We start from the raw sequence: 144,179 nt of genomic DNA on the forward strand, positions 1-144,179 counted from the left end.
ATTGAATGCAAAAGCATCGGAAAAAAATGCATCGAAAAAATCCCTTTTTTTGTAGGTAAAGTTTTTTTTATTACTATAATGGGTTTTAAGGGGTAAAGAAACGGGGGTTGGGAGGGGGACCCCCGATAAAAAAAAAAATTATAACAAATGCATTTTTTCGATGCATTTTTTTTCAATGGTTTTGCATTCGATGCAATCACTAGGAACCGTCATATATTAATCGCATCATTGTTTACGATCCATCTTTTCCAGGGTCCTCCACTGAATGATAATATTACCCAAATTCACACACAGCAAGTCACACTTATCAAACCTCCTGCATAACACCCTTTATTTCCCCAGTTATGCCACTCCCTCTGAAATGTTACCCTCAATTAATTGATCAAGGATATTCTCTTTCCGGAAAAAAAACCCTCTCTTAGTTTTCACACTCGCAGCTCTTCTCATAGTATGGTTTTCCTTTTTCGACTGAGAGAAGATTTTCCGGCACTTATAAATAGAATGTTCACCTATTATATTGTAAACGCTTGCATTATGAAACCATACATTCATACCTCACCTGAGCTACTTGGTATCCTTTATTTCGATGTTCATCTATTGATGTAATGGGATTGTGCAGCCTATCATGTTGTACTACTCTTTATGACATACCTCATTTCATGGCCTACTGGATTACAGTTCTACTTCTGCTCCTCCTATCAGAATCCTTCCAAAACATTTTCATGTTTTTATATAAGGTTAGACACTAAGTACATCCCTTTTACAGGCAAGGTGATAAACAACACATTGGGATCACATAAATGAATATTATACAACTTGAACAAAATGTACAGTCAATTTGAAATTTGGTTCAATAAGTAATGCTAAGTATTCAAAAATGTCGTTAAAAAAGAAATTCTCCTAAAATCCTGCAATCGTGAATGTAAATACAAATGGCAATATTACTTCCAATACTTTAACAAATGACAATACTACTTCTTACTCTTTTAGACTTTCACCTCAGCATTCTATTCTTTTTTACTATCTCGTATCATTTCATTACTCATCACTCTCCTTTAAATACTCTCACAACTTATAAACGTCTTACTAGACTTTTTGTCTGCCTCCTTCTCATCTTGTACTTTTCCAGTCACCCCTTCTACTGTGTCAATTATTTCACGTAAGAAAAACACACATACATACATAAATATACATATATATATATATATATATATTCAAGGAAAAAACTTTAGTTGCAGCAACGTTAAGGTGAGAACTTTAAGCAACAAAACCCCTGAAATTCAGCTAAAGCCACCTTAACTTTGTATATAATATACAATGGGAACGGCCAAAGGCCATAGCTAGTGGCTAGTTAGTGTTGTACAATACACAATGGGCACTGTCGAAGGCCATCGCTTATGGCATGTTACAGTGGACAATGACAAAAGATGTACAAACTGCTCATGGTCAAAGGCCATGTTTAATAGCTCATTTAAATTTTAGAATATATGGTGGGCACATCAAAGGTTGTGGCTACTGGCCAATATTGTTTTAAACGCCAAGGCTATTAGCTGGTTAGTGTATATAATATACTGTGGACATAACTGAAGGTTCTAGCCACTGGTGAAGGCCAAAGTCTATGGTTGGCGTCCTGTTAATATTTTAAAATATACAGTTCACATGCCTGAAGGCCGTGGCTAGTGTCCATGACTGAAGGCCATGATTAGTGCCCATTAATGTGTTAAAATATATTTGCCCATGCACACTGACAATGGCAGAAGGCCATGCTTAATGTCGGTTACTGTTGTAAAGTAATTAGTGATGTGATCTGTGATGTCATCATTTTTATCGTAGGCTGCACAACAGGGGGCGTGAAGTTGAGGTAGGTTTAGCTGAATTTCACAGGTTCTGTTGCGTTAAGTTCTCACCTTAACATCCCTGCAACTAAAGTCTTGTCCTTGAATGTCAAGGTTTTTTTTACAATGTATTGCTCACCTTAAAGTCCCTGAAACTAAAGTGTTTTCCATAAATTTCAAGGGTTTTGTTATTCCATAAATAATTGACATTAATAATACAGACAATTGGGCAAATGAAAACAAGGTATCATGTGTACAAAGTAAAATAAAAAGAAATTGTGCAACCACATTCCCCCCAAATAAACCTGTTCTTAAAAAAATGTGCATAGTTACTTAACTTTTAAAAGTGTTTACATTTATATGTACTGTTGATGAATAGAACGTTATTACTGTGTTACAGTAACTGTGTACAAAAACTACACTCAATATGTCCTAAAATAAATCTTTACAAGACTACTGCCCACATATATATGTACATATGATTGTTTTTTAAAAACAGGTTTATTGTTGCGGCTACTAAAGATGCATACGTGACTAAATGCAGCAACGACTGGGGAGTTTTACCCACGGATTCCACAGGGAATAACCACGGCTATATTGAAATACATAATGATATTTCATTTTTTTAACACACACTGTATTGAAAGGATCAATTTAGTGGCTTTGATCCATATGTGTTTGTATTGTCTATTTTTATAACTGAAAAGTTGGTCATGAAAAGGACCATTTGGGCGTAAGGAAAAAAGAGGTAGAAACTGGGAAGGGAAAAACACTAGGATTCATTCATATAACAAAAGGTTAAAAATAAGAACCTTTATTTTTTTTTTTGTATGTTTTATTTTGTACATTTTATTCTGTTTTTTTCTAAAGAATGGGGTAAAATAATGGACACTTACAAATATACCTAGCATTGGCAATTGGCCGTATGTTCTGGAAGAGCCTTGCCCAAAGTATATAGGGTGCCACCTCCCACCTCGATCAAGCTGTGACAGGTTTTACACATTACAATAAAATTAGAAAGATCGGGTGCAGGAATAATGGACTTAGGTTGGGTGTTGGTGGAAAATAACTGGTAAATGAATTGGAAGTCTGTGGCGCAGATGATAAATACTGCTGTGCTGATCTTGCTACATTTGCTTTGACCTTATGTTTCACATGAGCCTTCCTATATGATTCATCCACTTCATCCCAATGAACACAGAGAAAATGTGGAATTAATGTAGATGCCCCCAAGCTTTGTGATGGCTTGTGTTAAGGTCCTCCCTGCAAAACATACCCACAGAAACTGCACATGATCTCCTCGAACTCCTCTATGCTGTGCTGGTCCTTTACACAGTAATATTGCCAACTATCAGCAATGTCTTTTGTGCACGTTGCTACTTCTGTGGTGGTAAAGCTGAAGCCATCCACACCACCTCATCATCACTGCTGGTCGTAGTCATTTTGAAATGCAAGACTGTGGAGGGAAAATAAAAACTGTAAAAATACACAACACAAAAAGGACTTTGCCAGTTAATATCAAAAAACATTTTTTAAAAATAAGCTAAAATAACAAAAAATGACAAACTACAAAGCACAAGACAAAAGGACAAAGGTATAGGAAGAAGAACGTTAAAAAGGAAATGGATAAATCAAGGTACTGCTTTTAAAAGTTCCTGAAGGCTTACAAAGAAGTTCACCCAACAAGAGACAAAAAACTATGAAAAAACAGGAAAGAGGTGCTTGGGAGAGGGGTACAACCACGTCCACGTGATATAGTGAATAACAATGTGTTTTATGTCCGTGTGGGTACGCCCAAGCGCAATCACATATTTTCACCAAAATTATTGACCAATCGCCTAAATCAATGAGAAGACACGCCTGCACGTGGCCGTAACCACGTCGAGGGAAGGCCCATTCACTTTGAAAGCTGTATTCATGTGGTTACGCAGCATCACGTCTGTTTTCTATAGCCAATCGGATCATGGCTGCACTCCCCCGTTAGCTGCGTCAACAGACAGCTCAATCCCACACTGCGGTATAGTGACGCAGCCATGCCCATGCAGTGCAACGAAATCCGCGCATGTGAAATCACCCAGTGGGACATTGAGCTTTACCGACACGGCTACCTCTCTTCACACCTGTAGCGCCAGCCAATCATATCACGCTTCGCGTCTACACGTGACTCCTGCCTGCATCAACAAATGGACCAATCACACGTTGCAATGTATTGACACAGCTACACCCATGCAGTGTGCCAAAATCTGTACATGTGAAATCACCCAATGGGACGTCGAACTTCTTCAACGTGGCTACGCATCTTCATGCCTGATGCACCTGCCAAAAATATCACGCGTTGCAGCTGCGCGTCTACACATAATTCCACATGCATCAACGAACGGTCCAATCATAACTTGCGGTGTATGATGAAATCCGCGCATGCAAAAGTGAGCAGAGTGTGCGGAAGTGCGCAGCAGCAAATAATCACCCCACCCACAAAAAAAAGTTTATATTGATCATTGCTCCTAGTGCATGTTAGTGAAAGGTTTACCAAGTAACTACACAAACCTTTGGTGCTTTAACCCTTTAATTGTTCCTCCTTTTTACCCACTTTTACACTAATTGTCTTTTACCTTGTTTTGTCATTTTTTGACTTTCTTTAGATTGTCGCATTTTGAAAACTAGTTGATCTTCCACAGTTAATTTTAACAAGTCTCCAAAAACAAGTACATGTTTACCTCCAAACAAAACATGATTGTCAGTCTTCAAAACCTCTTGCATTTGCAAGTGAATGAAAGCTAGCACCAAGTTAGACACCAGGCTTACTTCACCTACCATCAAGGTATTTCATTTTTGAAGAACTTTTCCTACTTCTTGTGCTGCACTTGATACAAGTTTTCAATACTATAGTTTGTTATCATGTTGCACTGATAGCATCAACAGTCGATGTAAACTAACACCTCCTACACTGAATGCTGCTAAACCTGTTGGAGCAGTTACAATACATGACAAAGAGCAATCAGTTACATTTTGGATCATAGCTCTTATTACGTGAATTAAAAAAGATGTAACTGTTCCTGCTTGTCCACTAACATACAATACAGCTTTGTATTGGACACAAGAACATTCATGCTTGTCAGGCTATAAATCATGTAAGAACCTATCTATGATTTTATAATAAACTTCTTTTTGCTCTATATTATGTTTGTTAACTATTTCATCGTAATTTGCATCTGCACTTTCTACTTCTTCCGTGGCAAGCTCAACATCAATTTGAATAATTGGCTCACCAGGCACATTTTGACTTCCTGCTGCAGAATCCTGACTTCCCTCAGAAGTCTTTTTTGCCAGTTCAGCTGCCAAAAGTTCTTCTTGACTTAGTTCTCTCTCCATTAACTCCAAGTACTACTCACATTTTGGATATGAAATTAAGCTTTTTTTTTTTTTTTTAGCAAAACACTATTTTTCTAAAGTTTCAAAACTTCCAAGCAAATCACTCTTTGCACGCCATGGGAGGAACAACTGCAAAAGACAAAAATGAAATAATTCCTTTTTCTTTGCAGTTTGGCAAGACAGTTTCATGTGGTTGATGAGACTTGCTTTCTCATGTCTCACTAGACAACCAGTAAATCCATGCCATTTAAACCGTCCTCTGTCACTGTTTGCTTCAATATTTAGCTATGAGTAACGTTCTGCTACTTCATATAAACGAAGATTCTCCAACTCTACAGATCGATTTGGATAATATCTGTCAATCAAGTTGGTTTTCAGAATCTCTGTACTGTCAGGTACTGTTTCAGCTAACTGCGGACATTTATGTAAATGCTTCAGTGCCCAATTTCTAGTACCAGCTGTGCCGAGACTTAACCAAAGTACATTAATGCTACGTCGATGCAGCAGCAAACTAGTTAGCCGATTTGCAGCTTCGTAGCTAGCACACTCTCTATGTGAGAGCATCTTCAGACCAAAGCTTAGAAGTTTCTGACTAAGACTTTTGTCTGCTGATAAATCTGTTCAAGTGCTCTCCTACTCCTATTCACCCTCTGCATATATAAAGAAAGAACACTTTCTCATGCTCAATTATGGAAAAATCTTAGTTTTATACAAAGTTGCATGAATAAACATAAATTGAGTATTAGAGACATGACATAAAACGGTATTTAACTGGTCGTACAGGCAACAATTTAACAACAACACAAGACCAAACATTTTTTGGCAGGACAACAATTTGTGCATGTAGGACAAACAAAGTCTGAGTCCTTAATTGTCTGAAAACTCATATGACAAAATTATGCAGAAAGACAATTCGACATTGTGACAACAAACAACATTGTAAATGACAATAGTTCTCTTTGTGGGGGACAGCGATAATACACTGTGGTTTGGAGAAATGCATCTACATCGGGGTGTTTCAGCCATCTAGGTGGGCCTGCTATGCCTCATCTTGTATACGGCCTTCTTCAGGATGGGACGCTGTACGGTAAGATGTCTGTGCTGCAGGGGAAGGGCCTATACACAACTGTTTCAAGGCCTGACGAGGCAAGGGAGGGGAATAGAGGGAAGACAGAGACAACAATCTTACAAGGCCAGGTGTAATTAAGATTGCACAAGTGCAGGGGCGGGTGGGGGAAGGGGAGAAGTGCAAGGGGGTAGGGTGAGGGGAAGTGCAGTACATAGGATAAACAGTAAGTAAATAAAAACAATAAATAAGAACAATAATAAGAAGTGCAGCCAGCTGGTGGCAGGTGCAAGGGTAAGTGCAGACTTGAAGTGGTGTCAAGTGCTGATAGGGGGCTGTAGAGATACAGAAACAGCTCCAGAGTGCAAGGGTTGCCAGGGGGGCAGTGCAGGTGTGCAACTGGCGGGGAGGGGACCGGGGCCCAGGGCAAGAGGGTATCCAGGTGACCAGTGCAGTTTCAGTTTCAGCCAGGAGTTCAGCAGGGGAGAGGAGAGAAATCAGAAGCAAAGAGGAAGGTCTTGATGTGCTTCCGGAACCGGAGATGGTTCTCCTCAATTTTCAGAGAGGCAGGAAGGCTGTTCCAGAGGGAGGCCCAGCCAAAGAAAGCGATCTGCCACCAACTCGTTTCTTGGAGAAGCGACTGACCCTGAGAGAGTTGGAGGTGGATGAGCGAAGATCTCGAGGAGGAATATATCTAGGAAAAGAGAGTTGACGGTATTGAGGCCCCATACCCCAGAAGGCCTTGTGGACAATGCCGAGGGTTTTGAACTTAATCCTCACCGCCACTGGGAGCCAGTGTAGCGATTTCAGTCCTGGAGAGATACGATCCCTGGGATTGAGGACAAGGACAAGTCTCGCAGTCCTGTTTTGGATGAGTTGCAGAAGTTGGAGTGTAGAGGCAGGCAGATTTAGAAAGAGGCTATTGCAGTAATCCAGCCTAGAGAGAACCAGAGCTCTGGAGACAGTGATATTCTGGGGGAAGGAGAGGAAAGGAAGAATACCTCTGAGGAAGTGCAACTGGTAGTGTGTGTGACTTCTTTGAGACGTCACAGATGTGAGGAGAGAAGGAGAGTGTGGAGTCAAAGATGACCCCAAGGTTTTTAGCCTGACAGGTGGGAGCAGGAAGAGGGCCAAGCGAGGCAGGCCAAAGAGTGACAGGAAAGGAGGGAGCGAGTGTGCTGATGAGGAGAATCTCAGTCTTACTGGCATTAAGGCAGAGATCATTGACGACACACCACTCCTGGATTGCAGACAGACAGTCAGAGATGAGAGAAGCAGAAGAGGTGGCCGGAGGGAGCCTGAAAATGAGCTGAGTGTCATGCGCATAGCACTGAAAGTTGGGGCAGAGAGCGGCAATGCGGTGGGCAAGAAGTGCCAGGTATTGGTTGAACCGCCACGGAGAGAGAGTTTAGACCCCTGGGGAACACCACAGGTAGAGATAGAGATAGAGGAGAGGAAGGACCCAAGTTGGACCTGGGAGGGTTGATCGGAGAGCAAAGAAGTCAGCCAAGCCAGGGTCTTATCGGTAATACCCAGGTTATCACAGGGACGGTTGAGCAGGATGGCATGGTTGACCGTGTGAAAGGCAGAAGAGAGATCAAGTAAGATGAAGACACAGGGGGTGTTGGAATCAAGGTTAGAGAGCAGGTCTTCACAGATGTTCAGGAGAGCGGTTTCTGTGCTTCTGGCAGCTCTGAAGCCAGACTGATGGTCATGGAGACAACCAACAGCTTAAGTGTGAAGATTAAGCTGGGAGATGGCCAGCTTTTCCTGGAGTTTTCCCAGGAAACGAGTGATGGAGTTTGGGCGATAGTTAGCCGGGCAGGAGGGGTCGGCAGAGGGTTTCTTGAGAAGAGGGTGCACACGGTAGTGCTTCAGGGGGGAAGGAAAGACTCAAGAGGCAATGGAGTGGTTGCAGAAGTCAGCCAGAGCAGGAGCCAGGGTGTCAATGTGGTCCTTGATGGTTTTGGAAGAACAGGGGTGAACCTGTTTTGATGAGACTTTCATAGATCAGACTTGTCTAGAAACCTCATCTGGGGAGAACAGGGGAAAGGCAGAGAAGGAGGGAGGAGAGGTGGCCGAAGAAGGGCCAGAGGAAGAGGAGGGAGTAGAGGGAGGAGGGGGAGAGGAAGAGAGAGAGGACAGGATGTCCTGAGTTTTAGTGATGAAATGAGAAGCCAGGATTGTGCAGAGGGCCTGTGAGGGGACAAAAGAGGTAGAGACTGCAGCAGGATTGGCCAGTTCCTTGCAGATTTTATAGAGTTTGGCCGAGTTGTAGGATTCCGCAGAGACGCAGGCTTGCATGTGAGCTCTCTTCTTGGTGCGGACAGAGAGCCGGTATTGCCTTTGGAGCAGGCAACAGGCCAGTTTGTCAGAGGATGTACCGGAAGCACGCCCTTTCCTCTCAGCCACCCTGCACTTGTGTTTGAGGGTTACGAGGTCTGAGTCATACCAGGAGTTCACTTGGCTTTGGGATTCTAGTGGATCCTCATGACAGGGGCAAGAAAATCAAGAGTATCAGATATAGCAGAGTGGAGCATAGAAAAGGCTGTGTCAGGGTGTGAGTCAGCCGAATAGGGCAGGGTGAGAAAGTGGCTGGGAAAGCCTCAACTGACACACACTTCATGGGTCGGTTAACCAAGAAGGTAGGTGGCAGTGCTGGAGGTGGCTTGGCCTGAGGGGTAGAGAGGGTGAGCTGAAAGGAAAGGAGAAAGTGATTGCTCCAGGAGAGAGGAGAGATGAGAGGGATAGAAAGGGGAAGGTCTGAAGAAATCAGAACAGCCAGAGTTTGCCCTGCAGAGTGAGTCGGGCCAGAGGGGAGAAATGGGAGTAAGAGAGAGTCACAGAGGTCGCAAAAGAGTCCATAGGAAGGACAGGAAGCATCCAGGTGGATGTTAAAGTCTCCAAGAAGAAGGAGTTAAGTGGTTGAGACCAGGAGGTAAGAGCAGAGGTCCGCCCATTCAGAGAGGAAGGAGGAGATCTGACCAGGTGGCCGATAGATGGTAGCCACAGTAAGGGAATGGCCAGGAGAGAGAGAGCCTGCAGAGGAGGCATTCGAAAGAGGAGTAGGCCTGCGTAGGAAGGACAGAAGCAGTGATCCACTCAGGGAAGATCAGGGCTACACCCCCTCCGGAACGGTTGGATCTGGGCACATAGAGGATCTTGTAGCCATCAGGGAGGAGAGTGTCAGAGCTTGTGACAGAGTTGGTCGTGAACCATGTCTCGGTGAGACCGAGAACATTGAGGTCAAGTTCTTCCAGGAGGCGGCAGCTGTCAGAGAAGTGTTTGACAGCAGAGCAAGAGTTGAGAGTGGCAATATGGAGAAGGTTGCTGTCCTTGAAAGACTTCCAGGGAGGGGTACAAATCAGAGGTACGCCCTGCGGAGGTGTAGAAGAAGCCCAAGGGGGGCAGAAGAGGAAGGAGGAGAGGGCAAGGTAGTCAAGGAGGAGACTTTAGGGGGAGGCAAGGAAGGCGTGGGGGGAAGAGAGGGGACAGCAGGAGATGTAAGGAAATTGATGAGGTGCAGGAAGCGTCTATCAAAGAGGAGAAGGTTGGCCTGAGGGCCTTGAACCAAGACGGTATCTTTCAGGTAAACATTAATGATGACTTTGAAGGAGTCGAAGGGGGCCAGGAGGGCCACCCACCGGGTGCCACCATTAATGGGAGAAGAGAAAGGAGAATGCACAGAGACCATAGAAGAGTCAATAGGTCTGACGAGGGAACGACAAAAAGGATGTCAATGAGGGTTTGCCTGGAAGAGGCGCTGGTATAGGTGTCAGCGATAGGGAGGCCTGGGTTGGAGACCAAGATGTCCTTTTTAAACTTCTTCCTAACAGATTTAGTGAGGAGAGCAGGATAGTCGAGAGGGAAGCAGTTAGAAAATATAGGAGAAACACGGAGCACCATAGAGTAGGTAGGTAGAGGAGAGAAGAAGGGGTAGGGAGAACACTAGGGAAGGACACAGGGAGGGGCGAAAGCAGACAAGACAGAGAGAGACGAGACAATAGTAGACAATTGGACATGATGACAGGAGGTCAGACAATGGTAGAAAAGTTTGCTAGATTAATGCTTTGCTGAGAAGGCAAAAACCACAGAACAGCACTACTTTCACAATGCAATATTGAATACTTTCACAATGCAATTTTGAATACTTTCACAATGCAATTTTAAATAGCCAAGAAAACATACCTGAGTCAGAGAGTCCTGTATAGTGGGAAAAAAGACCTATGTTTTACAATGAAATTTTCAATAGCAGAGAAAGCACACCTAAATCTGAGAGTCCTGTATAGTGGGAAAAAGTGCCTAGGTTTTACAATGCAATTTTCAGTAGCAGAGAAACCACACCGAAGTCTGAGAGTCCTGTATAGTGGGGAAAAGGCCTAGGTTTCACAATGCAATTTTAAATAGTGGAGAAAACGCACCTAGGTCCGAGAGTCTGCTAAGTGGCAGAGTTATTTGGGTTGTGTGAAGGCTCTATTCTTAACCCGGGCCACGCCTACCTTACTTAGTAGCTGCCGGTTGCTGCTGGTTCATGGTTGGCCGCTGGCTTCCCTGCTGACATCTGCAGACACGATAGGGAGCCGCCTCTGCGGGAGCCACCCTTTGCCTTTGGGGCCCTTAGCCGCAAGGGGCTGCCGGGCAGAGGGCTGCCCTGGGAGGGTCCGTTAAGAACAGAGATCATGCCAATCGCGGGTAGAGGGAGGACTGGGATGCAGGAGGAGGGAGGGGAAGAGGATGGAAGGGTTTGGGGAGGTGAACGCTGCACGCGAGCCACAAAATAAGAATAGGCACCCGAAGAATAAGGCCCAAGAGGGTCACAGAGGCAGGGAGGCTCACCTGGGAAGCCTGGGTGGAAAAGGCACAATCCCAACGTGCCACTGACTACAGCAGGCTGGGGAAGCTTAGAAAGCTTAGACAGCCAATTACGGGTGGAGGGAGGGCTGGGAGGCTGGAGGAGAGAGGGGAAGAGGAAGGAAGGTCTCGGGGAGGTGAACGCTGTACGCAGGGCCTGGGGGGCACAAAATAAGACTAGTCACCCAAAATATAAGGCCCAAGAGGGTCACAGAGGCACGGAGGCTCACCTGGGAACGCTGGGTAGAAAGTTGTTGCACGAGCAACAGCTGTTGTATCATCAGCAATATACTGTACATCAGTATTTGCATTCCAAGCTGAGCAAAGACAGCAATGCATTCCTTATTTCTTTTTGGATAATAGGTATTTCTTGATGACTTACCAGTAATATGGTGTTGAATAGATGACATCAAACTATTCACTCGACCAACTGGTGTTTCAGGCCTTGGAAAGCCAAATCTGCACTGAGTGTAGTACTTGTCATTACTTTTGTATTTTCTCTGACAGTACTTTCCACATGAGTGCCTTTGAAATCTTTCCACCTTGTTCCATAGATCAGCATTCACATGCTGAGCAGGAATGGAACGAGTAACATATTTTTCTATGAACTCCATCAGACAGCCATCACTTTCTTTCCCAAACTGAGGAGCATCTTCAATTCACATCAGCATATGTATATGTGGAGCCCCACATGCCTGGTACTCTTTCCCCCAAAAGAAACGTTCCACAGTGGCTAGTGGACCATTTTATTTATTACATATAAAGTGTAACATGGCTAACAATATGTGATGAAAGAACAGCGATACACTTACAGGGCCCATGGAGCACAATTCTCCTGGTGTCATGTGTTCTATGTATTCTTTCTGTGGATTACTTTCACAAATCCACTCTGCAAGATCACCCAAACCACACTCAGCTGAACTTAAAGTCACAACCCAGGTTGGAGAGCCCAAGTTTCTGATCATGCATCTAACCCTAGCGTGTCTCCTATACAAATATTCCTTGCTTCCACTAATTGCAAGAATATTGGTAAGCTTATACTTTAAAACATCATTGTGTCTTTCCTGATGCAGCATCTCACACGCAGAAGGATTTTGAAATCTAGTTCTGGTCTGAAGTGTATGAGCAACAGCATAACATAATGTTGAAAATTCACTTTCATACAATAAGTGAAAAATATACTGAACATTGGTGCGGAATCGGGATTCTTCAGAACACATTCTTGTACAACGATATTCTGAAGAAAGAAATTGGAACCTTATGATCATCCAATCTGCCTCCTGTACCAGTAAGAAAAAGCATAGGGAAACAACAAGCTTTTAATGTCTTTTCCCAGACACTGTCTGGTGCACCTTTCATTGCTTTCCTTTTATACAATTCTAAATAGTTGCCCACGACTTCACGTGAGTGTAGAGAATGAATAGTGCAATGTTCATACACAATATTCCCTTCTGCAACAGATACACATTGGAACTGACTGTCACTGCTTTTATTTGTTAACTCAGCATCAAGCATAGACAAGTCTGGTACAGTCACACTGCCTTTGTATAAATCATTGTGCTCCAATAGAAACACCAATGCTTTTACACCTTTCCAGTATCCATAAGCTGTTGTCAAATGTTCTTATCTTTTCTGGCAACACATTTACTAAAACCAACAAAGAATCTGCAATGTCACACTTCACTCCTAAAGCGTTGACATTTTCTGCCAAATTGAGAGGTAAATTCACAACTTTGCCACACACACCTTGCACTAATGATTTTTTAGCCAAGTTTGACATCTTAGTTTGCAATCTAACAATAACTTGAAAAGGATGAACAGTTTGCAATGCAATCACTTAAAACATGCACACTTTTTGAAGAACGCAGGCACATATACATGCCCAGAACACCTGCAGAAAGGCAGGCCGTGGTCCAGGACTTTTACGGGGTGGCACACTTCCCCAAAGTGCTAGGTGCCATTGACTGCACCCATGTGGCTCTATGGGCCTCATTACGACCCTGGCGCTAATGGGTTAATGGCGCCGTAAAAGGCTGCGGCACCCTTAACCCATTAGCGCCTGATTACGAGGTCCCTTTGAGGGACCCGACCTTAACGGCTGGTCTACACCAGCCGTTAAAGTAGCGACCCGCAAAGGGACCTTGGTGCTAAGTACGGTACCCCAATTTGCGGTACCGTACTTAGCGCCTTCCCCATTCCCATTGAGCCCTATGGGGCAAAAATGGGAATGGGGAAGGGCCATGGAGGAAGGGGGAATTACCGCCCCGCCAACCTTCTCCATGGCGGAGTCGGTAAGTTACCGGCATGGACCATGGTGCTATTAGCACCATGGTTTCCCGCCTGGGTCGTAATGAGGCCCTATGTCCTCCCAGGGCACTGGCATTCCATCAACGTGCAGGTTGTATGTGATGCCAAGTGTATATGCCAACTATCCGGGGTCCAGCCATGATAGTTTTATATTCAGAATGCCACCCCTAAACCGGGACCTGGAAGCTGGGAGGCATGGCGACACATGGCTCATTGGTGAGTACAAATGTTTCTGCACATGCATGCATGTCAGACACTGAGAAATGGGAAAACCCAACTAATGACAACCATTATCACCTCCCCAGGGGACAGTGCCTACCCTCTGAGCACCTACATGATGATACCAATATGCAACCCCACCACACCACCCGAGGTAAGATACAACACAGCCCATATTGCAACCCGGAGCATAGTGGAGCGCACATTCGGAATGCTGAAGTCACATTTTCGCTCCCTTGACCACTCTGATGGCCAGCTGCTATATGCACCCCCAGTAGTGTGCAGGATCACAGTGGCAGCATGTGCCCTGCACAGCATTGCAGCCCGGCGGGGCATGCCGGTGGACATGGTAGTGCCCCCAAAACCACATGCACGCCCGCTGCGCATGGGAGGGGAAAGGGCACGTGGTGAGACAGCCAGTACCCAGCTTGTGGCAAATTTCTTCACCTAAACTCCCACCCCTGCGGAGCGCACAGAGGCCTGGCACATACCGGCTGACAATTGATGATGATGACAAAAGGGACAGTCAACTGTCACAACCATACCACCCTGAGATTGTTTTCCTGGAAGTGCTACATTGTGTGCATCCCTAGCTACTTAAACAGACCCAATGCTCTGTCAGTAAGAGGGACACATTCATGCAGCATGAAGGACTACCCCCTTGCAAAATAGTACACCCAAATAGTGGCATGTCACCCAACCCCTCCCTAACCATACCCAACACACCATGGCATGGCATTCTACGTGAAAGCAACCAAATGAATGCACAACACATGACACAAGTGTGACAAAGTGCACTGTCCCAAATGGAAATAGGCCAGAGACAATTCCCTCTCACTAATGAAAAAGAAACAGCACACACACGAACAAATACTTACCACTAAGACAAAAAATTAGTACAGGACCCAACAGTGACAATGTATGACAGTAACCAATGACAATAGTGCAAGTGTTACAACTGACAAAGGCAGCACATTCACCCCTTCAATCTCCAGTGTGTTGGTGGTAGGTAAATGTGGCAGTGTACTGCATACAACATGAACTGCATCTACAATGGAGACAGGCTCGTTAAGAAATGAAGAAGCTACATGCAAATATGCAAAATGTCCTGTATGTAATACAATATACAAATCAACCATGCAGTGGAGAAATCATTACCAATCCCCACTAGGGGTGTATACACAGTTTGGACTACAGACTGCCCACACAACTCATGGGAGCCCAATGCCTCTGTGTAAGTCACTGTCACTTGGTCACACACTTGCGAGCCCATGGAAAGGGAAAGCAGGAGTGGCATATGTGTCAGGAACACAAGTTTCAAACCCAAACACAGGACAAGCCTGCATGTGCCCAGCTGGAACACACTGTGGAATCAGAAAAATACAATATTAAGGCTTTTACACCATGCAAAGGAAAATACACCGACACAGGCTTGTAAAGATTCCCAGAATCTTTATTACAAAACTGAACAGTTATAAAACAAAGTACACAAATAGCTATTTGGCCGTCAATACAATACAGAGACCACCAGCAGGGTTCAATGTGAGCAGTGAGCAGGATTTGCTAGCTGGACATCGGCGTATTTATACATTTTCGTTATAACGATGTCCAGCCTCTTTCAAGTTAATCATGTACTGGGCTAGGATCACGCCAGGTTCGTTCCTAATTTACATATCTCGTGCATGCGGTTTACTTTTTTAATACATTTACTAACAAACATTATTATTCTCTAGTTTAACGTTACACTTTTTACACATTGCTTTAATACAGATCAAACAAATGTTTCGCAGGTCGTATTTGGATAGCGTTATTGTTCTTGTATACTTGTAGCTTAACATCGCTGATTCAAGTAATCCCCTGATCCCGAGGTCAATAAAGGACAAGGTCTACATGACCCTAACATGTAACCTGAAGGCAGGTTGGACATTAACTCTCCTACAGAGGTTGAAGAGGTTAAGGCAAGAACAAGAGCACACGAGACGGCCATTTTAGACTACGGGGTGACTGTGTACAATAAACTAAAATGGCGGCTCTAACCTAAAATGGAGGCTTGATTCACTTGAGGTCACGACCTTGTAATACGAATGTCCTCGCAAAGCGACTGGGCATAGGCCAACATATACAATGAGGACAAAACAATATACAAATCAACCATTCAGTGGAGAAATCATTACCAATCCCCATTAGGGGTGTATACACAGTTTGGACTACAGACTGCCCACACAACTTATGGGAGCCCAATGCCTCTGTGTAAATTACTGTCACTTGGTCACACCCTTGCGAGCCCATGGAAAGGGAAAGCAGGAGTGGCATATGTATCAGGAACACAAGTTTCAAACCCAAACACAGGACAAGCCTGCATGTGCCCAGCTGGAACACACTGTGGACTCAGAAAAATACAATATTAAGGCTTTTACACCGTGCAAAGGAAAATACACTGACACGGGCTTGTAAAGATTCCCAGAATCTTTATTACAAAACTGAACAGTAATAAAACAAAGTACACAAATAGCTATTTGGCCGTCAATACATCACAGGGACCACCAGCAGGGTTCAATCTGAGCAGTGAGCAGGATTTGCTAGATGGATATCGGCGTATTTATACATTTTCGTTATAACGATGTCCAGCCTCTTTCAAGTTAATCATGTACTGGGCTAGGATCACGCCAGGTTCGTTCCGAATTTACATATCTCGTGCATGCGGTTTACTTTTTTAAAACATTTACTAACAAACATTATTATTCTCTAGTTTAACGTTACACTCTTTACACATTGCTTTAATACAGATCAAACAAATGTTTCACATGTCGTATTTGGATAGCGTTATTGTTCTTGTATACTTGTAGGTTAACATCGCTGATTCAAGTAATCCCCTGATCCCGAGGTCAACAAAGGACAAGGTCTACATGACCCTAACATGTAACCTGAAGGCAGGTTGGACATTAAGGGCCTCATTACGACCCAGGCGGTAAGTTACCGCCTGGGCCGTGACTTTACCACCATGGCGTAAACTACGTTTACGCCATGGTGGTTGGCGAACTTACCGCCCCATTCCGACCTTGGCGGGGCGGTAAGTCCCCAATCCCCATTTACCCTTCCCCATTCCCATTTTTGCCCCATAGGGCATAATGGGAGTGGGGAAGGCGTTAATTACGCCACCGTAAATTACGGTGGCGTAATTAACTCCATGGTCCCTTAGCGCCATGGATTTTAACACCTGCAGGTGTTAAAACCTCCATGGCGCTAAGGGACCTCGTAATCAGGCGGTAAGGGTCGGCGCTCTTTACGCTGCCGTAAACCCCTTACCGCCTGGGTCGTAATGAGGCCCTAACTCTCCTACAGAGGTTGAAGAGGTTAAGGCAAGAACAAGAGCACACGAGACGGCCATTTTAGACTACAGGGTGACTTTGTACAATAAACTAAAATGGCGGCTCTAACCTAAAATGGAGGCTTGATTCACTTGAGGTCACGACCTTGTAATACGAATGTCCTCGCAAAGCGACTGGGCATAGGCCAACATATACAATGAGGACGAAACAATATTATATCAGTTCTAACAACACAGTGGATGCCTACGGGAGCCACTCAAAGCAACACACTGTAACATGGATGTACAATCTGAAAGAAAATAGTTATCAACAAAAATAAGAAAAAAAATGAAAATGAAAAGTATAAAAAAATAAATCAAATAAAAAAGGAACATTTAAAATACTAATTAAAATGGAAAAAAATCTAAAGAAAATGAAAAAATCAAATGAAATATGAAAAGAAAATGAAAATAATAAACTGAAAAAATAAATATAAAAACATTCTATTTATACATTTCAAATCTGAATCAAATATGAAAAAAATGTCAAAAAGAAAAATTTAAAAGAAAAATCAAAAATGGCCATGTGTCGACCGGGGGGGAGGCCACCCAGGAGGGAGGAGGTACAGGAGGCATCCCAACACCCACATGCGTGGATCCACGGCTACCCTATAGTGGGAGAACTGTTGTCGATGTCATCACCCTCTGGTGGTACATTAGAAAGTGTGCGTGGTATGGGAGGCAGACCACTCAAAGCCCTGGCATGCTCCTCCATGGCAGCAAGCATGTGGGTCTGAAAGGTTTGGTTCTGCAGGATGATGGCCCGGAGATCCCCATGCAGCACCTCACGGGTAGTATGGACTTCTGCTTGCAAGGCCTCGCATGATGCCCGGATCTCCTCATGGGTTGCCTGGAGCTCAGCTGAGATTGTGCGTGTTAGATGCTCCATCTGCTGTTCTGACCTTGTACTCTGGGACGCCTCAAGTGCACCCAGAGTATCTCTGAGGGACCTGTGTTCTAACCTCAGAGCATCCCTGTGGGCCTGTGACTCTGCAGAGATGGCTGTGCGCAGAGTCTCCAGTTCAGTCCGTTTGTCCCTGTTGGACGCCAGCATGTCCTCCCTGTGTGAGCGGCACGTGGACTCTGTTACCTGCTGCTGGAGCTCCACCTGCCTTTCAGGGGGGAGAATGGAAGTGGCCACCCTATCCATGGCCTGAGCCATCATCTCACACGGTGCCCCCTGTTGTGCTGCAATAGTATACATGGAGTTATCCCACACAGTATTGCCTGGTTGCACACGGCCACCACATTGGCAGGCACCACACCTGTTTGGGCGAAGGTGATGTGTACTTTGCTGTGCTGGCACTGCTTGAGGCTGCAGGACTGCATTCCTCCTTTGATCTGCTGGGCCAGGAACAAATATAGTGGAGTGTGACCCTGCATCCGTAACTGCCACAGGCAGACATTCCAACACTGAATGCCCCATTGAGGGGCCTACCCAGAGAGCAGGTGGGTTGGACAGAACAGCATCCCTGCCAGAAACACTTACCTGCGACGGGACATTTGTCTCAATGGCAGATTCAGCACCTGAGCCATAGAGGTCTTCGGAGGTGTACCCAGAGTCACCTGTGGACAGGATGGTCTGTAGGGCTAATGGATTTTCCTGCACCAGCACCCCACGTCCTACACTGGTACCTGGTTGGGGCTCTGAGTACTCCTGCCCCTGCGCCATCTCCTCCTCCTCAACAGCATCTAGTGCCTCATCACCTGCACAAACATAAAAAAAGTAATGAAGACAGGCATGAACAGCATAGCCGACACACATAGACATCACAATGTACACATTGAATACATTAATGACACATGTCACACATGACACTAACTCTGGCATGCATGCACTGGCAATGATGTGGAAGCGGACCCTAAAAGCAGACACTGAGGACTCCAAAATGGAAAAGCAACACATGTGCTGCAAGGTGCATAGCACCTGCATCACACATTAGCCTGTGAGTGGCATGGACAATCCACAAACATGACACATGCCAGCACACAGATGGCACGTAGCATAGCCATGGCAGAATTGACAAGGACACCAGATGGTAGTAAATCAGTACTGTCCCCCATCCATGTGAGATGCACATCATGAAATTGAACATTCAAAAGAGTCTGACAAAACACACGTGTCACACTCTGCAACAAAGCCAGTGTTTACTAATACAGTGATGGTAGGCACATGGATACATCAATGGTAGGTCACTTGGACATGACACAAGTCAATTGTCATGTTGAATATTCAAACAGGGCTCCAAAGTGATCATGTGCACCGCATGTGTAGGTGCACAAAAGTCAATCAGCCTGATTGATGAAATCATTCCCATAAAAAGTAAACAAATGTGGGGCATTGTGGGGTGAAATCTATGTCTGAAGTATGGTGAATTTGGGGCAGAATGGCACAAAATGTGTTCATAATGCAAATGATCCCATCAATCAGGCAGAATGAACAGAAAAACAGTATTAACAATGTTGTGGCATGATGCCAGTTGAAGGGCAAGTGGAGTAATCAGATGCTAAGTGTTTACTGCGGTCAGAAGGGATACTGTGAAACCCAAACCCAAGGGCAGAGGATGGCTTGGAGGCACCACATGGGTGACCTATAGCAGTCATGACTACACGGCCTGACCTGGCACTCAGTCAGACCACATCACCCAAGCAACATACACATGGTTAGCACCCACACGCATGGCCACTCACCGGACATTGCCTCAAGATCTGGTAGGTCTCCCACGCCTTGGATCTGATCCTCTGTGATGAACCCTCCAGCGATTGCCTCATGTTCTGTGAGTTCATCCTCCTCTGGTGGAGACCCACTGCCTGTCACCAGAGTAGAAGCATAATTGGAAGCCAGCTTGTTTTTTGCTCAGCGTTTGAGGTCATTCCACCGCTTTGAGCAATCATCAGCTGTGCGCCTCACAAATCCAAGGGAACTAATCTAGTCCGTGATGCACTGCCAATGGGCCCTGCGGTGAGCAGTCGTAGTCTTGCAACCTGCAGTCACCAGCATTTCACGGCCATGGGCTGACACGTAGCCCACAAGTGCGTCTAGTTCCACATCATTGAAACTCTGCTTCCTTGACATGCCGGAGGGGCGAGCCTTGTCTGGGGTTCCAGCCTGTTCTGCAAGAGCACGCTTCTGCCTCTTGATAGGTGGTGTGGATCCTGAGTGGCTTATGCCGCTCTGGTCGGTAGGGGCTGAAGCGTAGGTGGACTGGCCACTGGAAGCCGGCAATGGCACGATGACCAAAGGTCTCACTGCAGGCATTGGCTGCTGGGTGATGTTGCCAGGACCAAGTGGCACAATTGCCTTGGTGTGATGGTCTGGGACCAACACTGTCCCAGCTGGGTGACTCAGAGCCGGGGTGGATTGAGCTGCAGCTGCCCCTGAAGCCTCCTCACCCTGGCTACTTGGGGCAGCAGATGACATTGCTGTCCCAGATCCACGTGGCCTGGTGACAGCAACTTTCACCGCCACACGTGGCTTTGACTTTGTGACACGGAAGTCGGCCTGTGAGTCGTCCCGTGCCAGTTCTGTGACCAATCTGGGCCGTGTTAACAGGGCCTGAGCTGGGATGGTGTCAGCTGCATCTCCCCGACCCATTGGGGGGGGCATAGGTGTCCCTGATTGGTCCTCCACACACTGACCTCTTGGGCCACCCTGCTCATCCTGGCCACGTCCCCTACCGCGGATACTTCTTGGAGGTCGGCCACCTTTGCCTCCCTTACCACTTGGTCACCTCCCAACCATGGCACTGATGTTCTTGTGCGAATGGGAGGTGCAGTAAACAATTGTCTTGGGCAATTGGGGTGAAGGGGGCAGGGTACTAGATGGAATACGTACCCCTGTGCTCTAGCAAGGCTGTCTGTGGCCCCTGGGGGAAGATGACAGATCACGCAACGCTCAGGCACCCCGAAAACAAAAATTAACGTGCACGCGACCCCTGGTAGCCCACGTGTGTGGAATAAAGGACCTGCACTACGCTGTGGCACCCAGAAACACAAAGATAAGCGTACGCGTGGTACACGCAGGCTACAATGACCTCTGAAGGGGTACACGACACATGGGGGCAACCACAGTGGAAAAATACGTGCGCGACTCACCGTCTGCCTGGAAAAAGAATGTGAAAAACACGCGCGAGTGCACGTTGGCAACACCCCCACCAAAAGAAGAATTGAACGCTGTCTGAGTAAACAAGGAGTACGAACTGCAACTGTTGTGAAGCAATTGCGTGTGAACCGACAAGAAGTACAAGAATCACCCACTCGCTCTCCACAAAAAGCACGTACAAGAAAATGGCGTCCTACGCGTACCTTTTAACCCTGCCCATAGAAACGCCCATGCGTGCTATGTCAATTATGCGCTTACGCGCTAAGGGCCTTTTCTCCAATTACACGCAGTGCCACCCGGATGTGCAGTTTTTGCACGTGCGGATTCACTGTGCACCTGTGCCGAGAGAAACGCCCACACGCGTCACGTCACTTATGCGCTTACGAGCTAAGGGCCTTTCCTGGAATTACACACTGACGTCTTCTTTTTTCATGTGCAAAATCACTCCGTATCAAGCTGGCCACGTGACAACACACAGAAGACCACGCTCCTGCCCAGAAGGCCATTTTCCTGCCGACAGAGCCCCGAGCAGACTCCCACCAGCCATCTGCTGCTGCCTGACTTCCTGCTGGCCATGTGCCCTGCTATTTGGTGCCTGCATGTCAGCCATCTGCAGGGGTCCAGTTGCTGTGACCACCCCTGGTGGAACAGAAGACTAAAGACTGAAGTTCCATCACTCCACAGCCCAGCACCAAGACCCAGTTGCCCACCCACACCTGCCTCGGGGGTTGCCATGTCGGGGGAAACACCATCAGAGACAACTGGCGATCCCCAGCCAGAGAGGCAGAGGGCTACCAGCTTCAGTGCCGCAGAAGTTGGTATCCTGGTGGAGCAAGTCCTGGTGCATTATGATGCCCTCTACGGAAGAAGACGCACCGACAAGGATGGACGGGAGAGGATCTGGCTGGACATCGTGGTTGCCATCAACTCGGAAGGGGTGGCAACCCGCGACATGCAACATGTCCGTAAGCACTGGGAGGACTTCAGGTCCGGGGCCCTCAGGAAGGCCCAGCGCCTCTTGGAAGCAGCGCATGCAGTGAGGCGCCGGGTCAACCTTACCACCAACGACATGAGGGTACTGGAACGCATTAACCCAGCACTTCAACGCCAGGTCCTCGAGAGGGTGACCGGTCCGGAGTCGAGCTGTAAGTGTCCATGCATACCTGTTGGACGCAGTGCATGTTGAGGTGTGCCAGGAGTGTGCAGCTTGGACATATGTCTGAAAAGGTCCAGGTATGGATGTGTATGTGCAGGGACATGACCGTGCTGCATGTGAGTCCTGTCATGCGTGATGCACATCAATGGTGTATGTGTTCCAAAGCATGATGCACAACTGCATGTGGAGATGCACACATGTAGGTATTTCTGTGTATGTACTATTGCATGTTTGGGGTGTGACACCTGGATGCTGGTTACACCTTCATGTATGTGCACGGCATACATGTGCATGTGTGGGTTGCACATGTGTGACAATGATACAAGATGGATGCATGTGACACAGACATTTATGAACCCGATTGGCAGATGTGACATAGTTGCTGATGATTGCACTGTGACAGGTATTGGAGATGTAAAGGTGCATTTCTGTCCGTTGGCATGTGTGCATGTGTTCGGCACTCCCCATGTTGCTTGTGATGTCATGCCAACCTTCGGATGTTCATGCTGGTTTGTGTGTATGGATGCTGCTGCCTGCTGCACAATTCCTGTCAATTTGTGCATGTGTGTGGGTTCAAATGATGAGTGTTGGGGAGTCTGATGCCATCTGTGAAGTTTGACACTGCCACTCATGTGCAACTGTCATGTGTGTATCCGACCATTGTACAGTGCCCTGATGTCTGTGTTCTGTCTCTCCCTGTCTGCAGCGTCGACTGATGAAGAGGGCGGACACGGTGCTGTGGAGCACAGAGGCAGGGATCACACTGCCAGCCAGAGACGCAAGGCCCAGCTGTCTTCCCATGTTGTCATCTCTTCCGGGAGTGAGGAGTCTGGTGCCGCGTCCATGGCCACAGAGGTCCAAGAGGCGGAGTTTGGAGATGGACTCCTCGGCAGCAGCAGGGGCAGATGAGCCCCCACAGGGGCCTATGGAGAAAGATGGCACAGAGTCATCCAGGTTGGTGGGGGGTTCGGTTGAGGAGGAGGACATGGAAGGCCCATGCACGGGGCCTGGAGGGGGGATTTCACTGGTGCTTGTGGTGCAGTCCAGAGGCAGGGACAGGAGGCAGCAGAGGCCGCTGCGGAGGTGCCCGTGTGTAATCCTGTCCCCGACCCTGTGACTCCATCATCCGGCACCAGCAGGGATGCCTCCGTCCAGACGCGTTTTCAGGGAGGGGATGCGCACACAACAACTGGCCTTCCTCTCCCTGCGGACGTAGCAATCCGTGACTGTGTTGAGCCTGTCCTAGTTGGGATGGCGTTGCGTCAACGTGGTATTCGGGATGACGGGCAGGGTTCGTGTGAGGACAATGCACGTCATTTTGAATACCTCATTGACCGCGTCGGCCTACTAGGACAGGTCAACAAGGCTGGGTTCCTCCGTGTGCTGGATCTTCTAGCGACTCCCTCCTCAACTGAACCCCCTATGCGCCAGTCGTCCTCTGTGCCATCTTCCTGCCCAAGTATCTCCTGGGCACCCTGTGGAGCTGCCCCTGACCCAGCGGCCAGGCTGGTGGAGGACACATCCCTGCCACAGTCGGGAGTCGGAGGTCCAGCAGGGGTGGCCACCCCAACAACTGGACCCCAGCAAGAGGAGGACTGGCAGGCATCGACAAGCAGGGGACATGAACGGCAGCAGCAGGCTCAGGGTGGGAGAGATGATGGCTCGGGGCCTTCAACATCACAGGGACAGGAATCGGCCGGAAAGCAGGAGGACCCTGGATTGGGAGTGTCTTCCGTCTGGCAGCGGTTGGGCCAGCGGATAGATGCGGAGCGGCGGCGGGCAGAGGAGGCACGGCTCACTATGGTCAGGGCGGAGAACTCCATGCGCAGGGCATTGAGGCAGGCTGAGTGCCTCGAGGCAACTCGCAGGGAGTTGGAGGACGCCATGACTGCATCCCTGCGAGACGATGAGGTCAGGGAAGAGGCCTGCCTCTGGGACATCGATATGGAGTTCGATGATGCCCTGGCCCGGAACATCAACAAGTGAGCCTTTGGACTTGCCCGCCACCTTTGTACATATTTCTTTAGTGTTAGGTTTCCTTGATTTTTCTTTTTTTTGGAGTTAATGGACTTTGCTCCACTTCATGTATATAGTTTTTTATTCCTAGGACTTTTTGGTAGGTTTCATTTGTTTTGGGGATCATGGACCCATTGGACTTGGATTGTATTTAGTTGAAGACTTGCACATACTTTCTTTTTTGACATTTTCCATGGATCAATTGTTTCACCACTTTTCTTTTTTCATGCCGTGGATTTTAGTTTTTCATTGGAGTTTCTGTATTTTTAGGTAATATCTGTCATTGTTTATTGATTTTCAAGTTTGATTTTCTTTATGTAATTTCATTATGTTTTTAATTCATTTATTCTAACTTCATGATTGGTGTTGTGTACTATCATTGGTTTTGTGCATGTCTCAATGAACATTGCCTCAGTCATGTGTTGCCACTGTGTGGCTCTGTTGTGCATTTATGCATGGGCATGGTGGTTCTTTTAAGACTGTCATGGCATGGGTAATTTGGGAGTGGATGCTGTGGATGGTTGCATGCTTGTACTGGAGGGCAAGGGGGATTTGGGTTGGCATTAGGGCCATGGGTCTGTTTTGTTAGGATATGTTGTTTGGTGTGCCATGTGTCAGGGCCTGCTGGCAGGTGCCCGTCAATGGGGGAGTGTTTGGAGGGGGTGAGGGGACATGAGTCGGGGCCTGCTGGCAGGTGCCCGTCAATGGAGGGGTTGGATGGGGGGGTGAGGGACATGAGACTGGGCCTGCTGGCAGGTGCCCGTCACTGGGGGTGGGGTGAGGGACATGAGTCGGGGCCTGCTGGCAGGTGCCCGTCACTGGGGGTGGGGTGAGGGACATGAGTCGGGGCTCCCAAGTGCATGGTGGCATTTGGCCTACCAGTGATGCATGGCCAGGGGTGTGGGGTGGTTCACTGTGGTGTGGGCTGCCTGCGGGGCATGGGGAGGGGGGGGCACTCCCAGGAGGGCCCACACTGCCAAATCGTGTGTAAAACTCTCCGCGCACCCACAGAATACACGTACCCCGCTCGCGCCGCTCGCGCCAGCGTAATCACGTGTAAAACTCCCCACACACCCCTGGAATACACGTACCCCGCTCGCTCCAGGCCTATCGCATGTAAAAGTCCACGCGCACCCCCGGAATACACGGCCCAACTCGTGCCAGGCCTATCGCATGTAAAACTCCCCGCGCACCTCCGGAATACACGTACCTCGCTCGCGCCAGTGTAATCGCGTGTAAAACTCCCCGCGCACCCCCGGAATACACGTACCCGACTTGCGCCAGTGTAATCGTGTGTACAAAGTCCCCGCTCACTCCTGGAATACACGTACCCCGCTCGCGCCAGCGTAATCACGTGTTAAGCTCTCTGCACACCCACAGAATACACGTACCCCGCTCGCGCCAGGCCTACTGCGTGTAAAACTCCCCGCGCACCCCCAGAATACATGTACCCCGCTCACTCCAGCGTAATCACGTTTAATACTCCCTGCACACCCGCGGAATACACGTACCCCGCTCGCGCCATCCCTATCGCATGTAAAAGTCCATGCGCAACCCTGGAATACACATACCCCACTCGCACCAGGCCTATCGCATGTAAAACTTCCTGCGCACCCCCAAGGGTGATGTCACACGCGATAGGCCTGGCGCGAGCGGGGTTCGCATATTCGTAGGGCGTGCACAAGTACATTTTCACGCGTTTTGGCTGCTTTGAGTGGGGTACGCGTAGTATTTTCACGTGATTACAGTGTAGCGGCCCTGTAAGCTGTTCCAGGGTTAGCACAGCCCTTTGCGCCGTATTGCGGAATTCGATGGCTTTTAATTGTGCAAGGGGCGTTCTTGGGGGCATAACTGGTGCTGTGGGATGTTCGCTGTGCCAGGGCTCAAAAGGGCTTGGTAAATCCATGAATACGCGGTGCGCCAGAATGCAGTTTAGTGCACACGGCTGGCGTACGCTGACGCACGCTCCCTCTCTGCGCTGCTTGAGTGCGCTGCTTCTGCACTGAAATCTATGAATTACCCCCTAATTTAACCAGAAGGTATCTCATTTTAGCTTGATGTACAGCCAGCATCCGTATATGATGAAACTGACTGCTACATCTAGTTTTATCAAAACAAGCTAGAAAGTGACCAGAAGTCCTGTTTTTTCACGAACTTCGCAGTCATCTATTCTATGTAGCATCTTCATCTGCCTTTGAACATCATTATTTTTGTGCAAAACTTGCAAAAATCTCTTTAAGACTTTACAAGAAAACGTATCAATAGTGCACAAAAAATTGCACGTCCATACCTCACTTTGCTTTTTAGGGTTTATTCTAGACTGACCCAAACTTTCAATTTCGGTATTATATGACCTTAGCGTTTCTTCTTTTTTTTTTTTTAAATCACACCGTTTTAGACTTCGGAGCTACACCCACTCTCATTAATAGCAAGAGGCACATTCTTTCCTTGAATGTAACTCTCCTCATTAAAAAATCTTTCTGTATGAGAAGTGTGTTACCACTCTCCAGCAAACACGTCACAAAAGTTGTCACGTGTAAGTACAACAACTGTTGCTATATTTCTATGGAATGGTGTACTCACCAATTTTCTTTTAATATTTTAAACTTTTTTAATTATTACTTCAACTTTTTTCTTTTCCAATAAATGCTTTACAACATATCTAGATTTTGGTTTCACACTTCTCCAAAGATTTCTAAAAACTCGAGAGTGGTAAATGTTCCTATCTATTCAGCTAAGGCCACCTTAACTTTGCGCCCCCTGTTACGCAGCCTATGACCACAATGATGATACTACAGATCACACATCACTGATAATATCACTAATTGCTTAAGGATGACCTTCAGCTTTAGTCAGTGTGCATGACCAAATATATTTTAACACATGAATGGGTTCTAATCATGGCATTCTGTCATGGACACTGCCACAGTCTTCACCCATGTGCACTGTATATTTTAAAACACTAACAGGTCACCAACCATAGACTTTGGCCTTCACCAGTGGCTACATCTTTCAGTTGTATCCACTGTGTATTACATACACTAATCAGCCACTAGCCATGGGCTTTAGCACAATACTGGCCAGTGGCCACAATCTTTGGCTTTGCCCACTATATATTCTAATATATAAATGGGTCTCACTAGACATGGCCTTTGACCATGAGCAGTTTATACATCTTTTGGCCATGTCCACTGTATATATTAAAATACAAACATGTCATAAGCCTGCTCACTGTGTCTTATATACACTAACCAGCCAATAGCCATGATTCTGAACACAATACTAGCCAGTGGCTGCGGCTTTTGGCTGTGCTGACTGTATATTCTAACATATTAATGGTCACCAGCTATAGCCTTCAGCTATGGCCACTGACTACAGCTTTCAACGTTGCACACTGTATATTTTAAACAGTGACGGGCCACTAGCAATGGCCTTTAACCATGCACATTAACCATGCACAAGTATTTTGCAACACTAGCTGACCACTAGCCATTGTGTTCAGTGATGGCCAGTGACCACAGCCTTTGTCATGGTCAAGTCCATGTTGTTAAATAAATCAATGCTTTCATCTGCTAACTTATAAATGATATTATGTCTAATTCCATTATTAATGAAATCAGTTATATACAATGTAATTAGTGTTGTCGCAAGTCATGGCATCAGTGATGTGATTTGTTATGTCATCACTGTGGTCATATGCTGCGCAGAAGAGGGGCATGAATTTAAGTTGACTTTAGTTGAATTTTTGGGGTTTTGTTGCGTTAAGTTCTCACCTTATCGTCCCTGCAACTAAAGATTTTTTCTTGAATGTCAAAGATTTTGTTACAATGTATTGCTCACCTTAACGTCCCTGCAACTAAACTTCTTTCCTTGAATTTGGAGGGTTTCAAGGGCTTTGTTATTATATAGATGTGTTCCGCACATGGCCACTGTATATTCGAGAACACTACCATGTTCTTCAGCCATGTCCAGTGGGCATGGCCCTGTCCACTTTAGAACTCTACCAGACCACTAGCCATGGCCTTCATCAAAGTCCAGTGGACATGGCCACTCAATATTTGAAAACACTTGCAACCAATTACTGAAAGATGTTCATCAATCACAAACACATTTTGACCTGTTTTGACAGTGGTATTGTATATAAAATATTGCAGACTTTGAGAACGCACAATGTTTTTAGGCAAGGCGCAGTGAGATTAAATTATTTCCTGAGGATCTCTCACTTTGGTTAAACATTGTGCTACAAGGCCCTTGTTTTATGGCAGTCTCTTGGTGACTGTTGTGCTACATTGTACAACTCAAATTAATCCCATTTAAGCAGCACTGAAAAATAAATGCCCAGTGTTTCATCTACGTACACATATGGCCTCATTATGAGTTTGGTGGTAAATGGTCAAATTGGTGGTAAGTGGTAAAGTTGGCAGTAATTCAGTTACCGCCAACTTTACCACTGTGCCAAATTATGAATTGGGCCTAGAGTGGAGGATTTGCCTCCAGGAAAATCCTGGCGGTAAATCCTCCAACTCACTGCTGAAAAATCGGCAGAATCGGCAGCAGTCCCTTCAAAAAAGCCCCATTGAGTCCAATGGACTCAAATTAAATGGGGAAGTACACTGCCACCACCACTTGTAATCTGGCGGAAATTCCGCTGCACCAAGTGGCGGTAACAGTAATTCATTTGGGTGGTATTGTGGTGGATTTACCACTGGGATACCACCCAACTTGTAATGAGGTCCATAATCTTTTTGTTTTTCTAAAGAAGGTGGGAAAAAATTGCCACTTAAAAAAAAAAAAAACTAAGGATGACAATCTGGTATTCAGGTATTAAGTTGTCCCAATCCTTAGTTGCGACACCTCCCACAGCTACCCATCAGTGGCATAAACAACAACTGACTCTCATAACTTACATTGGGAGCCAGTAAAATTGGAACATGTTGAGTTGACACTGCTGCCGAAGTCGAGGGTTCATTCAGTGCCAGTGGTGTCACACTGGTGGAATCAGGTACTGGACGTGGTGCCAATTTCCATGCACGTAATGCATGAGCACCATGCATTTTTATTTTGTGCTTGTGTGATTTCCGATACGCATCATCCACATCATCCCAGTGGACTTGCACCTGATGATTTATCTATATTGGTGTCCCCAGGCTCTTTCACCTTGAAATATCTCCAGCTGTCTATAGGGTTTTTTAATCCTGTGGCTTTCTTCCTGGGTGGTGATGGATTGGGGACGCAGATGACATCACCATCACTGTTGCTGCTGCAGATGATCTTATGATTAGACATGTTAAAATATCCAACTTGTACAGAAAATGTAAAATAACACAAATGACAACTCTAAAAAGACAATGGGCCTCATTACACGGTAGGCGCTAAGGGATTAGCGGCACCGGTAAGGGCACCGGTGCCGGTAATCCCTTAGCACCCTACTACGAGGTCCCTCGGTGGGTCTCGTCCTTAATGGCTGGTCTGACCAGGTGTTAAGGACGGGACCCGCTAAGGGACTTCAGAGCTAATAACAGTACCGCAAATTGCGGTACCGTTATTAGCTCCTTCCCCATTCCCATTCAGCCCTATGGGGGCTCGAATGGGAATGGGGAATTGTATTTGGCATGGGGACTTACCGGGTCCTCCAGGTTCGGAATGACCTGGTAAGTCGCCATACCGCCTACCCGGACCCGGTATGCGGTAAGGGAGTAGCCATACCGCTTGTAGCAGCATGGTTACCTCCTACAGTGTAATGAAGCCCAATGTCACAAAAAATGAAGCCTCCTCTGTGAACCTCTCTAGCATTTTTGATGCCTCTTTGAATGAAGTGCTCCAGTGCTACAGGTGTTTCAAGACTCTGGCTGTTGCTGGCAACACCTTTAAGGGGTGAGGTTCATTCTGCACAACCACTGCTCATAGTTGCAATTAACAGGTAAGACCACCTGTAAGGCAACAAAGTCTGCAGCCCAGTATGGGCCAGGCCACCCAGAAGGCATTAGGTGCAGGTTTAAGACATAGTTCACAGCATCTATTCCTCATGCAGAATTGGTTAAAGTTCTCCCAAGGCCTGGATAAGATCAGAAGTAGAGCAGAAGTACAGACGACCAAGGAAAAAGGGGAAGAAAGGAAGCCCAGAGGGCCAAACACCTCCGAGTACACCACAGAAGGAGAAAAGTGGCCAAAAAAAGCACTGATATCAACGATAAAAGAAAGCACATGGTAGAAAATATCCTCACCCAGCTCAGGCGAGGAAACCGACAGCTGACAGGAGCAATCCAGTGAAGAGAAGGCAGAAATGCTGTCATCTTCCAGTGAAGATCAAGACAAAAAAGCTCTAAAGAAAAAAAAGACCAAGTAAAATCAGAGAACGGAGATGACTCTGGGCCAGACACTCTCATTCACCCATGGCTTGAGCAGGTGCTGCTGCTGTTTTTATTATCTGAGGTAAGACCCTCCTCGCCCTTATATTTGTGCCTGCAATTGTGTTCCTTGGTGCCCCCTGTGCCCCTGTTCTTTGTCCCTTGTTGTTTTTCCCCAGCGTTGTTCTGCCCGCCTCCCTCCTTGCCTGCCCGCCCACCCCCCTACCCAATTGGCTGCTGTAACTTCCCTGTTGGGTTGTCCTACTCCTCGATGAACGCACTCGCCATTTGCACCGTGGCTTGAGCGGGTGCTGCTGCTGCTGTTTTTAATATCTGAGGTAAAACCCCCCTGGGCCTTATATTTGTGCCTGCAATTGTGTTCCTTTGTGCCCCCTGCCCCCTGTTCTTTGTCCCTCGTTGTTTTTCCCCAGCGTTGTTCCGCCTGCCTCCCTCCTTGCCTGCCCGCCCACCCCCTTCCCTGATTAGCTGCTGGAGCTTCCCTGTTGGGTTGTCCTACTCCTCGCGCACTGCACTCGTGATTTGCACCGTGGCTTGAGCGGGTGCTGCTGCTGTTTTTAATATCTGAGGTAAGACCCTCCTGGGCCTTATATTTGTGCCTGCAATTATGTTCCTTGGTGCCCTCTTGCCCCCTGTTCTTTGTCCCTCGTTGGTTTTCCCCAGTGTTGTTCTGCCTGTCTCCCTCCTTGCTTGCCCGCCCACCCCCCTCCCTGATTGGCTCTCCCATCCTACTTACAGACCCTCCCTCGGCAGCCCCCTTGCCCGGCAGCCCCACGGCTAAGGGCCCCTAGGAAAAGGGCGGCACCTACATGTCGGCTCCCTATAAGTGTCTGCAGGTGTCCACAGGGGATGCCAGTTGCCAGTCAGCCTTCAGGTTAGTCACACAAGCTTCCTGCCACCATCAGACACTTCTCGTTGTGTTGTTTTCCCCTTGTTGTGAGAAACTGGCCTTTTCTCCCCTACTTGGATTCTCAAACTTGAGTGTTTTTTCCCTGTGTTGTTTTAATATGCACTGTATCAGTATTTAAAAGAATTGCATTATGAAAAACTGGAACTTTTCTCCCCTATTTAGGATTCTCAAACGTAGGTGTTTTTTCCCTATGTTGTTTTAATATGCACTGTATCAGTATTTAAAAGAATTGAATTGTGAAAAACCGGACCTTTTCTCCCCTATTTAGGATCCTCAAACTTTAGGTGTGCTCTAACTGGTGCATTTCGAAAACTTATCCTAATGTTGTCGACTGTCCTATTGTGCAACTTGCTTGCCTCCTGCTGTCTTGTCTGCCTACTCGAGTTACCTTCGCTAGTGTCTTCCCCTCCCCCCTCCACCTCCCCTCCTCTCCCACCTACTCTATGGTGCTCTCTGTCTCTCCTATCTTTTCTAACTGCTTCTCTATTGACTATCCCACTCTCCTCACTAAATCTGGTAGGAAGAAGTTTAAAAAGGACATCCTGGTCTCCAACCCAGGCCTACCCATCGCCGACACCTACACCAGTGCCTCCTCCAAGGAAACTCTCACTGACATCCTCTTTGTCGTGCCTTCGCCATACCTATGGACCCTTCATATGGTCTCTGTGCTCTCCCCTTTCTCCTCTTCTCCCATTAATGGTGGCACCCGCTGGGACGCCCTCCTAGCATCCTTCTATTCCTCTAAGGTCATCATTAATATTTATTCTAATGGGACTGTCCTGGTCCAAGGCCCTCAGGCCAACCATCTCCTTTTTGATAGACGCTTCCCGCACCTCATCAACTTCCTTTCTTCTCCTGATGTCCCCTCTCCCCTTTCCTTGATTACCTCACTTCCCCCTTCTGCCTCCTCCTTGGCTACCTTGCCTTCCCCTTCCCTCTCTGTCCCCTCTCGGGCTCCTTCTATACCTCCGCAAGGTGTACCTCTGATCTGTACCCCTCCCGGAAGTCCTTCAAGGATGGTAACCTTCCTTATATCACCACTCTAAACTCTCGCTCTGCTGTCAAGCAATCCTCTGATATCTGCCGCTTCTGGAAGAACTTGACCTTGATGTCCTCTGTCTCACCGAGACATGGTTCATGGCCAGCTCTGTCACAAGCTTTGATACACTCCTACCTGACAGCTACAAGATCCTTTCTGCACCCAGGGGCAACCGCTCTGGTGGGGATGTAACCCTGATCTTCCCTGAGTGGATTCCTGCCTCTGCCACTCCTATGCAGGCCTACTCCTCTTTTGAATGCCTCATCTGCCGGCTCTCTCCCCTGGCTATTCTCTTACTGTGGCTACTATCTATCAGCCATCTGGCCACATTTCATCCTTCCTCTCTGAGTGGGCGGACCTCTTTGCCTCACTCCTGGCCTCTACTACTCAACTCCTCCTTCTTGGAGACTTCAGCATCCACCTGGATGCCTCCTGTCCTCCCTCTGGATTCTTTCGTGACCTCTGTGACTCTCTCTCACTCACTATTCTCCCCTCTGGCCCGACTCATTCTGCAGGGCACACTCTTGATGCTCTGATCTCCTCAGACCTTCCTCTCTATGTCCCTCACACCACTCCTCTCTCCTGGAGTGATCACTTTCTCCTCTCCTCCCACCTCACCCTCCCTACCCCTCAGGCCAAGCAACTTCCATCACTGCCACCCACCTTCTCAGTCATCCGACCCATGATGCGCGTGTCAGCTGAGGCTTTTGCCGCCACCTTCTCACCCCGCTCCGCCTTTGGCGTACTCTCACGCAGACACTGCCCTCCCCACGCTCCACTCTGCTATATCTGATGCTCTTGATATCCTTGCCCCTGTCATGAGAATCCACCTGAAGCTCAAAGCCAAGTGCAACTCCTGGTATGACTCTGTTCTTGTCACCCTAAAACGCAAGTGTAGGGTGGCCGAGAGGAAATGGCGTGCTTCATGTACATCCTCTGACAAACTGGCCTGCCGCCTGCTGCAAAGGCAATACCGGCTCTCTGTCCTAACTAAGAAGAGAGCGCATATCCAAGCCCGCGTCTCAGCGGCATCTAACAACTCGGCTGAACTCTTTAAAATCTACAAGGAACTGGCCAATCCTGCCGCAGTCTCTACCTCTCCTGTCCCCTCCCAGGCCCTCTGTACGGCACTGGCTTCTCACTTCATCTCTAAAACTCAAGACATCCTGTCCTCTCTCTCCTCCTATCCCCTCCTTCCCCCCACTCCCTGCTCTTCCACTGGCCTTTCTGCAGCAACCTCTCCTCCTTCCGACTCTGCCTTTCCCCTATTTTCCACAGACGAGGTTTCTAGACAAGTCTGATCTATGAAAGTCTTGTCAAAACAGGTTCACCCCTGTTCCTCCAAAACTTTCAAGGACCACATCGACTCCCTGGCTCCTGCCCTGGCTGATTTCTGCAATCACTTCTTCATCACTGGAGTCTTCCCATCCCCCCAAAGCACTCCCTTTTGCATCCCCTTCTTAAGAAACCCTCGGCCGACCCCTCCTACCTGGCTAACTATCGCCCAATCTCCAACACTCCCTTCCTGGGCAAGCTCCTGGAGAAACTGGCTGTCTCCCAGCTTAATCTCCACACTGAATCTGTTGGTTGTCTTCATGACCATCAGTCTGGCCTCAGAGCTGCCAGAAGCACGGAAACTGCTCTCCTGGGTATCAGGTAATAATATCCGCAACAAAAATATCGCCGTACATATGGTCGTTGGGAACGGCCATAGGCGATATTTTTGGTGGGGATAATTTATGGAGTAAATGGATGGGGGGTTTGCGGGGGTGTCCCCCGCTCCCTTTTAAAATATATGGGTGTTGCGGGGTGTCCCCTGCAGGTTCCATGGGGTAATATCGCCGCAAAAATATGGCAAAAATTTTGTATGGCGATATTTTTGCGGCGATATTATCACATGGAACCCTCTCCTGAACATCCGTGAAGACCTGCTCACCAACCTTGACTCTAACACCCCTTGCGTCCTCATACTGCTTGATCTCTCTTTTGCCTTTGACACTGTCAACCATGCCATCCTGCTCAACCATCTCCGTGAAAACCTGGGTATCACTGGTCAGGCTCTGGCGTGGCTGACTTCTTTCCTCTCAGACCGACCAACTTGGGTCCTTCCTCTCTGCTTTCTTTTTCTCTACCTGTGGTGTCCCCCAGGGGTCTAACCTCTCTCCCTGGCTGTTCAACCAATACCTGGCACTCCTGGCCCACCGCATCGCTGCTCTCTGACCCAACTTTCAGTGCTATGCAGATGACACCCAGCTCATCTTCAGGCTACCCTCGGCCTCCACCTCTACTTCCCTGATCTCTGACTGTCTGTCTGCTATCCAGGAGTGGTGTGCCGCCAATGACCTCTGCCTTAATGCCAGTAAGACTGTGATTCTCCTCACCGGCACACCCGCTCCCTCCTTTCCTGTAGCTCTCTGGCTGGCCCCTCTTGGCCCTCTTCCTGCTCCCACCGGCAAGGCTAAAAACTTCTTCGACTCTCCTTCACTCCTCACATCTCTGACGTCTCTAAGAAGTCACACTACCAGCTGCACCTCCTCAGAGGTATTCTTCCTTTCCTCTCCTTCCCCCAGAGGCTCAGTGTCTCCAGAGCTCTAGTTCTCTCTAGGCTGGACTATTGCAACAGCCTCTTTCTAAATCTGCCTGCTTCTACTCTCCACCCTCTGCAACTTATCCAGAACAGGACTCCGAGACTTGTCCTTGGCCTCAAGCCCAGGGATCGTATCTCTCCAGGACTGAAATCTCTGCACTGGCTCCCAGTGGCCACAAGGATTAAGTTCAAAACCCTCTGCATTGTCCACGAGGCCTTCTGGGGCCTTAATACCTTCAACTCTCTCTTCCTAAATACCTTCCTTCTCGAGCTCTTCGCTCTTCTGCATCAAACTCCCTCAGGGTCAGTCGCTTCTCCAAGCAACGAGTTGGTGGTAGATCTCTTTCTTCAGCTGGGGAATCCCTGTGGAACAGCCTCCCTGCCCCCTTGAAACTTGAGGAGAATCATCTTCAGTTCCGGTAGCACCTCAAACCTTTCTCTTTGCTTCTGCTTTTTCTCCTCCTCTCCCTTGCTGACTTCCTGGCTGACACTGAAACTGCACTGGTTACCTGGCCACCCTCTAATCTTGGGCCCAGGACCCCTGCCCCACCAGTCGCACTCCTGCACTGACTTCCTGGCAACCGCCGCACTTGGGGACTGTTTTCTGTATCCCTATAGTCCCAGTACCAGCACTTGACACCTGATGTCTGCACTTACCCTTGTACTTGCCACCTGCTGGCCGTTCTTTTACTTATTGTTTATTTATTTTCTTATCCCATGTACTGCACTGTCCTCTCCCCTCTCCCCCTTCCCCCGCACTTCTCCTCCCTCCCCGTCCCATGCACTTGCCTGATCCGAATGACAACTGGCCTAGTAGGATCGTTGTCTGTCTTCCCTCTGTTCCCCCTCCCTTGCCTCGTCGCGCCTTGAAACACTTGTGTATAGGCGCATTATAAATGCCATATCATATCATATTATATCATATCACCCATTGTCATCAGAATGGAAGCCACCAACAAAAATAGCGGCGTACCTGATGAGGAGGTTAAGAACACCGCTGGACATAAAAGCCAGAAAGAAACTACGGAATGAGTGTCACAGACCACATCTGCCAAAAGAAATTGCTGAAACACCTAAAAAAGACAAAATGATTCTCACCTGCATGGGCAAGCATAGTAAACACATCATGAAACAGCTTGATGCATCTTTGAAATCATACCAATTGGGACCAATTTCAAAGATACTCCACCTGGCTGAAAAGGTAAAAGAGAAATGGGAGGAGCATAGACCATACAGTTCTGACAAAATGGGCCCTGGAAGCCATATGCCTACTGCATAATACCAACAGTACAATCATAACAGAAAGGAAAATGGCCATCATAGGATATTTTTATCCTATTTTGAGCGAGCTAGTAACATCGAAGGCAGCAGCAGCCAGCCGCAAATTATTTGGCAAATCGTTCATCAAAGAAAACCTTAACCAAAAATGTTTCATTTGTATTCATTCTTTCAGACTTTGTCCACCCCCTATTTAAAAAACACCAGTTTGGTGAAAATCAACTTTTGTTAATTGTTCTGCTTTGTTTGATTTTTATATAAATCACCAGCTTAAAAACCTCCAACTACATATCCTGCTGACATATTTCAACATATAATGATATGATAGGTTATTTATAACGCACTTAATACCCAGGGGTTTCTAACCGGGGATCGAACCTGTGGTGCTCCTTGTCATCTTGCTTCCAAGGCAAGCACGGTGCCCCTGAGCTGTCGTCCCTAGAATATCATTGACACCGGGGATATGTCTAAGTTGCATTGGACATAGTCACTTTCTTGGGTAATTTGTGAATCACTTGCTCAAACCTTACAGGAAACTTGCACATAGAGGAAAAAGCAATGAAAGAAAGTTATGAAGATGTGCATGGGTATGCTAATATTCATCTTAACTCCATGGAAGAACCAGTGTGCCCAGAAAACTGTCACTGACAGCAGGCAGTAATTCTGTGTCAAGTAGCATCACAGTAAGAAGGACATTGAAAACGTTCAGTGAGTTTCCTATTGTAAGCTATTGCAGATGGAAGCTTTCAATAAACCATCCCACACTTTTGCAACCACTAATTTGATTAAGCACTGTTAGGGAGAATTCTCTGTTTAGGCTGAATTTCCCTACCTAGTGAGTCCCCCAGCAGCTTTGCTGGATTTCTGGGGTTTAATTTTTTTCTCCTGCCAAGAGTGAGACTCTTTTACCCTCACTCTTGGACATGTTGAAGTGTGTTTTCTTGGTTAAACCTTGTGTTGAATGGGCTATGGGGTCTCTTACTCCATAGGGCCTCATGTATTTTTGTGATGTGGGTCACACAGCACCCTCTGTGCCGTGACCCAGGGGTGTCCTAGGGACTCCCCAACATAGACTCCATACCCTGGGACTGACTACTGTCTCCCAGGGCATGTAAAGTCACCAAAGACTTTGCTAGTCTTGAATCCTGAACAGAACCAGTACAAACCATCATATTGTGGACGTACTGGCTGGGGCAATTCGATTGCCCCAGGGTCTGTTAGTCGAGGGGGCACGTCTCCGTCCCCCCTGATCGAGTTTTGGCTGGTGGCAGTGGAAACTACTTTTTATATTCGACCGCGAATATTTCCCTATGGGATTTCCCATTGTTTTAGGCTAACACATTTAATTATTTATTTACGGTAGCCTTAAACATACCGCCGGTTTATATATTTATTTTTATAACTCCGGTTGGGACTTTTTGCCAAAACTTGATTCTAAAATGGCGTTGGTGTTCGCCTCTGTAACTCTGACCCAAAGTGGAGCCCTTTGTTCCACTTTTGGCGGGCTTCTCCACAGAAGCCCTCCAAAGTGGTGCCACTCTGTCTGGGGTACTTAGGAGGGGTGGAGGGGGATTTAGGCACCCTGGACTGAGTTACCTTGGTAACTCAAGTCGCACTCCGTCCTGATTGGCCCAAGTGGTGAGCCGCCCGGCTCACCACTTAGCATGGTTGAGTGACAGCTAGGCTGGGTGAATGGGGGTTTGCTGCATAAAAGCAGGGCTTTGGGGACTGGGACTTCAGAAGTCGCCACAGGACCAAGAATCCGACGAGGGAAGAGCTGAGCCGACCTGCTTCGACGACACCACCCGGTGGAGCCCTGCTGAACCGTCTCACCACTTTTTCCCGACGACCGAGGAGAACTCTTAACGGAGTGGCTCCTTCCCTTGACTGGTGGGGACAACCAGTTTTCGCCTTCTTTCCGTTCTTTGAGGTATCTCGTGGCCGCCTTGCCTGTGCCAAGCACCCCGGCAACCGGAATACCACACTTTACCCCCATACCGCGAAAGTCGGTACCAACCCTTTAACCGGAGGACTCCGCGGCTGGTTTCTTCCCGGGCAGTGCAACGACCCTCTTCTTCTGCTCTTCAGCGAGAACTTCTTCTCCCCTGACCGACGTCGAGCCCTGCTGCCACTGCCTGGAACAACTGCCACCGCTGGAGGATCCTTTCCGCTTAAGGTACTGTGTTCTGCCTGGCTTCCCTTGCTACCGACTGTACGGGGTAGATTTAGTCCCCGGCTTTCGAACCTGGGAGTGCCTGGGACACTTTGGCTAAACTTTCTGAGCCACTCTAACCTCTTTTTGACTCTTTGCAAGACTTTGAATCTCTAACTAACAGTGTGATCTTGGGCACATTTTCGCTCCGGCTACTCTAAGAGTGGGCCCTGCCTAGTGACTTTTGCTCACCTGTGACTTTATTCTTCTTTAAGCCTATTGCAAGTGCTCTGGACCTTAGAGTGGTGTGTCTAACCCATTTCTGTTTTTTCTCTCCCTTTCTTGGAAACTACTAGAGTGTCATCTAACGTTAAGCACTCACCTCTGTTTTAATTAAGTGGTGTTTACTTAGAGTTGTCTAGATAGGAGAAAGGATTGAATCTACTTTCATTATAACTGTGTTGAAGTGCTTTTACTATATTTTTGCTAGAGTGTTTTTAACTTATGTGTATTTTAAATAAATAACTATATACTTTTGAAACCAAGCTCTGGTCAGTGTTTGCTTGTGCTATTGTGTTTTGGTACATATTGTGTATACTTTACATACTGCCTAACTCTTCTTGAGAGAAGTCTGACTGCTCAGCCACAGCTACCAGGTAAATCTGGGTGGTACAGACTGCTACCAAAGGGGTTTACTGCTCTACCTGTAGTCTTAAATCTTTTGCAGTGTTCCCCAAGGGAACTGCACAGGTTTCTGCCTAACACTGGTGTACAGCGGTGGGATTTGTATTGAGTATACATTTTATTGTGCTTTAGATACCTTAGTGCAACTAACCACAAAGCTTAGCACTGAAAAAGTAAAACCTCTAACATGTCAGTTATAGAAAGCTATAGTCAAGAGTCCCTGGCAGCCAAAACTGCTGATTGTTTAAGAGTGCTCTGTAAACATAAGGATCTCCTGACTAAGGGCAAGAAAATGGAGCTGATTGAAAGATTGTTAGCTAACCAAAGTCTGGGTGATGGTTCAGAGGAACCTACCACTCCAGCGACTGTAGATGACAGTGTTGAAGTTAACATGGAGCAAAATGTTGATGTTTCTGAGGAAGAGTCAGAAGAGGAGGGTGAGGCTGTTGTAACTGTCCCCCCTAGGCCTCTGCCTGCTCTACCTGCTGTACCTACTGGACCTTTACCAGGTCCCACATTTAGTCCTCAGTACTTTGAACTGGAGAAAATGAAGCTAGAATTGGAGTATAAGAAACTTAATGCTCAAACTGACAAAGAACTAAGGCTAAGGGAAATGGAGCTCAAGTATGACTTAGAAATGAAGAAATTATCTGTTGAGAATGTTTCTCTCTCTGGCTCCTCTAGAAGTTCCAGTCCTAAAAGACCCCGGATGCCTAAAGAATTGGTTGGTATGTATGAGCCTAAGTTGGATGTGTTGGATTGGTTGTCTCTGTTTGAATATAATCATGGGCTCCAGAACATCACAGGAAATGACTTACTCACCTGGTTGTTCTCTAGGCTTCCCCCTGTTGCAACTGATGTGGTAATGGAGATGGGGGAGGAGGATAGGAAGGACTATGAATGTGTGAAACTAGCTTTGATAGCTAGGTTTGGGAAGACCCCTTCCCAGTATCTTAAGAGGTTTAGGAGCCTCAAAAAGCATGATGGTACCCCTTGGGCTACCTGGGTGAGTGAATGTTTGAAAAACTTAGAGGGATGGATTAAGGGTTACAAGGTGAACACTTATGAAGGTATGAAGAATTTGTTTATGTTGGAGACTATTTATGATGCCTGCTCTCCTGAGCTCAGACAACACTTGGCTGATTCCAAGGAATTGGATTCCCGGAAACTAGCTAAGGCTGCTGACTTGTGGGTTGCCAACAGGGCCACTCACAAGGATTCTGGGGTCACTCAGAAGAAGGATGGGGAGAAACAGCCTAGAAAAGACTCCAAAGAGAATTCTAATAATTCCTATCCCAAAGAGGGCCCCAAACCACAAAATAACCAGGGTAAGCCACATGGGAAACCTAGTCAGGCTACTGTACCTTCTGGCCACAAGCCAGAAGGAGGTCAGAACAAGCCACCCTTCCAGAGAGCATTTGGACAATGCTATGTCTGTCAGGGTACTGACCATATCAAAGGAGATCCCAAGTGCAAGGGTAAACCTGCAGGGATCAGCACAGTCTCCTTAGCCTTCACTCCTGAGGATGAAGTACAGATGGCTAGTGCCCACTTTGAACTCTTTGCTGAAGAACCCTTGGGTCTTCAAGCAACTGTAAACTTAGAGCCTATGGGTCTGGTTAGTCCCCAGAATAGGGTTGTGTATAACTCCCTACCTGTTAACTCTAAGGTGTATTATGTGGACAGTGTTCTTGTCAATGGCCAGGATACTCCTGCCAGGAGAGACACTGGGGCCAGCAGAACAGTAGTGGATGAAAGCTTCTTTCAACCTGAGGATGTGGCCAAAGCACCCAAAGGTCCCACTAAGATGTCTGGAGGCCCTGTCCAAATGGTTCCTATTCTACCAGCCCTCATTCAGTGTAACAACATGACAGTGAGGATCCCTGTCAGTGTTCAGACTGAGGTACCTGGGAAGGTCCTGTTGGGGAATGACCTAAGAACTCTAGGAGTAGTGTCACATACCCCCAGGCCTCCCAGTATGGAGAAGCAGAACTTAACCAAATTGGCTAGACAGGCTACCTTGAAGGACCCTTCTAAGCCTGTGGGACCCTCTACTGAGAACCCCACTACAAGCCCTGGTGTTAGTAAGTTGACCTCTAACCCAGGCACATTTCAGGATAGTATGCTAGGAACATGGGCGCCCCAACCAAGCTCCATCATTGTTCCCCTAGTCTCAGAGTCTCTGACTCCCCCTGCTTCTGAGGAAGAGGTGGATAGACCAACTAGGCCCCTATCTGGACCCGAGAGAACTGGTAATTCTCAGTGCTGGTGGAAAACCAGAAAAGAAAAGTCTAAGGCCAAAAACCTTCAGACTGTTGGACCTTCTACTGAAGACCCCAACTCAAATCCTAATATTAGGGGGGGAACTCCTAAAATAGGTAAGGGTAGATCTAAGAGGAAGGGGAAGCAGGTACATTGCCTAACCCCAACCCCTCCAACCAAGAGGCCTAAGACCCAACCTGCTCCCACAAGAGAGGTGGTGAGGAACCTTGGAGGCCCCTCTAGATCTAAGGGAATCCTTTATAAGGACCCCTTCAAAAAGCCTAACCTAGGTTCAGAAGTTGTACCAACTTCTGAGGGACTGGTCAACCAGATCCCCTATAACAAAAAGACTGATGTTCCTCAAAGGGTCTGTAGGTCCGTTAGCTTGCAGAAGAAAACCTTTGAGTTCTCCATTGAACATAGGTCAAGGTGTCACCATCAAAATGCTGATGGACTCTCTAGGATGTATATCATCGACTAGAGGTATGAGGTTCATCCAGGAGTGGATTAAATCCTCCTGTCCCTTAGTCTGGGGGGGGCGAGTGTTAGGGAGAATTCTCTGTTTAGGCTGAATTTCCCTACCTAGTGAGTCCCCCAGCAGCTTTGCTGGATTTCTGGGGTTTAATTTTTTTCTCCTGCCAAGAGTGAGACTCTTTTACCCTCACTCTTGGACATGTTGAAGTGTGTTTTCTTGGTTAAACCTTGTGTTGAATGGGCTATGGGGTCTCTTACTCCATAGGGCCTCATGTATTTTTGTGATGTGGGTCACACAGCACCCTCTGTGCCGTGACCCAGGGGTGTCCTAGGGACTCCCCAACATAGACTCCATACCCTGGGACTGACTACTGTCTCCCAGGGCATGTAAAGTCACCAAAGACTTTGCTAGTCTTGAATCCTGAACAGAACCAGTACAAACCATCATATTGTGGACGTACTGGCTGGGGCAATTCGATTGCCCCAGGGTCTGTTAGTCGAGGGGGCACGTCTCCGTCCCCCCTGATCGAGTTTTGGCTGGTGGCAGTGGAAACTACTTTTTATATTCGACCGCGAATATTTCCCTATGGGATTTCCCATTGTTTTAGGCTAACACATTTAATTATTTATTTACGGTAGCCTTAAACATACCGCCGGTTTATATATTTATTTTTATAACTCCGGTTGGGACTTTTTGCCAAAACTTGATTCTAAAATGGCGTTGGTGTTCGCCTCTGTAACTCTGACCCAAAGTGGAGCCCTTTGTTCCACTTTTGGCGGGCTTCTCCACAGAAGCCCTCCAAAGTGGTGCCACTCTGTCTGGGGTACTTAGGAGGGGTGGAGGGGGATTTAGGCACCCTGGACTGAGTTACCTTGGTAACTCAAGTCGCACTCCGTCCTGATTGGCCCAAGTGGTGAGCCGCCCGGCTCACCACTTAGCATGGTTGAGTGACAGCTAGGCTGGGTGAATGGGGGTTTGCTGCATAAAAGCAGGGCTTTGGGGACTGGGACTTCAGAAGTCGCCACAGGACCAAGAATCCGACGAGGGAAGAGCTGAGCCGACCTGCTTCGACGACACCACCCGGTGGAGCCCTGCTGAACCGTCTCACCACTTTTTCCCGACGACCGAGGAGAACTCTTAACGGAGTGGCTCCTTCCCTTGACTGGTGGGGACAACCAGTTTTCGCCTTCTTTCCGTTCTTTGAGGTATCTCGTGGCCGCCTTGCCTGTGCCAAGCACCCCGGCAACCGGAATACCACACTTTACCCCCATACCGCGAAAGTCGGTACCAACCCTTTAACCGGAGGACTCCGCGGCTGGTTTCTTCCCGGGCAGTGCAACGACCCTCTTCTTCTGCTCTTCAGCGAGAACTTCTTCTCCCCTGACCGACGTCGAGCCCTGCTGCCACTGCCTGGAACAACTGCCACCGCTGGAGGATCCTTTCCGCTTAAGGTACTGTGTTCTGCCTGGCTTCCCTTGCTACCGACTGTACGGGGTAGATTTAGTCCCCGGCTTTCGAACCTGGGAGTGCCTGGGACACTTTGGCTAAACTTTCTGAGCCACTCTAACCTCTTTTTGACTCTTTGCAAGACTTTGAATCTCTAACTAACAGTGTGATCTTGGGCACATTTTCGCTCCGGCTACTCTAAGAGTGGGCCCTGCCTAGTGACTTTTGCTCACCTGTGACTTTATTCTTCTTTAAGCCTATTGCAAGTGCTCTGGACCTTAGAGTGGTGTGTCTAACCCATTTCTGTTTTTTCTCTCCCTTTCTTGGAAACTACTAGAGTGTCATCTAACGTTAAGCACTCACCTCTGTTTTAATTAAGTGGTGTTTACTTAGAGTTGTCTAGATAGGAGAAAGGATTGAATCTACTTTCATTATAACTGTGTTGAAGTGCTTTTACTATATTTTTGCTAGAGTGTTTTTAACTTATGTGTATTTTAAATAAATAACTATATACTTTTGAAACCAAGCTCTGGTCAGTGTTTGCTTGTGCTATTGTGTTTTGGTACATATTGTGTATACTTTACATACTGCCTAACTCTTCTTGAGAGAAGTCTGACTGCTCAGCCACAGCTACCAGGTAAATCTGGGTGGTACAGACTGCTACCAAAGGGGTTTACTGCTCTACCTGTAGTCTTAAATCTTTTGCAGTGTTCCCCAAGGGAACTGCACAGGTTTCTGCCTAACAAGCACCTCATCCAGTCCCATTACGACAATATAGAGGAACCCTACACAAAGGTTGATTTACATAAAAATGAACAAACCCATGACCTGCAATCTGCATACAGGTATCTGCAGTAGAAAAGCATGTCTGCATCCCTCTCTCCCACTTCTATTGCTTTCCTGTTCCAGCCACCTCCATCCAACCTCTTGCTATCCTACCTATACCCAAACTGTACAATTGCAATGAAACAAAGGTATGAAGATGTCTATGAGTATGCTAAATATTCACCTTAACTCCATGGAAGAACCAGTGTGAACCGAAAACTGTCATTGAGAGCTGCCAGTATTTCTGTATCAAGTAGGAGTAGAGTAACAAGAACATTAAAGAAATTCAGTGTTTTTCCTATTTTAAACTGTTGCAGATGGAAGCTTCCAATAAACCATCCCAAACTTTTGCAACGTCTAATTTGATTAAGCATCTCATCTGATCCCATTACAAAAATGTGGAGAAACCCTATAGGAAGACCATTTTCCATTAAAATGTACAAGACCATGGCCCATAATCTGCGCACATGTATCTGCTGTAGAAAAGCATGTCTGTGTCACTCTCTTCCACTTAGTTGCTTCCTCTGTTCCAGCCACCTCCATCCAACCTCCTCCTATCCTACCTATACCCAATCTGCATGACTGCAAAGTAATGTGTTTGAAATATGATAACTGCATCCTGGTGTAAGATTGCACCCTACATGGTTAATGAAGAGCTTTTTTAGAACACCAAAGCAATTGCTGCCACTACAAAGATATATGCATTTTTTTCAGTGGCAATGAATCCCCTTATTTTACAAAATTAAAACCAGAATAAAATTCATAAAAAGAGTAGACACAACAAACACATACTTCAAATAATAATTAAGGACAGAAATTGCATTGCTGAAGCCCATAGTACACCTGTAATTAGTGGTGTAATTTCCACCGGAAAAAACAATCTATTTATGTTTCACATAATAAGAATTTGCACAACTAATACCATTCCTTCTAAAACAGCTTGCATTGGACATTGTCAATTTCTTGGGGAATTTGCTAATCACTTGCTCAGAACTAACAGGAAACCTGCTCAGCACAGACTAGAAAACGCAATAAAACAAAGTTATAAAGATGTGCATGGGTATGCTAATATTCATCTTAACTCCATGGAAGAACCAGTGTGCCCAGAAAACTGTCACTGACAGCCGGCAGTATTTCAGTGTCTAGTAGCAATCGAGTAAAAAGGACATTAAAGAAGGTGAGTGTGTTTCTATTGTAAGCTGTTGCAGATGGAAGCTTCGAATAAAGCATCCCAACCGTTTGCAACCTGTAATTTGATTCAGCACCTCATCCAGTTCCATTACAACACTTTGGAGGAACCCTAAAAGAAGGCTAATTTCCATCAAAAAGTACAAACCCATGGCCTATAATCTGCGCACAGGTATCTGCTGTAGAAAAGCATATCTGTGTGACTCCACTTCTATTGCTTCCCCTGTTCTAGCTACCTCTACCCACCCTCCTCCTATCCCACCTATACCCAATCTGCACAGTAATGTGTTGGAAATAGGACAACTGCATCATTGTGTGAAATTTCACACTACATAGTTACAGAAGACCTATTTTACAACACCAAAGCAATTACTGCCACTGCAAATATATAAAAAAATTCAGTAGCAATATTTTTTATCCACTTATTTTACAAAAATAAAAACTGAAAAAACTCATCAAAAGAGTAGGCACAACAAATAATAATAATAATTTAGCATTTATATAGCGCTACAAACACGGTGTGTGGTGCTCATTTATTGACCCTGGAAGGATGAAAGGCTGAGTTTGGTCCTGCCGGGATTCGAACCTGCATCAGCAGGCTCTGTACAGATATTAAAGCGAGCGCTCTACTCGCTGTGCTATCGGACTGGCCCCATACTTAACTTATTTGTGGACTGAAATTGCATTGCTGAACCCATAGTGCGCCTGCATCTATTGGGGCAATTTGCACCGGAAAAACCATTGTATTTCTTTTTTACATAGTAGGAGTTTGCAAAAATAATACCATTCCAATATTCTTTATGAGTGTATATTTAAAAATAAGACCAATCAAACATATTTTTCATGAAATTAAACACTAGGATTCACAAAACAAACAACACTTTTATAGATAACCACCCAGTAACACACTTCAGCAAAGAAAAGCATTTGAAAGCAAACACATTTTCAAATCACCCCAAAAAGCACTTTAATACATAATGCATAGTGATTATAAAAGCATTGTATATACAATCACATGTCTACTGCTCTGTGGTCAATCTTTTATTTTGAGTGCAGCAAGTATACTTAGTGATTCTATATAAGGCACCTCACTGAAATACATTTTCTTTCCTAACAAACAACTTACAACAATTGTTCACACCCATTTTCTACATAAACAGCAGGACCATTTCTTTGTTAACAAGTACAATAAGATACAAAAAATAAAATGCACAAAGCCCCATTATCTGCATGTTATCAAATATAACCTTCAACAAAACAGTGACAAACAACTGATAAATGCCAATAATATTTTGGCACAGGTAACAAGAACTGCACCATGAGCACAGTGTGAGTTCTGCAGTCAAAATGAGAAAAGTAGACAGAATGGTGGGTTCTATTCTTTCCAAGATCAAAAGCAGAAAAAGAGGACTATATTGTAAGAAAACAAATTAAATGGCTGTCACATATTCACTGCAATCTATCACAAAGAAGTATACATTTACAACATTAACACCAGCCAATTAGAAACACCAAAACAAATACAGAACCCTGCTGAGCATCTCTAATAGCCACAGCTATTCAATGCAGCTACAAATGTTTCTTGTAGCCGCAGCTACATGTAAATTGTCTACAAGCTGAAAACCAACCTAAGCCAACCTTCTAAACTTCAGATAAAACAAGGGAACACCTAAGCACACAAAATAACACATAAATAAAATTCTGACCTGTATCAACCACATAAAAATATGAATAATGCAATGAAAATGTATGGTCCAATAGACGCAGCTATAACAGTAGCTGTGTCTATCAAAACAACCAACGAAAAGGCGAAAAAGCATTGACGTGCCCACACGCATGCATGTTATAGCCAATGTTATAGAGAAGCGTCGCCAGTTTGACTGTGATTACCCGCACAGGGTACCACTGTTAACCACAGGTAGCAATGCCACGCACCGGGTGGGTGCAGGATAGTCACGGTTAAACATGCCAGCACGTTGCTGTGGCTAGGCGCGATCCTCAAAAGACCAATCACTCCCTTTTCATATAGCCACAATTCTCTCATATTAAAGCTCTCTTGTAGCCGCAGATATCACACGTCCATGAACACTCGATGTGCCATTTGCTGGTACGTAGCCGCGGCTTCACAGGGTGCCACATTTAACTGTGGTTAGCAAAGCCGCACAATGGGTTGGTGCTGGGTAGCCACAGTTATTAGATTTAAAAATAATAATATCTGAGTATGGAATATGAATGACAAAAGAAAGTAGTGATACAATGGTAGTTAAAATGAGTTATGTAAGATACATGATAATAAAGAGAGCACGTCTATTGTGCTAAAATACTACACTCACTCTGTGTACTTATCACATATGAATCTACAAATACAATGAAATAACATCAAAACTTAATGTTTTCTAAAATGACTCATCACTCAAAGCAGCGGCTAGAGTTCATTGACTTGTTTCCTAGCCGCGTTTACAACATGAAACTTTGGAGAGGTCGGTCACATAGATTTTCACACATATACACATAATAGATGATTCTTAGAAAGTTCTCTTTCGGGTACAAACACCATACTTTTTTGCACATTGAGGCCATTAGCCGCGGGTATAGTCCAACAAATCCGCGGCTATGACTCTTTCCAGTCGTTGCTGTGGTTAACCGCTCCTCCAAAATTCAACACCATATTGGGCAATAACATAGCTATGGTTATTCATCTATGTTTTAAAAAAATAATATCCTTCTATCTGTAAAAAAGAATTAGTTGAAGAACACACACACTTTAAGAAACACAATGTAATACACACATTTTTATGACCCTCATATTTTGTATGCAGTGCATCACATGCACTATATAAGATACACAATTAGTGCATACACCACTGTTGTTCTCTTGGCACATACTAATCATTGGGTCATTGGGAAACAAAATCCAACTTGGAATAAAAACATACAAAAACATAAAAAAATATAAAAACTACCACTACAATAAACAAACAGGGATATATAAACTGGGTGAGAATAAACAAAGGACATTATACTGGGTGGTTGCTGGACAAAGGATGCAGGCGGTTAAGTAAACTTGTAGAACAAAAGAGAATAGGGTGGGATAAGTAAACTTGGAGAACAAGCGATGGAAAACAATCACACAGGTAGAAACATTAGGACAGGTTTCCCGTGCGCGCTGGACTGCGCATGCGCGGGCAGCCGTGTCTCGCTCTCTGCCATGCGCAGTGCACAGGGCTCTCGGGCTGGGACGGACTTGCGGTCCGAGCCTCAATCTGGGCATACCAACTCCTGGGAACAGCACAGCTTGCGTTCCAAGAATCCCAGGTGTTGGTTGCCCTTTATAAAGAGCTGGGCCATTCAAACAAATCGCGTCTCAATGCGGTTTGTTCCTGAATCGTGTCCACGCCGGTACTCATAAGCTCTTAAGCTCCAGTTCTCTTCTTGGCCCGATTCCTGTTTTTTCCTGGTTCCTTCCTCTGGCTGTGCTGGCCTGGTCCTGTCTCCTTGTTCTTGCTCCTGGGAAGGGGGCTCTCCTGTTCTGTGACCCAATTGCCCTGGGGTGGTTCCCCTTCTGTTCCCTCTATTGGGTAGGCCCTGCTCCTTCTTCCTAGGGTTCCCTGCCTTGCCTTGTCTCTTCTGCCTCTTGTCCTGCCTTGGTACGCTACCCTTATTGGACTCATCTGCCTATTGTCCTGCCCTGGTACACTGCCCTTTTCGGACTATCAGCTCACATTATCACGACATTACCTGTGATACCACCATCATCTGGATCCTCCTGTCTTCTGAAGGACTTTGAACTTCCACCTGGAAACGCTTCCCCTGTCAGTGCCTGCACTGTCCTGACGCCACGCAAATTGGGGGAAAGCGCACCCGTGGCGTTGGGAGCTGGTTCACCTCCAACCCGGTTCTCATTCGGGTGGGAGTCGGACTGGTTCTCCGCGTCATTCAATCGTCACAGGACCTTCCGACAGTCTGGCATCTTCTCCGAGACCGTCAACCAGACAAACAGGTACTCAGCGCCCTCGAGAAGCTTTTCTTAACAAATTACAACAGTCATATCAACCAATTGCAAACACCAAAACACAGACATCATACATACCATATTCATAGAAATTACTAGAAATTCAAACTAGGAATCATTTTCGTGCAAAGAGAGAAAGACTGCAGATATCATGGCTGGTGTGAAAACTGTGTGGCTGATCAGAAACAGTGGGCTGTTTTGGTTATTGGCTCTCTGTGAGAAACTAAATATTAACATGGACCTTGGTTTGAGAGACTTTACAATTAAGTGGTTTGGATTGCGGGAATGCATTCGTTCCAGGTTTTTCCAAAATTGTTCAGTCTGAAAAGTACAGGGCACCGAGACATCATACTAATTCATTGTGGAGGCAATGATTTGGGGAATGTACACGGTTTGTCCCTTATTTAAATGATGAAACAAGACTTGGAAAAAGGAATAGAAATATTTCCATCCATATCTATTCCAATCTGACTCAGAGGCAGAAATGGAAATGGACCACCAAATTTAATGGTAAAATTGAAATATAACGGATATATGTTAATAAAGTAGTTTCAGAATTCATGAGAGACCACAACCAATTATGGATTTCAAACAACGAGATACAGTTCTACATGGCAAATTTCTATAGACATGATGGAGTACACCTAACCGATGAAGGAAATATGATGTTCCTTCATAACATCAAAACAGTACTCCAAATATGCTAAAATACTACACTCAGTGTACCCCAAAACAGTCTTTTTAAGGACTACTTGTCACATACAATACACAAAAACAATGAAATAATACCCCGAAAATTGTTTTAATATAACTGCAGTTAGTGTTCATTGACTTTCTTATATAACCGAGGTTACACATATATTGTTAAACGGGGGGTGCTCCCGTTGGGTTTTATACTACAATATAAGTTAAAAGATCAATACAGTAAAGGACTGCTCATGCAGTTATGTAAGGTAGATGAAGATAATGAAAGCAGAGTATAATACATGACAGTAAACTAGGTGGGGATATATTTATTAGGTACAATTACAAAACATATAATAGCATGGATGAGAATACATAGGCTAAAATATAGTGGCTCCTATAATATGTTAGCTAGGATAGTTTACAATGTCGCATTGCATACAATGGGCCTCATGACGACCCTGGCGTTAACCATGGCGCTATTAGCGCTATGGTTGACTCTGGTATTTTACCAACTCTGCCATGGTGAATGGCAGAATTACCGCCCCATTCCAAGGTTGGCGGTGCAGTAATTCCCCATTCACCATTGGCCCTTCCCCATACAGCCTGGATCCTAATGAGGCCATAATGAGGCCCAATGTCACATATTCTTGTACTTTTCTAGACCCTCCTAATCAGTACATTCTAAGTACTATGTTTGAAACAACATTATTGTGCATTTTGCACAGTTGCTGTTTTTGTTTGTATAATCATTGGGTCATTGGGGAAAAAATCCATACAGGATTTAAAAAAACCTACTCCATTTATTTGATGTTACGTGTCATAGGGCCTCATTTCGACCCTGGCGCTGACGGAATGAAGGGGTCCGGTACGGGACCGGCCCCCTTCATTCCGTCAGGGCTGATTACAATGTTCCCTTTGCGGGACCCGGATCAGACGTCTGGTAAAACCAGATGTCTTTTCCAGGTCCCGCGAGGGGAAGAGGGAGGTAAAAATTGGACACTTGTAATGTGCCCCTTGGGAATGGGGAATTGTTCCTGAAAGGAGGATTTACTGGGTCATCCTATGTCGGAATGACCCGGTAAGTCCCATTGCAGGAACCCGGTAATGGAGCCTGGCTTGGAGGAAGCCATGGTGCTAATAGCACCATGGCTACCCCCAAACTCGTAATGAGGCCCATAGTATGTTTGTTTGAAGTGTTCAGTACTTTAAGGAATGTTTAGGGTGCACAAATAAGTGTATTTGTTGTTGCAAGCAATGTTGCAGTAGGAAGAATCGTAATGCTGCATTTGCAATGAAGTGAAATGAAGGGTATCTTTGAGGTAGTTAGATACCTGTTGGTGTGTTGTAAGTGTTTTCTATTTCACAAGGAGCATTGCAATAATATAGATGTAGTTAGATACCAGTTGGCATATTCTAACTGTTGCTAGTTTTACAATTCTGAAGGGTATGTTTTGAAGAAGTTTGATTCCTGTTGGTGTATTCTAACAATTTTACTATTGAAAAGTAACATTGCAGGATTATGGATGCAGTTAGATACCAGTTGGCGTATTCTAAGCATTTTGCTATTCAAAAGTAGCATTGCAGTACTATGGAAGCAGATAGATATCAGTTGGTGTATTCTAACTGGTTATAGTTCTAGAGGTCAATGACTAAACTTAGTAGACCGTCATAATCAGTACATTCAAAGTACATGTTTTAAACACCATGACTGTGTGATGTTCACAGTTGTTTTTGTTTGCATAATCATTGGGTCATTGGGAAAAAAATCTATACAGTGTTAACAAAAACGTACGTCTTTTATATCTGTTGGTGTATAGAAACTATTTTCCATTTGAAAAAGAGCATTGCAGTACTATGGCTGTAGTTATATACCAGTTGGCGTATTCTTACTATTTTCCTATTTAAAAGTAACATTGCATTATTATGTATGCAGTTAGATACCGGTTTGCAGTATTTTATCTTGGTTCCTTTTCAAATTTTAATCATGGCCACCTTCAGTCCAAAAGACTTGCCTTGTACACTTGGATCATTCACCTATGTAGAGTACGGTCTTGCACGAATATTCAGTGCACGACACCACCCCCTCCCTGCCCAACTCAATTTCTCCCTATATTGAACCCATTCCCTACACCCAAACCACACCCACCTTTCTAAACTACCAACTCTACACACACTAGTGAGACATTAGGCCATGCGGTCCTAATCAAAGTTCAGCCTACACAACCTATAACTGGTCATACAAGAAAATTCAGGCTATCATCCCGAATGGCCTACAATTACTCTCACAGGAATAGAACTGTGCATATCCTGCCCACTAGACCACCCACCCAGCAAACAACACTTAAACACCCAAAGACTACAGAATCTCCAGCCCTGATGGAGCCCACCAAACTCAACAGTACCTATCCTCCTACAAAACAAACTCATTCAGCCCCTACACCTCGACAACTACCTAACTCTCCCACAAATAAAATGCTAAATGCTATGGGCCTCATTATAAGCATGGCGCTCCCGTAATGAAGGGTGCTGGTACGGGACCGGCACCCTTCATTACGGAGTGCCCTATTATGAGGTTCCCCATGTAAAACCAGGCGTCCTTAGCGGGTCCCACGAGGGGAACAGGGAGCTGATAACGCGCCGTTATTAACGGCACCGTTATTAGCTCCCTCCCCATTCCTATTGAGCCCTATGGGGGCTCAAATGGGAATGGGGATGGGTTCCTTCAAGGAGGAATTACCGGGTCCTCCAAAGTCGGAACGACCCAGTTATTCCTCATTGAAGGAACCCAGTACTGGGAACCGGTATGGAGGCAGCCATGCCCTTATTAAGAGCATGGCTGCCTCCATACTCGTAATGAGGCCCTATGTCCTCTAACTCCCACAACACTAAACATGAAGACATTAGTTCCACCGCTAATCTGAAAGGACCCCTCATCAGCGCTAGGTCCATCACAGCCCATGCCCTTGACATAGTAGACCTCATAAAAGTCCACGACCATGCCCTACTAGCAATCACGGAAACCTGGCTCCACTCAGCCTCAGGTCCCGCTTTGTCACTAGCCATCCATGAGGGATATACAACATACAGGAAGGATAGAACCATCTCAAAAGGAGGTGGAGTGGCTCTTATAGTCAGTCAACAAGTTTATTCGGATTAAATATAAATCCATTAAACACATAGCAATACAACATACAAAAGCAAATACAATTAATAATCCTTGTCAAAAAGTAGTGCATCAAAGAGTCATTTAAGGGAGAGGGGAGGTGTGAACCCAAGGATCCCATCACCCTCAATATAACACCCCTTGTCTGGGCCCAGCCCCAAAAGTGTCTGACCGATTGCGACCCAGGGGAGTGAGGTTGGCCCCGGACAGAGGGTAAAGCCCCTGGGTCCGCCTCAGGGGGTGCTCAGGGCGTAAATGTAATAGTGGGCTGATAAAAATGACACTCCTCGGGGTCCCTCCCGCCCCTCCCCTTAGGCCCAAGACCCCATTCGCCACTCTCCAGTCCCAAAAGGTCAATTCCACAATGTCCCCTGAATTCTGGACCGAACTGGCCAATCTGCGACATCCCGCCAAGGATTCCCTGGTCACAAAAGAGCAACCTCTCACAGACCTTAGCCAGTGTATGCTTTTATTGGCAAGAGCTTCCCTGGACTCCTGCCAGTTCCTTTCCATTTTTGGTACCCCATGGAGATACACACATGCTTGTCCATTCCGACTTTGGTAAGGGGGTTGAGGTGGGCCGCCTCTAAGCCATGAGCCACCGTGGCTCTTTCCCACGATTTTAGGGTGATAGGAACCAGCTCGGCTGTGCCCATGATCCACCCCCCCAATGTGCTGGCTGTTCTTATTGCCCTCCACACTGGGACCTTTTCCAGGGGCCACTTGTGCATTCCCCGACATCAGGCTGGAACTAGACGAAATTGGGGCTATAGGCTCCGGACTCAATGGGGCTTGGTTCTTGGGGAGTGCCAAAGGTATGTCGATTAGAACCTTACACGCAGCCTGGGTATAGATGGACTCCTCCTCCCTCTGTTCCCTCTGTTCCTTTGCCTGAGTAGCTATAAGGGCTGCGAGCATGTTTCTGATGACAACCAGCTCAGCCAGAACTTGCTTGCACTTACACCCCTCAAGTGACAAATCAGCCTCTAAAGGGGGGTTAAAAGCCAACCCTGCATCCAAATGGGTTATTTGGAGCTTGGACACCCTTGATGTGGACGAGGAAAGGGGAGGGCTGGCCAATGGACTCGCTGTAGGGATCTGCATATTTCCGGGGCTTCTATTGCACAAGGAAAGATTGCGTTCGGGGACATCAACGGATGGACTGCCCTCGGTACTTGAGCAGACCATAGCCGAGCTAGATGGAGACTTTCCCGGCCCAACACCATTTGTAGGGGTGGATGGCGAGGTGAAAACTGTGATGTGATTTTCCGGGGTAGAGCTCGCTGGGGGCGGGCTGCTAACAAATTCACCCAGACTTACAGAGCCCCCCTCATGATACACCTGCATCTCCGTCCCAGGGCAGAGGATTCTTTGGATGGGGAGCCTCTTAGGGGGGCTAAGGCTCGGGGTCAGGGCGAGAGGACAGGGATCTTCAGCTGAGGGTGGGTAGAGCCTTCCTCCGTTAGGCGCTATGAAGGCCTGGGCCACCTGAGACTTTACGGTTCGGTCCTCCCCATTGCGTTGATCCTCATGCAGATTACCCCGATTGAAGGGTAGTGATCCTTCCCTGGTCCCATGTTCGATGACCATGTTGCTCCCCCGTAACAGTAGAGCCCCACAACCCCCTTCTGTCCACACTTGGGGGTGCGGGGGGGAACAACTAGAGCACTCACCCCCAGATACTAAAACAGTGTTCTGGGCGGTCGTGACGGGGTTTTCGGCCGACACACCCTTTTTAACAACGGGACGTGTCCTCTTTATAACCCGTACCTTGTGCTTAGGATTATGCCCACTCTCTTGGAGGGCATGCTCGACACACACCTTGGGACATGGAGGAGGCAGATGGAAGGGTGAGAGAACTGGGAGTGTCAGGGGGGTTTTCCTCGGTGGGCCGTGGGTTTTCATAGTTCTCAGGCTCTTCAGTAGGGACATTTTAGGATCAGCAAGCTTAGCAGACTCAGCAGAGCCTGCGCGAGCAAACAGGCCTTGGCAAACAGTCCCTTCGACGTACACTCCGACGTACACTCGCCTGCACTTACTTCCCTTTTCCTGCTTCTCCTCCTCTCTCGCTGGCGAACCCTAGACAGGCCTCCCGCGCCGAACACCTGCGGCGCCAAACACCGCGCCCTTGCCCCGCCGCGGGCTTCACCGCTGCGGGGCTTGTGGCAGCGCTTGTAGTCCAGGGGGCGTGGCCTCCTGGCCGGAAATGAAGGGGTCCCTCCAGGCACCTGCGGCGCCAAACACCGCGCCCTTGCCCCGCTAAAGACACCCTCAACATCAGAATTTCAGGTGAACTGGCCATTACTGCTGCCAAAGTCATCACCTTAAAAATTGAACTCACCCACTCCTGTACATGCACTCTACACATTGTATACAGACCCCCAGGCCCACCATCATCCGTTGAAGATGACATCACCTCCCTACTAGCCTACAACATGAAACCACAATCTAAAGCTATCATCCTAGGCAATTTCAACCTTGGCCTGAATGATCCCTCTGACACACACGTAGGTTCCCTCGCTGACTCAATGAAAGACCAAGGTTTCTCTCATCACATTAGCACACCCACACATGAAAAAGGTCGGACCCTAGATTGGCTTGCTGATATCAATTTTGCCACGAATATCATATCGAACACCCCATCACATTGGTCTGACCACAATACCATATTATTCTCCACTACCATAACTACCAAACGCACTAAGTATCCCTTCAACTACCTGCGCCTTTATCCAGAAGCTCCAAAAATATCAATCATGACAACATGCTCCCGCTCCTAACACCACTAACAAATGCCACATATGCAGAAGATGACCCATCCCCACTAGTCAAATTATACAACAAAACTGTGCTAATAGCCATGGACACAATTGCTCTTATGAAGTCTAGGAAAATGAAACCCAAAACTCATATCAACACTTCCGACCTACAAAACTTGGCGTACAACTAAAAGATCTGCCGAATGCAACTGGTGGAAATTGCCAAAACCCTCAAACAAAGCCATCTTCCAGACTCTTGCCAAAAACTACAAGGAAGCAATCACTAAAGCTAAAAGCAATCTTTACAACACTAGAATCCAAAATGCCCAATCATGCCCTAGATAACTATTTGCCATACTCCGTGAGCTTGAGTCACCTGCCCCTGCACCAGACCATTCTATCAAAGGTCAGCTATGGTGCACCAATGTTCAAAAAGTACTAGCAGACAAAATCACCCTCCTACAAAATAAAACTGAAGCTAAAAAATCCATACTCAATCTTAATCTGCACCTCCAACCTACACCGGTAACCAAGAACCACCATTGCTCAATAAATTCACATTTAGACCAATAACCGCAACAGACACTATTAATATTGTTAAAAGACTTAAACCCTCTAGATGCAAAGGCAATACTTGCCCAGCCACACTGATAAAGGAATGTGTGAATGTGCTCAGGAACTAGCTCCTCTCATCACGATTATCATCAATACATCATTCGCCTTTAGGTCCATACCTGACGACTTAAAAGAAGCCTTGGTTCTACCCTTGTTAATAAAACCCATCTTAGACCCCAATATCCCAATTAATTGTCGACCTATCACGACAGTACCATTCCTTCTAAAAATCCTTGACCGTGCAGCTTATCTGCAGATCCAACAATTCCTAGAAACTAACAAACTACTAGGTCTAAGACAGCCAGGATTTAGACCTGGCCATGGTACAGAGACAGCCTTACTGGATCTAAAACTACAGATGGACCAATTCAAAGACAGAGGAGATCTCTGTATCCTTCTTCTATTAGACCTCTCGGCTGCCTTTGACCTGGTTTGATTTGATCCTTTGACATTCTATGCCACCACCTCGAAACCGTAGTCGAGTTCTCACCAGAAGCTATCAATTGGATCAAATCCTTTCTGTCCAATCGTACAATGAGAGTCTTCTCACCCACAGCAGCAGCCTCCCCCATCCCAGTAACCTGTGGTGTTCCATAAGGGTCATGTGTATCACCAACACCGTATAACGATTTTCCAAAGCTCCTCTTTGACAAACTAGATAACATGGGTATCACATACACTAATTATGCGGATGATACACAAATACTAATCCCAATAATAGGATGTCATGACACTGACACTCACAACATGAACAAAATGTACCTCGCCATCCAGGCCTGGATGGCCCAAAACAAATTATGCCTTAACGATGACAAAACGGAGCTCATCCTAATAGGTAATAAATCCAAACTTGACAACTTGCCAAAACAATACGAATCCTTCAATATCGATGGAAATAAGATCCAGATCGCCAACGAAATAAAAACTTTGGAGGTCTACATCGACTCCCTCTCTCTCACCAGACAGGTCAATGCCATTGTCTGTCTGCAGTCTATACCTCCAAACTTATCAGATCCAGCAGACTTTTTCTCTCAACTGACAATAGGGTCACACTAGCAAGAGCCTTGATCCTCTCTAGGATACACTATTGTAACTCACTATTTGCAGGCACCAGCATGAGTAAAATCAAAAAACTTAAAGTTGTGCAAAATAACGCGATCAGAGCAGCTATAAACATACCTAGAAATGAGCATATCTCCTCTACCAGATGACTCATACACTGGCTACCCGTCCACAACTGGATCAAATTCAAAATTCTTACCCTTACACACAAATGCCTAGCCAACAAGGCACCGGCATATCTCAGCAACCAAATTATCAGAACCCAATCCATCAGACCTACCAGCTCTTCCTACTCTAACTGTATCACAATCCCAAGATCCAAGAGGGTAAAAGCAGGAGGATCCAGCTTCCCGGTAGTTGCAGCTAATCTATGGAATTCTTTACCATCATAATTAAGAAATGACCCATCATTGTGGTCATTCCGAAAAAGTCTCAAAACTAGACTATTCAGACTAGGCTTACAACAATGACACTACCGGGGCAGACAATAGGTGACATACTGATTATGTCCTCCACAAGGACATATGCTAAATCAAAGTCTCAGTATTATCCTGCCTGCTTTCCTCCCTGTACTTGACCTATGAATGTAAATATAAACTGTAACAAGTAGCAAGTACCTGTCTTATGAATGTAACTGCAATCTGTAACATTCAACATGTAAGATGTACTCAAACTCCACTGTAACCATGTTCTTAAATTCTAGCGCCCTGATTCCCCTGGGCTAAGCCCGCGATACAAATGCCAAAATAAATAAATAAACTGTTGATCGTGTTATAGTTCTGAAGGGTATTTTTTGAAGCAGTTCGATATCTGTTGGTGTATTCTAACTATTTTGCTATTCAAAAGTAGCATTGGAGTAGTATGGCTGCAGTTAGATACCAGTTGGAGTATTCTAACTGTTGATAGTTTAAACTTTGTAGAACCTCATAATCAGTAAATTTCAAGTATTATGGTTGAAACAACATTAATGTGTGTTTTGCACAGTTGTTGTTTCTGTTTACATAATCCTCGAGTCATTGGGAAAGAAATGTCTACAGCATTAAGCCAGTCAAGTGGCACAGCAAGTAGAGTGCTCGCTTTGACATCGGTGCAGAGCCTGCTAACGCAGGATCGAATCCGGATGGGCCAAACTCAGCCTTTCATCCTTCTGAGGTCGACAAATGAGCACCACACACCACGGGTAATAATAAGCAGCGCTGTTCGTAGCGCTATATAAATGCCAAATTATTTATTATTATTATTATTTAAAAAACAAATCTTACATTTATGTGAATTTGACTTTCACAGTATATTTGTTTGAAGTGTGCAGTACTTAAGGGAATGTCTAAAGTGTACTAACTGTTGATAGTTTCACAGGTTAGTGACTACATTTAGATTTAAGGAATATTAAGTAGACATTTGTTAGATTTGCTGGTAATCTCTGTTTTAGAGTAATGGAAGTGTCGTTGCATTCAAACCAACCACATCTTTTTTAATGTATGCAGTGTAGGGACCTGCAGCGGTTGTGGCACCAGTGTGGTAGATTATGTCTACTGTTGTGAAGGTTTTCTTGCCAAGAGATACTTGCCCGTGTGTGAAGCTAGTGAGATTGCAGTTGTTTTTGGTATCATCTGCGTTGTAACTTAAAAGCATTAGTATTATATATTGGCTATGTGAGTTTATGTGTAAGGTGGAACAATTGTCTGAATTACAAACAGTGAATAATATGGCATGATTTGCATTTTGCACTAGCTGATGAAATGGAATGGATTCACAATTTGGTATAGATACATACACAAATCGTTCATTAGGGATGTGGTCTTCTGCAACATGGTTGCAGAGAGTGCATGTATGTTTCCACGTGTATGTAATCCGGAATATTTCATTTATAGGTATGTTTTTGGTTTCCAGTCCTTGCACTAAGAATATTACAAATTCTTGTGGATCTTCCTGTGGGTTTATGGTGACTTTTACCCTTCCTGCACCGTAGTCCAATTCTTGCCTTATTCCTGAGACACGGTAAATGTTGTCAGGATTATTTGTGCCATTTCTATAAAGGACGAGTATTTGTAAACAAAAGTGCTCTGAGCCGTTCAAGTAAATGTTTTGAACAATTGGTGGCAATTGGAACAGAAGATTGATTGCTACATTTTCATAGAAATTTACAGCAGTTCTGTTGGACAATGTAAATGGACCAGAGATTTCTGTCTCTGTGTCATTTGCTGGACCTCCACTTGTTTTGTACAAGAAATATTGCTCATTATATCTGCTGATGGATGTGCACTTGCATTTGCACTAGATAGTTTTGTGGTTGTACTACTTGATGGAGTAGCAGTTGTTTTCAGTTTCTTTGGTTGTATTGGGAGATCTCTTATAAGTTCTGTTTGCGTTCATTTTCTTTTAAGAATGTTACCTTTTTCAGGAACAGGGTAAATATCGAGATGGGTGTGTAGAGTGCACATAGTCAGTTGCACTCTAGGATGCAAGGAATGTCAGCCTTGACTTTGTTTGCATCAAAATTGACTAGAAATAGTCCTGATGCTTTTCAAAATGTTAGCATCGGTGAGGTCTGTAGACTGATGCATGTTTTGAGTTAGTTCTCTGTATTGAAAATGTTGCCAGAGATTTACATTTCCCATACTGTGAAGTGTGTTGCGGCACTGTTTGTGTCCTAAGGTTTTAAAAATAGGTTCACCTTTCAGTAGGAGATCTCCAAAAACAATAACATGTTTTCCTCCAAAGAGTTCTTCGTAGTCTGTTTTAAGGACTTTTTGTAACCTGAGGTGAATTAAAGCCAACATTAGGTAGGAGACATTGCTTACCTCATCTATTAGGAGCATTTCAATATGTTTCAGAATTCTGCGTACTGCAGTATCAGCTTCTGTTGATAGTTTGTAGTACTCTAATTTGTTTTGGTGTTCTACTGGAAGAAGCTTTAGTCGGTGTAAAGTAACACCTCCTATGTTGTAGGCAGCTAAACCTTTGGGGGCTGTTATAACAGCTGAAAGGTTGTTGTTTGTTAACTTTTGTAGGAATCTGCTAATGGTTTTTATTAAGAATGTTTTTCCAGAACCAGCTTCACCACTTACATAGAGGAGTAGAGGTTTATAATTTTGGCAGTTACAAGTTTTACTTTCATGCTTCAAACGCATGTTCAATTTCCTTAGTCACTTCTAGGAAAATGCAAAATTGCTCGTCATTTAGCTGCAATTTCAGTACTGCCAAGTTTTTCTTCTGATTGTTTATATTGATTCATTGTGTTCTCTACTTCAGTCATGGCTAATTCTGTTTCATTTACTATGAGTGCCTCTCCAAGTGGTTCCTGGCTTCCTGTAACAGAAGGTGGACTTCCCTCAGGAGTGTCTTCATTTAGTTGTGCTTGAACTTCTTCCTCTTGTTGTCCAACATGTTTTTGTATTGCTTGAAATTAACATTTGTTATACTGCTTTCGTTTGCATTGAATGCAGCTTCAAATGGGTCATGGTTGCCGAATAAATCCTTTTCTTTTCTCCATTGTTTAAAAAGTTGCAGTAGTGCTATTTAGTTAAGTTCTCTATGTTGAGGAGTTTTAAATGATAACTTCATATGATTAATTAGGCTGGGTTTGGTAAGTTTGATGAGGCTCCCTTCTCAAGCTGAGACCACGTATTTGCCACATTTTTCACCTGCTTTCACATTATTTTTGTAGGAGAAGTTTTGAGCTATGTCGCAGAGGCACATGTTTTCCAAAGGATTACGTCTGTTTGGGTAGTATGTGTCTAATGAATAGTTTTTTAAAATGTCCTGGCTGTTGGGATCATTTTTGGCTATTGTTTCTATGGGCCTCATTCCGAGGTTGTAGGTAGCCATGGTGCTATTAGCACCATAGCTACCCTATTGCCACATACCGGGTCCGGGTTCCCTGAATGGGGAATTACCGGGTCATTCCAACCTTGGAGGACCTGGTATTTCCCCATTCAGGGAAGCCATCCCCATTCCCATTCGAGCCCCCATAGGGCTCAATGGGAATGGGGAGGGAGCTAATAACGGGCCTGTTAATAGCTCCCTGGTCCTTTAGCGGCTCCCGCTAAGGGTGGCTAGTTTTACCAGCCGCCCTTAGCGGGACCCCGCTAAAGGACCTCGTAATGCGGCGGTAAGGGGTTAACGGCACCGGCATCCTTACCAGCGTCGTTAACCCCTTACTTCCGACTTCGTAATGAGGCCCTATTTCTTGGTAGGATTTCAGCACTCTTTTTCTGGATGCAGCGGGACCAAGGCTTAGCCAGAGTATGTGTTCAGATTTGCCATATAAGGCTGTGTCTGTTAAACTGTCTGCAGCTTTATAGTATCCACATTCTCTATGGTTGAGCATTTTTATGCCAAAGCTGTACAATTTGTGTGACAGTGTTTTGTCAGATGATGTATCATCACAGAGGTCTTTCAGCTCTGTTTTCTCTGCTTTGGTTATGTAGGCTGTGACATATCTTGCAACAGCAGTGGATTTATATGCAATATATTGTATATCTATGTTTGCATTCAACAAGAAGGCATTGATTGCATTGTAATCATTGATGTACTTTGAAGCTTCATTTCCTTTAATGCTGTATGTGTTTTTAGGCGATTTGCCTTTCACACTGTGTCTAACAGAAGATATGAAGCTGTTTACCTGTCCTTTTGCTGAAAATGGCCTAGGGAAATCAAAGCAGCATTTGGTGTAGTATTTACCTCTGGATTGATATTCTTTTCTCCAAAAGAAGTGTTCGACTTCTCCAAGTGGTGGAATATGTTTTATTACAGATGAAGTGCAGCATGGCAATAAAGCAGTGATGGAAGTATCTTGATAAATTTACAGGGTCAAGAGAGCAGAGTTCTCCTGGTGTTTTTATGTATATTCCTTCTATGTTTTTTTTGCTATGCATAGGAAGTTGTGCAAGTCATCCCATGCATACTCTGCACAACTTAAAGTAACAAATCATGTGGGTGGGCCAAGGTTCTTTAGCATACACTGCACATCAGCATGACGTCAGAACCAGTATTCTTTTGTACCACGCATTTGAAACGTTTGCCAAGAGATTTGTCATACTTGACTGCAACATTTCATCTTTGTCTTTTATCTTTTGAAGTAGTTGGGTAGCAGACATGTTTAAAAAATTGGAGCCTGTTTTCATTGTGTGCGCAACTCCGTAACATAGAGTTGCTAGTTCACTTTCGAAGAGGAGGTGGAATATGTATTCAACATTTTGGCCCTCATTACGAGGTAGGTGGTAAGGGATTACCGGAACCGGTAAGGACACCGGTGCCAGTAATCCCTTACAACCCTATTCCGAGGTCCCTTAGCGGGTCCCTTCCTTAACGCCTGGTTTTACCAGGCGTTATGGAAGGGACCCGTTAAGGGACTTCAGAGCTAATAACGGTACCGCAAATTGCGGTACCGTTATTGGTTCCATCCCCATTCCCATTGCTTCCTCCTACCTCGTAATGAGGCACTTTGGCTGAATCTGGGTTCTTCAGAATATATTCGTAAAGAGAAATATTCTGATGCTGTTATTTGTGTGGATCTTCCCCCTTTTCCTGTAGCAAAGAGTAGAGGAAAGGCAAGTGCTTTTACACTTTTTTCCCCTTTTCTCCCATATGCTGATTGGAGATCCTTTGGCTTGACACATTTGATCTGTTTCTAATGCATCGTCTATGGTGTCTTTGGAGTGTAGTGGGTGAATTGTATACTGGTCTAAAATATTGGATGCGGTAATAGGATCTACAAGTTTAAATTGGCCAGTTGGTGAGGAATCCTGAATTATTTGGGTGGTTTCCCTTAATTTCTGTTCAATGTTTATATTTTTGTAGTAGTCATATTTTTATTATTGATATGGCTTTTCTAACTTTAAGACTACCAGTTGTTGCCAATTTTGTTTGTCTTTTACTGGTACACCATTAACTAGGATAATCAAAGATTGATCTATTGGGCGTTGCACTCCTAGAGTTTCTACATTTTCGTTAAGATCTAATGGCAAATAAACTATTTTGCAACAAATGCCTTTTACTAATTCAGAAGGAGGCAATTTGGCTGTTTTGGGTTGAAGGCGTACTATAGCTTTTGGGTTGAAGGTGTACTATAGCTTGAAATGGGTGTTCTGTTTGGATTATAATGCTCTCATAGAAATAAAGATGCTGGAGAGGTTTCGGAAGTGGGAATATTTCCAGGTTATTAGTGACAGCCCGTGAAGGCATTTGGTTATTATCAAGCTTTGTATTGTAGTATGTTCAAAGTATTGAGGGGTCACTTATTTTGTATTTGTTTTCTATTATAAGATATAGAGCTATTTGGAACCATTGGGATTCTTCGTTGTCTTCTATTTTGTAAGTCATATCTACAATTTGTGTGCTCTTTTTATAAAAAGTTCTGCGACCACACACATATTTGGTTTGGTACTTCAGTAGATTTGCTTTAAATCTTGCTATTTCTTTTTTGTATGTGTTTATTAGAAGATTGGCATTTGTAAGGTTTTCGCTAATGTTCTTTAAAGTTACTGGATTCTCTAGGTTATCTTCACTTCCAAAATATTTACTTTGGATGTGATCTATTTGTTGAAGGAGTTCTTTGACTGTCCCATGTAGGAGAATGGTATTGAAATTTTGCAGTTGTAAAGCAGGACTGTTTGCGTAGTACAGTCTCTGGAGAGGATTCTGTATATTGGAATTGTGTGCTGCTAACATTTTGATGTGGTGGAAGGTGCTTTTGCAAGCAGGTCATGAAATGCAGGCTAATGAATGTCCTCGCAGTACAGTGTAATTGCGCACTGTACAGGAATCCACGGTTTGTAAAAATTGTATTCTAATTTTGTCTTTTACTTTCACATAGTGATTGAGGGATTGTCGTAAAGATTTGAAGGATTGTTTACGTATATTACACATTGAGCTGCATGGCCATTTGTAGACTGGATGGATTGGTTGGGTGGAAGGAACAGTTGATTGCAAGTTTGTTGGGGACGTTTTTTCAATAAGGGTTTCTTGTGCCATAGTGGTGTTTTCAAACCCTTGTCCACTACTATGGGGGTCATTCCGAGTTGGGCGGTAAGGGGTTAATGGCACCGGTAAAGGTGCCGGTGCCGTTAACCCCTTACCGCCCTATTACGAGTCTGCTTGCGGGACCCACAAAGGGCGCCTGGTAAAACCAGGCGCCCTTAGCGGATCCCGCTAGCAGACCAGGGAGCTAACAACGGGCCCGTTATTAACTGGCCCGTTGTTAACGGGCCCGTTGTTAGCTCCCTCCCCATTCCCATGGAGCCCTATGGGGGCTCGAATGAGATTGGGGATGGGTTCATTGAATGAGGAATTACCGGGTCCTCCAAGGTTGGAATGGCCCGGTAATTCTCATTCAAGGAACCTGGACCCGAGTTTGGAGGCAGCCATGCCCTTATTAAGGGCATGGCTGCCTCCAAACTCGTAATGACCCCCTATGTATGGCAATTGGGTTTTTCTGTTCTTGTTTATATGCCTCTTCATTGAAATATGATTCTGTGCTGCTTGTGTGAATCCATTCACCTTCACAGAAGTTCGTAAAGGTATCTATGTTGACACTGCGCATGTTTAGGAGTACTGTTTGTAGTTTACTGATCAATTTTGTTAGTGGTTTCATTCTTGTTAAAATTAATATAAAGAATTTTCTTTTGAGGAGAATTGCACTGTCAATGAGAGCTTCCAGGATTAGTCTTCTGCAGTAATTTTTAAGGGTCGTGCGTGACTTTTCAGCTGTTTTCATAAGATTTTGAAGTACTCTGCGGTGGAAATTTATTTGTAAAATACATTTTTTGTAATGCCTTACAGTGGCTATGTTAACATTGGTAGATATAGTGGTAGGGTTTATAGCAGTTGTATTCTTCTTTATACATTTATTTTATATTTACTTTTTTAAAGAGGGGACCTAGTTTTTTAAGTGCTAGTGGATTCAGTTTTGTTGACTGACTGTATTAGCAGTTTTGTTTGACTACTTGCTATAAATTCAGCTAGAGGTGGATGAGTATTTTTATCTGCTCTATTTTTTCTTTGTTTTCTACATAGTTGCTTTTTAGTAGGCATTCTGTTCTGTTTGTTAGAGGAAAAAGGAAATTGCGGGTTTCAAGGTTGTGGAATATTTTGCAAGCATTGTGAATGAGTGTGTGAATATGAGGGAAGACATGGAGGGCTGTGTGATTGTGCAATGGGTTGCTAGTTCTGGTTGGGAAGGTTATAAGAGTAGCTGAGTGTTTATATGTTAATGAATAATTAACATTCTCAGACACTCTAACAAACGAGAACCTAGATGTACTATGCATTACTGAAACCTGGCTCCATGAGGCTGCTGGCCCCGCCATTATGCTAGCAATACCAGACGGCTACCAACTGCTAAGAGCTGACAGACCCAACACTAAAGGAGGTGGCCTTGCCATTACCCACAAAGCCAACCTGCCTATCCGTCTAGCCACTACCACGCCACTCCAGTCTTGTGAACTCCTCACTGCCAAACTCCAACTTTCATGCAACCGCACTCTTACCATCCATGTGATCTACAGACCACCTGGACCATTAGGCACCTTCGAGGACGAACTAACCAGCATCCTAACGAATAATACAAAAGACCATACGCAAATCCTACTATTAGGAGATTTCAACCTTGGTTTTAACGACTGCAACGACAAACATGCCACATCTGTCGCTGCACTACTGCATGACTATGGACTAACGCAAAAAGTCACCACCCCCACCCACTCCAAAGGCAGAACTCTTGACTGGGTCGCGGACCTGAACTGCAACACTAGCATCACTAATATAACCCCGCAAATATGGACAGACCACCATCTAATTTCATTCTCCGCCGCACTTGACCTTAACCACCCTAAACCTATAGTAATGGCCCCGCCACACCCCACTAGAAGTAAAAAAGAAATTTCAGCAGAACAACTCCTTCCACATCTCCTCCCCACCCTCAATAACATAGACAACATTACAGACCCGACCTTACTTGTGGAAACCTATAATAATACCATGACCATGGCATTAGATCTGATTGCCCCCACCAAAATCCGTAAAGGCAAACAACTCTCCCACCTGAATAACTGGTTCACACCCCAACTGAAAGACCTCAGAACTCAAAAAAGAAAACTGCAATCTATATGGCGACATTCGCCCTCTGAGGAGAACAAAATCAAATTAGCCACCCTTGCCAAACAATATAAAAAGGAAATCATTAGTACAAAAAAAAACCACTTACAACGACAGGATAACCAAAGCCAAATCGAATACTAAGGAATTATTCTCCATCCTGCGGGAAATGGAATCGCCCATACCACAAACAGACAATATCCCCAAAAATAAACTCTGGTGCACTAACATACAAAACGCCCTAGCAGGAAAAATCAGCTCTCTCCAAACTAAAATTGCAATTAAAAAAGCCGCCTTGCTAGTGCCACCTGAGCCCACCCCCAAGGCACAGCCCGCCCCTAACCAGGCCGCTAACACTCCACACCCCTTCAGCTTCAAACAAATAACCATACTAGAGACAGAAAAAATCATACTCTCCCTAAAACCATCCAATTGTAAAGGCGATAGCTGCCCTCCTCAAATTATAAAAGATGCTGCGAGAGACCTAGCTCCCTTCATCTCAAAACTGATCAACGCCTCCTTCAAGACTAACCTAGTGCCCAATAACCTTAAACAGTCCTGGGTCCTACCCCTGCTAAAAAAACAAACTCTCGACCCTTCCATCCCGACAAACTATAGACCCATCACCACCGTCCCATTTCTACTTAAAATCATCGACAGGGCAGCCTACCTGCAAATCCAGGACTACCTTGAATCCAATAACTTACTTGGCTCACGACAATCTGGCTTCCGACCCCTCCACGGCACTGAAACAGCCCTGATTGACCTCAAGACTCAAATTGACGAGTTGAAGGATAATGGAAAATCAGCTATGCTACTCCTCCTTGACCTATCGGCAGCCTTCGACCTGGTAGATCATGCAGTTTTATGCAATCACCTCGGCTCTGCTGCCCATTTCTCAAGCGATGCCATAAGCTGGGTTCAATCTTTCCTTGCTAACCGGACTATGAGAGTCTTCTCCCCCCTTGCAGCTGCTGATCCCATACAAGTCTCCTGCGGTGTCCCCCAGGGATCATGTGTGTCTCCTACTATGTATAACATCTTTACCAAACCCTTGTTTGACAAGTTGGATAGACTGGGTGTCATCTACACTAACTATGCAGATGACACTCAGATCCTCATCCCCCTTTCGGGCAACTTCTTGGAAGACTCAGCTTTGGTAAATAAGATATACCTCCTCATTCAGGCATGGATGGCATCCCACGGCCTCTGTCTGAATGACGACAAAACAGAGATTCTGATCCTCGGCACAGAGACAGCAATTAAAAAACTAGACCCCAACTACGCCTCATTTAACATTGACAACAATGTCATCAAAGTGATGCCCGCAGTCAAAACCCTTGGGGTCTATCTGGACTCAGCACTCACCTTCAAGCAACAAACTAATTCCCTAGCCTCCTCCACTGCCTATACTTGTAAACTGATCCGAGCATGTAGACCATTCCTAACGGAGGCCAGCTGTATTACCCTAGCTAATGCACTTATCATATCTAGATTGGACTATTGCAATGCCCTATATGCTGGATCTAACAAGTATATCCTCAACAAACTCCAAACTCTCCAAAATAACGCTCTTAGAGTAGCATTAAACTTACCCAACAGAGCCCATGTCTCCACCGCCAGAAGGAACATCCACTGGCTCAAAATTAATGACAGGATCACCCTCAAAACTATCTCACTCACATCCAAATGCCTCAACAATATAGCTCCCCCCTACCTAGTTAACAGAATCAACAAAAGAACCTCTAATCGCCCCACAAGAATATCTAACGCCTTCACCCTGCTGGTGCCCAGATATAAAAAAAGCACAGCTGGCGGCGCCAGCTTTCCAGTCACAGCGGCCCAAACTTGGAACAAACTCCCCCTAGAACTCAGAAAGGACCAACCTTACCCAAGTCTCAGACGCAAGGCACTCTTATGGCTACGATCTAACGACATCTAAGGTGATCCCCCTCCGCAACATTTCCATTCGCCTGAGAGACACCCTCTTGACTATGCCCTGCTAACTTGTCCCTAGGTACCCCTACCCCCACTGCCAGTACCCAGCTACAAACTGCGGCTGACCACCACTCAGCTCCTTCTTGCTTCCGACACTTGACAATCAACCGCACTAGTTCTCTCTTACTGCACACCTCACTGAACTGTACCACCTTCCACTCTCTTTCTGTTTCCAACATCTGGCATTAACTGTCCAACACATGCAATCTATAATGTTTCTGAATCTGCTCCTACCGCTTACTTCTGTGTTTGTCACTGTAACCAAGTTCTCAAGTATTCTTGTAATGTTTGCGCCCGGCTACCTGCGGGTTTGGTTTTGCGCTATATTAAATAAACAAACAAACAAACAAACAATTAAGGACATTATGATGTTTTCAGGATAATTGTGGATGTTATGATAATGGTGTTTCGGTGAGAATACAAAGAGTGTACATGTTGAGGTGAAATGAATAAGAGTGAAGTAAATTTTGTTAGTTTGAAAGGAATTTTCTGGTTACTATGCGGCTACACTGTACTGTATGAGTAACAGAAAGAATACTACTACACTAGTACACTTACTTTGTAGGATGTGAAGAGTAGTTTTCTGCAGGTTATTGTCTTCCAGGAGGTTGTTCTTCACAGCAATTGGGAAAGAAGAAAATTAGTGGGTATGTATGGTAATGGTGAAGTAAGTTTAGTACAAGAAGACATTGGGCCTCATTTCGACTGAAGTGGAACGGATTAACGGGCTTCGCTAAAGGAGGCGGGCCCGTTAAAGCCGTTCCGCCTCATTACAAGCTCCCCTCGCAGGACCCGGTAAGTAACGCCTGGTCAAACCAGGCGTCCTTACCGGGTCCCGCAAGGGGAAGAGGGAGCAAACAACGGGCCGCTCGTAATTGGCCCATTGTTTGCTCCCTCTCCCATTCCCATTGAGCTCTATGGGGGCTCAAATGGGAATGGGAACGGTCTGGGCCCGGGTTCCTGGAGGGAGGAATTACCCTCCAAACTCGGAATGGCCCGGTAATTCCCCATTCAGGGAACCCGGACCTGGACCCGATTTTGGCGGCAGCCATGCCGCCAATAGCGGCATGGCTACCGCCAAAGTCGTAATGAGGCCCATTATTTTGGAATGTAGGAGGAGTTTTTGGGAAGAAGAATTAGTTATATTAACTCATTATGAGTAGGGTGGTATTGATGCAGATGGGTTGCAACTAGATTCCTAATAATTGTTCGGTAGCTAGCTTCCCAGTGACTCCAGGACATTACAGGTCCTGTTGGCCTGGAAAGTCAGGTGCCAGAAAATGTTAGTCCCCATTTTTGTGGAGTTGCATACAACTCTACAGGAAGGAGGACACAGGAGCACTGGCAGCGTTGCTAATGGGGCCTGTGGTCCCGTGATAAGTATGCCCAATGGGGCCGTAGTAAGAAAGTGTGACATTTTCATACAATTCAAAATGGAAAATGCTGAGAGTTTAAAAAGCTGCCCTGTTTGGGAAACAGGCTGTACATGAAAAAAAATTGTTTTGTGTATTTATAGCAACACTGTGAGTAACCTTTTTCTGAAAAAAGAAATGGAGATGGAAAATATTTGTAGAACACTTTTAACTGGAACTTGTGTGAAGGTTTGTTATGTTGTCAGTACATGCATACTTGCGAATGGGATGCATTGCAATGTACAGTTGTTTATTAAATGATGGTTCTTTTGTTTGTATTGTGGGAGTTGTGGTTGCACTATTTGCATTAGAAAAGGTGCTCTGCAAGTCCCAGAATGCAGAGAAAAATCGCGAAGCCAATAAGCATGTACAGATTAGAAAGGGGAATGTTAACAAGTACGCATGTGTGGGAAAGTTAATGAAATTGCACACACTGAGTGTTATTGCAATATGTTGGAGAAATCGTTTCCATTTTCTTTCATGTATTTATTAACAACTACACACAACACTGCTGTAAATGTATACCTGCATTTATTTGTTTTATTTGAAATGGTGCTGAAATAAATATTTGTACACACATTGCATTTTGCCATTTTTCATTCCATGTACATATCATGCTTTGGTAACATACATGCAGTTTTCGTTTTGAGTTTGTATTGTGGGAGTTTTAGTGTCACTTTGTTAGTGGGAGAAGTGGTATTGAAAGTGAAGGAATTAATGCAAAATATAACACTTGGTAGATTGTAATGAGTCATATTGGCAAGTATGTATGTACTGGTGATATATTGAACTTTGACAGAGGTTCTGCCACTTAAACATGCTGCGGAAATCTTTTAAATGTGGCTTTCTTTTCTTTCCTAAAAAAGACACAAAGTGCTTGATTCATGGAAGTGTTTTATAATGGCGCAATCCCATCGGAAAACGTTCTGTGAATCAGGCCCAGAGAGTGCTTCTGAGATTGCAAACATGTGTTTTGAAACTGTTATGAAAATGCTCATTAAAAGAAAACTTTGCAACCACACAGCATTGTAGGTAATTGCCATTTGATGTCAGGAGGTGGGACAAATGAGAGAATGATTATTAAGTAGGTTGATGCAGTGTAAGTGGTAGGAACCCTGTTTACATGCATTTGTAGAAGAGTTGGGAATGCAATTTTAAACATATATGCACACCTGTACTTTGCGTTGATAGATGCAGGTGTGGTCGAATCTGCAAATAGAAATCTTAGAGAACTCTACAGTAGTTTTTGATGCAGGTGCTTGCGAGGAACAGGAGACATGTACTCTGGCTGTTCAACAGTACATCTCAAGTGTTGAACTGAGATGATAGAGTTAGATGTAGAGTTTTGGATGTGATTGGTGGATGGGTGTGTGACTGCTTGAAAGTAGCCAATGAGGGAGTGCTACAAAGATTGAAGTGGAAAGGGAAGAAGGGCTGTCCTGTGTTACAGGGCGTGTCACATCCGGGTCTTTTAAGGAAGCCTGGAATGGAAAGGGGACTGTGGGGATTAGCCAATGAGGTCTTCTGGCTCTGCTGGAAAATTGCTGTGGTTGTACAGATGAGAAGAATTACTGTGTGGATGGTGGGTTTCCAATGTCCCAATGTCATTGTGATGCATTGTGGAGGACATAGTTTGGGGTGTATTAGTACAATACGTTTGCCTATTGCAGTGAAAGAATTGCTGAAGGCACTAATGGAACTGTTTCCATGTGGAAATATAATCTTTTCACATATACCTCCAAGGCCACTATGGAGATGCCCCAATGTATTTTGTCTTCAACAAGACGCAGGAAGGCGCCTTCTGAACAAAGGGGTATTTTCATTTTTATATGGTGTTGGGTTGACATACTTCCCAAATGAGAACATTCTGGTGGATGATGGACGTACTTTGTTCAGGGCTGGCATCACTTTTACTGATTGTGGCAATGCACACTTTCTTGACAATATTCAAAATGCACTCAGAAAGTTCTTGTGAAAATGATGTACAGTGCATGTAAGTAGGTGTGGGAAAGAAATCTGAAAAGCCCCCCAAAAAATCTAAATAAAAAATAAAATAAAAAGGTTTATTTCAGAGCCACTAGTAAAGAGTAAATAACTTACACTGTGTTTCATTTCTCTCCCCACCCCTCAGCACGTGCCACATCCGGATCTTTTGAGGATTAGCCAATCAGGTTCCCTGGGTGTGGTATGAAAGGAGAGAGTTTGGCAGAAGGTGTGTTTGCTGAGCGAAGTGCAGATGGCTATGGCTTTGTCTTTCAGGAGGCAGAGTGTGTGGATTCTGGGGGACTCTTCAATTCATTCATTGAAGGTACATGCTGAGAATCATAGCATCCTATGAAATATTAGGGTTGCCAGAAGTGGACTTTTCCTGGCATGCAGTTTGTGGCTCAAACTGGGCAAGCTTGCTTTCCTTTTGTGAGAGTATGGCGTAGTTTAAAAGTCCAGACATTGTGATTGTCCATTGTGGAGGGGACAGTTTGGGGTTTGTAACTCCAGTGTATCTGCAAGTTGCGTTGAAGGATTTTATAAAAAGCCTTATGCAACTGTTTCCTGCTGCTAAGATTAGTTTTTCAGAAATAAATCAGAGATGCACATGGAGATGTCCAACAAACCTTTTCAGTACTCAAATTGAATTATCGAGACAGATTATCAATAAAGGTGTGTCTGCTTTTTTGTATGGTTCAGGAGTGTAATCTTTTGAGAATGATAATATCAATTCTCAGGGTGTGAATTTTTTTCCTCTAGATGGAATTCACTTTTCAAATATTGGAAATGCGATTTTCCTTTATAGTGTAAGGAATGCGTTGAAGAGGTTCCTGTAAGGAAAAAAAACAACATAAAGGCAAAAAGAAAAATGTGTTTGTTTACAAACCCTCTTAAAAAAAGTCTCTTTTCAGAGCCACCACTAAAGAGTACATAACTTAATTTGTGTTTAATTTCTCTCCCCACCCCCTTGAATTGGGCGATCTGTCCGTGGACACTGTGGTAGTCCGCGGACAGCATGTGCCACATCCGGGTCTTTTGAGGATGCCAGGCATGGGGAAATGGGACTGTGCAGCCCAGGGGATTAGCTGATCAGGTTTTCTGGGTGTGTTGTACAAGGAGAGAGTCTGGCAGAAGGTCTGTTTGCTTAGAGGAGTGAACATGGCTATGGCTGTGGCTATGTCTTTCAGCAGCAGAGTGTGTGGATTTTGGGGGACTCATGGATCAATTGGTTGAAGGTGTGCAATGGTATGGAGTGCGTGGCATGAAGTGGGTGGACTTGCTCCCATTTTGTGTCAACTTGGTCACACTGCAAAATCCAGACATTATCATTGTCATTGTGGAGGGAACAGCTTAGGGTGTGTAACTGGAATTTCAATGTGGTTTGCAATGTAGGAGACATTTGGCAAACTGAAGGAAATATTCCCAAACTCTCGACTAATTTTTTCTCGCATTGCCCAGAGACAGATGTGGATGCGCTCCAGTTCATTTGGTCCGCAAATGGAGAAAGTGAGGCGCAATGTCAATGAGGCTGTCTGTGCATTTTTGGGAGATGTTGGCATGATGTCTTTCCATAATGACAATATTTTCTACAGAAATGGAGTACATCTGACTGATGCGGGTAATCAACTTTTCCTGCAAAATATTCAAAATGCTTTGAAGCACTTTTTGTAAATATAGAAAGCATTTTCCAGTAGTTGAAAAGAAAATGCATTGAAGCACGGCGAAAAAACAAAATGCCTACTGTTTTGCAAGTTGAAAGAAAAAGTTTAGTTCAGTAGAATGTTGCTTAGTTTACTTTAAAACTTGAAAAAACTTACTTCTCCAGGCTGCGTCGGGCCCTGTAACTTTTGTTGGTACTTCTATTTTTGAACTGTCAAAGGTGGCTCTGAAAACAACCTTTTTTTTAACATTTTTTGTGTTTTGTATTTGTTTGGCTTTTTTGCAGGAGAGACAAGGGAGGGGAGAGGCAGGAGGGAATTGACACCAACTACAGGCTCAAAGGGGAAGTTGGAGAGAGGAAGTTGGGTCAGCCATAATTACCTAGGGGACAGTTTTTCTCATGCTCCTTGACTGCAGACTTGAAATCCCTTCAGAACTGCTCCCCACTTCAGAGCAGTGTGTCACAGAACATACATAGCACTATCAGCTTCGAAAGAAAAGGGTTGACTGTGTCATGTATGGCCTGTGAGGCTTCCACAGGGATCCTCTGCCCCACAGGAGTGTCCCTTGTGGTGGCAGGAGCGGATGATGAGGGTACAGTACTGCTGTCACCCTACTTGTCCCATCGAAAGGTATGACTTTCTGAACTGCTGCCTTGTGATTGGGCCTAAGGTGGCGCTGCATGGAGGTGGTCCCGTAGCTGTACAGACCCAATTTTCTGCAACTGAGTACAACTTTTCACTCAGTGCATCTAACCTTGTCTGCCCGAGCCTTAAGCACACCCCCAATGGTGGTAAAAAGCTGGCAAAACCAAGATTCATGTCGGGAGCTGCAGAGAGGGGCTTCCAGTACCTCATCCTCATTGTCCTCTTGATCCACCTCTGTATCACCACACCTGTTCCCCTCTCCTTGCCCTCCAGATGGTGGTGGGGCAGCTACAGTGGCCATGGATGCCATCCTCTCAAAGAAGCACAAAGCAGAGATAGCTAATCCCAAGATCAGCAGCAGGTGCTCTCTCCTGGACAGCCAGAAACGAATGAGGTGCAGTAGTGGGTGGATTTTTTTAGAGGGGCTGACCGCGGACGGCGCGACTGTCAGTGGACAGTCGATCCACAGGAAGGGCACAAAAAGTTATAAAAAGTGATGCCATCCCTGAAAACATTATATTACAGTGTTCTTCTTGATACAGAAAGCTCCTCATACATACACATATGAAATGGGTGCAGCATACACTGTAGCAGTACAATATTTTTATTCTGCTAATTTTGCTTTGTAAAATAATGAAGATATGCTTGCAGAGTTTATTAGTAATTCTAAGCATGGAATATATAGGTAATATGTCAAGACCTATTACGTATGTGTATTACTTCCAACAATACATATAAAGACCCACAACGCATACACATTAGAGGCACATATTGGCAAAATACAGTACAAAAGACAGAAACAACCTCAATACAAACTGTCAATAACATTATTGTTTATCATCAAGTACTCAAATGAATTGTATGTGTACGGCCTGCTTATTGGCCATATCTGAGCACTATGAGCTGGCTGACACCAAACCCTACCCCAAATACTTCTACAATATAGTAGAAGGTTTAAGGCTTCTGCATATATCGCAACTTCTCCATTTTAACATTTTTACAATCAGTGAATAAAACCAAGTGGCCCGATTTCTGAGGTCATCTGTGATGTCATATTTGATGTCCTGGGTGTTAGTCTTAGCAGTGCACAGTGGTGGCGTGAGTTATGGTTGCTTACCATACCATAACCGGCAAATTCTTGTGGTTTTTCGGTTTTACTCGTAACACTGACATCCCTTTATTAAACTTTTTTCACTGATTTTGGTAAGTTTTTATTAGTGCAACTTAACCATAACGTCCCTTTAACAAGGTTTTTTCATTGATATATGTATATATATATCTAACAGACATGGTAAACCCAAGGGTGGGACTTCATCAGTCATGTGCCCAGACTATACATTCATAGTTGCTATACCTCAATTACAACTATTCTTTCTCTGTATATTCTCCCTTTATGCCTCTCACCATTCTCCACTATATTTCCTTCTTATCTTCTCCTCTTATTGATCTTCCGGTCAGTTCCTTTCAGCAGACTAAGGTGCTGGGGTCCCTGGGTGGGACTAAAATATCACTGTGCACCAGACAAGGCTATATGCTTTGAGAGTATTATGATGGTGAGCTGGAGCATTACAAAACCCCAATAATACTAATAAGTATAGATGTTGGTTCATTAGTCTGTTGCAGGGTAACTCCACAAAAACCAGCCATAGAAAAGACAACCTGCTAGGGAAAAAGTCTAGGTGTGCCCTTCTTCGAGAAAACCAAGAGCTTTATTTTGTATATAAAAGGAAATGGCCAATATAATATAAATACATATAAAATAAATATAAAAATATAAATAAAATATAAATATAAATATAAAGTCCACTGCCACAGAGATCTCTCACATCATCAAAGTGTAGTTTATGTTAATCATCATTCATAAACAATATTCATCCCCCACCCTCATTGACTATTGCCTATTTACATGCTAATTGTCACATATGGGCCCTTTTCCATTTGGTTGTATCATCTTCTCCTCCATCTTGTCCACGTGTATGTAACAGCCTCTCAACTCGAAGTGCTGCAAGGCAATTGCTTAAACGTATAAAAGACGTGATGTGCACCTGGATGTGAACATGAACTCACCAAATTACTTCGAGGTAAGCCTGGTGCTTGCATGTCCTAAATCTCAGTTCATGTTTTGGCAGCTCAGTACGTCTGCCCCAGCTCCCATGAATATGGCCTTCATACTGGGCTGCAGCCTTTCGCCCATATGGCTTCTTCCATTCCTACGTAATTGTTCAAAGGCCTGGCTAGATACATTTATATGAGGGTGTCCGTGTGGTTCCTTACAGTGCCTGGAAATTAGAATGTGATACTCAAGCAGGAAATGGGACCCGTTGTTTTGTGTCTCCGACACGACATGCAAGGATTCAAGCCTACTACTGAATGCAGTGTTAATTTGTGTTATAAGCGTTATGCACATGCAATGTATTCTACATGACACTATCACAAAGCGAGGGTTAGTTTTCCCCGGTATAAACTTCCAAAATAGATGTGTCTCCCTCCATTTGCTTCTTCCCATAAGGTTTCCCCCTCCCCTACACATTCTCCACGTCTTCATATATTTTCCACAATCTGATCCCGTTTGGGAGGGGCAGTGATCTGAACATGCATCCCAGCACTGTCCAATCAGTAATGTGAACAAAAAGAATTGTCTTAGTTTTGTGATTATGATGAGGCAAAGGGTTTATTCATATTTGCTTGCAAGACGAAATGGACAGCATTCTAGCCATTAACACATTCCCAAACACCTTCCTCGCTCGCCCCCAGACCTACTCCTTTCATTTGTTTTCAGACTTCGACCCTGAAACTTTGCAAAATGGTAAGTGGGCGTACCGGCAGACTGTTCCTCCCTGCTGCACAAACAGAAGTTCCTATTTCCCAGGCGAATAGTCCTCCCTCAGTGTTCATGAGCATTAGATGTCTCATGATGGAGTTCCTCCGGATGAAAATTGAGGTGCACATGTACTTCCAATCACATCCTCCTCAGGCGAGGTGCATTGGGTCTCCACCCCTTGACAACTTCCTGCGCCGATGTGTAGTCCATTGTTAGGACTGGTTCAGACCGGCACAATCCACTACAGGTTCGGTGACCTTGTCCCAGTTACACAAGTCACGCTAAATGTCCATGCTCAGCAATTTCGGTGAAGATGCACAGTCCAGATTATAGCATTCAGCAATGCCTGAAGCCAATAGTCGGTAAGATTTAAAGGGAAAATAATAAACATTAGTGTTAGAGGTACCGGGATGTTGTTAAAATGGGACAGCCCGAAAAGATTTCTTTTGTAATCTATGAAGGAAAATCCCCAGGCCCTGCCCCCTAATTTCACAGTTTTCCCTTCCCCCAATGTTCGAGATGTTTTTTGTTTTAATTTTTCATTGATTGGCGGCTGCGCACATTCACAGTCATGACTTCCATGAGATGCTGGCTCTTGGAGAGGTGACAGTGGAAAGCAATGTGATATTGTACAACTCGTGCTCTAACAGAACAGCGCAGCAGTAGCACTCAGCATCAGCATTTGGGCCATTAGAGTTTGGGCCAAACAACCAGCTCCAGTACAATAAGCCATCCTTTTCTTTGCATGGCCCCACTGTACAGTGTCAATATAGCTTTTTTCAGTGTAGACGCAAACATATAATTATTAGGAGACAGCTCTGGGTCTAGGAGTATCGATTAATGCCACTTACCCCCAAACAGCACCCATCACTTAGAGTGACGTCTTTAAAGCAGCCATTTTGCTTTATGCACATCAAGTAATTATACCAGTGCCTGATTCTAACATGACCATCATGAACCTATAGAAATCTTATACATGAACGAAATAAAAAGATGCCAGATGCAAATAAAGCCGTATGTAAACACCACATGTGATGCATAATGCAAGCATTTCCCAGCAGCAAAGAATGCGAACATAAAGAAAACTGCTTGCCAGCTGTAGTCTGTACAATGCCTTCCATGTTTCACTATAAGAAATGCTCTTGCGAGAGAGGTAATGTTCTCACTTGTTAGACCCACACAGGACATTTAGGGACTATTTCAGTGTAGGACATTAAGGGGGTAATTCATAGAATTCAGCGCACAAGTGGCGCCCGCGGCTGGCGCACAGTGTGCGCGTGCGAATCCCTGCGCCAGCCGCGTGCGCTAAAATCCATTTCCGCGCACAGCGTATTCATGGATTCCAGCCACCAAAACCAGCCGTGGCGCACAGTGGCGCAGCGACCCTGCAGCAGTGCCAGTTATGCCCCCAAGAACGCCTCTCGCGCAGGGAAAAGCCATCAATATACCCAATCCAGCGCAAAGGGCTGCGCTAACCCTGTACCAGCACAGCAAGCGGGCTACATGTATCACTGGGGTGCGCGGGAAGTACCTCACGCGATTGGCCCCGTGCGAGCAGGGTATGCGTATTTCAGGGGTGCGCGGGAAGTTCCACACGCGATTTCATCATGGTACGTGTATTTCAGGGGTGCTCGGGAATTTCCGCACGCGATTGGGCCCGTGTTAGCAGGGTACGTGTATCTCTGGGGTGCGCGGGAAGTTCCACACGCGATTCCATCAGGGTACGTGTATTTCGGGGTGCGCGTGAAGTTCCACACGCAATATCAGCAGGGTATGTGTATTTCAGGGTGCAGGGGAAGTTACACACGCGATTTCCGCAGGGTACGTGTATTTCAGGGGTGCGCGTGAAGTTCCACACGCGATATCAGCAGGGTACGTGTATTTCAGGGGTGCGCGGGAATTTCCACACGCGATTGGGCCCGTGCGAGCAGGGTACGCGTATCTCAGGGGTGCGCGGGAAGTTCCACACGCGATTCCATCAGGGTACGTGTATTTCGGGGTGCGTGTGAAGTTCCACACGCGATATCAGCAGAGTACGTGTATTTCAGGGTGCAGGGGAAGTTACACACGCGATTTCCGCAGGGTATGTGTATTTCAGGGGTGCGCGTGAAGTTCCACACGCGATATCAGCAGGGTACGTGTATTTCAGGGTGCAGGGGAAGTTACACACGCGAAATCAGCAGGGTACGTGTATTCCAGGGGTGCGCGGGAAGTTCCACACGCGATTCCATCAGGGTACGTGTATTTCGGGGTGCAGGGGAAGTTACACACGCGAAATCAGCAGGGTACGTGTATTCCAGGGGTGCGCGTGAAGTTCCACACGCAATTCCATCAGGGTACGTGTATTTCAGGGTGCAGGGGAAGTTACACACGCGATTCCAGCAGGGTACGTGTATTTCAGGGGTGCGCGTGAAGTCCCACACGTGATTCCATCAGGGTACGTGTATTTCAGGGTGCAGGGGAAGTTACACACGCGATTTCAGCAGGGTACGTGTTTTTCAGGGGTGCGCGTGAAGTTCCACACGCGATATCAGCAGGGTACGTGTATTTCAGGGTGCAGGGGAAGTTACACACGCGAAATCAGCAGGGTACGTGTATTCCAGGGGTGCGCAGGAAGTTCCACACGCGATTCCATCACGGTACGTGTAATTTGGGGTTCGGGGGAAGTTCGACACGTGATTCCATCAGGGTACGTGTATTCCAGGGGTGCGCGGGGAGCACCACACGTGAATTGCACGTGTGGGCCCTCCCAGGTGTTCCCTCTACACCCTCCATGGCCCCTGCAGGTGGCTCACACCACAGGGGCCTACCCTGCACATGTCCTGCAGGCACCCCATCCACCATGGCCATGCCCCCCAGCCAACCCACATGTCAACTTGCACTACTGCCCACCAACGCATGTCCCCCTGCACCCCCAGGGGCAGCCTCAACAGGCCCCCACCCATGTCTCCCACCACCCCCCAGCAGTGCAGGGGCACCCTCCACCAGGCCCCCACCCATGTCTCCCACCACCCCCACCCCCCAGCCACCAGGGGCAGCCTCCACCAGGCCCCCACCCATGTCTCCCACCCCCACCACCACCCAGCAGTGCAGGGGCACCTGCCAGCAGGCCCCCACCCATGTCCAACTCATGTTCCCCACCACCCCCACCCCCAGCACTGTGGGGCACCTGCCAGCAGGCCCCCACCCATGTCCAACTCATGTTCCCCATCACCCCCATCCCCCAGCCACCAGGGGCAGCCTCCACCAGGCCCCCACCCATGTCTCCCACCACCCCCATCCCCCAGTCACCAGGGGCAGCCTCCACCAGGCCCCCACCCATGTCTCCCACCACCCCCACCCCCCAGCCACCAGGGGCAGCCTCCACCAGGCCCCCACCCATGTCTCCCACCCCCCCAGCCCCCAGCAGTGCAGGGGCACCCACCACCAGGCCCCCACCCATGTCTCCCACCACCCCCACCCCCCAGCCACCAGGGGCAGCCTCCACCAGGCCCCCACCCATGTCTCCACCAACCCCACCCCCCAGCAGTGCAGGGGCACCCACCACCAGGCCCCCACCCATGTCTCCCACCACCCCCACCCCCCAGCAGTGCAGGGGCACCCACCACCAGGCCCCCACCCATGTCTCCCACCACCCCCACCCCCAGCACTGTGGGGCACCTGCCAGCAGGCCCCCACCCATGTCCAACTCATGTTCCCCACCCCCCCCCACCCCCCAGCACTGTGGGGCACCTGCCAGCAGGCCCCCACTCATGTCCAACTCATGTACCCCTGCACCCCCACCCCCCAGCACTGTGGGGCACCTGCCAGCAGACCCCCACCCATGTCCAACTCATGTTCACCACCACCCCCACCCCCCAGCACTGTGGGGCACCTGCCAGCAGGCCCCCACCCATGTCCAACTCATGTTCCCCACCACCCCCATCCCCCAGCCACCAGGGGCAGCCTCCACCAGGCCCCCACCCATGTCTCCCACCACCCCCACCCCCCAGCAGTGCAGGGGCACCCACCACCAGGCCCCCACCCATGTCTCCCACCACCCCCACCCCCCAGCCACCAGGGGCAGCCTCCACCAGGCCCCCACCCATGTCTCCCACCACCCCCACCCCCCAGCCACCAGGGGCAGGCTCCACCAGGCCCCCACCCATGTCTCCCACCACCCCCACCCCCCAGCACTGTGGGGCACCTGCCAGCAGGCCCCCACTCATGTCCAACTCATGTTCCCCATCACCCCCATCCCCCAGCCACCAGGGGCACCTGCCAGCAGGCCCCCACCCATGTCCAACTCATGTTCCCCACCACCCCCACCCCCCAGCACTGGGGCACCTGCCAGCAGGCCCCCACCCATGTCCACCTCATGTTCCCCACCACCCCCATCCCCCAGCCACCAGGGGCAGCCTCCACCAGGCCCCCACCCATGTCTCCCACCACCCCCACCCCCCAGCAGTGCAGGGGCACCCACCACCAGGCCCCCACCCATGTCTCCCACCACCCCCACCCCCCGCCACCAGGGGCAGCCTCCACCAGGCCCCCACCCATGTCTCCCACCACCCCCACCCCCCAGCCACCAGGGGCAGGCTCCACCAGGCCCCCACCCATGTCTCCCACCACCCCCACCCCCCAGCACTGTGGGGCACCTGCCAGCAGGCCCCCACTCATGTCCAACTCATGTTCCCCACCACCCCCACCCCCCAGCACTGTGGGGCACCTGCCAGCAGGCCCCCACCCATGTGCAACTCATGTTCCCCAGCCAACATGTCATCACAATCTAGATCCCTGGTCCCTATGGTCAGCCTCCAAATGCAAAACACCCACCCGAGTATTGCATCCACCCACTCATAATTTGCAATTACATCACAGAACACCAATTGCAAGTTCCGAAACAAACACATTTCCCTCACATACACCCAATGGGTGTCAGTGAATCTCAAAACACATATCATGAAATGCATGAAGCCAATGAGATACCACACATTGAAGTTCACCAAAAATAATATGTATTAAAGGAAACATCAATAGAATAAAAAATGAAGAAACAGAAACGTGAATGTACAAAAATGAAAAGAAGCATGTCCGTCAAAAAAGCAAAACCAAAAATAAAAATCCAAAGTAATGTCCAAAGTCAATGTCCATAAAACAAAATCCAATGGGAAATAAAAAAGAAAGCCGTTGCTCCATGGTCAAAAATAGAAAAAAAAATACAATCCAACTGTCAACTATGTACATGGGAACAATCCAGGGTCCATTATCCCAACAAAATAAAGGAAACCTATCTAACTTCACTAACTAATAAAATAAACTATATACAAAAATGTGGCCAATGTCCGAAAGGTCCAAATAAAATAAAAACAAAAATGAAACCTAACACTACCTAGAAACTATGTACAAGGGCAGCGGGCTAGTTTCACGGCTCACATGTGGATGTTCCGGGCCAGGGCATCATCGAACTCCTCCTCAATGTCCCGGAGGCGGTCCTCCTCCATGGCCCGAGGGTCCGTAGGGCCGCCGACGTCTCCACCTCCAAACCCCTGCGGATTGCCTCGAGGCACTCGGCCCGCCTCAGGGCCCTCCGCATGGAGTTCTCCGCCCTGACCATTGTGAGCCGTGCCTCTTCCGCCCGCTGCCGCTCCGCATCTATGGCGTGGCCCAACCGCTGCCACACGGAAGACACTCTCTGTCCTGGGTCCTCCTGCCCTCCGGCCGATGCCTGCCCCTCCAATGTCGAAGGCCCCGAGCCTTCATGGCTCCCACCACGTTGCTGCTGCTGCTGTGCCTCTGCCTGTGCACTGCCTCCTGCTGCCTGCACATCCTCTGCCGGCTTGGGTGCAGTTGTTGATGCGGCCACCCCTGCTGGACGTCCGACTCCCGACTGTGGCAGGGATGCCTCCTCTACCAGCCTGGCCGCACCGTCAGAGGCAGCTCCACAGGGCACCCAGGTGACTGATGGGTGGGAAGATGGCACAGAGGATGACTGGCGCGTAGGGGGTCCAGTTGAGGAGGGGGTCGGAGCAAGCCCCATCAGACGGAGGAATCCGGCCTGGATGACCTGTCCCAGCAGGCTGACATGGTCAACGAGCCATTCGAGATGACTCGCAGTCTCTTCATGAAAAGACTGCAGGTCACCTCGCATGGCCCGTTGACGCAACGCCACACCAGCCAGGACAGGCTCAACCCGGACCTGGATAGCCACGTCCGCAGGCAGAGGAAGGCCAGTTGACGTGAGCTCATCCCCTGCCTGAAAACGGGTCTGGACGTAGGCATCCCTGCTGGTGCAAGATGATGCAGGGACAGGATCGGGGACAGGATTGCACACAGGCACCTCCGCGGCGGCCTGTGCTGCCTCCTGTCCCTGGTCCTGCACTGCACCACTAGCACCAGTGGGATCCCTACCTCCAGACCCCGTCTCTGGTGCTTGCACGGCCTCCTCCTCCACCAAACCCCCTACCAACCTGGATGACTCCGTGCCATCTTCCCCTGTTGGGCCCTGTGGGGTCCCAGCTGCCCCTTCTGCTGCCGAGGAGTCCAACTCCAACCTCCGCCTCTTGGACCTCCCCCCGGCAGCTGCGGCCTGGGACGCGGCACCGGACTCCTCACTCCCCGACGAGATGACAATCTGGGAGGGGAGCCGGGCCTTGCGTCTCCGGCTGGCGGTCGGATCCCCGCCGCTGTGCTCCACAGCACCTTCTCCGCCCTCTTCATCAGTTGACGCTGCAGACAGGGAGAAACAAAACACAGGCATCAGGGCACTGTACAATGGACACATACACACATGACAGTTGTACATGAGTGGCATTGGCAAACCTCAGACATGTCATCACAATCCCCAACACACATGTCATTACAACTCGCACACATGAGCCATACCACAGCCATATCGCAACTGCCACCACCATCCATACACATACAACAGCATGAGCAGCCAAAGGTGAGCCAGACATCACATGCAACACAGGAAGTGCACCACACATGTACACACACCACCACACTTGCATGCATGTGTACACCTCTGCCAAGTGTCGCACTGTTCAGACGGGCATCCATGTCACATCTGCCAATCAGGCTTCCACATACCGCTGTCACATGCATCCATGTTGCATCACTGTTGCACCCTTGTCAAATACACACACATGCACATGTACACAATGCTAATACATGCAGCTGAAAACAACATACATGCGTGACATCACGGACATGTCTACTTACATACACATTCATCCAAACATGTGTGCCCACACAACTGCATATGGCATGCAAGCCTACACACACAAGCACCATCCATGTCTCACACATTACAGCCCTCGCATGTGTCAGCCCCACGGCCCTGTACACCCCCACCCATACTCGACCCCATACAAACAGATGTGCAACCTGCACACTACTGAATGATCACCACACGCACTGCTCACAATCAGGATGCATGTACACTCACCGCTCGACTCCAGACGGGTCTGCTTCTCAAGGACCTGGACGTGGAGCGCTGGGGATATGCGTTCCAGGACCCTCATCTGTTCTTCCGACAAGTGGCCCCGGCGCCCCTTGGCATCCGCTCCCTTCAAGAGGCGCCGGGCCTTGTTCAGGGTCCTGGACCTGAAGTCCTCCCAGCGCTTCCTGACATGTTGTAAGTCGCGACTGCCACCCCCTCCGCGTTGATGGCAGTCCTGATGTCAGTCCAGATCCGAGTCCGTCCTTCCTTGTCGGCGCGGGAACTTCCGAAGAGGGCATCATACTGCCCCAGGACTTGCTCCACCAGGACACCAACTTCGGTGGCACTGAAGCTGGTGCCCCTCTGCCTCTCTGGCCGGGGGTTGTCAGTGGACACAGATGGTGTTTGCCCCGACATGACAACCCCAGAGGCAGGAGTGGGTGGGCAACTGGGTCCTGGGGCTGGGCTGTGGAGCGATGGAATCCCAGTCGGGAGTCTTCGGTTCCAGCAGGGGTGGTCACAGCAACAGCACCCCTGGCTGATGTGCAGGCAGCAAATGGCAGTGCACGTGGGCAGCAGGCAGTCAGGCAGCAGCAGATGGCAGGTGGGAGCGCGCTCGGGGTTCTGGGGGGCAGTAGTTCGGCCTTCTGGGCAGGAGCGTGGTCTTCCGTGTGCTTACGTGTGGCCTGCTTGATACGGAGTGATTTGGCACGTAAAAAATCTGCACGTCAGCGTGTAATTCGAGGAAAGGCCCTTAGCGCGTAAGCGCGTCTGCACGCATACGCATTTTTATTGGACAGAAGGCCCCTCAAGCGCAAGCGCCCCTGTGACGTGACGCGTACAGACGTGCCTGGGCATTTCAGCGCGTGTGAAAAACTGCACGTCCGCGTGTAATACGAGGAAAGGGCCATGCGCGTAAGCGCGTGGAAACTGCACGTCCGTGTGTAATACGAGGAAAGGGCCATGCGCGTAAGCGCGCGTGGAAACTGCACGTCCGCGTGTAATACGAGGAAAGGGCCCATGCGCATAAGTGACGTGATGCGCGCGTGCGTTTCCCTCAGCACGGGTTAAAGGTGAGCGGGCCCAGCAGTTCGCTGTACGTGCCTTTCGTGGAGACCGACGTGTGTTGCTGCTTCCTGTTGTTTCGCGCGCCATCACAACTTCACAGCTATCAGGGACGTATCTCTTCTTTTGGCGGGGGTATTGGCTACGCGTGGTTTTCTGCATCGCGCTTTTCAGACGGTGAGTCGCACACGCTCTTTTTCCCACTGCGGGTGCCCCTGTGTATCGCACCCATTTTCGATGTCATAGTAGCCTGCGTGTCCCACGCGTACGCGTTATTCGTGTTACTGGGTGCCACCGCGTACTGCGGGAGGTTGAATCCACGCACGTAGGCTGCAGGGTTGCGTGCACGGTTTTACTGCAGTTTTGGGGTGCCTGAGCGTTGCGTGACCCGTCACCACATCACCGGGGTCACATGCAGCCTTGCAGGTGCAGGGGGGCTGTTAACATCTTGCTTCCCACCCACTTCACCCCAATTGCCCAGGTCAATTGTGGTGTACACCTCCCATTGGCACCACTCCATCTGTGCCAGCACTACTACATCTGTGCCATGGTTGGGAGGCCACCAAAGGTGAGGGGCGCCTCAGCTGGGCGTACTCCTCATGGCGGGCGTGGTCGGGGACGTGGCCGTGGTGACCAGGTAGTAGGGGGACTCCAGGGTGTCCAGGGCAGCCACAGAGGGGGAAGAGGCAGGGGTGTGCCACTTGAGCACAATGTTGTGCCATGTGTCGGTGCAGCCATGCCACCACCCCCTGTGGTTCCGGGGGATGCAGCTCCTGCATCTGGCACTGGCACCCATATAACCCGGCAGTCCGTTCCATCGACTGCCACGGGCCCAAGGGTAGTGGTAGCTGCAGGTGCAGCTCTGGACACCGCCACCCAGGCTCAGGGTCTGTCAGCGCAGGCTGCGTTGGCACTTGAAGAGCCCTTGGTAGATCTCCAACAGGCCAGGGGGGAAACCATAGGGGCAGGCCGGGCTGCTCAGACCAAGACACGTGTCCCTGGGGCAGTCATGTCATCTGCTGCCCCGAACAGCCGGGTGTTGGCAAGTGCAGGGGCAGATGCACCCAACAGCACCCCGGTTGTGAGTCTGCCAACCAGGACCGTTGCGGCCAACGACCCTGCCACAGCTGATGTTGCTGCGCAGGGTCCATTAGTGGGCACCCAGCTGCCACTGACACAAGTCAGGCCTTTGGTCATCCCTCCACCTGCCACTCCCTTGGCTCAATCCACCGAACCCACTGGCCATACTGGTCAGGGCGGCATTAGCCAGCCAGGGTCTCCGCCACAGTCCAAGAGGAGGAAGGTTGCACCGGCAGCACAGGCTGGGACCCCACACACAGCCACGACCTCCTGCACGTCGAGGAAGAAGCCTCTCTGTAAGCAGGAAATGGACTTCCTCGTGGACTACGTGCGGGGCCACAGCCGTGACATGCTAGTGGGTGCCAATAGTCAGACCACGGCTGCCCAACGTGACGCCAGCTGGAAGCATGTTGGGGAACATGTCAGTTAATTCGGCCATGAGGTGCGCACTGCGCAGGAGTGCAAAAAGCGTTGGAATGACATCAAGCGCAGCACTAAGGCCAAGCGTGCCTCAAATTACAACTTGACTCTGGTGGAAGGAACTCACTCCGCATGAGGCTCTCGTTGCGGAGTTCATACCACCTGAATTGGTCGAAGGAGTGGGAGAGAAGCTGGACTTTGATGTCCAGTCCAGTGAGTGTTGATGCGTGTTTGTTGAGGACGTGTGTGTTTCACTTGTGGGATGTGTTGTGCATGATTGCTGCTACATGTGATGTGTACATGGTTCTGATGTGTAAGTAATGCAATGCTACCGTCATGCATGTCTCCTCTGCCTGCATGTGGGACTCCATGTAGGCATGCTCCCTTGCCCCTCCTCCGCCACTCTGCACCCCAGTTCCACCTTTGCACTGGTCTGCTTCAATCTTGCCAATGTGTAGTTTCTTGTTCCTGTGTCCTGTGTAGATGCTAACTTCCAGCGTAGAATCTGCCAGACATATGCCGTGTGGTACAGCCTTAGTACTCGATGCAGGGTATCTCACTTGTACTGTGCATGGGTCAGATGTCCCGCAGGGACATGAGTGCCCATTCATGCTCCATGTGCATTGCACGCATGCCCCTATGTGTCCTTGACTGGATGATCACTGTAATATTAGTCCTTGGTTACATACATTGCCTGCCATCTCATCAGCCTTCCCATGTCAACTGTGGCTCAGTCCTGCGTTGCACACATGTTTAGGCTCTGACAATCTGTGTGGCTCACAGGCCTCAGCCTGTTCAATGGCCAATGACTCTGTCCAACTCTTGTTGTATCTTCTTCACACGTGGGCGGCCTCCGGAGTTTCCATCATGTGTCCTGCCCACTGTCCCAGCATCATTTGCAGTGTTGTAATTTGAATCACATTAAGCTGTTGATGCCAGTCAACACTGCCTGTCAATACACAGGTGTATGGTCAGCCTTTTGATACCATGCTAGGCATCCCTGCTTTGGTACTGGGGTGGAGGGGTGCTTGGCTTCTAGACATGGTACACATTGAATGCACAATGCACATGATGTCTGAATTTGACATTGCTCTGCCTTCACATTTCCTGGCACACACCATGTAGTGCTTGTACATGTAGGTAGTGAGTGGCGTACACATTTTCTGCACTGCATAGACCCACTTCCATGGAAACTGCCACCTTTCAACTGGTCTGATCACAGAAGCTATTCAAAGTATACCCAGCATGCATGCCAGGTCATATGTTGTGTGTCACATGTCTGCCGGATGCCTTTGCTGTCGGTGTGTGTGTGTCGTGTGCTTCTGACATGTGTATTGACCTTTTTCTCTCTATTTTTCAGGTGATGACGCAATGGAGGCAGAGGATGGTGTTGTCATGCCAGACACAGGGTTGGTAACGCCACATCAACCCGGCACTAGTGGGGGTCGTGGGGTGGTAGGCCACGAAAACCCCCAAGTGCTGCAGTCCATCTTGTCTCTGGCTGCCTATGAGTCCAGCCTTGATGACGACTCTGACGTCCATGTTGAGTTGGATGAGCATCAAGTCCATGTGTCAGGGGTGAGTGATTCTGATGTGGACACTCCTCTGTCTGCGACACCTGCACTGAGGGATCAGACAGTCTTGGTTCTTCCGCCCGTGGTGGATCGGGACGCAGGGTCACCCTCCACACCAGTCACTGATGTGCCTGGGACATCACGTCGACGGGGGCATGTAGTCGTGCAGCCGCAGGCGGTGCCAACACAGCGAGGACCCCCGGTCCTTGGGTCCCGCAGGGGTCAAGCCCGGCAACGCGGTCGCCGCTCGCAACCGCTGTATACTGAGTGGGAGCAAGACATGACTGCCAATTCCGAACGGCAGGGGGCAGCAATGGAGAACATCGCTGAGAGCATGGAGCGTGTGGCCCGATCTGTGCTCCCCACTGCTAGGCAGGTGCTTCTCCAGCAGCAGGCGGCACGGTCCACGGCCCGCTCGCTCAGGCTGGGCATGGCGGCCTCAGACAGGGCACGCCAGGCTGAAATGTCGTCTCTGCGTCAAGCAATTGCTGCTCACGCAAAGGCGCACATGGATGGCCGGAGGGAGGAGTATGCTTCCCTCATATCCACTCTGGGTGTCCTTATGATGTCCCAGAGGCAGCAGGCAGAGGAGAGGTTTGCACAGCTTGAGCGTACCATCTCGGCTGAGCTACAGGCTTGCCGGGAGGTGCAGCGGTTGTCCAGCCAGGCCTTGCAGGAGGAACTCCGTGTTACACGTGCTACCTTGCAAGAGGAAGCACGTGTATCACGGGAGGTTCTGCATGCAGACCTACGTCACATCCCCACACAGAACCAGGCTCACCCGTCCGGCAGACTTGCTGCCCACGAGGGGCAAGCTGCGGCTAGGCATGGCCAGGCTACTGTGCCACGTCCTCCTTTCCAGGATGAGCCAGACTCGGACGACCATCTATCTCCCACATAGGTCGTGCTGTGCAGGCGTTGAGACCATGGAGGATTTTTTTTTGGCTCAGCATCATCGCATGTGGATGTTGAGCAGCACCCTGTACCTCCCCCCTCCTGGGTGCCTCCCCTCCCCCCCGGGTCGTATGTGGCCATTTTTGATTTTTCTTTTAGTTTAGTTAGTTAAGTTTCTGTTTGATAGTTAGTTTAAATAGGTAATGTAGGTTTTCCATAGTTAGTGTAATTAGTTAATGGTTGATTTAGTTTAAAATTGCTAGTCTATTGTGCTTTCATGTGACGGTGCGGTGCTTTGTGGCTTTTGAAGGCATCCACTGTCTGTTCCAGCTGGGCCCTTCATGGTTGTCTTGTGTATGTGTTTGCTGCTTGGGTTCCTTGACTCACATATGCCACTCCTGCCTCCCTTATCCATGGGCTTGCAAGGATGGTTCGGTGTTACAGCATTTTACACAAGGGCTTTGGACTGTCATATCTGTGGCATGTCTGGTGCTGTGTGACTTGTGTTGACACCCCTAGTGGGGATGATTTAGGTGTCATTGTCCACTGTTCAGCTTTTGCTAGATGGGGTGTGTCATGATTAATGTGGACATTGATTGCTATGCATTGTGTAGTATGTTTCATATCTTTCCTGTACATGTGCTTGTTGCAATCCATGCTGTAGATAGTGTTCCACACTTTGGAGGTGAAAGACGGACTGATGGTGTGATTTGTGATGTGACTCTCTGACATGGTCAAGTAATGAGATGCCTGATGAGACACACACAGATGACTTTGAAGCATTAATCATGTGTTTCATGCCCTTTCTGCAGAGGGATGAGCCTCCAGAGCACCTTTGCCAGCATACATGGCCCATTGGACGACGGAATTCTGGACCCGTTTGTTGGTGCCCACATGCACATGTGTGCAGAAGCAGAGGCACAGTGATTGCAGACCCACATCCTAGAACTGCTGACATGTTCCAAGGAACTCCAGGCAAGGTGAGCATCACAGGGGGGCCACGACACAGCAAAGCCTGCACCAGGCGAGTTGCACATGCAGGCTTAGTCACAGCACTGAGGGTGAGCTTAGACGAATATTGGTGTTGAAGCACACAATGCAGCTCAGATGTGTTTGTGGACTGATGGCTGCTGATAGTAGGGTTGTCTGGGACACATGCAGGGGCAGTGGCACATACCCTCCGGTACACCAAGGTCCATTGAGGCACTTGTATCAACCATGTAGCCTTCCGAGACATGGAAAGGGGCAGCTGTTCTGACTTGAGTGTCGTGTAGACCGATGAGACCTCCGTCCCCAAGTGACGCACAGGGGAACTAAAAGAAACCCGCTGTGCGACCTTTGAGGCCACAGGTGGGAGATGACTTCCCAGATCCACGGAACCTCTGGAACACCGATGCTGCTGTCAAAGAGGAACGAGGTTAAGTACCAGGCAATCACAATACATATTAAGTAAACCAAGGATCTAAAAGGTCTTACCTATCGGGTGTTAGGAAAACCCAGGAAACCTAGTAGAGGTTCGAGACTCAGATGATGCGGCGGTCCCTGAATAGTAGAACCGTAGGTTAGCGTGGATGTAGGATCAGCCACCTGTAGGAGTGAAGGCGTGACTTGAATTCCCAGAAGGGAAATGGCGTAGGAGTTCAGTGAGGTACCAAGGGATGATCCAAAGACAGGTCAGGATGTAGTCCAAAATCCGGCAACAGGTAAACAGTTCCAAGCAAAGGTACAAAGGGGTATCCGAAGGAGTCCGAGGTAGAGTTCCGTGATCAAAAGGTAACAGTGGAGCAATATGTAACGCCAAACAGAGTCTGAAGACAGCTGAGAAGCAATGAGTGTTCTGTCACTCAGACCTTTATACTGTGCGTCTCTGGGTCATGTGACGTCTCTGGGTCATGTGACGTCCACCAAGATCACGTGAGGAACGCCACTCTGGATCACGTGACCGACGTGGAGACGTAACACCGCCCCTTCTGCTGTATGTTCTCCAAGGCAATTGCCAATGCAGAAAGGGTTGCAATCGAGCCCGTACACCATAGCTGGTACGGAGTTTTCGGTCCATTGGGTTCACCGAATCACTTGAGCCTCGAACCGTGGGAGGAGATGTTGGGGAAATGTGAGCAGTGTTCTGGTGTGTAGTGGACTGGTGTGCAGAGGATCGCCTAACATAGCCCCCCCCAACGGCCCACGACCCCGTGGGCAGGACGGATGATCCTTATGGAAGCGGGCTACCAACCGAGGGGCGTCTAGATCCAAGGCGGAAACCCAAGAACGCTCCTCCGGGCCGTAACCCTTCCAATCCACTAGATACTGGAGCCTACCCCTAAACCATCGGGACCCCAAAATGGCCGACACCTCAAAGACATCAGGAGAGGCCAGGGACACCGGCGCAACAGGGGCTCGGAGACGGACAGAATCGGGACAAGGCTTGAGGAGGGAGACATGGAATACAGGATGGATACGCCAAGAACTAGGAAGCACTAGACGAAAAGCCACCGGGTTCACAACCTGAGAGATCACATACGGGCCGACAAAGCGAGGCAGCAATTTCCGGCAACCCACTAGGCGAAGATGACGTGAAGACAACCAGACCCTAGAACCCACCACCAAAGGAGGAGCAGCTAGACGTTTGCCATCCACACGGGCCTTCATAGAAGCCTTTGCTTCAGTGAGATGGACCACAGTACTAGCATGTACAGCAGACAGATCCCTAAGACATGTCCTGGCCGCAGGATTCGAAGAAATAGAAGCATCAGGGACCGGCAAGACCTTGGGATGTTGGCCGTAGAGGGCGTAGAAAGGCGAATAATCTGTAGCTGAATGAGCCGCGTTATTGTATGCGAACTCAGCAAGCCGTAAAACCGCCAACCAGGAGGTCTGGTGTTGCAAAATAAGGCAGCGAAGATACTGCTCCATGGATTGATTCGTCCTTTCAGTCTGCCCATCAGTCTCAGGATGATAGGCCGAAGAATACCTGGTATCAATGCCCAACAATTTAGTCAACGACCTCCAAAAACGAGAGGTGAACTGTGATCCTCGATCGGATATAATGACCGAAGGGAGTCCAAATAACATGAACATGTGTTCAAAAAACAAGTCCGCCAAGACCGGAGCCGAAGGAATACCTTTACAAGGAACAAAACGAGCCATTTTTGTGAACGTGTCCACCACTACCCAGATGGAGTCAAAACCTTGTGACTTGGGGAGATCGGTAACGAAATCCATAGACAGTGTATGCCAAGGTCTGGGAGGTACCGGAAGCGGAAGTAGTAACCCAACCGGTCGGCCTCTCCGATGTTTAGCCTGAGCACACACTGCGCACGAATTGACATAACACTCCACATCGCGCTTCATAGAGGGCCACCAACACCAGCGCTTGAGAAGATCTAAAGTGCGCTCCTGACCGGGATGGGCATTAGAAGGAGCATCATGAGACCACTCAAGGGCCAGATTACGAGTGTCAGGTGTGGGAAGAAACAGGCGTTCATGCACGAAAGGCAAACCATCAGAATACACGGGGTCCCATTCTCGCAACTGATCGGAATGAATGCTAGTCCAGGATCGGACCGAGTCTAATAATGACAATGAGGGTGTACAGAGACAAATTACATGACTCTTTCCGAGAACAGTGTCAGGGAAGGTTGGCAACTCGACCCCACCCGGGGAACGTGACAAGGCGTCTGCTTTACCATGTGATGTTCCAGGACGATGCATAATATGAAAATCAAATGAGGAAAAGAAAAGATGCCACCGAACCTGTCTGCTATTAATGCACTTCAATGAAGCCAGATCCTGTAAATTTCGATGATCTGAGTATACAGTGATTGGATGTTTAGCCCCCAGAAGATGATGGCGCCAAACACGAAAGGCGTCCATGACAGCCAGGAGTTCCTTCTCCGTAACGGTGTAGTGAGTCTCAGTACTGGAGAACTTACGGGAATGGTATGCCACTGGGTGTAATTTGCCTGTTGTAGGACATGATTGAGACAATACCGCACCGAGAGCAAAAGAAGAGGCATCCGCCTCAACTATGAACGGAAGATCAGGATTGGGGTGCTGGAGCACCGGTGCGGTAGTGAAAGCGGTTTTCAAAGCCTCAAAAGCCTCCTGATGTTCCCTTTGCCAACGATAGGGTACCTGAGGGCTGGTCAGGGCCGTGAGCGGGGCAACGATTGTGGAAAAGGAGGAAATGAAACGCCTATAAAAGTTGGCGAAGCCCAAAAAGGCCTGCAAGGACTTGAGTGTTTGAGGTACTGGCCACTCTAAGACTGCTTTGACCTTGGAATCGTTCATGGATAACGCTCCCGGAGTAATGTGAAATCCCAGAAACTCAACAGACGTTTTATGAAACTGACATTTCTCAGGTTTAGCAAATAAGGAATGTTCTCTGAGACGGGATAGTACTTCTCGGACTTGTTTTACATGGTCATCAAGATTACGGGAAAAGATCAAGATGTTGTCCAAGTACACAACCATGTATACATCCAGAATATCCCTGAATATGTCATTCATAAAGCGTTGGAATGTGGCCGGGGCATTACACAGACCGAAGGGCATGACTAGGTATTCATACAAGCCGTAACGAGTACAGAAAGCAGTTTTCCACTCATCACCCTCGCGAACGCGCACTAGATTGTATGCGCCGCGCAGATCAAGCTTGGTGAAAACAGAAGCATGTGATAAGTGGTCCAGAAGGGGTGTGATTAACGGAATTGGATATCTATCCTTTTTTTTGATGGCATTAAGACGCCGATAATCCACACAAGGACGTAAATCCCCCTCTTTCTTAGGTACAAAAAATATAGGGCTTGCAGCTGGTGAAGTAGAGGGGCGGATATGTCCTAAACGAAGGGCGTTCTGTACATACTCTTTCAATGCTTGTTCCTCCAAAGGAGATAAAGAAGAAATCCTGCCCGAAGGAATAGTAGAATCAGGGATTAATTCGATTGGGCAGTCGTATGGTCTATGTGGAGGAAGTACCTCGGAAGAGCCACGATCAAAAACTGATTCGAATGCTTTGTACTCAGATGGAATCCCAGACACCAACCCCCCAACGGTATGAGGATTCACAAGCTCAGATCCATCAACACTCAACGTGAGTTGAGCTAAGGTTCCCAAGGCCCGAGAAGGGGTATCAGTTGTTTGATGGGTCGGGAGACAATAATTCTGACAGATCTCGGATTCGAAGATCACAGTGCCTGATTGCCAATTAATCAGCGGATTGTGTTCACGTAACCATGGTATCCCTAATATGATACCGAATTGAGGTGTGGTGATTAAGTCAAAACTTAAGGTCTCTGTGTGAAAATCTTGTATGGTCAACAAGAGAGGTGCAGTTTGGTGTCTAACAGGACCAGAAACTAACGCAGAGCCATCTACGGCTTGAACAGGTTCAGGTCGGGATTTCACCACTAAAGGTAGATTGAGGGAATGGGCTAAAGCAATGTCTATGTAATTTCCAGTAGCACCTGAATCAATGATGATTGTGACTGCATGAAGAAGGCCTGTAGAGGGACACAGAGTGGCGTTTACAGAGACGGGTTGAACACGAGCAAAGGCAAGAGGGGTACCCGGAGATGGAGACTGAACACTCGACCTGCTCTCCGGATCTAAGGTCGAGCTGTCCGAAAAACCTGGCTCTTCTTGGGACGTCGAGGACACTCTTTCACATAATGTCCCGTGGTGCCACAATAAAAGCATGCATTATTCACCCTTCTACGTTCCCTCTCAGATGTTGTAATAGGGCTACGTATACCTCCCACTTGCATAGGTTCTTCCGTACTGGAAGCAGGAGTACTGGCAAGTGTAGGATGGGAAGAAACCCCCAACTCGGCTCTACGCTCCGATCGCCGTGCATCTACTTGCAGGGCAAGATCAACTAGTTCCTGATACTGAGTGGGCATAGAAGGGATCACTGCTAAAGCATCTTTCATTATGTAACTCAACCCTCTATAAAAGACAACTGCCCGCTTGCTTTCTGGCCATGATGTTTCAGCAACTAATTGATTGAACCGGGTGATGTATTCTATCAAAGTCCTTCTACCCTGAGTTAGTTCTAACAACTCCAAATCCCTAGACTGTGCCTTGTGTCGGGTATCAAATACTCGAGACATTTCTAGAACCAACAGATCAAAGTCATAAAGGACTGGGTTATTATTCTCCAACAGAGGATTAGCCCAAGCGGCAGCTGTCCCGGCTAAATGGGAAAGGGCAAAGGCGGCTTTAGCAGTGGAAGTAGGAAAGGCCAAAGGTCTGCACAAGAAATGTAACTTGCACTGATTAATGAAGGTCCTGAATTTCTTGGGGTCACCTTGATAACGTTCAGGAGCGGCCAGGGGGGAAGGGGTTGGGAGGATCACCGGAGTTGGGACTGTAGTATAAGCCAAGGGAGGAGGTGTGGTTGAGGAGCTGGCATCTCCGAACTCAGGGTCTGCAGGAAGGGAATGCTGAACACTCTGTATGGAGTCTAACCTTTGGTGGATCACCGTATTAGCGGCGGCCATATCTGCCCTTAATACTGTAATCGCCTGGACTAAAGCAGCTATGGGTTCTTCCGTGGATCCCTGCATTGTCTAACACGACTATACGGCTTCTCAGTCTGTTCTGACTTGAGTGTCGTGTAGACCGATGAGACCTCCGTCCCCAAGTGACGCACAGGGGAACTAAAAGAAACCCGCTGTGCGGCCTTTGAGGCCACAGGTGGGAGATGACTTCCCAGATCCACGGAACCTCTGGAACACCGATGCTGCTGTCAAAGAGGAACGAGGTTAAGTATCAGGCAATCACAATACATATTAAGTAAACCAAAGGATCTAAAAGGTCTTACCTATCGGGTGTTAGGAAAACCCAGGAAACCTAGTAGAGGTTCGAGACTCAGATGATGCGGCGGTCCCTGAATAGTAGAACCGTAGGTTAGCGTGGATGTAGGATCAGCCACCTGTAGGAGTGAAGGCGTGACTTGAATTCCCAGAAGGGAAATGGCGTAGGAGTTCAGTGAGGTACCAAGGGATGATCCAAAGACAGGTCAGGATGTAGTCCAAAATCCGGCAACAGGTAAACAGTTCCAAGCAAAGGTACAAAGGGGTATCCGAAGGAGTCCGAGGTAGAGTTCCTTGATCAAAAGGTAACAGTGGAGCAATATGTAACGCCAAACACAGTCTGAAGACAGCTGAGAAGCAATGAGTGTTCTCTCTCTCAGACCTTTATACTGTGCGTCTCTGGGTCATGTGACGTCTCTGGGTCATGTGACGTCCACCAAGGTCACGTGAGGAACGCCACTCTGGATCACGTGACCGACGTGGAGACGTAACACCGCCCCTTCTGCTGTATGTTCTCCAAGGCAATTGCCAATGCAGAAAGGGTTGCAATCGAGCCCGTACACCATAGCTGGTACGGAGTTTTCGGTCCTTTGGGTTCACCGAATCACTTGAGCCTCGAACCGTGGGAGGAGATGTTGGGGAAATGTGAGCAGTGTTCTGGTGTGTAGTGGACTGGTGTGCAGAGGATCGCCTAACATAGCCCCCCCCAACGGCCCACGACCCCGTGGGCAGGACGGATGATCCTTATGGAAGCGGGCTACCAACCGAGGGGCGTCTAGATCCAAGGCGGAAACCCAAGAACGCTCCTCCGGGCCGTAACCCTTCCAATCCACTAGATACTGGAGCCTACCCCTAAACCATCGGGACCCCAAAATGGCCGACACCTCAAAGACATCAGGAGAGGCCAGGGACACCGGCGCAACAGGGGCTCGGAGACGGACAGAATCGGGACAAGGCTTGAGGAGGGAGACATGGAATACAGGATGGATACGCCAAGAACTAGGAAGCACTAGACGAAAAGCCACCGGGTTCACAACCTGAGAGATCACATACGGGCCGACAAAGCGAGGCAGCAATTTCCGGCAACCCACTAGGCGAAGATGACGTGAAGACAACCAGACCCTAGAACCCACCACCAAAGGAGGAGCAGCTAGACGTTTGCCATCCACACGGGCCTTCATAGAAGCCTTTGCTTCAGTGAGATGGACCACAGTACTAGCATGTACAGCAGACAGATCCCTAAGACATGTCCTGGCCGCAGGATTCGAAGAAATAGAAGCATCAGGGACCGGCAAGACCTTGGGATGTTGGCCGTAGAGGGCGTAGAAAGGCGAATAATCTGTAGCTGAATGAGCCGCGTTATTGTATGCGAACTCAGCAAGCCGTAAAACCGCCAACCAGGAGGTCTGGTGTTGCAAAATAAGGCAGCGAAGATACTGCTCCATGGATTGATTCGTCCTTTCAGTCTGCCCATCAGTCTCAGGATGATAGGCCGAAGAATACCTGGTATCAATGCCCAACAATTTAGTCAACGACCTCCAAAAACGAGAGGTGAACTGTGATCCTCGATCGGATATAATGACCGAAGGGAGTCCAAATAACATGAACATGTGTTCAAAAAACAAGTCCGCCAAGACCGGAGCCGAAGGAATACCTTTACAAGGAACAAAACGAGCCATTTTTGTGAACGTGTCCACCACTACCCAGATGGAGTCAAAACCTTGTGACTTGGGGAGATCGGTAACGAAATCCATAGACAGTGTATGCCAAGGTCTGGGAGGTACCGGAAGCGGAAGTAGTAACCCAACCGGTCGGCCTCTCCGATGTTTAGCCTGAGCACACACTGCGCACGAATTGACATAACACTCCACATCGCGCTTCATAGAGGGCCACCAACACCAGCGCTTGAGAAGATCTAAAGTGCGCTCCTGACCGGGATGGGCATTAGAAGGAGCATCATGAGACCACTCAAGGGCCAGATTACGAGTGTCAGGTGTGGGAAGAAACAGGCGTTCATGCACGAAAGGCAAACCATCAGAATACACGGGGTCCCATTCTCGCAACTGATCGGAATGAATGCTAGTCCAGGATCGGACCGAGTCTAATAATGACAATGAGGGTGTACAGAGACAAATTACATGACTCTTTCAGAGAACAGTGTCAGGGAAGGTTGGCAACTCGACCCCACCCGGGGAACGTGACAAGGCGTCTGCTTTACCATGTGATGTTCCAGGACGATGCATAATATGAAAATCAAATGAGGAAAAGAAAAGATGCCACCGAACCTGTCTGCTATTAATGCACTTCAATGAAGCCAGATCCTGTAAATTTCGATGATCTGAGTATACAGTGATTGGATGTTTAGCCCCCAGAAGATGATGGCGCCAAACACGAAAGGCGTCCATGACAGCCAGGAGTTCCTTCTCCGTAACGGTGTAGTGAGTCTCAGTACTGGAGAACTTACGGGAATGGTATGCCACTGGGTGTAATTTGCCTGTTGTAGGACATGATTGAGACAATACCGCACCGAGAGCAAAAGAAGAGGCATCCGCCTCAACTATGAACGGAAGATCAGGATTGGGGTGCTGGAGCACCGGTGCGGTAGTGAAAGCGGTTTTCAAAGCCTCAAAAGCCTCCTGATGTTCCCTTTGCCAACGATAGGGTACCTGAGGGCTGGTCAGGGCCGTGAGCGGGGCAACGATTGTGGAAAAGGAGGAAATGAAACGCCTATAAAAGTTGGCGAAGCCCAAAAAGGCCTGCAAGGACTTGAGTGTTTGAGGTACTGGCCACTCTAAGACTGCTTTGACCTTGGAATCGTTCATGGATAACGCTCCCGGAGTAATGTGAAATCCCAGAAACTCAACAGACGTTTTATGAAACTGACATTTCTCAGGTTTAGCAAATAAGGAATGTTCTCTGAGACGGGATAGTACTTCTCGGACTTGTTTTACATGGTCATCAAGATTACGGGAAAAGATCAAGATGTCGTCCAAGTACACAACCATGTATACATCCAGAATATCCCTGAATATGTCATTCATAAAGCGTTGGAATGTGGCCGGGGCATTACACAGACCGAAGGGCATGACTAGGTATTCATACAAGCCGTAACGAGTACAGAAAGCAGTTTTCCACTCATCACCCTCGCGAACGCGCACTAGATTGTATGCGCCGCGCAGATCAAGCTTGGTGAAAACAGAAGCATGTGATAAGTGGTCCAGAAGGGGTGTGATTAACGGAATTGGATATCTATCCTTTTTTTTGATGGCATTAAGACGCCGATAATCCACACAAGGACGTAAATCCCCCTCTTTCTTAGGTACAAAAAATATAGGGCTTGCAGCTGGTGAAGTAGAGGGGCGGATATGTCCTAAACGAAGGGCGTTCTGTACATACTCTTTCAATGCTTGTTCCTCCAAAGGAGATAAAGAAGAAATCCTGCCCGAAGGAATAGTAGAATCAGGGATTAATTCGATTGGGCAGTCGTATGGTCTATGTGGAGGAAGTACCTCGGAAGAGCCACGATCAAAAACTGATTCGAATGCTTTGTACTCAGATGGAATCCCAGACACCAACCCCCCAACGGTATGAGGATTCACAAGCTCAGATCCATCAACACTCAACGTGAGTTGAGCTAAGGTTCCCAAGGCCCGAGAAGGGGTATCAGTTGTTTGATGGGTCGGGAGACAATAATTCTGACAGATCTCGGATTCGAAGATCACAGTGCCTGATTGCCAATTAATCAGCGGATTGTGTTCACGTAACCATGGTATCCCTAATATGATACCGAATTGAGGTGTGGTGATTAAGTCAAAACTTAAGGTCTCTGTGTGAAAATCTTGTATGGTCAACAAGAGAGGTGCAGTTTGGTGTCTAACAGGACCAGAAACTAACGCAGAGCCATCTACGGCTTGAACAGGTTCAGGTCGGGATTTCACCACTAAAGGTAGATTGAGGGAATGGGCTAAAGCAATGTCTATGTAATTTCCAGTAGCACCTGAATCAATGATGATTGTGACTGCATGAAGAAGGCCTGTAGAGGGACACAGAGTGGCGTTTACAGAGACGGGTTGAACACGAGCAAAGGCAAGAGGGGTACCCGGAGATGGAGACTGAACACTCGACCTGCTCTCCGGATCTAAGGTCGAGCTGTCCGAAAAACCTGGCTCTTCTTGGGACGTCGAGGACACTCTTTCACATAATGTCCCGTGGTGCCACAATAAAAGCATGCATTATCCACCCTTCTACGTTCCCTCTCAGATGTTGTAATAGGGCTACGTATACCTCCCACTTGCATAGGTTCTTCCGTACTGGAAGCAGGAGTACTGGCAAGTGTAGGATGGGAAGAAACCCCCAACTCGGCTCTACGCTCCGATCGCCGTGCATCTACTTGCAGGGCAAGATCAACTAGTTCCTGATACTGAGTGGGCATAGAAGGGATCACTGCTAAAGCATCTTTCATTATGTAACTCAACCCTCTATAAAAGACAACTGCCCGCTTGCTTTCTGGCCATGATGTTTCAGCAACTAATTGATTGAACCGGGTGATGTATTCTATCAAAGTCCTTCTACCCTGAGTTAGTTCTAACAACTCCAAATCCCTAGACTGTGCCTTGTGTCGGGTATCAAATACTCGAGACATTTCTAGAACCAACAGATCAAAGTCATAAAGGACTGGGTTATTATTCTCCAACAGAGGATTAGCCCAAGCGGCAGCTGTCCCGGCTAAATGGGAAAGGGCAAAGGCGGCTTTAGCAGTGGAAGTAGGAAAGGCCAAAGGTCTGCACAAGAAATGTAACTTGCACTGATTAATGAAGGTCCTGAATTTCTTGGGGTCACCTTGATAACGTTCAGGAGCGGCCAGGGGGGAAGGGGTTGGGAGGATCACCGGAGTTGGGACTGTAGTATAAGCCAAGGGAGGAGGTGTGGTTGAGGAGCTGGCATCTCCGAACTCAGGGTCTGCAGGAAGGGAATGCTGAACACTCTGTATGGAGTCTAACCTTTGGTGGATCACCGTATTAGCGGCGGCCATATCTGCCCTTAATACTGTAATCGCCTGGACTAAAGCAGCTATGGGTTCTTCCGTGGATCCCTGCATTGTCTAACACGACTATACGGCTTCTCAGTCTGTTCTGACTTGAGTGTCGTGTAGACCGATGAGACCTCCGTCCCCAAGTGACGCACAGGGGAACTAAAAGAAACCCGCTGTGCGGCCTTTGAGGCCACAGGTGGGAGATGACTTCCCAGATCCACGGAACCTCTGGAACACCGATGCTGCTGTCAAAGAGGAACGAGGTTAAGTATCAGGCAATCACAATACATATTAAGTAAACCAAAGGATCTAAAAGGTCTTACCTATCGGGTGTTAGGAAAACCCAGGAAACCTAGTAGAGGTTCGAGACTCAGATGATGCGGCGGTCCCTGAATAGTAGAACCGTAGGTTAGCGTGGATGTAGGATCAGCCACCTGTAGGAGTGAAGGCGTGACTTGAATTCCCAGAAGGGAAATGGCGTAGGAGTTCAGTGAGGTACCAAGGGATGATCCAAAGACAGGTCAGGATGTAGTCCAAAATCCGGCAACAGGTAAACAGTTCCAAGCAAAGGTACAAAGGGGTATCCGAAGGAGTCCGAGGTAGAGTTCCTTGATCAAAAGGTAACAGTGGAGCAATATGTAACGCCAAACACAGTCTGAAGACAGCTGAGAAGCAATGAGTGTTCTCTCTCTCAGACCTTTATACTGTGCGTCTCTGGGTCATGTGACGTCTCTGGGTCATGTGACGTCCACCAAGGTCACGTGAGGAACGCCACTCTGGATCACGTGACCGACGTGGAGACGTAACACCGCCCCTTCTGCTGTATGTTCTCCAAGGCAATTGCCAATGCAGAAAGGGTTGCAATCGAGCCCGTACACCATAGCTGGTACGGAGTTTTCGGTCCTTTGGGTTCACCGAATCACTTGAGCCTCGAACCGTGGGAGGAGATGTTGGGGAAATGTGAGCAGTGTTCTGGTGTGTAGTGGACTGGTGTGCAGAGGATCGCCTAACAGCAGCTCACAGGGACATACAGCAAGGGACATACTCGGGTGCAGTGCATGTCTTTTCCACGTACTTCATGATAAATGCACTGCCAACTTTGTTTCGGTCATGGTGGTACGCAATTTGCTCTGTAGTCATGGCTTGCTATATGGGTCTGTCTGCTTACCCAGGGAACATTGCATGTTGTGTGAATTGTGACACATTGGTGTTCCATTTGCCACGCACCCAGCAGCGGCTGCCTTACTGCATTGACTGTGTATGACCCGTCACAGGGGTGATGTTATATATGGGTACGAAGCATCAACCACAGATTGTCTGTTTGTAGAGTAGTCTGTTGCTATGGGGCATGTTTGGTGTTGTGTTTTTGTGCAATTGGCACGTACAGGTTGTTCACTGTGTCACTCTTTGCAGCATTGCAGTGCTCCTGTAACCGGACCTGAGAGTGCGCAGGCAGGAGGCCAGCACTCAAAACCAGAGCTAAGTGTCTTGTTGTTTTTCTTACGAACTGCTCTGCATAGGCTTGCTGGGGAGTGTACTGATGCATGGATGTATGTGTGGTTCAATTTGGTATGTTTTTTTCTCCCTAATCACCCGTGATCCTATGCAATTTTGAAACCTGTACCCTCTACCCGGTGTTCCTGCTTCCCGTGCCTATCCAAGCAACGTTCCCTGACCCTCTTTCCCCACTGGGGTTGCGGATGCCTGTGTAAGCCCCGAACTTGCAGGCGCCAAAACCCTAGAGGGGGTGGTTGGTTCGTACCACTCCTGAGCCTGGACTACAGAAGGCCATGACAATGATGTCCAAGTTTGTTTGGATTGTGTATGTGTTCATGCAGGTTGTACATTTCCGTGCATTCCCTAGTTTCATGTGTCATTCCTCCTCCCCTCTCCTGCCGCATATTCCAGTCATCCAGTGTGTCAACACCTGTCCCGACTGCATATCCCTGAACCTCATTCCCCACCAGGGTCTCAGGGGCCTGTGTGAGTTTGACCTTGCAGGCACCCGGGACATGGTGGGGGTGGTTGTTTCGTGACACTCCCGCGCCTGTACAGGGGACCTGTAACAGTACACATCCATTCATGGTGCATCATACTATGTCATGTACCACACATGTCTCACATCCTGTCGTGACATTGTTTTGCTGTGCTACCTTGGTTGTTGCATCATTGTGGTAGTACTTGGCCTTTGTGAGGTACTGCTATGTCAATTCATCTACTGGAGGGTGTTCGGGTTCGTTTATATGCCTTGGATTTTGTGATTTTGGAAATGAGTGTGGATTCTGAGGGTTCAGGCATCTTTTTACACACAAGGTGGGAGATGGTGACGAAGGGTAAAGGTGATCCTGTGGCCAGGTGAAATTGAGGTTTGGAGGCTCCATGACCCAGGTGCAGTTGTTCAGTGGGTCATGGTCATTTGTGAAGGAGGGGGGGTTGTTGTTGATAGTTGCCTTGCCCTGCAGTGTGATGGGAACTCTGACATAGTAATGGTGGTATCCTATGTACATGTTGTGTTCTGCTGATCAATGCCTGTTCATGTGTTGTGTTTTCCTTTCAGGTGCGAGGGGATAGTTGTGGTTTGACATGCTGGGGTGTACACATGGTGGATGTTCACATGTGATGTGTAGGGAACACTGATGGTCACTTGAGTGCACATGCATATGTGGAGTGCATGTCTTTGCAGAACCACACACTTGCACTCTGATGCACTACATGTACTCCCACCCTTGCATATCCACGTGTACACTGTTTGCCTTCCGGTGCCCACTGTGTCCCGGCAGCACATGTTCTGTGACCGATCATGGATCCAGTACATGCCTAATTTGATGTTTGACGTGGTCTGTCACTTAGATGTGATGCTCAGGGTGTGCATCACATACAATGGCTGTTCACTGTGCTGTGGGCTGAGCAGTGTGATGCAGGAGTAGGACACTGCACACATGAGCTGCAGTGTTGATTTTGCAATGCATAATGTGCATGTAGACAGGCATTCATTGTGATGTTACGTCTACGACTGTTGTAATGCATTTGGAAATGACTTATTTTGGGTGGGAGGTTGTTGGTCTGTCATTTCATCTGATTCCGGGTCAGGCAGCAGTGTCCGATGCCACTGTGCATTTAGGACATGGCAATGTGTACCTTATCGTTACTGCGTTGGTGTATGGGTATTGCGTCCCATGTCATGTTGATGTTTGGGAGGGTTTGAGTGACATGACAGTGATGGCCATGGCCTGTTTTGCAGGTGTGTGTGATGCACACCTTGCATGTCCGGGTCATCCGCTTCTCAGAGCAACTAGCTGGGGGTAGATTTCTCTCCGCAGCAGGGCCCTCCCCCTGGAACAGACTTCCGGCCTGACTTGAACTTGAGGGGAATCATCTCCAGTTCTGGAAGCACCTCAAGACCTTCCTCTTTGCTTCTGCTTACTGTCTGCCTCTCCCTTGCAGAATTCTCCACTGGAACTGCACAGGAGCTGCAACTAGGCCACTCTAACTGACCACGGTCCCTGGCCCAGCCACTCTCCACTTGCACTGCCTCCCTGGCAACCCCTGCACTGCAGTACTGTCTCTCTATCCCTACAGCCCTCCCTTCCCAGCACTTGTCTGCACTTACCTTTGTAGTTGCCACCAGGCGACCTATGTATTGTTTTTTTGGGCTACTTCCCCTGTACTGGACTCCCCCCCACCCTTCCCCTTGCACTTTTCCCATTCCCCCTACCCCTGCACTTGCACGATCCCAATGACACCTGGCCTAGTAGTACCGTTCTCTGTGTTCCCTTGTTCCCCCCTCCCTGCCTCATTGCGCCTTGGAATACTTGTGTATGGCCCATATCATGTCATATGTCATATGTGTGCCTTTTGGTCACACAGGATAGCTTGTGTTTAAGTAGCTAGGGATGCAGACGATGTGGCACTTCCATGGCAACTTTCTCAGGGTGGTAGGGTTGCGACAGTTAACTGTCTCATTGTCATCATCGATTGTCACCTGGTATGTGCCAGGCCTGTGTGCACTCAGCAGGGGTGGGAGTTTAGGTGAAAAATGTGGCCACAAGCTGGGTCCGGGCTTCCTCGCCACGTGCCCTGTCCCCTCCCATGGGCAGCGCCTGTGCCTGTGGTTGGGGATGTGGGGGCACCACCATGTCCACCGGGATGCCCTGCCGTGTTGCAACATTGTGCAGGACACATGCTGCCACAATGATCCTGCACACTACTGGTGGTGCATAGAGTAGTTGCCCACCAGAGCGGTCAAGGGAGCGGAAACGTGACTTGAGCACTCCGAATGTGCGCTCCACTATGCCCCTGGTTGCAATATGGGCGGCGTTGTATCTTGCCTGGGGTGGTGTGGTGGGGTTCCGGATTGGCGTCATCATGTGGTTGCTCAGAGGGTAGGCACTGTCCCCTGGGGAGGTGATAATAGTTGAGATTATTAGGGTTTGGATATTTGTCTGTGTGTGACTTGCATGCATGTGCAAGGGCATTTGTACTGACCTAGGAGCCATGTGTCGCCATGCTGCCCAGCTTCCAGGGCCCGGCTCAGGGCGGACATTCTGTATATGAAACTGTCATGGGTGGAGCCAGGGTAGTTTGCATAGACAGAGGTGATGATTCCCTTTGCATCACATACCACCTGTACATTGATGGAATGCCAGTGCTTGCGGTTTCGGTAGATGTGCTCAATGGCCCTAGGTGGACGTAGGGCCACATGGGTGCAATCTATGGCACCGAGCACTTTGGGGAAGTGTGCCACCCTGAAAAAATCCAGGACAACGGCCTGCCTTTCTGCGGGTGTTCTGGGCATGTATATGTGCCTGCGGACTGAGGGGCGCGCTGTCATGATTGCCAGTACCTGGTGTAGGCAGCGTGACTGCGTGGCCTGTGAGACCCCCCCCACTAAGGCAGTGGTCCGCTGAAATGACCCAGTGGCCAAAAAATGCAGGACATTGAGCAGCTTCTCCAAGGGGCTCAATGCTTGGGAGCAAAGGGTGGGGGATGTGAGGTCATCTTCCCACTCCCTGACCAGGTCTAGGATGATATGGGGTGGAAACCTATACCTGCCATAGACCTGGTCGTCAGGCATCCCAAAAAGGCTTGTCCGTGGTGCGAAAATGCGTGCCCTGGCTATTCTCCTCCTCCTGCGGTGTCCCACGATCAGTGCAGTGACAAATGGGGCATTCATCGTAGCTGTATATACGCGTTTGTTGTTTGCGTGCACTTTTATGCTGTGCGCGGGGACGCTTCCGCCTGCCTTCGTGTGGCAGACGCGTTGACGCCTGTGCACGTCTTTTGCCGTGCGCGGGTTTCCCGTATTCGGATACGGTCCGAGTGTCATCGCGTGTGATCGGAGGGGAGTGAGCGTACACGCAACTGGCCTGGGTACGTGTGTTTCGGGGTGCGCGGGAAGTTCCACACGTGATTAGCCTGGGTACGTGTGTTCAGGGGTGCCGGGAACTTTCACACGCGATTGGTGGAAATCCACGTGTGTTCTGTCATCACGTGCAATGAGGGAAACACCTGCGCGCGTCACGTCACAGACACGCTCACGCGCTAAGGGCCTTTGGTCCAATGAAATCGCATATGCGTGCTGCCGTGCATACGCGCTAAGGGCCTTTCCTCATATTACACGCGGACGTGCAGTTTTCCAAGCGCGCTTACGCGCATGGGCCCTTTCCTCGTATTACACGCGGACGTGCAGTTTTTCACGCGCGCTGAAATGCCCAGGCACGTCTGTACGCGTCACGTCACAGGGGCGATTGCGCTTGAGGGGCCTTCTGTCCAATGAAAATGCGTATGCGTGCAGACCCGCTTACGCGCTAAGGGCCTTTCCTCGAATTACACGCTGACGTGCAGATTTTTCACGTGCCAAATCACTCTGTATCAAGCTGGCCACGCGTAAGCACACGGAAGACCACGCTCCTGCCCAGAAGGCCGAACTACTGCCCCCCAGAGCCCCGAGCACGCTCCCACCTGCCATCTGCTGCTGCCTGACTGCCTGCTGCCCACGTGCCCTGCCATTTGCTGCCTGCACATCAGCCAGGGGTGCTGTTGCTGTGACCACCCCTGCTGGAACCGAAGACTCCCGACTGGGATTCCATCGCTCCACAGCCCAGCCCCAGGACCCAGTTGCCCACCCACTCCTGCCTCTGGGGTTGTCATGTCGGGGCAAACACCATCTGTGACCACTGACAACCCCCGGCCAGAGAGGCAGAGGGGCACCAGCTTCAGTGCCACCGAAGTTGGTGTCCTGGTGGAGCAAGTCCTGGGGCAGTATGATGCCCTCTTCGGAAGTTCCCGCGCCGACAAGGAAGGACGGACTCGGATCTGGACTGACATCGTGACTGCCATCAACGCGGAGGGGGTGGCAGTCGCGACTTACAACATGTCAGGAAGCGCTGGGAGGACTTCAGGTCCAGGACCCTGAACAAGGCCCGGCGCCTCTTGAAGGCAGCGGATGCCAAGGGGCGCCGGGGCCACTTGTCGGAAGAACAGATGAGGGTCCTTGAACGCATATCCCCAGCGCTCCACGTCCAGGTCCTTGAGAAGCAGACCCGTCTGGAGTCGAGCGGTGAGTGTACATGCATCCTGATTGTGAGCAGTGCGTGTGGTGATCATTCAGTAGTGTGCAGGTTTCACATCTGTTTGTATGGGGTCGAGTATGGGTGGGGGTGTACAGGGCCGTGGGGCTGACACATGCGAGGGCTGTATTGTGTGAGACATGGATCGTGCTTGTGTGTGTAGGCTTGCATGCCATATGCAGTTGTGTGGGCACACATGTTTGGATGAATGTGTATGTAAGTAGACATGTCCGTGATGTCACGCATGTATGTTGTTTTCGGCTGCATGTATCAGCACTGTGTACATGTGCATGTGTGTGTATTTGACAAGGGTGCAACAGTGATGCAACATGGATGCATGTGACAGCGGTATGTGGAAGCCTGATTGGCAGATGTGACATGGATGCCCGTCTGAACAGTGCGACACTTGGCAGAGGTGTACACATGCATGCAAGTGTGGTGGTGTGTGTACATGTGTGGTGCACTTCCTGTGTTGCATGTGATGTCTGGCTCACCTTTGGCTGCTCATGCTGTTGTATGTGTATGGATGGTGGTGGCAGTTGCGATATGGCTGTGGTATGGCTCATGTGTGCGAGTTGTAATGACATGTGTGTTGGGGATTGTGATGACATGTCTGAGGTTTGCCAATGCCACTCATGTAGAACTGTCATGTGTGTATGTGTCCATTGTACAGTGCCCTGATGCCTGTGTTTTGTTTCTCCCTGTCTGCAGCGTCAACTGATGAAGAGGGCGGAGAAGGTGCTGTGGAGCACAGCAGCGGGGATCCGACCGCCAGCCGGAGACGCAAGGCCCGGCTCCCCTCCCAGGTTGTCATCTCGTCGGGGAGTGAGGAGTCTGGTGCCGCGTCCCAGGCCTCAGCTGCCGGGGGGAGGTCCAAGAGGCAGAGGTTGGAGTTGGACTCCTCGGCAGCAGAAGGGGCAGCTGGGACCCCACAGGGCCCAACAGGGGAAAATGGCACGGAGTCATCCAGGTTGGTGGGTGGTTTGGTGGAGGAGGAGGCCGTGCAAGCACCAGAGACGGGGTCTGGAGGTGGGGATCCCACTGGTGCTAGTGGTGCAGTGCAGGACCAGGGACAGGAGGCAGCACAGGCCGCCGCGGAGGTGCCTGTGTGCAATCCTGTCCCCGATCCTGTCCCTGCATCATCTTGCACCAGCAGGGATGCCTACGTCCAGACCCGTTTTCAGGCAGGGGATGAGCTCACGTCAACTGGCCTTCCTCTGCCTGTGGACGTGGCTATCCAGGTCCGGGTTGAGCCTGTCCTGGCTGGTGTGGCGTTGCGTCAACGGGCCATGCGAGGTGACCTGCAGTCTTTTCATGAAGAGACTGCGAGTCATCTCGAATGGCTCGTTGACCACGTCAGCCTGCTGGGACAGGTCACCCAGGCCGGATTCCTCCGTCTGATGGGGCTTGCTCCGACCCCCTCCTCAACTGGACCCCCTACGCGCCAGTCGTCCTCTGTGCCATCTTCCCACCCATCAGTCACCTGGGTGCCCTGTGGAGCTGCCTCTGACGGTGCGGCCAGGCTGGTGGAGGAGGCATCCCTGCCACAGTCGGGAGTCGGACGTCCAGCAGGGGTGGCCACATCAACAACTGCACCCCAGCCGGCGGAGGATGTGCAGGCAGCAGGAGGCAGTGCACGGGCAGAGGCACAGCAGCAGCAGCAACATGGTGGGAGCCATGAAGGCTCGGGGCCTTCGACATCGGAGGGGCAGGCATCGGCCGGAGGGCAGGTGGACCCAGGACGGGGTGTGTCTTCTGTGTGGCAGCGGTTGGGCCAGCAGATAGGTGCGGAGCGGCGGCGGGCGGAAGAGGCGCGGCTCACAATGGTCAGGGCGGAGAACTCCATGCTGAGGGCCCTGAGGCGGGCCGAGTGCCTCGAGGCAATCCGCAGGGGGTTGGAGGAGGAGACAGCGTCGTCCCTGCGGACCCTCGGGGCCATGGAACAGGACCGCCTCCGGGACATCGAACAGGAGTTCGATGATGCCCTGGCCCAGAACACCACAGAGTGAGCCGCTGGACTTGCCCGCCGCCTTTGCATATAGTTATATAGTTAGTGTTAGGTTTCCTTTATTTTTTTTTTTATTTGGTTGCTATTGGACAATGCGCCACGTTTTTGTATGTAGTTCAGTTTTTAGTAAGTTGTCATAGTTAGGTTTCATTTGGTTGGGCTCATGGACCCGGGATTATCTTGTAAATAGTTCTTCAATGGATTTTTGTTTTTTATGGATTTTTTTCATCGCCATGGAGCAATGGTTTTTGTTTATCATTTACCCTTGGATTTCTTTTCTGACTGTGACTTTGGACACCATTTATTTTGATTGTGCTGTGTGTTTTTGATTTTTTTCATGGACATTCATCTTCTTTTGTTTGTTTTGCTTTGTGGTTTTTCTCATTTCATTTCCATTCAAGTTGATTTTAAATACATTTATATTTTCATCCTTCAATGTGTCGTATCATCGCATTGCTTTCATGCATGTCATGTTGGGTGTTTTAACATTCACTTGCAACCATTGTGTGTGACAGACATGTGTTCATTTGCATTATTTACATTGGGTGTGTAACATATAATTGCCTTTGATATGTGGGTGGATGTGATAGTTGGTTGGGCCTTTTGGCAGGGGAGGATGGCCATTACGGACATGATTGGGGATTGGTGGGACCCAGGTGCAGGGGGGCATGGATGGGACATGGGCGAGGGCCTGGTGGAGGGTGCCCCTGCACTGCTGGGGGTGGGGGTGGTGGGAGACATGGGTGGGGGCCTGGTGGAGGCTGCCCCTGGTGGCTGGGGGGGTGGTGGGGAACATGAGTTGGACATGGGTGGGGGCCTGCTGGCAGGTGCCACACAGTGCTGGGGGGTGGGGGTGGTGGGGAACATGAGTTGGACATGGGTGGGGGCCTGCTGGCAGGTGCCCCACAGTGCTGGGGGGTGGGGGTGGTGGGAGACATGGGTGGGGGCCTGGTGGTGGGTGCCCCTGCACTGCTGGGGGGTGGGGGTGGTGGGAGGCATGGGTGGGGGCCTGGTGGAGGCTGCCCCTGGTGGCTGGGGGTGGTGGGAGACATGGGTGGGGGCCTGGTGGAGGCTGCCCCTGGTGGCTGGGGGGTGGGGGTGATGGGAGACATGAGTGGGGGCATGTTGGAGGCTGCCCCTGCACTGCTGGGGGTGGGGGTGATGGGAGACATGAGTTGGACATGAGTGGGGGCCTGGTGGAGGCTGCCCCTGGTGGCTGGGGGGTGGGGGTGGTGGGAGACATGGGTGGGGGCCTGCTGGCAGGTGCCCCACAGTGCCTGGGGGTGGGGGTGCAGGGGTACATGAGTTGGACATGAGTGGGGGCCTGCTGGCAGGTGCCCCACAGTGCTGGGGGGTGGGGGGGTGGGGAACATGAGTTGGACATGGGTGGGGGCCTGCTGGCAGGTGCCCCACAGTGCTGGGGGGTGGGGGTGGTGGGAGACATGGGTGGGGGCCTGATGGAGGCTGCCCCTGCACTGCTGAGGGGTGAGGGTGGGGGGAGACATGGGTGGGGGCCTGGTGGTGGGTGCCCCTGCACTGCTGGGGGGTGGGGGTGGTGAGAGACATGGGTGGGGGCCTGGTGGAGGCTGCCCCTGCACTGCTGGGGGGTGGGGGTGGTGGGAGACATGGGTGGGGGCCTGTTGGAGGCTGCCCCTGGTGGCTGGGGGGTGGGGGTGATGGGAGACATGAGTGGGGGCATGTTGGAGGCTGCCCCTGCACTGCTGGGGGTGGGGGTGATGGGAGACATGAGTTGGACATGAGTGGGGGCCTGGTGGAGGCTGCCCCTGCACTGCTGGGGGGTGGGGGTGGTGGGAGACATGGGTGGGGGCCTGGTGGAGGCTGCCCCTGGTGGCTGGGTGGTGGGGGTGGTGGGAGACATGGGTGGGGCCTGCTGGCAGGTGCCCCACAGTGTTGGGGGGTGGGGGTGATGGGAGACATGAGTGGGGGCCTGGTGGAGGCTGCCCCTGGTGGCTGGGGGGTGGGGGTGGTGGGAGACATGGGTGGGGCCTGCTGGCAGGTGCCCCACAGTGCTGGGGGGTGGGGGTGGTGGGAGACATGGGTGGGGGCCTGGTGGAGGCTGCCCCTGGTGGCTGGGGGGTGGGGGTGATGGGAGACATGAGTGGGGGCATGTTGGAGGCTGCCCCTGCACTGCTGGGGGTGGGGGTGATGGGAGACATGAGTTGGACATGAGTGGGGGCCTGGTGGAGGGTGCCCCTGCACTGCTGGGGGGGTGGGGGTGGTGGGAGACATGGGTGGGGGCCTGGTGGAGGCTGCCCCTGGTGGCTGGGGGGTGGGGGTGGTGGGAGACATGGGTGGGGCCTGCTGGCAGGTGCCCCACAGTGCTGGGGGGTGGGGGTGATGGGAGACATGAGTGGGGGCCTGGTGGAGGCTGCCCCTGGTGGCTGGGGGGTGGGGGTGGTGGGAGACATGGGTGGGGCCTGCTGGCAGGTGCCCCACAGTGCTGGGGGGTGGGGGTGATGGGAGACATGGGTGGGGGCCTGGTGGAGGGTGCCCCTGCACTGCTGGGGGGTGGTGGGAGACATGGGTGGGGGCCTGGTGGAGGGTGCCCCTGGTGGCTGGGGGTGCAGGGGTACATGCGTTGGTGGGCAGTAGTGCAAGTTGACATGTGGGTTGGCTGGTGGGCATGGCCATGGTGGATGGGGTGCCTGCATGACATGTGCTGGGTAGGCCCCTGTGGTGTGAGCCACCTGCAGGGGCCGTGGAGGGTGTAGAGAGAACACCTGGGAGGACCCACACGTGCAATTCACGTGTGCTGCTCCCCGCGCACCCCTGTCATACACGTACCTTGATGATATTGCGTGTGGAACTTCCCGCGCACCCCTGTAATACACGTACCCTGATGGATTTGCGTGTGGAACTTCCCGCGCACCCCTGGAATACACGTACCCTGCTAATGTTGCGTGGGATACTTCCCCCGCACCCTGGAATACACGTACCCTGATGAGATCGCGTGTGTGACTTCCCGCGCACCCCTGAAATACACGTACCCCGCTCATTCGCGTGTGTGACTACCCGCGCACCCCCGATATGCACGTACCCCGCTCAATCGCGTGTGTAACTTCCCGCGCACCCCCGAAATACACGTACCCCGCTCAATCGCGTGTGTCACTTCCCGCGCGCCCCCGAAATACACGTACCCCGCTCGATCGCGTGTGTTGCTTCCCGCGCACCCCCGCAATACACGTGCCCCGCTCGCACAGGCCCGATCGCGTGAGAAACTTCACGCGAACCCCTGAAATACACGTAGCCTGCTCCCCCAGGCCCGATCGCGTGTGAAACTTCACGCGAACCCCTGAAATACATTTAGCCCGCTCCACCAGGCCCGATCGCGTGAGAAACTTCACGCGAACCCCTGAAATACACGTAACCCGCTCCCCCAGGCCCGATCGCGTGAAAAACTTCACGCAAACCCCTGATATACACGTAGCCCGCTCCCCCAGGCCCGATCGCGTGAAAAAGTTCACGCGAACCCCTGAAATACACGTAGCCCGCTCCCCCAGGCCCGATCGCATGAAAAAGTTCACGCGAACCCCTGAAATACACGTAACCCGCTCCCCCAGGCCCGATCGCGTGAGAAACTTCACGCGAACCCCTGATATACACGTAGCCCGCTCCCCCAGGCCCGATCGCGTGAGAAACTTCACGCGAACCCCTGAAATACACATAGCCCGCTCCCCCAGGCCCGATCGTGTGAAAAAGTTCACGCGAACCCCTGAAATACACGTAGCCCGCTCGCACAGGCCCAATTGCTGTATGTTGCCACTTTTGTAATGCGCAGGGACGCTACCGCCTGCCTTCGTGTGGCGGACGTGTTTCGGCTTGTGCGTGTCTTTGGCTGTGCGTGGCTTTGCCCTATTCGATTCCATGAATACGTGTGGTTCGAGTGCGTGTGGGCGTTCCGTCTGCTTCCCTGCAGTACATCCCCAGTTACGCCCTTATTTTCGCGCATTGTTCCCCATTCCGCGCGTTACGCCCCGTGTCCCGCCCACTTTCTGGTGTATGCGTCGAGGTTGTGCGCTTTCACTGTGCGCGTCGCGCACGCCTTTCGGGATGTTGCAGTGACTTGTGCGCCATGCACGGGTTTGGCGCACATCCCGGGGTGTACACGCGCAGGGACTTCCATGAATCGCACGCGTGCGCTTGCGCCTGTTTTTTTCCGCTTGCGCCTGCTTGCGCCTGCTTGTGCCTGCTTGCGCGTAGATTTTCGGCGCACGTTTGTTCCATGAATCGGCCCCTAAATGCGAAGCACATTCATCGACCAACAAATCCCTTTTTTGACTGCTCAAGCATCTGTATTCTGGCCATTTATTTTAATCCAGGAAAGGACATAGGAAAACTATTTCAAGGCAAAATATTACAAATGAATTATTTGCAATGACATGAATAAATATCGGCAATTTCTGACACATGGGGCCTCATTACGACCCAGGTGGTAAGTTACCGCCTGGGTCGTACCTTTACCACCATGGCGTAAACTATGTTTACGCCATGGTGGTTGGCGGACTTACCGCCCCATTCCGAGGTGAGTGGGGCGGTAAGTCCCCATTAACCCATTTACCCTTCCCCATTCCCATTTTTGCCCCATAGGGCATAATGGGAGTGGGGAAGGCGTTAATTACGCCACCGTAAATTACGGTGGCGTAATTAACAACAAGGTCCCTTAGCGCCATGGATTTTAACACCTGCTAAAAGCAGGTGTTAAAACCTCCATGGCGCTAAGGGACCTCGGAATCAGGCGGTAAGGGTCGGCGCTGTTTACGCCGCCGTAAACCCCTTACCGCCTGGGTCCTAATGAGGCCCATGGTTTGTTCTCAATAGAACTCATCAGGGATATCTGTGGGTCCGATATTGATGTGTCTGAAAAGTGCACTGTGAAGCTCTTTTCTATGGCGAATTTTTGCTGAAACCACAGTTGAATAGAGCATATAATTAAGTCACGGAGGAGAGAGCTTTAGTTCTCAACCAGAGCTTTTGCAGCAGTTTGGGAAGGGCTCTCGTCTTAATCGCGTGTCTGTTATGCAGAAAGAACGCATCATAGTGAGAGCTCTGTTGAAGGGTTGTTTTTTTTTGCACCTTTTTAATGTCGGAAAAAACAGACTCACGCATCAGATTTGTGAGACATTTTATCCAATGGCTTGCAAATTAAGGAAATAGAATTCTGCACCTAACTGTACCCTACATGACTAACCTGACCCACCCTCCAGACCAGGGCCATCTTAAGCACGTTTGGGGCCCTGGGCACGGACATCTTTGGGGCCCCCTCCACCAAACCAAAGGAATTAAGGGATCAAGAATACTTGTCGTGCCCCCCACAGCCCACCCTTCGCGCTCCCAACCTATAAGATGATATGCTGTCTCGCAGCATAATAAACACGTTTACTCCCTTTAAGTCCCCTTACCCTCTTCATTCTTGCTCTAATCAGAATGATAAACAAGTAGCATTTGAAGACCAACATTAGCAGTCTACAAAGGGGTTATTTGTTCTAATACATACATGATACTTTTTATCAATAACAATCAGGAAGGTAGATGAAGTATTAATGCAGGACCGTATGTAAAAGGTACATGTAAAGAGAACTCACATTAGCATGTGCTCATGCATGGATAGAGACCACCAATTGGAAGGACGGAGAACGCTACACATACCGTAGCATGGATATTGGAGGCAGATTAGAAGCTACCAGGAAGGTGTCATTATACAGACAGGCTAAGATTAGAAGTGGCATATGGTTTTCAAATAGTGTTGCCATTAGATATCAAAGGAACAAATGCCTGTGGTGTGTGATATAAATATGCTCACTATTAACACAGTGAAACCATGAATAAGGCTTTTATGAAGATCATACCATGAGAAGGAAATCACTCGGAAGGGCTGACAATTTTGAAAAGTTTAGGGACTGGCAATATTGAGAGGTTAGGCAATACAAGAATAAATTAGATGCCCAGGATCACACATTGCTTAAGAGGTGAAGGGGTGAAGCTGGGATTTGTGCCAACTCTGCAATTTCTGCATTTGAACACTTTATTTTCCACTTCTCACCATGAACTAAAATCTAATTTTATAAAAAAAACGGACTTGGAAAGTAAACAAATCACATGACCAAACATGACTATTTTTAAACAAAATATTATAGAACGGTGTTATGCTTAATGGGAATGATTCTAGCTTGGTTCTCTCCATCATAAAGGGAAGTATATAAGAAATAGCATTCCAATCGATGTGATTTAACACATTTCATCTGTGTTTGTCTTTTGTATTTTAAAGCTTTAAATCCTTCCAAAACAATGACTTGTGACATTTTCATTTATAAATGTGCCTAAAAACCTTTGACTTTTACCAAAAAGGAAACCGTTTTTTTGTATCAAACAAGCAGACCTTAAAATATGCTTGCCTGAGGCCTGCAACATATGGTCCGCTCTCTTCTAACAACCCTTCCACCCAAATGGCCTACATAAGAAGAAAGATCAAGTAATGGGCTAAACGATACCAGCAGCATGCAAGAAGGCAAACCTCACAGAAGGCAGGACAGTATTGTCTGCTGGCAAATCAAGGATACAAACATGAACAATGTCATTCCATAGTCTTGAATTTGGATGCGTATTCACCTCTTGGACTAACAGTTTATCCTATTGTTGGAAGCGATTGCCTAGGTTTTACAAAACACCATCTGAACAAACCAATTTCTAGACATTCACCATACAGATGATATGTTAGTTTTTATAGCAACCCCTATCTGGTACAGTACATTGCTGATAATAGCTGATGTTGTTCTGCAAAACCAAGTACATATGCAGGCAGGTTTATAAACTTCAGACATAGGAAAGGCTCAGCCGGCCTTGCTGGAATGTGATATTCTAATTTTGCATATGAACACATATCTTTGCAATGGGTTCACACACTGAGCTAACTTCTAAACCATTGTGGCACTCAATATATCAATACGCATTTCACCATTGCCTATTGCACATGATCAACATAATTCCCACAGGAAGGAAAGAAAGCTACAGAGTTGTGCCAAAAGGAACACACAAACTATGTATACCACAGTGAACACAGAAAGCAATACATGATCAATTGATCAGGGCAGAATGTACTTGCCAAAACAGAAAGGCCAAGAGTTTAGAGCCTTAGCAGAACCCCATAAAATATCCGGATGTGTGCTATTTAAGCTATTGGTGAGCAATGCAATCTTACTTCTTCAGATCAGCTAGCCTTGTAGGGCCCCCTCCAAGGTGGGGGGCCTGGGCAAGTGCCCCGTTTGCCCTCCCATAAAAACGTCCCTGCTCCACACCTCTTGCCTTTAAGAGCACCGGACACCTGACATGAGAATGCTTGAGAAAAACTACCATCTGCCTTTTGGCACATTTATCCTGCCTCTGGCCAGAACACTAGATGTATTCATCTCTGTCTAGTCCTTCCTTTCTTTTCATTTCTGGTAGTGAGTTATCATGATGCTTTCGAGTCACCCGATCCTGACTGAGGGGTGTTAGACCTCCACCCCATTATGACTTCTGGCAGCTTACTAGTGGCATTAGTGGTCATACTAGTTTATACTGGATCAGATCGCTGAGTGACGGCCTCCTTCCTAGGTCCAGTTTACTCGGTCGTACAACAACCACTTAATGCGCATGTCCAGGTGTCCTCAGTCCATGATTTGCACAAGCAACGGCAAAGTAAAAAAAGGGCCAGGGAAATCTAAATCAAAAGTCTGCTAGGAAAGGAAATCTAGGGCAAATGGGCAATATGCAATCATAGTGGTGAGACAAAATCATTCTGCTCCATGATCATGCCTCCACCTGCAAGAGAAATTGTCACCCCTTCTCATTCATTAAAATATCTATCTAGTTATTTATTTATTTAGTTAAAAACAATTTGCTTTCACAGTAAGATGGGGAGAGAGCTGTTGAGTGTTACTTTTAAGCAAATATTGTTTTTCCATAATGCTTGGTAAATTGATGGGTTCTTTGCTTTTGTGCCACATTAGCTCTCAGTTCAAAATAATCAGCTCCTCCCTGATGCAGAGAAGGCCTTTCATTCGGCCATTGTATCTAAAGCATGATTTTTCAGAAGCACAATCTTGGAATGGTAGAGCATGCCTGACAATGGCAATTTTATGTGTGTGCCAGCTCTGAGATAAGGATTCTAGTTATCATGTGTTTTACATGTGTGTGACAAGTTTGCGCTGCAGCGTGTACAGGGGTGGACTGGGAACCAAAAGAGGCTCCATATTACACATTTTCAACAAGCCCAACCCTTTTCCATGGTACAATTTGGAAATACCACACAAAAGTGACCCAGGGTGCGGAGGCTTACTGGAAAATCTCCAGAGTTCCCTATAGGCAGTCCACCCCTGAGCGTGTAGTAATACTTTATAGTGAAATAATCCCTAAATTATGTTATAGGATAACAATATGGCTGTGGACATTTAATGTTGAGCTCTGCATGTAATGTAACAATATATTGTAGTTAATGACCCACTGCTTTATGTCAGAGGAGAACATGTTCTCGTTCAGATTAATGTGTTTGCAAGGTAGTGTAATTCAGCAGTGCCCACTCACAACCTTCAGGACCATAAGCAACCCTTCAGGTCCTCCAAATCGCTGCAGTTAAACAAAAAAAGTGTGTCCTGCTCCAAGTAGGTTGATCTCTACATTTTAGAAAGCAAAACAAGCAAGACAGAAATTGGAGCACATTGACACACTTTCCAACTCTACATGTTACATTTCATAAACAGTACAGTAGCAAAATCACTAAACCAAAAGTTCCAAAACATTTCTTTGGGCAGTACCACCACCATGGTACCATAAAGAGGCAACACTGCTTGCATGTGGCCTTAAAGGACACAGAAAACTTTCCTCCATAAAAAAAAAAATCATTCAACAAATTTGAAATGACTTTTGATGTTGTATTTATGAAACAGTTTGACACATGATTTATATGCAAAATGGTAATATGTAACGTAACATGCAATATAATGGAATCTCAGTTCCTAGAAACAAATGGTGTGTTATTACATTAAAGCAAACCATGGCAGGTGTTGCAATAAGATAGTGCAAACAAAGGTGGGTTATTATAATTCCAACAAGTAGCATTTTGTGATCTTAGGCAAATGGTATATTCTTAGTTATTGTGTTCATGTATAGGAAAAGGAAGACATCATCACTTAGAGATGGAGGGATTCATTGCAGTGCAGCTTTATGATACCGGATGAACAGCTCAGACACTTAGCTCTTGCTTTTCATGAGGAGTGAATGAGGACTTATCAGTACTTGGAGGTATGAAGACTCACTACACAGTGATCTTTGCAAAGAGAATATTCTGATATCTTTTCTTTCATGAGTAGGAAAAGAAAGCAGTCAGCAATAGGAGATGGGAGGATTTATTATAGGACAGTGCTGTGTGATGGGTCAGAAGGATGAGACAGACTAGGGTTCACCATGTTTTAACTGTATTTTATTCCAAATAAAGAGAAAATACCTAATTTTCTCTAATCTAAGGGTTGCCCTACCTAACACAACTAAAACTAGGCTGCTCCTTGTCAGGGTGGAAGTCCAAAATCAAATGTCTGACCGCAGTACCAAAACTAACCTGTCCTGACCCTTTCACTAACACTAACCAACTAAAGACCAGGAGAATAACTCCCTTCTCCTGGGGCGGAACGATGTCTTTCCAATTTAAGGGTTCTAGTTTAATAGATAAGCTTTAAATAGTGTTCTGTAATTTTCTTCACCAGTTCTTTCCTGGAAGTTGTCCATATCTCATTTAGTAATCCTCTTGGCTTCCTTACAGTTTTCTTCTCTGGGGTATTGTCCCCTATCTTCTTCTGGGTCTTGTACTTGTCAATGAGCAGTCTCTCTTTCTTCTTAGGTATTATTGCTTCTTCCCCTATGAGACTAGGTCTAAGGTCTCTGAATCTCTGTGCTTCTCCCATGGGAACTGGGGGATGTACCCAAGGTTTAACTCTTGCCTTCTTCACTACTACTGGGACAAGTAAGAGGAGTCCTATAGCTATCTTCACTCTCTTTATGACTTCCGGTGTTACTGGGATGAGTATGATGGGTTCTGTAGTCAGGTTTACTCTTCTGTCGGGGTGATATCCCGGAGGTTGGCAGGGCCGCCCGCGGACCTCCGGGCGTAGGGAGGCCCCAACTCCTCCCGCAGTCCCCATTGAGTATGAGACACACGCAAGAGCAAGGTGTCACTGCTGTTTATTAGGCAAAACGGCAGGGATAGGTTCTGGGATCACAGGTCATCTGAACACTTCTCTGCAAGAGTGGGCTCGCAGGCCATTTTTCTACATGCGTGATGCCTCATTGTGCGTCACCTGAAAAAACATCCCCAAAAATCTAACACCACCACAGGGTTAGCTCCCCGAGTGATAAGGTTAGTATAAATACATATAGATGAGTTATTGGTTGGTAGGGAAGAGGTCAGGTGGTATGCTTGGGTCATCCCTAAAAATTGTTACACTAAATCGGCTACATGGAGAAGATTGGTGATTGGCTAGGTTGTGATACCGTCAGTGGTTAGCCCCCCGTGCCCTGATTGGTTCACCTGTGAGCCCCCAAGCCTGGGACCATCTTCGTTCCCAGCTCTCAGTGTACCTGATGTTAGAAACAATGTGTGACTAAGTGTCAGTGGTGGACAATGGACAGGTCTGCCATTTGCTGCAGGAGCGCTTCTTTCTCACCGCCGCCAGTGTCCAATTTGTCACTTCATTGTTGCAGTCTGTGTCCCAAACGCTGGACCCCAGAGTTTTCCTGGTCCCTGGTATTTGGCACTGCATCAGGTCGGCCTGGTCACGTGTGGTGAGACTGTAACTGAAGCCGAATTACGAGCATTTGATTTGTATTTCAGCTCTGAGGGGCGGTTAGCCGCGGCAGGTGTAAACTTGGCTCAGGGCGCGCAGTGTGTAAGTTGCAACTTCGCGGCCTTGGCTCTGAGGCCCTCGTTGGGGTTTGTTCTGCATGATAAATACCTTGCCGCTCCGTCCGAGCTGCCGTGGGCCTTTGGCTTCTGAGTTTGCGGCCTACTCTGATGCTAAGGCCTACTCTGGTCTGATCCATGGGTGGCGGCATATGGTTCACAACTCAGGGGTCGCGGTGGGCGACAGGGGTCCTTATACATAAGTGCCTTATGCTGTCGTGGTTATAGTAGCGATGAAGCATTTGCAAGCATTTACACAAGCTCTTCTTGCGACTTGCATTTCTGCGGGACTGTAGCTTATCCTATGTGAAAAATAACAATGATGCATCAGTGTGTGTATACTCTCCGTTACGTCATGATATTGAGTATGTTCTTCGTGTAAGATTGGTGTGGGTATGACCAGTGTGCATGGTGGCACATGTGTTACCGTCCGTCGGCTATGTCGTCATGGCATCTCTAACCATGAAGGCTTTCCTTGTTGTTGTGTCAGTCAAGTTGATCCATATGGTCTATGTCAGCTTTGCCAGACGTTCCAGCATGTAGCTTGATTGATGGGCAGCTTCCCTGATCGTGTGGGGCGTGGCCACGGTAGATGTTGACGTCTGGTGCATCTGTGAGTGGGTCGAATTCCTCTCGTGGTGGGTGCTTAGGCCGTGACGATCTAGGCCATGGTCTGGCTGAGAACTGGGGGAAGGGAACGTCCCATTTTCCCTCTTCAGTCCCCCCTCTGGCCGACTTGTCGACTACACAAAATTATCCACTCTCTTGTCTCCTCTTACTCGCCATACCTTTGTTATTCCCGCCAAGTGTCCGTATCTGTCCACGTGATCTTCAAAAGACCAATAATATAAACACATCCACCACTGGGTTTGCAGTAAACCCACTTCCCAACGTAACTCTTCGGGTTTCTTGGATTTTCAACTTTAATTGATGGGGGTACAAGTCTGCTTTCACTATTTGTTGGTGCAGTCATTCCCGTTCCTTGATGATAATGTCTGCGTTCTTGTCGTCTTCAGCTGGCATTAGAACGTGCATCCCTATCATTTCTTCAGCAGTGCGCTTAGATTTTGTCATCCACACCTTCATCCCCATAATAGCAGTCATTCCTAAAATCACACAACCTGCTATCACTTTGAGGCTGTCTGATAGCCAGGATGGCATCCACGACCATCTGTAGGAAAACCAGCTGCCGTCCTTCGTCACTCCCTTTGCTTCATCTTCCATCTTGGCATGCATTTGGGCAAGCTGCAATACTGCTTCCGATAGTGTACAGTTATCTTCATCGTTGACAGAGATAAATGTACAACACAAACTTCCAATATTTGCGCAAACACCTCCTTCCATTGCTGTTAGTAGGTCCAGTACATTTCTGTTTTGTAATGCTACCATCCTGATTGCTCTTAATTCTTCTTTTATTGAATTAAATCCATTCAATGTGGAGTTGATTGTCAGCATGAGCTCCCACCTGGTGATCTGCAACCATTTTGCATTTGTGTAGGCTTGCACTCCTGGATGTATGATGGAGGAGAAGAACATTGCTGCTCTGCTGAATAATCTGTGCGCTGGTGGGATGTCACTAAGGGCTGTCTCCTATTTCCCCCAGAGGTAGTTTCCTGTCAGTGGTTCTCCTTGTCTCTTCACTCTGGAAAGGCGTACTGTGTTGTTCCCTTGTTTCTCTCCTACCTTCCTCAGAAAACTTTTCCTTCTTTTATTTCCTTCGTCCATTCTCAGGAAATATTCCAAGTTAACGTGCTTCTGTGGTACTACCAGTGATGGTAGTTTGATGTGCACCATGGTGCACACTCCATCCCACATTGGCGGCAGGCTGTGGTATGCTTTTCCTCCACAGGCCCAGTAGTGATCCATTAGTACAGCTGTTCCTGCACCCCCTCAAAAAGTTTCACTATTCTCTTGCATCCTTCATTTGTTCCAACGTCTATCTCTCCGTCATGCTGGTAACACAGTGTTGGTGCTGTCAGTGGGAGTATTGTTATTGGTTCCTCTTCTTTATCTAACCACGTCACCAGTGCAGCACTCTTCGTCCATTCTTTATAGCACTTGTCATTTTCTTCTTGCACTCTCATCACGAGTGACTTTGCCAATGTCAGCATCTTGCTTCCCACAACTCCGTCCACCCATCCATGCTTTGTGAGCACGTTCCCATACATCAGTATCAATGGTCTTTCCCAGCATCTTGGTTCACCGGCAGCTTGTTTTGCATACCACTTGCATGGTAGGTAATCCCGTATTACTTCTTGCTTTTCTCCTTTTTGTGGTCCTTCTGTTATATACTTGAGTCCTTTTGTCTGTTGCCAGGAATATACATGTGGAGTGTTTTAATGAAGTTGTTCTCGTATGGGTATGTCGATCTTGATTTCCACCTGAGTGTCGCCCTTTTCCCTTGGAACCTTCCTCTCGTTTGGAATAATGCTGAGTATAGCAAGCATTCAGCAGTTGTTGCAGGCATGTCTGTGGCAACAAATGTTCTGAAAGCGCTCATGGCGTAGGGAATCAATGAACACACATAGCAGTTGTCCTTTGTCGTATCCTAACCAATTTTCGACATGTGTTTATACCACATGTTGTTGGAGACGTGTGCAGTTTCTGTGAGTTATGTGTCAACCCCGTTTGCACCACTTGATATGCTACGTTTGTTCCTCTTAATGTTTTGCCCCGTACTAGTTGTACCACCTGACACAGCGCTCCTTGCGGGCATTTGGGGGGAAATATTAGTAGTGGGAACTGCAGCCACATAGAAAGCATAGTATGCCTGCCAGACAGCGGCAGTAATCAGGCCAGTGGTGAAAAATATTGTGAGCATTTTAATTACAGTTGCTAATACCACTGGCATTTCCACTCTTACCTTTGCTGTGGTCCGGCAGCTACTGTAAATGATATAGGTGCCCGCCTGAAAATTTCTGAAGGTGTGCGTTATTTTGTTAGTATTGTTTAGTTAAGCCCTGCATATTAGGTAGTCATTCAATGCCCAGGCGAAAAGCTCTTCCCACGCTTTCCTTACCCTCCTATCTCGTAGGGCTGGTAATGCTTCGTGGAGGTGTGACAATGATTGAGTAATTACCATAAGGAATGCATTATAATATACACAAATCCTTCTTCGTTTTAGATCGTTTGGTCTTTTTATAACATACACAAACTGGTGTGATAGTGCTTCTGGGGTGTCATCGTCTGCGGGCAGCATTTACCCCTGGGCAGTGACTCTCTTTCTCTTTGTTATGTACATTTGCTTTTTTATTACAATCACAATAACAATGTGCAATTCCTGCATGTGCGAGACAAAAAAGAAGACAGCATGCACGTGTTTACACAGTGTGGTGCATATTACATACACTTTGTCAATGTCCTTTAATGGCTGCTGAGTGTTTATTTAATGCTAAATCAATTTGCTTTGTTGGGACCTTGTAATCATGGGGTGGCCTCTGGGGCGTTTGTCATTTGTGTCTTTTGGGGCGTTTTGATCTTGAGCTGTGGCTATTTCCGGTGTCGTTGCTGAAGCGTTGGCCCTTTCGCTGAGGAGAGGGGGGGTCAGTGCTTTGCAGGGCTTGATGTCGTGTAGGTGTGTCCCGACCTCTTTGCCCCTGAGCTTCACCGCCCTGGGGGCTACTTTTTCGACTAGGTAGGGGCCTGTGAACGTTCGTCGAAAGTTTCTTAGTAACACTTCATCCCCTTCTTTCACTGTCCACTGTGTTGTCTGTTCTTGTTCCTCGTCGATGGCTTCTCCTTGTTGATCATTCTTCGACACGCCCTGTGTCCGTTTAAGCTGTTGAGAGATAAAAGCGGCACTAGTAACCAAGGAAGAGACATATTTGTGCATTTCATTACCAAAAACAGTACTAGTTGATTGGCAATCAGTTGTGGCCCTTGATGGCAGTGTGAGTGTGAGGTGCATTTGATGTCCAGTCACCACCTCATGGGGTGTGAGGTGGTGATCTGATCCTGGTCTGTTCCTTAATTCAAACAGAGCCAAAGGAAGGCAGTACAGCCAAATCTTCTTGGTTGTTTGCTTAATTTTCGCTATTTCTTCTTTTAGGAAGCTGTTGAGGCGCTCGCATATTCCATTTGCTTGAGGGTGGTACTCACATGCAAACTAATGCTTGATCCCTCAGAGAGTAGTTACATGTTGGAACAGTTCGTTAGCGAAGTGGGGGTCATTGTCTGACCTTAGCACTTTGCATACCCCCCACCTCGGGAAGACCTCCTTTACCAGAAATTTTGCTGCACTGAATGCGTCAGCATGAGAGCATGGACCAGCCTCGATCCATCGTGAAAATGGGCACACCACTATAATCATGTATCTGTAACCTTGATATACATTTATCATGTCAATGTAGTCAATGAGGGTCATTCCGAGTTAGGAGTTAAGGGGAAAACGAAACGGAAAAGGATTTCCACCATCGTTTCCAATTACGGACTATTCTGCCCTACCAGACCGTTATTTACGGCGCCGTAAAGTACGAGGTCGCAAATAGCGGTCTAGTGGCGCGCGCCCGATACTCCATGCTGAAATTAGCGGCATGGCGTGAACCGGGGCTGATCCCAAGTAATGCGGACATGCAAAAAACGGCCTCCACAAGGCCGCAAAGTACCTTACCGGCATGGAGTAAATAACAACATCGCCGAGAAGGTGTTAAGTACCATGAGCAGTGTTTCCAAGAGGCACAGGTGGACTCAATCAGCACAGGTGGAGGCAATGGAGTCTGGCACAGCACAAAAAGAGCACACCCACACACCACACCCCCTCCCACACCAAGATGATATCAATTGTAGCAGCATTCCTGGAGCTGGAGGCCCTGCTTGCAAGGCAGCAACTGCAACAACAGCAACAACAACAACCACAGCCCCCACCACAGAGGATACACAGGAGAAGAAGGAGGGTGAGGCAGGCCCAGCATGCCCTACCGGTGCAGCCACCATTACCACGCCGCCAGCCCCCAATCCCCCGCATCAGAGCCACCCCCTTCAACCTCACACCAGAGCAGATCCACACCCTGTACCGGCTTGACTGGGACACCATTACCACCATAGTGGACCTGGTACATGACGATATAGTGAGGCTCATAGAAATCAGCACTGCCATCCCCCCTCTACTGAAGGTAGTGTCTGTGCTCCACTTCCTTGCCACAGGCACCTACCAGCATACAGTCGGACACATGCATGGCATTTCACAGCCCATATTTTCCCGGATACTCAACCAAGTGCTGGATGCCCTCCTCAACCACACAAGGGACTACATATCCCTACCCCGGACTCCCCAGGAGATATATGATACAAAAGTTGCCTTCCATGCACTGGCAGGCATGCCAAATTGCATAGGTGCCCTCGACTGCACCCACGTTGAATTGGTGGTCCTGCATGCCATGGAGGTGCCGTATCGCAACCGCAAGCAATACCACTCCATCAACGTCCAGATGGGGTGTAATGCCAGTAAAGCCATCACACATTGCAATGCCCGATACCCCGGACCAACTCATGACTCCTTGGTCCTGCGGAACTCCACACTACCACGCTACATGGAGCGACATGCCGGACAACGTGCCTGGCTGCTTGGTGAGTAACCTGAATGGGCCATGGCAGTGCATTGGGGCTGTGAGTATGTTGGCTGCCTACTTCACCTGGCTGGGAAAGGGGGGGGAGATGCCTACTTCACCTGGCTGGGAAAGGGGGGGGAGATGCCTACTTCACCTGGCTGGGAAAGGGGGGGAGATGCCTACTTCACCTGGCTGGGAAAGGGGGGGAGATGCCTACTTCACCTGGGTGGGAATGTTCACGCCAGTGCACGATGTGCACCTCACAGAACACTGTGCCCCAAGGCATGTGACACGGCACATGACTACCTAACCACACAGTGATGATTTAGAGCCGACACCTAACACAACATGACTAACAGGAAACCTACCCAAATACCACAACACATGCCACACTCATCGACGGCCTTTACACACCGTAAGGGCATCCTGCACCATGCAGTGCAATAGCACCATGTCGCAGACTCCTGCATCTCACCACACAGGACAGTCATCCCTGGGAGTGCATAGAAGTGAGTCCAACAGGGATCCCACAGTGTGTGACTGGTCCTGCACACCCATAGGATTGCTGCAAGTCACCATGGCACAGATCAGTGCAGAATTATGAGTATGCTACTAACTACAGGCAACCCCCCCTGTCACCAAAACTTGCACAACACATCAATGAATGCAGTGCAACAAGACGTGAGTGCACACCATAACCCATCATGAAGAAGCTACCCCCTCCGTCATTCCATTGCACAGGACACATAGCCGGGCCAGTAATGGGGTGAATGCATCCTGGGACATGTGTGTTTGGCCAGTAATCACCTGCTGACATGTAAGACTAGTACAGTTCTCCACCATGAATTTACAAACACTTACCTTCATTCCACCCTTATGCAGGTGATGCTGGCTACCCTTTGAAGCCGTGGCTCATGACCTCGGTCCACAACCCACAGAACAGGCACAAGGAGGACTACAATAGATCCCATACCCGTACACGGGTGGTGATAGAGCAGACCTTCGGCCTGTTGAAGGCACGATTTCGCTGCCTCAGCCGGTCGGGTAGGGCACTCATCTACAGCCACGAGAAGGTGTCCAAGATCACCATGTCATGTGTAATGCTGCACAACATGTGCATCCGTCGGAATGTGCCACTTCCCCCTGACGTGGAACTTCTACCACCAGATGATGATGAGGGGGAGGATGAAGGAATGGCAGGACAGCATCACGGTGCCGATGCACAGGAGGGACGTGCTGTGCGGCAATCATTGATCGGACAATATTTCTGACTCATTAGTCAGCTGATGGTGTGAGGATGACAGGACATCAGGCACTGGGTGTGGGGATACATGTACACCATGCACTGTGGAACATTAAAAGACACATGCACAATGATCAATGTCCACTCTTTTTTTTTGGATGATCAACCGGTGTATTGAATGATAAAGTTCTAACGTGTACAACAAAACCTACACCGCCACCCCCATCCCCCTCCCCCAACTCCCACACACACCCTCCCTCCTCCCCCTCCCCCCCAATTCCCACACACACCCTCACCCCCCTCTTCCTCCCCCCCAACTCCCACACACACCCTCCCCCACCTCCCCCTTCCCCCCAACTCCCACACACACCCTCACCCCCCTCCCCCACAACTCCCACACACACCCTCACCCCCCTCCCACTCCCCCACAACTCCCACACACACCCTCACCCCCTCCCCCACAACTCCCACACACACCCTCAGCCCCCTCCACCTCCCCCCAAAACAACCCCACAATAGTTCAATTCGGGCAACATAGGCCACATCTGTGTGCCGGGATGGTCAATGTGCACTCCCAGAGCCAGTGGGATCCATGTCGTGGCGGCGCAGTGTACGCAGTGAACGACGGACCGGGCTGGTCTGGGTGGAGGAGCTTTGTGAAGGTGGCTCCTCCCGCTGGGGCTGTGGTGTGGGGTGTGCTGCTTCCAGGGCATCTGCGATCCGGCCAAGGACATTGCAGAGCTGGTTTGTGTTCGCTGTGATCACCTCGCCCAGAGCCTGAAGGTCATTGCACCACTCCACCCTTGATTCGCGATTGTCCCTGATGAACTCCTCAATGAGGCCTGTGAGATGCTGGGAGCGCACTACATCCATGGCCGATGCGGCCGATGTGCTTGCCAGGCTTGGTATTGGGCCTGTAGGCCTTCGCAGAGATTCTGCCGGGGAAGTGGATTCAGGACAGGCAGGTTGTACTCCTTGCCCTGTGAGCCCTGGGGTTTAACTCTCCCCGGAGTCGCTGTGTGCCACCTGGCTGTATGATGGTGTGTCAGGGGTATGGCCAATGTCAATGGTGTCCTCCACGTTGGCTCCCGATATTGATGGGGGGCTGTCTGGCACATCGAGGAGGCACATGGCTGCATTCTCACCAGCCACACTGGACTCCTCAGAGTGCAGCGTGGAACATGTGTCCAGCGGCACAGCAGGCATGGGTAGGGGTGCGGGTGGGGTTGTGCACCCTCCATGGGGGTTGCTGGAGCAGGTGGTGTTGCCTGTGTTGTCTTCCTGCTTGCAGGTATGCAGCGGCCCCTGACTCTGCCCCTGGAGGTACTGGCCCCGGTGCTTTCCTGGTCCTCGCTGTCATGCTCGCTGCCTGTGGGGGGGGAAGAGAGAGACGGCATGAGCAATAATTTGGGGCTCAGCATTTCTACATGCCTATGGTATCACAATGGGATTGCAGCGATTTGTTGACATTTGGGTGGCGAGTGGGACAGTGATCTGGGCTTGGATGGTCAATGCATGCAGATGTGTGGCTCACTCATGTTGGCGGAGTACTGTGATGACTCACATTCACAATGTTTACAATCACTGCCCCGTGTGCCTCACAGATACGGCCTCTTTGTGTGGTATGGCCCATATGGGTTACAGACTTGCACCTGACATCAGCCTGGGTCCCACTTGTTACAGCATGATTTCATTGGGGGGAGGGGGTGTTGCCCAACCATGACATGACACCTTGCCCAGCCCTTGGCAGTGACTTACGTTAGGAATTCATGTTCTGTCTTGACTCATGACACTCACCTCCATCAGCAGATGACGCTGCACCGCAATCCATTCCTCCAAAACCTTCTATGGCTTCTGTGCCCATCATGGCCGCACACGTTTCCTCCCACGGCATCATTTTGATGGGGGAACCTGGCCCTCCTCCTGTCTCCAGAGCCTGACTTCGGTTTGCCGAGAGGATGGCCCGCACCCTGAGACGGAGGTCATCCCAACGTTTCCTGCAGTCCTTGGTGGTGCGGGGGGTGTTTCCCACTGCACTCATCCTCGGTGCCACCAAGGCCCAGATCTCTTTCTGACGACGGTGGGCCTCCGCATATCACTGTTGAATACAGTGTCTGCATGTTCGTGCAGAGTGTCGACCAGTACCTGGAGCTCATCCTGGGTAAAGCGCTCCTTTCCTATGCGTGCAGCACCCTTTTTTAATGCTTTGGGCATGATGCTGGTCTCCAAAGCCTATTTCTCTGATCACTGTATGGCTGGGGGTCCTGTATGGAGAGGATGGCAATGGATTGTGATTTTAAAGATGGCCGCCGTGCTCCTTCCCGTTCCTGTGCGATGACGTTTTTTCCGGTTCCGTTTTTTAACAGTGACCATAAATAGCGATGACCGCTATTTACGGTTACCGCTAAATTCTCTATGTCGGTAGTGTTATGTACGGTGCGCTTGTTGCCGGTAAGGGCGTTTGGGGCCCTTTTACGGCATGGCGGTGAGGTGCGTTACCGGCATGGCGCAAGAGTCGGAATAGGCCGATTTTTACGGTCTTGTGCCAGCACGGACACGCTCTGTATGCCATGCCGGAAATCGCCTATACTTACCGCCCTACTCGGAATGAGGGCCAATGTGGAGGTGCAGGAAGGGTCCTTCAGGCCGGGGTATGGTACCTTTGAACACTGTTAGCGTGTGACCGGCCGTAAATTGCTGGCATGTAAGACAGTTACTGATGAAAATAGTGACATGTGAGTTTAACTCAGGGCTGAACTAGTTTTCTTTTATTCATGCTGCAATTACCTCTTTCCCTGTATGCATGGGATGGTGCAATTGGGTCAGGGCTATATGTAGCAGTGCTAGGGGCATCACTACTTTTCCTGTGTTGTTTTGGCGCCATAGTGCATCTGTGGGAGACATGGTACACCCTCTTTTTATCCACAGCTCCTTTTCTACCATAGGTGCTGCTGCCTGCAGTTCCATGACTTGTGTCTCCGGGATGTGTGTATACCCATCCTTCATCAGCATTTGTCTCACCACCCCCCCTTTTCTTTTTCTTTTTCTGGGAAGATCCATATTTCATCAAAAAATGCAGCATATTTAGCATGTGCATCAGCTGTTTCGTTACCTCTTCATATTGGGTCATCACCATTGGAGTGAGCCTGACATTTCATGAGTGCTACGTCTTCTGGGTAATTAATTACTTCAATTAACCTAGCCAATAGGAGAGCATGCTGTACTGGAGTACCATCAGCTCTCCGAAATCCTCTCCTTTCCCATTTATTAATCCTGAGTGTACTGTTGATGTTAGATATGCACTTCTAGGGCCAAGATAAGTGCTACCAGTTCTGCTGCCTGTCCTGAGTAGTGTTGTGGTAGTTTTACACCTCTTACTGGAATGAAGGTCCAGTCTTCTCTGAGCCACACTACAGCTGTTCCTGCTCGTCTTATTCCTTCACTTTGGTCAATAGTTGATGACCCATCTATGTACATAACCTCACCCCCCCTTGAGTACATTTTCCTCTACTTTCCTTGCTCCTGAGTAATTCTCAATAGCTTCCGGGCAGTCATGTGAGTATTCCCCATTTACTGCTTACTCTGCTATAAATCTCGCTGGGTTTATATTAGTGCATCTCACTACTGTCAATTCTGGCCTCGATAAAAGAATACCCTTATGCTCTTTGTGTTGTTAGTGTTGATTTTGTTTTTTTCAATATTGCAAAGAGGGCATGTTCTACATACAAAATAGTTTGGCATCCCATGGTGATGGAAAATGCTTTTTCCACAGCAAATGCTTTGGCTGCTAGGCTTTGTCCGCATGGGAAATGTCCCATCATTACAGGGTCTAAGTGGCCACTGTAAACGGCCACTTGCTTGTGTCCAATGCTAGTCTTTTGAGTCAGTACTGCTTTCATTACTGCTGAGTCACAATGTGAAAAGATGTAGAATTCCTTTTGATAATTGGGGGTGGCTAGTACTGGTGCCGTTGAAATAGCATTTTTCAATTCATTGAACGCATCTGTCATTTCCCATGTCCATTCCAATTTCCTCTGCCCCCTCTGTGCCTCTCTGAGTGCTCCGAGCAGTGGTCCTATGTATGACCTGTAATCAAAGACCCAAGCCCTACAGTAGTTGCATAGGCCGGGGAACTGCTGCAATTCTCTCACTGTTTGCGGCTGTGGTGTGTTTTGTATTGCTAGTGCTCTTTGTGATGCAATGTACCTTCCTTTTTGTGAAATGATCTGTCCAATGTAAAGTACTTGTTCTTGGCAGTACTGCAGTTTCTCCTTGTCCACCGTATATCCTTTCTCAGCTAGTACTGCGAGCATTTTAACTGAGTCCCTCCTGCACTTTTCCTCGGTGGTGCTGCATATGATGATATCATCAACATATTGCAGCACTGTGCTTTCCATCTCAATGTTACCCAAATCCATTTGTATTACTCTGTTAAAGATGGATGGTGTCTCACAGTACCCCTGGGGCAGCCTAGTGTGTTTCCACTTTGTGTTGCGGTACGTGAAACTTGTTAAGTCTTGAGAATCAGGGTGCAATAGAATGGAGAAGAAGGTGTTTTTGAGGTCGATCACGGTGAACGGTGATGCCTCCGCTGGAATCCCACGCAGTATTGTTGCTGGGTTGGCTGCAACAGGGTACTCTGCTTCCACAATGTGGTTGAGAGGCCTCAAGTCTTAGATGAAACGCCATGACCCCCCCTTTCTCCTTGGTGACTCTGAGGATACTAGTATTCCTTTCTCTTCAAGGGCTGATATTGTCTCATATATCCCATCATCACCTTCTTTTGATAGTGGGTACTGTTTTACTCTGGGCAGCATTGCCACTTTCTTTAGCTTTATTTTCACTCCTCCGATGCTTTTGATGCAACCCACGTCACAGGGACTAGTAGTCCATAACGATGCAAGTACTGCAGCTAAGTCTTCCTCATGAAATGGTACATTGGTAGGGCTTCCAGTGCCATTGCCATTTTTTGAGCTACGTCTTTTAGTGTTACTTTCGACCAAATGTAAACACTCATGTCAAAAACCATTTCCCCATCTCCTTCCTCATCAGAAAATAGTTCCTCATCTGATACCTGTGTAAGTCTGCATCCTTCTGCCAATGCTATCACTGCTCTCCATGCCTTCCCTCCCCCATCCTGGGCATGTACTGCGATGTAGTCTCTTTTTGCAACAATACCCTCCACATCCACTGATATTATTTCCCCTTACTCTTCGTCAGTGGGTGTTTCTGGCCTGAAGAGGTATGCTGCTGGTCTCCTCCATATCTTACCCTCTATTTACGGTAGCCACGCTATTGCCATGTCTGTCCCATATTGGAAGAGGTCCCCGTCCACTGGCTCTGCCCTTATCACCTTCTTTCCACAATAAGCCTGTAGTATGTGTATTGCTGTGAGCATGTTTATGCCTGGTGTGGAGCAAACTATTCCCTTGTCAGTAAAAGAGATAGTCATGTTCAACCTGCTCATTATGTCTCTTCCAGGAATATTTACTGGTGATTGCTTTGAGTATAACAATGGTAGAGATAGGTTGTGCTCCCCAACAGATAAGCAGATGTTATCAGTAAAAGGAACCAGCCCTTTAGCCCCAGAGAATCCTTGAGTGTGACAAATTAAACTTCCCTTCCCTGATGCAAGACCTAGTTGCACCTGTGTCTACTAAAAAGGAAAATGTTTTGTCACCTATCACCACCTTTATGCGTGGTTCGTCCGCAGGGTTAGGTGTTACCGACAGGATGGGACACTGCAAGGACGTCTGTGGGCTGTCCTATTTGGGTTACAGTGATTGTCCGTTCCCTGTGTATGGGTTGTGACCTAGTATTGTCACTCTTCCCAAATGTGTTTTTTTGCATTGGTTCCTCTGTGGGTTGTGAGTTACTGTCTTGTATCTGTGTTAGTTGTTGTACTGTCTGAATGTGTTGTTGTTGTGCCGTTGTCATTTGTTGTTGTGCTTGATGCTGTACCTGTTGATGTTGCTGTGTGAATTGAAGTTGTGGCATCTGTTGTTGTTGTTTTGTCTGTTGGTAATACTGCTGTCCCCCATTGTATCCTTGTTGTCCCTGCTCTCCCCATCCTGCTTATGCCATTCTTGCCCTGCATGTGCGTGACATGTGCCCTCCCACTCCACACGTCCAGCATGTTGGAGGTTCTCGTGCTTGCCATGGGTACCCCCCAGTGCTGTCTGAGTACCCCTGATGTCCATATGTGTTGTACCCTCGGAACCCTCCCCCCTTGTTGTTGTGCTGTTGGCCCAAATCCCATCCTCCTATTGCCCCACCTCTTCCTCTATAGTTGTTTACTTGGCCGTTCCCCATTTGTGAGTATCCGCCTCCCACCTGAGGGGCATAGGAGTGTTGTGCTGTATATTGTGGTGGCGGTGGCATTTGTTGTGTTGTTACCTGTGCTGGCTGAATTTGTGCTACAGTGTGCTGTTGTGTCGTGTCTGGTGCTTGTACTGTTTGGGTAGGACCTGTTATTAGTGCACCCTCCATTGCATATTTTGACAGTTTCTTTTGTACTAATTTCGCCTCCTCTGCTTTCCTATATTCTTCCTTCTGCTTCATCTTCTCCTGCCACAACCTACAATGGTGTACTATTGTGAGCTGTATTTCTGGCCATGCCTTTGCTTCCATTCCCACTAATTTCTTTAATTGTCTTTGTACTTTCTCTGGGAGGCCCTGTATCAGTATGTGGTAAAAAAAATTGCTAGCGTTTTGTCCCATGGTTCCTGCGTTTCCAAGCGCCACTTCTCTTGAATTTCTTGGATGTAATTGACAGGGTCCTCTTTCTCATGCATCTTACGTGATGTTATTGCTCCTATGTCTGACGTGTCTGGGTATTGTATTCTCAGTGCTTGCCATAATAAGTGTCTGCAGTTTGCAAATGGTGCTCCATCATGTGATGTGTCGTTAATTGTTACCCCTGGGAATCCTGCCCTTTTTCAGATGTCATCTGCTGCGTCACCCAATATAGAAATTAACAACCCTTTTACATTGCCCACTGCTAACTTTAGTCCAGCAGTTTGTTTCTCCATTTCGTATATCCATTTACCAGCCCCTCCGCTCAATGATGGGAATCTACATTTAATGTTTTCCTTATCTGCATGTTTCCATGGAACGTATTGCGGCCTTGCTCCCCCTTCTCTCTAATAATGGTATTTGTGTGTATTCTCTCACTTCTCTTGGTGTGCGTCCACGTGGTGTTATATGTCTGTATTCGCTATACTCTTCTATGTCAGAAAGTTCCTCGATGAAGTTTACTCAGCCCTTCCCCGCTCCCCTTGCTTTGTCCTTTGCAAGACCCTTCTTCTTCACTGCAAAACCCATCTGAGAAGGCCAACCGTGTTGTTATGCTTCCCCCCCACTGTTACTTTTTCTAGATCTATGTCAGTGCACTCACCTGTCTTTCCCGCGTCTCCCTGCATTTGTGCCATCTGCGCTTCCTCTGTGTTCTTCGCATGCATCTCACTCCCGTATGCCTTGCTTGATACTCCTATTTCTGTGTTCCCTTGTTTGTTCCCCTCACCCTTTACCCCGCTCTTGTCCTGCTAAGTTCGCTCAGTATCGCGTCACTTACCTCTTTAAGCACCCTAATATCTCTATCCTTTTCATACCATGCTCCACCTTCCTTTTCTGATAAGCTCTGTAGTATCCTTCCTTCCTCATACTTAGGTGCGCTTTCTGCTATAATCTTCCTTTTCCGCAGCGTCATTTCCCTGTCGTTCTCTTCTCGTTCCTCTTCTTTCCTCCTAAGTTCCCACTGCTCCATGCGTGCTACCCTTTCCGCAATCCCCCTTAGGTGGTCCTCCTCCTTCTTCTTCTTTTCTAGCTCTTGCTTGTTTAACTCCACTTTATCAGTCTTTCCTCCTGTCCTCTTCCTCTGTTTCTCCCATTCCTCCTGCTCCAGTTGCCTGATCAGTACACTCGGTGCCTCCCTCAGTTCTGCCAGCTTTTCCTCCAACATCACCTCCTCTGCCCTTGTCATCCTCCCCTCTTCGGTTGTACTTACCTTGCACCCTCCTTGTGCTCCTCTGTCCTCCTCCTTTCCTGCCCTGATACCCGCTTCTTCCTCTTCTTCTGTTAGTTTCCCCCATAGTTTTAGTAACACTTGGGCAGCTACCCATTCGTCTGGTCCTACATTTGCAAATTCTACATGTGTCTTTTGTGCACTTCCCATGTTCACCTGTACCTGCTGCGCGTCCGCAGCGCTCCCCACACCCATCCCCTTTTGGTAACTATCCGTTGGTGCGTACGGCGGCGGGCTGAACGTAGGGTTTGAATACCCCTCTGCAGCTGCAACTGGGATCGCGCCGCCTCTCTAAGTTCTTTTACTGGGTACAGTCCTTCTATTTCCTTATTTACCTCTTTAGTTATGGGCATCTCCCCTTCTCCTTCCGTTTTGACCTCTGCTACTGGGTGTGACCCTTCCGATTCTTCTTCACTTTCCTCTGCGCTGGGAGGTGCTGGAAGCATGCTACAACCGCCCTCTTCTTTCGCCTTCTCCTCCTTCACCCCCTTCATTGTCAACATTCCCGTCACCCCAGGTACGCATCCCTGGAACAGCTTCCAGAGATTGAAAACTTCTAGGTGATTCGCTTTTTTCCATTATATGTGTTATGTAGATACGCTAAGAGCGAGTGTTGGGTGTACATATCAAAGCTACCGTTGATCGGCCATGGTATTTTTATCTTATTGTCTGTTCCTTGTGTCCATTCGATACTATATTTTACTATTTTATCTCTATGCCGTGTTAGCGTTGCGCATATTACGCTATCCGGTAGTCTCACAGTTCCGCGATGGTCCTGCAGTTCTCAAAAGGGGGCAAAAGCAAAGGAGGCCGCTGTGCCGGTCAACCTTGGCGCAGGCTGTACTTCCCTCTTGCCTCTCCCTCAGTGTTTAGAACTCAACAGATCTCAGCAGTGCCTCCAACTTGTCAGGGTGATATCCCGGGGGTCCGGAGGGCCATCCGCGGACCTCTGGGGGTAGGGAGGCCCCAACTCCTCCTGCAGTCCCCAATGAGTATGAGACACACGCAAGAGCAAGGCGTCACTGCTGTTTATTAGGCAAAACGGCAGGGATAGGTTCTGGGATCAAAGGTCATCCGAACACTTCTCAGCAAGAGTGGGCTCGCAGGCCCTTTTTCTACATGCGTGACGCCTCATTGTGCGTCACCTGGGAAAACTTCCCCCAAAACCTAACGCCACCACAGGGTTGGCTCCCCGAGTGATAGGGTTAGTATAGATACATATAGATGAGTTAGTGGTTGGTAGAGAAGAGGTCAGGTGGTACGCTTGGGTCATCCCTAAAAATTGTTACACTAAATCTGCTACATGGAGAAGATTGGTGATTGGCTAGGCTGTGATGCCGTCAGTGGTTAGCCCCCCGTGCCCTGATTGGTTCATCAGCGAGCCCCCAAGCCTGGGACCATCGTCGTTCCCAGCTCTCAGTGTACCTGATGTTAGAAACAATTTGTGACTAAGTGTCAGTGGTGGACAATGGACAGGTCTGCCATTTGCTGCAGGAGCGCTTCTTTCTCACCGCCGCCAGTGTCCAATTTGTCACTTCATTGTTGCAGTCTGTGACCCAAACGTGAGACCCCAGAGTTTCCCTGGTCCTTGGTATTTGGCACCGCATCAGGTCGGCTGGGTCACGTGTGGTGAGACTGTAGCTGGAGCAGAATTACGAGCATTTGATTTGTATTTCAGCTCTGAGGGGCGGATAGCCGCGGCAGGTGTAACCTTGGCTCGGGGCGTGCAGCGTGTAAGTTGCAACTTCGTGGCCTTGGCTGTGAGGCCCTCATCAGGGTTTGTTCTGCATGATCAGCACCTTGCAGCTTCGTCCGAGCTGCCGTGGGCCTTTGGCTTCTGAGTTTTCTGCCTACTCTGATGCTAAGGCCTACTCTGGTCTGGTCCATGGGTGGCGGCATATGGTTCACAACACAGGGGTCGCGGTGGGTGACAGGGGACCTTATACATAAGTGCCTTATGTTGTCGTGGTTATAGTAGCGATGAAGCATTTGCAAGCATGTACACAAGCTCTTCGTGCGACTTGCATTTCTGCTGAACTGTAGCTTAGCCTATGTGAAAAATAACAACGATGCATCAGTGTGTCTATACTGTCCATTATGTCATGATATTGAGTTTGTTTTTCGTGTAAGATTGGTGTGGGTATGACCAGTGTGCATGGTGGCACATGTGTTTACGCCCCTCGGCTATGTCGTCACGGCATCTCTAATGATGAAGGCTTTCCTTGTTGTTGTGTCAGTCAAGTTGATCCATATGGTCTATGTCAGCTTCGCCAGATGTTACAGCATGTGGCTTGATTGACGGGCAGCTTCCCTGACCGTGTGGGGCGTGGCCACGGTAGATGTTGACATCTGGTGCATCTGTGAGTGGGTCGAATTCCTCTCGTGGTGGGTGCTTAGGCCGTGACGATCTAGGCCATGGTCTAGCTGAGAACTGGTGGAAGGGAATGTCCCATTTTCCCTCTTCAGTCCCCCCTCTGGGCGACTTATCGACCACAAAATTATCCACTCTCTTGTCTCCTCTTACTCACCATACCTTTGTTATTCCCGCCAAGTGTCTGTATCTGCCCACGTGATCTTCAAAAGACCAGTACATATAAACACATCCACCACCAGGTTTGCAGTAAACCCACTTCCCAAAGTAACTCTTCGGGTTTCTTGGATTTTCAACTTTAATTGATGGGGGGTACAAGTCTGCTTTCACTATTTGTTGGCACAGTCATTCTCGTTCCTTGATGATAATGTCTGTGTTCTTCTCATCTTCAGCTGGCATTAGAACGTGCATCCCTATCATTTCTTCAGCAGTGCGCTTAGATTTTTGTCTTCCACACCTTCATCCCCATAATAGCAGCCATTCCTTAAATCACACAACCTGCTATTACTTTGAGGCCGTCTGATAGCCAGGATGGCATCCATGACCATATGTAGGAAAACCAGCTGCCGTCTGCGGAACTGTAGCTTAGCCTATGTGAAAAATAACAACGATGCATCAGTATGTGTATACTGTCCGTTACGTCATGATATTGTGTATGTTCTTCGTGTAAGATTGGTGTGGGTATGACCAGTGTGCATGGTGGCACATGTGTTAACGTCCGTCGGCTATGTCGCCATGGCATCTCTAACGATGAAGGCTTTCATTGTTGTTGTGTCAGTCAAGTTGATCCATATGGTCTATGTCAGCTGTCAGCTTCGCTAGAGGTTCCAGTATGTGGCTTGATTGACGGGCAGCTTCCCTGACCGTGTGGGGTGTGGCCACGTTAGATGTTGACGTCTGGTGCATCTGTGAGTGGGTCGAATTCCTCTCGTGGTGGGTGCTTAGGCCGTGACGATCTAGGCCATGGTCTGGCTGAGAACCAGGGGAACGTCCCATTTTCCCTCTTCACTTCTTATAGTTTTCGTTACTACTGAGCCAAGTATGAGCATTCCCATAGTTAAATTCACTCTTCTTACAACTTTTGTTACTACTGGGAGGAGTATGAGGAGTCGCATAGTTAGGTTCACTCTTTTTGTGCGAGCTAGGGTATAGCCATTCAACATAGCCACCCATCTAACCGGGTCTCCCTCTCTTCCTGTTACCTTCTTGTGTTCGGGCTTTTAATCACGGGGTTGGCATTTCTGCTTTATTCTTTGCTTTGTCTCTGAAGGTTGGCTTCCTGACTTCCTTTCAGGGTACTTCCAGGTACCAGACTGTGTGCTGCGGTACCAGTTCGCAGAGGATTTCTCTCTCTCTCCTCCTCCTGGTTACCATGCAGCAGGTATCCCTCATTTTTATTGATTATTTCCATTGTCGGTACAGCTTGATGGCTTCAGTCCAGAGAGGTTTCTCCTCTCTCTCTCTCTCTGTTCTTTGATTGCTGCTTCCTATGAGTGAATCCTTCCAGACAGAGCCTCTCGAAAGGCCCTCTGCCCGTGGATGTTTCTTGGACACCCTTTTCTCCACTATTCTCGTCACTCGGGAGACCGATATCTCAGTCTCGGCAGAACCCATTTAAAATTCCAGGGTCTCTCTCCATGTTTGCCTAATTCCTCACAGTTTTATTAGGTCAGACTGAGGCTTCCCCAAGTTCCAGGAATAGTCTTTTCTTTGGGAGTGAGTCAAGCTCGGCGTAGCTTCATTGGGCTTCCTCTTCTCAGTCTCAGGCAACTGTTCATTCTTTGCTGCTCCTTGATGTTTACTTGTCTCAGTACCATATAGACATTTTTCAGGACAACCACTGAAGTAAGACATATGAGAGGATTCTGGTGTTATAGATATAGTCCTTATCCACAAAAGGGGAGTCACACCTGTGATCATGTTCAAGCACTATATTGAGAAGTCTTGTTTTGTATGCACAGCAGAGTAAAGACATTTGAACATGGATGTGAAGACATTAACAGGCCGATTCATGGAATAAATGTGCGCCGAAAATCCCGGCGCAGAGGGGCCAATACGTGCGCTGCGCCTAAAATCAGCGCAAAGCGCAGGGAAACCAGCGCACGTCGATTCATGGAAGTCCCTGCGCAAGAAAAGCAGAGGACGTGCGCGGAAAAAACGCGCGGCGCAGGCCGGCGCACAGGTCAACCAACGTCGTGCGCCACGGCCACTGCGCCATCACTCCGAGCGCAGCGCACAGCTCTAAAGTAGGCGGGTCACAGGGCGGGACACTCGGAATGGGGAATAAAATGGGGCACAACACTCGGAATGGGGAAGAATGTGGGCGGCACGGGGAAAGTTTAGGAGGCAAGTGCGCGGAACGCCCACACGCTCGCATACAACACGTATTCATGGAATAGAATAGGGCAAAAAAGCGCACGCTCAAAGCAGCGCACAGGCACAAACAGGCACAAACACGACCGCCACAAGAAAGCAGGCGGTAGCGTCTCTGCGCCTGCAAAAAATGTGCGCTAAAAGGTGCGCCAACAAATAGCACCTATATACAGACATGATCAATGTCCAATACTGTGGCCCTCCAGGACAAATGACGTACAAAGGGGTACCCACAAACACAGACACGCGCCGAGAGAAAAAATAAACGTGTGCGTGCATACCGGGGTGCGCGGTAAGTTGCACACGCGATATGGCCGGGTACGTGGATTTCAGGGGTGCGCGGGAAGTTCCACACGCGATATGGCAGGGTACGTGGATTACAGGGGTGCGCGGGAAGTTCCACACGCGATATGGCCGGGTACGTGGATTGCAGGGGTGCGCGGGAAGTTCCACACGCGATATGGCCGGCTACGTGGATTCCAGGGGTGCGCGGGAAGTTCCACACGCGATATGGCCCGGTACGTGGATTGCAGGGGTGCGCGGGAAGTTCCACACGCGATATGGCAGGGTACGTGGATTGCAGGGGTGCGCGGGAAGTTCCACACGCGAAATGGCCGGCTACGTGGATTACAGGGGTGCGCGGCAAGTTGCACACGCGATATGTCCGGCTACGTGGATTCCAGGGGTGCGCGTTAAGTTGCACACGCGATATGGGCGGCTACGTGGATTTCAGGGGTGCGCGGGAAGTTCCACACGCGATATGGCCGGCTACGTGGATTTCAGGGGTGCGCGGGAAGTTCCACACGCGAAATGGCCGGCTACGTGGATTTCAGGGGTGCGCGGGAAGTTCCACACGCGATATGGCCGGCTACGTGGATTCCAGGGGTGCGCGGGAAGTTCCACACGTGATATGGCAGGGAACGTGGATTTCAGGGGTGCGCGGGAAGTTCCACACGCGATATGGCCGGCTACGTGGATTGCAGGGGTGCGCGGGAAGTTCCACACGCGATATGGCAGGGTACGTGGATTTCAGGGGTGCGCGGGAAGTTGCACACGCGAAATGGCCGGGTACGTGGATTTCAGGGGTGCGCGGGAAGTTCCACACGCGATATGGCCGGCTACGTGGATTCCAGGGGTGCGCGGGAAGTTGCACACGCGATATGGCCGGGTACGTGGATTTCAGGGGTGCGCGGGAAGTTCCACACGCGATATGGCAGGGTACGTGGATTACAGGGGTGCGCGGGAAGTTCCACACGCGATATGGCCGGGTACGTGGATTGCAGGGGTGCGCGGGAAGTTCCACACGCGATATGGCCGGCTACGTGGATTCCAGGGGTGCGCGGGAAGTTCCACACGCGATATGGCCCGGTACGTGGATTGCAGGGGTGCGCGGGAAGTTCCACACGCGATATGGCAGGGTACGTGGATTGCAGGGGTGCGCGGGAAGTTCCACACGCGAAATGGCCGGCTACGTGGATTACAGGGGTGCGCGGCAAGTTGCACACGCGATATGTCCGGCTACGTGGATTCCAGGGGTGCGCGTTAAGTTGCACACGCGATATGGGCGGCTACGTGGATTTCAGGGGTGCGCGGGAAGTTCCACACGCGATATGGCCGGCTACATGGATTTCAGGGGTGCGCGGGAAGTTCCACACGCGAAATGGCCGGCTACGTGGATTTCAGGGGTGCGCGGGAAGTTCCACACGCGATATGGCCGGCTACGTGGATTCCAGGGGTGCGCGGGAAGTTCCACACGCGATATGGCAGGGAACGTGGATTTCAGGGGTGCGCGGGAAGTTCCACACGCGATATGGCCGGCTACGTGGATTGCAGGGGTGCGCGGGAAGTTCCACACGCGATATGGCAGGGTACGTGGATTTCAGGGGTGCGCGGGAAGTTGCACACGCGAAATGGCCGGGTACGTGGATTTCAGGGGTGCGCGGGAAGTTCCACACGCGATATGGCCGGCTACGTGGATTCCAGGGGTGCGCGGGAAGTTGCACACGCGATATGGCCGGGTACGTGGATTTCAGGGGTGCGCGGGAAGTTCCACACGCGATATGGCCGGCTACGTGGATTGCAGGGGTGCGCGGGAAGTTCCACACGCGATATGGCAGGGTACGTGGATTGCAGGGGTGCGCGGGAAGTTGCACACGCGAAATGGCCGGGTACGTGGATTTCAGGGGTGCGCAGGAAGTTCCACACGCGATATGGCCGGCTACGTGGATTCCAGGGGTGCGCGGGAAGTTGCACACGCGATATGGCAGGGTACGTGGATTCCAGGGGTGCGCGGGAAGTTCCACACGCGATATGGCCGGCTCCGTGGATTCCAGGGGTGCGCGGGAAGTTCCACACGCGATATGGCCGGGTACGTGGATTGCAGGAGTGCGCGGGAAGTTCCACACGCGAATTGGCTGTGTGCTCCCAGGCATTACCTGTACACCCTCCACGGCCCCTGCAGGCAGCACACACCACAGGGAACTACCCTGCACACCTGCTCATGTCTCCCACCACCCCCACCCCCCATCCACCAGGGACACCCTCCACCAGGCCCCCACCCATGTCTCCCACCACCCCCACCCCCAGCACTGTGGGGAACCTGCCAGCAGGCCCCCACCCATGTCCAACCCATGTCTCCCACCACCCCCAACCCCCCATCCACCAGGGGCACCCTCCACCAGGCCCCCACCCATGTCTCCCACCACCCCCACCCCCAGCACTGTGGGGAACCTGCCAGCAGGCCCCCACCCATGTCCAACCCATGTCTCCCACCACCCCCAACCCCCCATCCACCAGGGACACCCTCCACCAGGCCCCCACCCATGTCTCCCACCACCCCCACCCCCAGCACTGTGGGGAACCTGCCAGCAGGCCCCCACCCATGTCCAACCCATGTCTCCCACCACCCCCAACCCCCCATCCGCCAGGGACACCCTCCACCAGGCCCCCACCCATGTCTCCCACCACCCCCACCCCCAGCACTGTGGGGAACCTGCCAGCAGGCCCCCACCCATGTCCAACCCATGTCTCCCACCACCCCCAACCCCCATCCACCAGGGACACCCTCCACCAGGCCCCCACCCATGTCTCCCACCACCCCCCACCCCCCATCCACCAGGGACACCCTCCACCAGGCCCCCACCCATGTCTCCCACCACCCCCAACCCCCCATCCACCAGGGACACCCTCCACCAGGCCCCCACCCATGTCTCCCACCACCCCCACCCCCAGCACTGTGGGGAACCTGCCAGCAGGCCCCCACCCATGTCCAACCCATGTCTCCCACCACCCCCACCCCCCATCCACCAGGGACACCCTCCACCAGGCCCCCACCCATGTCTCCCACCACCCCCAACCCACCAGGGACACCCTCCAC

The sequence above is a fragment of the Ambystoma mexicanum genome, chromosome 6q (assembly GCF_040938575.1).
Source record: "Ambystoma mexicanum isolate Mex_15411 chromosome 6q, UKY_AmexF1_1, whole genome shotgun sequence".
In the NCBI taxonomy this organism is placed as follows: domain Eukaryota; kingdom Metazoa; phylum Chordata; class Amphibia; order Caudata; family Ambystomatidae; genus Ambystoma; species Ambystoma mexicanum.